We start from the raw sequence: 125,987 nt of genomic DNA on the forward strand, positions 1-125,987 counted from the left end.
AGACTTTATAGTTTCCCTGTGACAGGAAAAAATGATCCAAGAGGGAGTGGGAATGGAGAAGCAGGCAGTGAAACTTCCTAGGGGGGAGAGAGATGATTATGGTAAATGATAGACAGCTGCAGGGGTTGGATGAGCCGAAATGATAAACGATACATAATCCGAGGCACATGAAAATCATGGGGTCAATTGATTGACAGATAGGCCAATTGGTGGCGGACGAGTGGGGAAGGCAAGCTACATGTCATGACTAAGTCAGAGTCCATCATTACGGTTCCAGATTTATTTGTCAGAGATAAATCTGTGTGCTCAGTATGACAGACAGAGTGGGCTGTGTGCAGCTCTCAGAATGGATAGAGATGGAGGGACTGACTCGGAAATGTCCACACAGGAGTCTAATTCATAGGTGTAAGTGGGAATTATAGTGATAAACACTTTCCTTGGCGGCCTGTGCCTCTTTTATCAGTAAAGTGGGCCTTTAAGACACATATAATACAGCCATTTCAAATAGTGCTAAAACAAAGATTACTTGTACCAAACACGGACCTGTTTTAGAGATGAAGTGCCTTTTAAGTCGTGTAATACAATAAGTGAATGTTATTACAGCCACTGAATAAAACTAAACATATCATACTTCTAGGGATTAATGGAAGCACTTCAGGTCTGATGTTCCCGATAAAGCCTTTATTAACACAGTGACTCTAAATGTTTTTCATATTAAACTGGGCCAACAGATACAAGGTGTGCACTTCACACGCCATTCACACGTCCCAGCTTTTTAAGCTTTTATTTTGAATTCATTCACTAAAGGTTTGCACATTAAAAAAAGAAACATTCAATTTGCAATGGGATGCTGGGGAATTAATCATAAGCTACAGCAATGTCAGCTATATACTTACTCACCACTTTATTAGGTATGACTGTTCAGCTGCTTGTTAACACAAATATCTAATCAGCCAATCACATGGCAGCAAACCAATTCATTTAGGCATATAGACATGGTCAAGACGATCTGTTGAAGTTCAAACTGCGCATCAGAATGGAGAAGAAAGGCGTGGTTGTTAGCATAACAATGGCTGGTCTGAGTATTTCAGAAAACTCAAAGGTCTAACCCAGTACTAGCAAGTTGTGCCTAATAGCATTTCCAGTGAGTGTACATACACATAAACAATCCAATATTCATTGACAGTAGTATACTAGTTATTGTTCCAAGGATGCTTTCTTTGTCAGTATGCCTGATCACTTTGGGGTTGCTTTTTGATGTTCTTAATTTATGTATTTGGCAAGCTGGAAGTGCATTACATGCTGAATGCATCAGCGATATATTCATTAATTACATTTTACAAAATATCTTTTTCTGCCCTACAGTTATTATTGCAGCATTGCTACCATTTCAACATTAGGTTTAAGCTCACAGTGTTTGTCAGAGATCATGGTCTGATTTAAAAGTCCTCACACACAGCATGCTTATTCAAATTTAATCAAAACACAAATCTTTCCCTAACATTAACCTGGTGTGAAAGTTGTGTGCCATCCATTCCAATCACTGCCTGAAAACTCCAATGCACCTCATAAATGTGAAGCTGCTTTTTGTTTAAAGGAAATGTTGCCTATGAACATTACACAGCCAGAATTTACACTGCGATCGCAGCTGTGATCAAGAGAGCAGTTTAGATATGAGTATAATTGTAATCATCAATTGTAACTGAGGCAGTGGTCATTTTATTTCTATGGTTCATTTAAACACTATTTAAAATGATTTATGCTTTTTGGTTTCGTCTCTCTAATGGGGGTTGGAATTTTTTTTTTTCACATATTGGAAATGTTTAACAGTGTGTTGCTGTGAGCTGTCAATATGGACCTTATGAAATGGATTACATGTCCAATGACAAAGTGTGCTTAAAAGGTACCTGTCGTTTACCTCTGTTTTTTCCAAGAGTAGGTCCTGGCTTCAATAGTCTGCAAATAGTGGCACACTATTGATCAACAGATGGTCGAACACATTAACAAATGCAGTAAGGCACCAATGAAGACAGCCAAGACAAAGCAGACTGCTAGTCTGTGGTTTTAAAATACTAATAACGCTTTAAAAACAGCTTTGATGTTCATAGGAATGTAGAAACAGAGCACAGGTTCATATCACGGGAGAAGAAAATGAAGTCTGAAGAGGTTAAAGCTCCTGCAACACTTGGTTTTTTGCTTGACCGATTTTACAGATAACACTCTAATTCACATATGCGTGCTAATTATTGGCCTTATAATGCATCACCATCCAGTCATGCATTATAAAGCCAATAATTGTCCCTCGAAATGAGAAATGCCCAGCAGAAAATGTGTGTGATAGTATAGTGGAACGAGGATAAGGCCTATGTGGCCAAGATGAGAACAGGGAACTGTTGGAATGCTACTATACATGTAACCCCAGCGAAAGTGGTCACTTAAAGAGAATGTGGAACCTCTTTATGTGTCAAAGAACCTATGTATTCTTTGACACCCAACATCTAGACTAACAAACAAACAACTAGTTGCTCTGTGAGTCTATGGAATGGGAAAAACAACATCTGGGCAATCAACACCCAAGCCCTGCCGGTCATCAAATACCCTGCTGGGATAATAAGCTTGCCAAAGGAGGAGATAGAAGCCCCTGACTGAGGCAGAAGCACTTCAGGACAAGAAAGCTTACCATGGGTTTCACCCCAAAGCAGCAGCCTGAGACTGTATGCTATACAGAAGAAGGGAGGCCAAGGATTTGTGAGTGTTAGAACCACTGTCCAGGAAGAAACAACAAAGATCTGTGAGTACATCAGGAAGATGGCCACAACTGATCGTGTGCTTACTGAATGCCTCAGGCAGCAAAAATCCAAGAAAAACCAAGGCGCAAAAAGAGGAACTGTGCACGGCACATACCACCGGCAGATGGAAGGAGAAAAAAATCCTACCAATGGCTGGACAAAGCTGGACTGAAAAACAGCACTAATCATGGCAGCACATGAACATCAATAGACAATATCAGTAGAGACTGTGGTCTACCACACCAGGAAAGACCCAAGGTGGAGGCTGTGCAAAGATGCCTCTGAGGCAATCCAGCAGAGTGCATGATGCTAGCAAATAGGGCATACAAGGAACACCATAGTCAAGTGGCTGGCATAGTAAACAGGAACATCAGGGCTAAATATTGCAGTATGACCAAGCTAAGATTCTTTGGGACTTCTAAATATATACGGAAAAACTGTGGTTGGACAAGCAGAGGAAGAAGGCCATTGTATTACATGCAGCTATACCAAGTGATAGCAACAACAGAAGGAACATAAGAAGCTTAACAAATACCAAAGGCTGAGAGAGGATCTACAGAAGATGTGGAAGGTAAAGGGAACAGGGGTCGCTGTGATCCCAGCAGATCCCAGGAACGACATCTGAGATGTCTGTCCAGAAGAGCGAAGTCCTAGGAACAGCAAAGACTTATAGACCAGATAGAGGACCAGAACTTGAAGGATAAACTGACCGCAAGATGAGTGGGGTTTTATACTAGATGGATGGATGGATGGATGGATAGATAGATAGATAGACATACATTTTAAAAAATGCTAAGCTCAAGGATTAACACAGTGAATAAAACTGAAAATAACTATAACTTCTTTACAAGAAAATGGCACAGAGAGCCTTTAACTTGTAATTTTTAATTAACTACCTCCTGTGAATGATGAATGCGTGTCTTGCTTTTCAACCAACGGCTTACAAAAGTTTTAATGTTGAACATATTGTGAAAACTCTGTAAGAACAAAAGAAGGATTAACAAGAAAAACATTGCTATTGTTTAGTATCCTAAATATTTGTCTGCAATATAATCTTTCAATTAATCCTTATGACCTGGGATTATAAGGTGGTTATAGATCAGGCCAAAAACTGAATTAATAATTACACTCCAAACCACAAAAACAAATCAATGTGCTTGCCAACTGTGCTCCAGGAAACTAATCCAGCACTGTTAGTACTTTACTCCAGAACTTAAAATAATGAAAATACATGTTTAAAAACTTGCATATATATTAATTTTAATAAGCCTTGTTACCATATGAATTTATATTCCTGTCTGCCAACACTGGTGGTAATACAAATAAAGAGACCGATAATATCCTTATGTTGATAAAACCAACTACTGCTGCTCCTGCTATACTATCAGTGCTGTACTGTGGTACAGTAGTGGAAATTGGCCTTTCCTTGCTTTTTTAGGTGCTGAGTAAACCTTTAACCCTTCCCGTAGTGTGAAAGCAGCTGTGGTCACTGCTGTACAAACAAAACACCCAAAGTCATTAATCAAGCGAAGCATAGTGTAGCAGTGTGATGTCACTGATCATAAATGCGCTTCCTATTATGTTACTGGGTAACACCATAGTCATGCATAGTTAACATGCAAATGAATAATCCATACTTGTGATGTCAGAGCATTAATTAAGCTACTGATACTGGGAAGTGTGGAATCTCTTTGAGTAAGACATCAAACATCTACACAAAAAGAAATCCATTGTACTCCTGTGCAATAGCCTTTTTTTTTAAAGGCTATTGCCTCAGTAAGTAATAGCCTCACCTCTTCAAATTGTCCCTGCCCAAAAGGTGAGGCCCGATTCTTATCAGAGAAAAGAAGAAACTCTAAAGCCTTTCTTACGGGTGACTTGTACTGTTATTTGATTTCTGTGGAAGACTAAATGAACTGTGAAGGTGAGGTAAGAAAAGAGAAGGATTGACACCTTTCTGACCATGGAGATGTGTTTACACTAACCCCCAGCCCCCACCCGTCCAATTCCCCCTCCCCTACCTCCCCGTACATAAGTCAGCAACTGGGCAGGCCACGTAACACACACCCGAGCATGCGCACACTCCTTAGCAGATGGAGACTTCATTATTCTAGAGGAGAAGCAAGGCTTTGTTTCGAGCACAAGCACAGCAATTTCAGGCTACAGTGTAGAGCTGGCAGTCAATTTCCAACAGTAAATTAAGTCAGTGCACACCATGCGGGCTCTCTTTTGTGACATAGATGTGATCAATGGAATGCAAAATTATTATTTTATAGTGGGGTTTTTTGTTAGTTTGTTTTGTCATTTTGGAAGAAAATGAAACATTTGCATGTGATAGAAACATATCATAGCTTTCTCTGCTTGCAGTGGTATTGTTTGCTAAAAAGAAATCACAATACGGCTTGAAAAGCATGTGTTTGTGTATTTCCCAGCCTATCCACAGCTACACTATCATGTACAGCTGACAGTCCCTTGGCAGGTGGAGTAGCATGCAGCTCTGGGATTCTGTTGAGATGTTGTTAACTGGAAATCGGTGCCTACAAGCAAGAAACAGCAAAGAAATAGATTTGCTCCTCGTTCAGCACACCGGGATATACAGCGCTGGTGGCTGTGTGTGACCATATAGATCATATTTTAGTAGAGCCATACAGGTTCTGTTGCAGCGCCTCAGTGTAGCCAGACCTGAATTCAGACGTTCAGTATTCAGGAGCAGCTTAGAAATGCAGTGGCGCAGGTGTAAATTAGGTGTAATTATCAGTTCGTTCAGCACAACGCCAGGAATAAATTAACTACTATATAATATAAGCTTTTATCATGCAATGTAATGAGCATGGGTGCGATCAAACCCGTGATTAAGCATTAATGTGTTGTCTGTAATTCTCAAAATTAAGGGAAAAAAATCTTCAAAGTATAGTTTGTCATTCATTTACTTTGACGTGAACAAGGAAACCTTTGGTGAGATCTAAAAAGATCTAAGCTCAAAAAGGAGAGAACTCCTCGCATTCATCACGCGCATCAGCATTGTTTACATGTTCTCACCCTCTGCATGTCGGGATCTGCACCAGCCGCCTCCACGAGCCTACAAAGGAATGAACGTGGAGAGAATAATGCATAATAATATCCCTTTCTCAGCATATTCATAATCATTCAAATACAGCCAGTCGTGGCATGGCAAGGAGAGACAAGCATATTTATGAATTACAGGCAAATTTAAACCCAAAGTGCATTAAAATACTAAACATGAAACCAAGCGTTAAAGGGATAGAGAAACAAAAAAGAAAAACGGAGCAAATTATCAAAAGAGAAGGGTTAAGAAGACAGTGAGGAGCACAAATAGATTTTATTTTTAGTTAAGATTCAAAGCTCCGTGAAGGCATCTTTATTATTTTTCCATGAACTTGGAGTAGTAAATAAAACTCCTCTTCATCTCCTTTGGTACTAAAAATGCTTATTTCAGCTTGACGTTTCGCTGGAGGCATATAAGAATATTCATTTGTTCAATTCACTTGAGATAGAAGGCAATGGGGTTGTTGACATTGCTGTAGAGCAGTTGCAAATGCAATATAAATATACTGTATGTATAGTAAGTATCATTGAAAAGCATGTGACAGTAGTTATACATCAGAGAGGAGCCCACAGGTTTTACACTTAATTACACCATACTGACCAAAATCCACCTTAAGTGAATCATACAGGGGAATGTCAATGTCTCTGTTAAACTGACTGAGATGCATAAGGGACATTTCCACATAGCGGCTGTATGACTCTGGCTCCTGTAAGTAATATAGTGTTGGTGATAAAGGCCAGAGACACCTGCCAGTAGAAACTTCCACACAACATATTTCTATCAGAGCCAAGCGGCAGGAAACCTTCAGAGCTAAATGTTCCCCCTGAAAGTCTCACTTTAAGTCTGAAGTGAGGCGTTTTTTGCGCTGACGGTAAGTCTGATCCATTTACCCTTGGTATATTTTTAAGATTAGATTGCCAGAGTGTGGAAGCTACGCTAAAAATAATCCTCCTTTCTAGCCCAGTGATAAAATATGAAGCTGCCTTTTACCCAGTACACAAGGAATGGTCCCTACCCACAGTAACCCTAACTAGGTATAAGAGGGAACGCGGATTGATGGATGGATGAACAAACAAAGAACACACAGCTAAACAGATGGAGACCAGAAATAGTTATGTTGGAGTTGACAGACAGAAGGATAGATACAGGTGGATATATATGAGTGGCTGGCTGGCTGGATAGACAGATGAATAGAAGGACGGATTGATGGGCAAGTAATGGAGGCATGGATGAATAGACAGAGGAATGAAGGGACAGTTGTACAAATAGATGAATGGGTGGATGGAAGGTGAACTGATGAATGAGTTAGTGAATGGAAGGATGGACCAATATAAATGGACTGGCAGACAGATGATGGACAGATTCGTGAGAGGTGCCTGTACAGGTGAATGAATAAATTGATGCAGTAATCCAATCTCAAATATCACTGTGGCTTTTTGCAGCAGGGATGCAGTGTGTACTGGATGTGTTTAGCCCTCTCGAGAACCACTGTATCTTAACAAACCTCTTTTTTTCCCCCTTCAGAGGCAAACAAGTGATTATGCAGCTAACTAAGCTTACAGGCAGGATGAAGAAGAAGAGTCTCTGAGGATGTGCGTCTCAACACACAGAGCAAAGCTTTTGCAGTTTCAACACAAACGACACAAATGGAAGAGGGTTTTGTTATAATAGAACAGCGTAATAAAAGCTCGGAGAAAACGGCCACGCACATTTTTCTGATCTCATTATTTTTAACAGATATGCTGGCGCACTTTTGTATAATACTGCCCGCTGAAGCATTTTGGATTTTCTGGGCTTTTTTTCTTATTTTTTAAAATAATATTTGCAATGGCAAAAAGCAAAAAAACAACAACCGATGACTATACACCGCAGTGTTGTTATCTATTTCTTCACATTTACTAGTGCAAGATAGATGCAGTGAGCTTAATGGTTCAGTGGAAGTAGAGATTCAAAGAGGTCACCAGCAATGCCCTCTGATTGTTTTTCAACCTCCTTCGTAGCATACACATGCCAACAAGCCACGCCAGCTGCTCTCTGCCAGGACTACTCGGGGATTCTTTTGTGTGAGAGTGTGTGCGTGTGTGTATATGTATAAGTGTGTGGGCAATGTGTGTAGTTCACTACTACATTAAAAGGTAAACAACTGTATTTGATCTTAGCTTGATGTTGTAATATGCAGAATCTTTCCAGAATGGGATTGGTTTTAACAGCAAAAGCCTTAAAAGTGTGTGTGTGTGTGTGTGTGTGTGTGTGTGTGTGTGTGTGTGTGTGTGTGTGTGCATAAAGAGTCTACTGTGTGTGTTGCTGAAAAGCAACAATACATAAATCTTCTCATCCTAATTGGCTCTTTTACAAAAGGAAATTGGATAGTCTTGAAAACTGTTCGCAAAAGTAGTTGTTTGAATAAATTTACTACTCATGGAAAAAAAAAAGTCCGTCTGAATAACTGTTTTTTGTTTTGTTTTTTTTCGTTTTAATAAATTAAATGTTTCCAAGATGTGCAGCAAGAAATATGTGACATATTGTTATACTAATAACAACAGCTAATAATTCCAAATGTTGCAAGGCAGCTGGCTAGTTCTGCGGATGAATAATATAAACAGACTGTCAAAGTCAACATGCATTAGGACTGTCCTTTGATGTTGTGCCCTTCGGCTGTGATTCTGTGGTCCCCGCGGCTCAGCCACAATCATAATTCATTACATTTTTTTTTTTTTGTAAGTTGCATGTTTTTGATCATATGATATTTATAACTTGTGAGTTGAAAGCACTGAAAATAAATTTCACCTTGCCTCCTTTTGAGTTTAAAAAGCCAAGATGAAATAGAGTCCTTTTGATTTAAAAGAGAAAAACACTTTAGTAAACAAACTCTGGATATTTAATGGCAAGATCATATTCCAATAAAATCCAGATAGATTTTACTAAGTCTGAAGGTTTTAGTCCCCTGTGCAACAGAGTCCTCACACACTGTTTCACTGGGTGGTATATTCCTAAATTAAGCTGAAGATCAGTTTTCTTCCACAAACAACCTACAAACACCATAAAGAACTGGTGCTGACTGGTAAGTAAGCATCTATGAATGAAAATAGTCTTCAACAAGCTTCATCTGATTTGCTAAAAAACTACTTACATGTACACTTTTTGGTCTGTTTTTAAAACTTTGTCTTTTAAGTAAAAGAACACGTTTCTTACATCTGTGCCCACAAAGCAAACTGACTGACCTGGTTGGGTTAAAAAGAGAGTGTCCTGTTTAAATGGCAGTTTTGGTCATTGCACAGGTGTCTCATGAAACAATATTTTGTATGCAAATCTGAATTTCAAATGCACATCCAAGTCTTTTTTTGGATTTAAAAAGACTGTCTTACCACAGTAATGTATTCAGAACATTGTGTAGCCTTGACAGAGATATGCAGTGTTTCACATTCTGTGCTCATGGTCTTATTGGCTTAAAGGGGACCCATTATGCTCATTCTTGGACACTACTACAGTAGCCGTGTATGATTCACAGTTCATAAAATCATTTGTTTATCCCATCCAGGTCTTATGGAGCCACTGACTCCAATCTCCATCTGCAAGCTTTTTTGCTGGGGTCTCATAGGTCTGCCTTGCCCACCAAAAGTCCACTTTTTATTCTGATTGAATGTCTCTAATCTGGCTTCTGTAAACAGGATCTGGTGGTTGTAGGCATTAGCTGCTCTGCTTGTTCTTGATGATGTTCTAAAAGTAGATTGAAAACCTATTAAAAAAAAAACAAAACCCACTAAAACACAGCAACTCCAGTACATTTTCAACCCGAATGAAGGATCCTATAGGCAAAACTGGGGTGCTTGAATGTGAGTTAAGCAAATATAGCCTCATTAGCTTGTTACACTTAAATACATTTACACATTCAATGTCTGTTGCTAATGAAATGCATTAATACAAGACAAATTTCAGAGATATGTTACCTACAGTTGACTGGCCGTTTTTAACACCTCAGTATTGCTCTTCTTATCAATGAAATATTTATTTTAGCATTAGCCTAGTAATATTGTGATCATTGATTTATTTATTTTAGGGCATTCTGAGCCTTTTTAAACTTGTATATACTGACCTCATTATTTGAAACTTGCAAAATTATGATCGAAATTAATACAGTTTTTCTTTGAAAACACAATGACAAACTACTACTGCACAATCCCATAATGGCCTTTAGCCAGAGAGCAACTCCTTGGGGAGATTAAGAATTAAGTTGCTATCAATATCCTGGCTGTGGGGTGCACTTGAAAATCAAAACTGCTGCTCAGATTTAGAATTACTGACCCACCCCTCTCATTTTTCCCATCATCCCCTGGCACCACCATCAACCCCGTTCACTCAATACATATTATGTCCCTTAAGTCATAAACCACCAAGGCTAATTTAATGTCTCTGCATGGCGGTTTAAGATCAGGTCTATCAAGTCAAGTTGTAAAATAATGGCCTAAAGGAAAGTCCTGATGTGTATTCCCGTAAAAGATATGAATGTCCAGCTGATATATCTGTGGGATGTAAGATTATAGTACACGCATACACATGTAGGTAACCATGACCGGCACAATTACAGCAGTAATCAAGTGCAGTGGGGCGTAACACTGCCCTTCTCATACAATGGTGTAATCTGGTTTTTATGCAGGAGACACCAATGGCCAATGCTTAATTTTCTCTAATATAGCTACCAGCATGTGTGTGTCATAGTCCCAACCAGTCTGACTAAGCATGCATGCATGCACACACATGCTCACATGCAAACACATGCACAAATGCAGAACATACACTGAACAGCTGTCTTACGGTTTCACACTCCCTCCAGGCTTGTAGACTGATACATGTAAGCAGAATGTAGCCTTACTCAGAAAGCAAACACCATTATCTAGATGTGGAAAGTCTGACGTTTTCACACTCTTAACCTTAATCTTTTAATGTTTCTTTTAAGCATGATGTCAGCATCACTTTCAAGATGTATTACTAACACTGTCTAAACAATGGATATGAGGCTTGACACATTTTGTAAGAAACTGTGAGTATGTTTAGGTTAGTTTTTAGGGTTGATAAAACTAATTCTATCCTTTCATCTCACAAACCGAGTTTCACTGTGAGTTTACATTTTGGTGACAAAGAAGGATAAAATTGAAACCTTATGCTACATAAATGTTTACATGCTGCTTTGCAAAAAACAAGTGTTAAGGTTTTTTTTGGTTTTGTTTTTTTAAATTTCTGACAGCAAAGAACACAAATTAGAATTTAGCATCTTGATTTTGACTCAAACCTGTCAATCAAACTAAAGTAAATCAAATCCCACATCACCACATGATGTGTGGAATCAAATTTAATCAAGCTTTACAGCACACCGAATGGATTTTTTTTCCATAGATCCTTATTAATCTCCCATAGTTAAAAATTTTCTATCATGCATTTGGGTTTTTTACCTTTTTCTTCCATCTACTGCGTAGTCTTTTTGTGTCTGTAAGGCCAACATCCACACCAAAGGTAGGTCACTGCTGGTGAACTGTGTGAAAACTCCTTGTTTGTAGCCCATGCTTTTCTTTCCGTTTCATATCTAGGTCACTATGTAACACACTGGCATAATGCCCACGTCAAAGAACGACTGAGCAGCTGCCACAACTAAATCCAGATGCAGCCAGCTGCCTCAGAGTCGGCTTTTACTTTCCTTGCTAGAGCCTCTTTTACTAGCATTGACTCTAAAATGTCTCAGCTATGTGAAATGTTCTCTTATTAACTGGAAGAGCAACAAATAAAAATAAGTCAACTGAGGCATCTAAGGAACTGTAAAAAGTTGATATTTTCTTGACTGAGATGTGGCCACAACAACAAATCTTTATATGTTAAGTATTAGCACTACGCACAGCTACTGTAGCTAACGTTAACTAATGTTGCTTCTTGACTACTCTCTGGGCTATTATATATATATATATATATATATATATATATATATATATATATATATATATATATATATATATACATATATTAATACTGCTGAATTTCTAATAAAGGAGTTCTTATTAATTTAACTTTTTGTTACTTTTGTAAGACATCAAAACAATCTTGAAAAGTGACACAAACAGGCCAAGGCTATGGTAAACTAGATACTTTAGCCTTTTAGCTAATTTTCCACTCACTGTCCCGCATTGCCAAAACCCAGTGCACTGTTGATAGTTTTTCTAATTTTTCTAACAGCTTTTCACAAGAATATTATAGTTTTTCATTTCATTTTTACCAATTATAATAGATATAACTTCTCAGGCAGGCCCATATGGCGCTAAAATACTCCGTTTTAGCTCCTGTTTCAGAGCACAGACAGATGGTGCTTAGATGCGGGGCTGCAATGCACAATATAACATGATATAATAATATTACTAATAGCATTAGGGATCAAGCAGGAAAAATGTGGTGTTTTGAATTCTGAAACAGTATGATTTTCTTTAATTCATCTTTATAGCTGCACATATTCCTTCAGTATTCTTGCTAATGGTTTTGCTATTAATGATAACTAACAAGCCCACTGAGCTGATACTGCTGTATTCTCTATAGGATAGCTTTAAAGAGCTGATCAAGGGATCAGAGCACCGAGTACACATTAGAATGAATTGATAATTAATTACGTTTGTTTGTCATTGCCATGAATGTACTTGTTGAATTTGGTAGCTGCAGCTGTGGGGGTATCAGATTTCCCCAGAGTGTCCATGTGGTGCAGCCAGGCTGAGAAAAGAGTGAGTGTCTGGTGGCTGAGGCGCAGACAGACCCGGCCTGCTGACCTTTGAGCCAGTTGCTGATTCTGCGGGTGGCGGCATGAGGCCTGTCACCTCAGGGTACAACTGCTCAGAAGTTTTGGGGGGAGGAAGTTGTCATAAATCCACCAGGGGCCAGATTGGGTGGTCTGTAGGCTCAGCTGAACAGCATTTACATTTGTTTGCAGTAGAAGCTTAATGAACTGAAAGCAATGACAGGAAAAGTACAAAGCATTTTTGTTCATTAAACATAGCTGCTGCAATAGCAAATAGATTGGCAGACTAAAGTCCAGTGGCCTCCAGGGAACTCACTTGAACAAACTGCACACGTTCTCATTTCATTTTTTTCTGTCATTATCTGAAGTTCAATGAACCAATATATTTTATATCAACTCTGGATTTCATTATTAGGGGTTAGTGATGGAAAAACAAATCACACTCAGCTGTGCAGGTTTTTGGAGGTTTTGCCTTTTTCAAGCTCATTGTTTTGCTTTTACTGCATGGTTGGGTCACAATGTTATCATCAAATCCATTTTTCAGCAGCAACAGGCAGTTATTTTCAGTAAACAAGCTCCTATAAAGCCAAACCCAGCCAAACTACAAGGTGGACAAGTAAGGCTGGAAGCTTGGTGCAGAAGGAGACATTAATCATATGTACAGTTATACAAATCATACAGCACACTGTGTACATCTAGAACATCTGCATTCTATCAAAGTGAAGAAAGATGGTCAGTTTGAGACCACCAAGGCAGCCATTCAGTATTGCAGGTTTTGCTCTATACCCTCCATAAATACCTGTTATTCGGAAAATCAATGTAGTTCATTTGTCTCGTTCTACTCTTAGAATGGTCCCAGCACCAAAATGCTACTTAGCAACTTAAGGGATCAATAGAAAATAAAAGCCTGACAAGGATTTATGGTGGAAGCACCATTTTAAGAATAAATGAGCCACAGGAAGAAAAAAAAATTAAAATGAACCGTGTGCCTTTTGTTCACAGATGTGACCAGTGTATGGGAAATATATCAGCTGCTGGTGACAATATAATTATATTGTGGCAAGCAAATAATTTATTTTTCTCATATCAGTGGAAACTCTAAGTTGTAATTTCAGATTCTTACCACTGAGATGGCTGAAGTGGCGTTTCTAATTATATGACTTTTATATATATATATACTTTAGCTGATGTAATCTTAATAAACACTGATAAGAAAAGAATCGGTTCTCAGCATCCACAGCAGTTTGCGTAAAAGGCACATTACTGGTGTGGAGTACAGCAAGATTTAGTGCTACTTATTTAGGGTGAGTGGGCTACTACGGTTTATTGCTGATAGAACAGCTGATGACCTCACCTTTTAGGGTGCTATTATTTCTCACAATGGGGGCTAGTAGACAAATATGTGGCTAGAAGCCAAACCCATTAATGGTTTCTGGACATTTTAACTTTTATTGTGCATAAATACTAACCTACTGAGAGTTTTAGTGGTATATGGTTACAGTCCTTTAAAAAACCTGTTAAATCAAACCCCAGGTTGTATTGATGGTCTTGATTTACAAAAAAAATGTACTTCCTTGTTCTATATGGAAGGTTTTATTGAAAGTAAAAACTTATCCAAGGAAGCTTATCTAATTCAGGGTCGCAAAAGGACGGGGAACCTACCCAGCTATCATAGGGTTAGATTGAGGTATATCCAGCACAAGTCGTTATTACAGTTTAAGTTAACGCTATAATATTCTTCTTTTCCATACTGAATGTTGCTCTTGACAGTTTAACTTTACATTAAAATATTTCTGAAGCAAGATCTCTTCTTAGATACCCTTCAGTTGCCCAGCATTTCAGGACTAATGAGCGCAGATCTTGATACACCTATAACAAAGGAGGAGATATCTATAGCAATAGACCATTTGAAAACAGGTAAAGCCCCAGGCCCAGATGGGCTGCCGACAGAAATTTATAGGGCATTTAAAACTAAACTGCTGTCCCCTCTTTTTGACATGTTTTCGGATTCATTTGAAAAGGGAATCCTTCCGGTCTCATTAAGAGGAGCCCTGATAACTTTATTGCCCAAACCTGGTAAACCGTGCAATAAATGTGGTAACCTAAGACCAATAAGTCTTCTTAATGTGGATCTAAAGATACTTTGCAAAATTTTGGCTCGAAGACTGGAGAGATTTTTACCTGATCTAATTACCTGTGATCAGAATGGGTTTATTGCGGGTAGACAGGGATTTCATAATGTGAGAAGAGTGTTGGATATTCTTCATAGTCAGGAGGGAAAACCGGACACTGCTCTACTATCATTAGATGCCGAAAAGGCCTTTGATAGAGTTGAGTGGCCCTATTTATTCGAAATATTAAAAAGATTTGGCTGTGGGGATAATTTCTGTCGGTGGATTAGACTTTTATATAATGAGCCATATGCTGAAATACTGACAAATGGAATTATATCTAAACCGTTTGAAATTAAACGGGGCTGTAGGCAAGGGTGCCCTTTGTCCCCTTTATTGTTTATTTTAGCAATCGAACCGTTTGCCATTGCGGTGCGGTCCCATAAGAGCATAACTGGTCTATCAGTAAACCAACAGGAATACAGAATTGCTTTATTTGCAGATGATGTTGTTCTTTTCTTGGAAAAGCTGAAGGAGTCTATCCCAGCCTTGTTGGATCTACTACACATATTTGGACGGATATCAGGATATAAAGTGAACAAAGAAAAATCTTCATTAATGATACTTAACTCAGAAGAGAGAGAGGGTTCTGGAAATTCTTTCCAACTCAAAATGGTAGACTGTTTTACCTATCTGGGGATTAAGATAGTGCCATGTTTGAGAGACATTGTTGGAGCTAACTACACCCCTATGGTAGACTCAATCACCTCATCCCTAGATAGATGGAAGCCCTTGCCCTTGTCACTTATAGCGAGAATTAATGTTCTTAAATTAAACATAATGCCCAAACTTTTGTACCTGTTCCAGAACATCCCATTGTCACCCCCTGCTAACTTATTTTCACACCTGAAGACAATTTTTGTACGTTTTTTGTGGAATGATAGACGACCAAGGCTCCGTTTATCACTCTTGTACTTACCGTATGACAGAGGAGGCCTCAAATGTCCCAATCCACTTTGGTACTATTGGGCAGCCCAATTGAGGACTATGATGTATTATTTTACAGATAAATCCCCCCCGCCTTGGACAAATATGGAAAACAGTTCAGTACCTCTTCCCCTTCCCCAGTACCTATACTCAGCAAAAGTCAAAATGTTGAAAAAAAAGACAAAAAATCCTATAGTCAGAAATATGATTATGATCTGGTATCGGGTTAAAAAATACCTGGGTGAACCCACCTCTTTCGCACGCTTTAGCCCAATATGGGGTAATCAATTTTTCCCTCCAGGCAGAGCAGACCCTGGTTTTAGGAAGTGGGCTGACAAAGGCTTAAAGACAATAGGGGATCTCGTGGGATCAGAGGGTGAGATTTTGATGTCATTTGAGGAGTTGATTTCCAAGTATGATATCCCATGCAAACATCGATTTAAATATCTACAAGTGAGAAACTTTATTAGATCATCTCAAAATCAGTGTTTATCAATCCCTCCGTTTTCCACTTTGGAAACAGAAATGAAAAGAGATTGCTTTGGAAAGGGAATAATCTCCAAATTATATAATATGTTAGTAGAGGGTTCCCCTGAATCTTCTTTAGGAAAACTTAATGCCTGGAGGGAAGATTTACAGGAGGACTTATCCTCCGAAGACTGGGAGGAGGCATGTACTGAAGCACAAACACAAACTACCAATACTCGTCTCAAAGTATTGCAATATAATTGGCTAATGAGGACGTATGTGACTCCAGAAAAGCTTAATAAGTATAATGGTGATATCCCAGACTTGTGTTTCAGGTGCGGAGAGGAAAAAGGGACGTTTTTCCACTGTGTCTGGGAATGCAATAAAATACAACGGTTTTGGAAAGAGATTAAACAAGCTCTGGATATTATATTGGGTACACAACTAGCTCTTGACCCTAAACTTTTTATTTTAGGGTTATATCCTGATGGACATCTTATGTCTAGAAAGGTAATTACCGCCCTGGACTTATGTCTACTGCTGGCAAAAAGAGTCATAGCACTCTCATGGAGGAAGACCAGTAAACCAAAATACATTAACTGGATTAAGGAATTGTCCACAACTTTACCTATGGAAAAAATTACTTACATTATCAAGGGGAAACTACCACTTTTTCAAAACATCTGGGGTCCCTTTATGCAATATATGGGAAATATGGATCTTGGCAGTATGGTGGATGGGGCAGATGGGGTGTAAATGTTGGTGGTCCTCTGCAGTTTCCTAAATTAATCTCTTTTATACTTGATCTTTAATGCTGTGTGAATTGTACATTTGAGTTTGTAACTTTGAACCATGCACAATAGTGTAACCGAGTTGATGTTGAGCAACCCTTGGAAATAGAGAAGCTTATTATTATTATTATTATTATGTTTTTTGGGGTTTTTTTTTTGGGGGGGGGGGGGGTTTGTGTTTTCCTTTTCTTTTGTTTGACTAAGTTATTATTTACAGGTCATATAGTTTGTACTTCCACTTAAATGTTGCTCTCTAACATCTTATAAGTGTCTGATTTGCAAGGGAGGGCGATTGACTGTCATACAATGATTCAGCTGCCCTGGATGTTTCCTTTGCTGTGGAAGTACTCCAATTTCTGTATGTAATTTTGAAACGCAATAAAGATATTGTTGGAGAAAATATTTCTGAAGAAACAAATGGAGTTTTTATTATTCAGTATTCACCAGATGTTAAACCAACTTTGATTAGCAATGACAGTGGTTGTCGGTTAAAAACACGTATCTATATTTTCCTTCTAAATGTGTTCCACATCATTTGATCAACAGTGAGTCAATTAACCAACTTTCTGAGGTCAAATATTTAGGTCTAAAGTGGGGGTTTTAACTGACATTAGATATATATATAAAAAAAAAAAGATGTGTCATAATTTCAGCTAATGACATATCTGCTTTGCAAAAATGGATGACCATCAGTTAGAAAGGTTATAAAAGTATGTAATCGAACTAAAGTTTATGCAGGTTGTCCAACTGTCATGGCTGAGAAATGTGAACCTGAACTGTTTTATCTTAAAGGGCCTTTAAGGTGGAAAAACACAAAGAATTTGAATTAATGCTACGTCATTTATTTCCTTCAGAACTGCATTTGATGTGCAGTTATCAATTCATACTGCGTCTGCTCCTATCAAATAAAAATTAATTACCCTCCCACCATAAGTAATCTGCTGAGTTTGCGCTTCACAGTGCAAACGTGAAAATAAATAAATAAACATATCAAATTTATTGTGGCTCCGGAGGGAACCACCAGGCAAAATCTGAGAATGATTTAAGCGATGTCATTTGAGTCCGTTTAGCAATGAAAAACATCTGGGTGTGTGCAGTTGGGAATGAGTGAGATTACCAGTCCTTTATTAATGCATTTTATTAAATAGTCCCAGAGACACCAACTACGTGTAGCATTTAAATGTGCTGTTTTTGTATAAGGAACCCAAAGAAACATAATACCATATGGCTAAGCATCGTGCCCAGATGTCATCACAGAAGCGTTCCCCTCCATTTGACTTATGGGTCACAGCATCAGCATCTGTGAAATGAATAAATGTATAAATATGCTTTATGCGCAAAAGTGCGCATCATGTGACATGCCTTGGTGAATGAGACCCAGCTATGTCTGTAGTCTTTAGAAAAAACTGAAGACATAAATATGCCAGGGATGTTAAGAGGTTGAAGGCTGGACTGTATGTCTCTCTAGCCAGGGGCAGTTTTCAGGCTGGAACAAAATGATGATGATAATATTGTTCCAGGTCATCCCCAGAGTTGCGTAAAATATTTCTGTCATATCTAATGCATTTTTGATTCTCCGGTATCAGCCATGTCCACGGGCTCGTTAGTCACTGGTGCCCGGTTTACTTTATATTGTCAGGCTGTGATGAAATGTGATGAAATGAAAGAAGGGAATATTCACTTTAATTTCACTGACTTTGAAAAGATGGAGCAATTTTCATGATTTCTTTACTGCTTATGATAAAATAGTCATATTATTCTTTATCAATATTTTACTTCCTTCTGATGATTTTCCATGCTTTTCGCAAAGAGATTAAGATTCACATGCTGCACACATTATTTTAAGATTATTATTCCTTTAGGCTGAGCACATAGACGTTATTGCATTGTGTACTAATGGCCGTGTGGGTGAAATAAAATCCATTCATTAATTCTGACAGTTTAATACAACATATATAACTGCAATGATTCTGGACAGCACTACATTATGTGTGCACCCCATTATCCGAGTATAAAGACGACTTCTTGTCTCCCTCTTTTAGGTTCGGATCTCCTCAGTTTGTCTTCAGTCCCAGAGGAGTTGGGCGATAACTCGGACTGATCAAAGAATTTGAAAGAATCATTCTGTAGTCTGTGGGCCTTTAGCTCTGTGGAGAGTCACAGCCTGATTGGATTTTCCACTTTCAGGAGCAATCCTATGTAATGTCACTGACACCTCACTGAAGCAACACTGTCATAGTGCGTTATCTGCTTCAATATTCTCCTATTGGCATTTTCCTGTCTGTGAAGATTGCGGAGCATACCAAGAAAATGAGACAAGTGATGGAATATTCTCCTTGTTATTTCCAGCTGGTAAGAAAGGAAGGAGAAGAAGGAGGAAAAGAAAAGTGTTTTTTAACCTTGACAGAAATACGAAGTGGCCTTTCTCTGCAGGGAACCGACTGTAACGGCATTTTGATACAGGGAACATTACTGAGAGCCATATAAAACAGTTAAATCCACAAATACAACAGCACTTCATCAGTTATCCTCAGAGGCTAAGCATGTAGACTCACTGACTCATGGGAGAACTGCCTGTTCGGTTAGTTTGTGTATTTGTGCTTAAAGTAGAATATTATACAGTTGACTGCAGGTTCATGAGTATTTGGACAGTGGTGTAATGGTTGTAATCTTACTTTTGTATGTCTGTGAATTTTAACTTGTAACTGTAATTCAAGGGGTTTAACAAGCAACTGCATGAGCTGTTTAGGAATTATAGTCATATTGCTACATAGTCCCTGTTATCAGTGGATCAAATTGGACAATTGATTGACAAGCAGTTTCGTGGCAGGTGGATTGCTCCACGACAAATTAAGCAGATAAAAGCTCTTAAGTCAGTTTGAAGTGTTGAACATGCATTGGCAGCATTTCGTGGACCTCTCGATATGAGGTCCAAAGTCGAACCTATCAAAGAGATTGCAAAATCTCTAAGAACAAAACACCAAAACAATAATCGAGTACATTAAAAAAAAAATTAATTACATTTTTCAGCACAGCAACACCAAAAGGCCAAAAAGACCACAAAAGTAAACTAAAGTGGATGATCGCAGAATTATTTCTGTGTTTAAGAAAAACTGCTTCATAACATTTAAGTCAAGGAGGTGCATATCATTTTTAAATTTAACAATCAAGAGATGGCTTCATAAATAAAAATATAGAGGGTTTACAACAAGGTGCAAAGTACATGCTACACTCAAGGACAACGAGACCAGATTAGACTTTGCCAGAAAGCATATAAAAGAGTTTGTAAAATTAACTTGTGCCAGAATGATGGGAACCTCACAGTGCAAACAGGTAATGAATCAAAAGCACACTGCAAAAGCAACTGGAGAACTTCTCAAGGTGAAGAAATGGGATAATCTTCGATGGCATGCTTTACAGATATTAAATACATATTTGAATGGAGAGCGATCCACAGCCAGCAACTGAAGGTGCCCACTGTAAAGGCCTAGCAGAGCATTTCAAGAGAGAAAACTCCATGTCCAGTTAGTAAAACCAAGCCTTAACTTTCCATAATGATCATAGCATATGTATGTATATATTTCTGCCTTTGTTAATAAATAGATAGATAGATAGATAGATAGATAGATAGATAGATAGATAGATAGATAGATAGATAGATAGATATGTAATCTAACTATATATACTATATCATTACATATCTTATAGAAAACTTGGCAAACGATGTCAATAGAGAAACACTTTGGGGTGGAAAATGGACAAACTACCAGATCATCTTTTGTCTCCAAAGCAGATGGTACTGTATATAAGTTGTATTTTTCTCTTTCCTGAATTTATTCACCTGAAATGTACTGCAAGTTTAAAATACTAGATGAAAGCTTTCCTTAAGATTAGTCACAGCAGTCAGTCAATTCTGCTTTTGTTACTTTATCATTTCCCTTCTCAGATGGGATTCTCACTGATCATAATTTATGAATATCTGATCCCTAATGAAAATATTGAATTTTGCAATCTCAGAGGGCAACATCTCTTTGCTGTAACTATGAGTGCACTTTTTGTGGGCGATTTTAGAATATAGTGAACATGGCTTTTTCATTTCCCAAGGAACATCGCTGAAGCTTATCAATGGAGGACAAAAGTGAGTTTGTTTATATTTTAACCACACCAACAACAAAGTAAGTTCTTCATGTGTGATTGAATGATATTTTTACTTCATTGTAGCACTGTTCAAAAGTCTTGAGCCACACTTCATTTCTTTATATTTTGCTAAGTGGGAAATGTGCAAACGTACAGGGAAATACAGCATATCAGGCAAAAGCAGACTATGTACAACTTTAAAGAGCTTTAAACGCTATATTTGATATGACCACTATTATTCTTCAACACAGCCTGAACTCTCTTAGGAAAGCTGTCCTCGACAAGACAATGTTAAGACAATGTTAGGTGTAAACATCGAATCACTGAATGTTTCTTAGTGAAACATAACCAAGATTCTGCATAAATTTTGTATCCTTTACAGATGTGTGATGAACAATGGTTGCTAAGCAATGCCTGATAATGTCCAATGATATATAGAGAACGAGTAATTGAATAGAAGCAGGCGTTTATGCTTATATTATCAGTCATAAAATTTGCTCTATTAAACATCTATATTAAGATGCTGAAATGATGTGAAAAGCACATTTAACAGCTTTATTTTTTATAATATCTTCTCAGCTTCTTGATATTACAAAGAGCAGGCTGGACTCTGGCAATTTCACAAAATGAGCATAATTTCTTATAATGTTATTTTTTCCCCCTAAAAAAAAATAATCACTTTTTCCAATCCTAATACGATGTCACAACAGTGCTGCATTTTGCAAAAAATCTGAAAGTGGAGCAGAGTGGTACAAAGTAAGGATAACTGATGATTTCAGTAAACATTCTATACATATAGTTGAAAGAAAAAGTTTTAAAACCCTAAGGAATTTTCCCGTCTGCCTCGATTAATCATAGTATGCAGTCTGATTTCCATCTATATACGCAACAACCTCCAGATGTTTCCTGTAGCTCTTTGTGAGACTTGAATGATGATTAGGAGAAATTGTGGACAGTTTTTTCCTACAAAACTGTATTAGTTCATCAATATTGCTGGGATGTCTTGATTGAACAGCTCTTTAAGTCATGACATTAAATCTCAATTTAAGGTCAAGGTTTAAAGCTCTTCTTCCCGTTTGCTGGTAAGAAGAGCAGTGACAATTTCACACATGCTTGGTGGAGTTAATGGACATTATAATGTGACTTGGGTCACCAAGACTAATTGCATAGGTAATGTAAACAGTCTCTTCCAAACATTTTTTCACAGAATATTGTTTCAAAAATGCGATGGACCAATGTTTGTTTGTATGTTGTTCTGAGACCAATGGTTTCCATCATGGTATCTTCTCTTAGGACAATTCTCACAGTGAACACATGCACACAACACAAATGTTTTGCTAAGTAGAGAGATTTCTGCAGGTTTTGTGCATTTGACATGACTTTGGGTTTTTCTGTTTGTCTCTTCAAAGACTGGATGCTGTTCTCCTAGAGTGAACTCTGCAGGGTGCCACCTCCTAGAGAGAGTAACAATACCCCTAATGTTACTACATTTGTAAACAATTTGCCATATTATGGACAAAACCCAGGCCTTTAGAAATGATTTTGAGTTTTTCTAGCTTTCAGCTTCTCTATAATGCTTCACATCTGAGACCGAGTCATGTTTCCTATTTTCTAGCATGGTGCACTTGGACAGAGCCCCACATCCACTCGGAGGACAAAATTAGCAATGCTCAGACCCCTGCATATACAAAGACAGGAAGACATGACACCTGTGGAAGTGTCCTGTGAACAAGGCATGGTTTACACCCACCTCACAGTTTCATCTCTTTAACCCTCTCAGGCTCAAATTAAGTTTTTGTTGCTAATGCACAAAAGAATACCTGCAGTGGTACTTGTGAGTAAAAAAAAAACTCATAAAATATGTATGTGGGGTAATCAGGTTGTTAGCTTTTAACTGTTGCAAATCTGCAACGCCTGCCTTGAGAGGGTTAATTGGCACACCTGACTCCGAGTAAAGTTTGGAAAAGTTTTTACCTCAGAGGATAGTTACTTTGTCTCGTTTGCACAGACAGTAATAACTCACCGTGTTCATTGAAGTGAAAGTGCTCAGACCACATTTTATGGCACACATACATTATTTAAACAGTACAGAAAAACAGAAGTTACAAAGTTTCTCAAGCTGCGGATATATATATTTTTTTCTTTTTAATTAATTCATGAAACTATTTTGTAATAACGGTTTCTTGTACATTTTGCAGTTTAGCTTCATTTCTCCTATTCTAATGAGACTTTGTGGACTCACAGTAGGCTACAGCTCCTGGACTCAGGAGAAACAGCACAGAACAGCCTGTTCCCAGGTGCAGTCATATCAAGGCTCACACAGGACAGCAATGTTTGAACACCCTAATCCTCAGCCTTCATTCTTCCCAAACTTCAATAGCTGCCGCTGTTGCCACTTCCCCCACAACAACTGCCTCTGTAATGTTTTGCACACAAACTCAAAGAGGGCCCCGACTGGAAGAAAAATTCGTTAGACCTTCAAAGGGGAGCCAAACCTGCTTGATGATAAAACACTGTTTTGACCTATCTCTTTGAAGAGTGTTTCAGTACATGAACTGTACCAAAATCCTGCGCACACAGACTTTGTACAAACTCTACTGTCCATGCGCAGAAACACGCACACGGCTACATGGCCTTACATACAGAACGACAGAGAGAAGATGGATAGCAGGAGCGAGTATAGTCCATTTTGTGGGAACCCTTCAGATCAATCCAAAAAGGAAAGGGCAGGGTTCTCGCCCCATCAGAATAACAGAGTCCGTTGACCTTTTTAAATGACTGAAAGATACGCTAAGGTAAAGTAAACAGTGGTTTGCTTGCAGCATCATGGCAAGCCGTATTGATCCCGCTTCTCAGAAAAGGTCATGCACATGAGAGGTGATTGTTATTAGATAAGCAAAAAACAGACTGTGAACTTTTCAGTTTTGCACGCACAAAGACAGACAATCCATGTAATTTTGTTAGCTCGGTATTATTTCAGCGCTGGAAGTTTGTTCATGCACAGAGCTGTGTTATGTGTGGCACAGCACTTTAGCTTGGCTTTGGCTGGACATCTGTGCTGAATCAGCAGCAGAGCCGTGTGTGGCAGGTCATTAGCTAACGAGGGCCAGTCTAATGTCTGTTAAATAGCTAATAACTGCAGTCAGAGGGAAGGCAGCCAGAAGGCTTGCCTTGGATGTACTTTCAGCAGTCTCCATGAGAACCTTTTTTAAGTCTATAATTCTTTATAGTCCCTTTGGTGATCGGGTCAGGGTTTCATAAAATAAAATAAAATAAATAGTTGAGGGGGGTCTGAAAGTTCCTTCTCCAAAAAAAAAAACTGTCAGCATCTTTCATCTATCTATATGGCATCTATCTACCCCCCTGCCCGCTTCTCTCTTTCATCTTGTCTTTTCTTTTCGGAAGTGGAGCTCAAAAACCATAAATAATTCATGAGTGCGAAATAGGCATGTTAAGGTACCCAGAGTTACGCTGTATCTTCTATTCAGCAGACGCCCTCAGGTCTTGCTCGGTCTTTGTACTAAAATGCAATTGGTGATCCTGTCTCAGGTGTATACGTCTATGCATACTTTTCAGTCATGTGACCTGCACAGTGTCCAGGACGGCAAAAACACAGTTAAAACATACCGGTCAAACACCGGGAACTCCACAGGTTGGGATTTGTGAAAAAATTCCAAGTTTGGGGACTTTCAATACACAGCTCCCACTACAGGATTTTATTTATTAAAAACTCCAAAATTCCCGCCAGAATTTAACTATGCTTTCATGGCAGTTCTGAACAGACTAAGCGAATGGTTCACAACTGCCTGAATAAATCTAATAAAAAAAACCTAGCACGCAGCAGAAGAAAGCTTCACTTCCCAGTCTGGTTAAGTGTTCTTATAATGGGAAATCAGTGTGTACAAACTCCTTGTATACAAAGCATCAAGAACTCAGATTCAATTACCTTGGGCTTCTATTACTTATTTTAACTTTTGGCATGCTTATTATGTCCACTATTGCCCCAAAAAGAAGATAATATGATTTTCAAGTATCTCTCTCTATCACACATCGGTTTGGTACTTTCACTGCCAAAATGATGGCAACTGCATCAACTTGACTGCGAAGCATCTGTTCACAAAGATGCATTAGCTATCACAGATCCTGAGTTTTATTATGTGTTTGACATAAGACACACTGTCACACCACGTGTGAGCAGCTGTCCCCGTCAGCTGGATCTGAGCATAATCTTGATACAAGCCGTGGGAGGGCCACCGTATATCTTCATATATGATTGTGCATTTCAGCAATGTTAAGGATATTGGTTTTCATCATCATATTATGACTCAAAGAACTTCTGCATTTGAAGAGGTCGAATTTCATTATTTTCCAGGCTTTAAAATTCTATTTGTTTCAATCAAGAGCTTCAGATTAAAACTGGACTTTAAAAGCGACAAGTCATTTCTGCAACAAGTGTCAAAATGTCAGCAAGTCTTGTACGTGAAGTCATTCTTCGAAGGGCCAGAGGGTGGAAATTGATGTCTCAAAAATAACCCTGAGCACTGCAAGCAGGCACATTTCGCCCCATTATATTTAATTGAATGACAGACAGCAAAAAAAGGGCTTTCACTCACAGAGGAGCAGACAGCTGCTTCCACGGCAACAAAGACATTTATGAAAATGGATTGATTTATTCTTTGCAGGTCTTTTTATTCTTTTAAATGTTTACTACATATGGAATATTGATTTAGATGGAACGGGATGTGATAATGAGCCTCTGTGTTGGGCTTCGACTGTGCACATTTGCCTCTTCTCGATTGCTCTGTGCCGCGTGAGATCACCAAACTGCCACTAAGACAGATAGAAGCCCATCAAACATTGATGAATGCCACTCTCTGCCTCATTCTCCACAGCTTTGCATCTCTGGTCTGGCACTGATTTTAATCTCTTGGCCTTGCAGAGGGGACTTAAACACAGAAATGTATCCCAATTAGAACAAACTGAGCAGCTGATTCATATAAAGTGTTATCCTTTTAAAGCAACCCACACACACACAAACACACACACACACACATACACACACACACACACACAGAGGAACATATTGCCTTATTATAATAACAGCACAGCTAGGGCTAACTCTCCGTACATATCCTAAGGGCAGAATATTTGCCACAGAAGCACTTTACAATTTTCCTCCTGTGAGTCAGTGAGGACAGGCAGAACTGATGTCAATCTCACACTGTCAGTTTCAAGCACATAATACACCGTGAGAATACATCTTTCATGTCCCCTGAATGTTTGTAATTCTGGGGAGCAGGAGAAGCGAGCATGAAATAGCATTTTGCCTCTGTGGAAATCAAAAACCAACCACAAGTTAATGTAAAAATAAGTGAATAACTGTGATGGTTCGCTTAACCCTGCCCCACTTAGCTACTGCTGCCACACCTGTCTAATCCCCGATCTCGCATGCAGAATGATAACGGGAACAGATTTGCCCATGAAACATTTATCAAAAATGGCTGGTTGATTTCAGGCCAGCAGCGGGGAGAATTATTCTTTTTGGCGCGCAGATTCATGATGATTTGCTCTCTAACTCGTTCACTTCCTATCTGCATAAGCAGTGTTAAGCAGTAAGCTGAGTATCACCAGTAAGTCAAGTGAGGCGGCGGTCCCTCGTTTAGTGATGGCCACGAGCTGGAGGGCCCTTCTCTGAGTCTCTCCTTAACTCACTAACCGTACTTGGTCACTCACCAGGTGACTCCTTCAGCGCTGCTGTCTCATTAAAGTCTTGTTCAGCAGGCGTATATGCTCAATCCCAATTAGTTTCCAGCTAATCCACTTACAGCACGTCACCACATGTGCCACTGGCTCACTGGCCTTCGCTGGGGAGAAAAACAGCTTTTAAAGTCTGATGAGACAAAGAGACTTGAAAGACATTCAAAGCTCTTCTTTGGATGCAGGCTGCCGTTTTTGTTCTGTTCTCTGTCAAAGATGATCCCACACTGCTTCAATAATCTTGAGGTTCAAGCTCTGGGAAGGCCAATCCACAACTGATTATGTGGTTTTTTTTTCTATCCAGGTATGCTTTTACTCCATTGGCAGTGTGTTTGGAATTATTAATGAAGTTGTTGCCACACAGATACTTTCCAAATGGTTTTACATAGTGGATCAAAGTCTGACAGTACTGACAGTACTCTATATTTATGATTTGATTAATTCTGAAAAGATCCCCAACATCACACATGACAGACCCTCCACAGTGTTTTACAGATGGCTGTACAGACTCACTGTTGTACCTCTCTCTTGATTTAATCCGGACTTACTAATGACACTTTGGAACAAAAACTTTCAAATTTGGATTCATCACTCCACCGGACCTGTTGCTGCTGATTTTCAGTCCAGTTCTTGTGTAATTATGCATACCTCAGCCTTTTTCCCAGTTTCCCTTGCTTAAGAATAGTTTTTTGACAGCCAACCTTCCACTGAGACCATTTCTGATGAGGCTTGAACTGCCAGTTGATGAGGTCCAGTGTCAAGTCTGTGCTCTACAGGAGTCTTTATATTTCTTAACGACATGACTTTCAGATACTGTTTGCCACAGATAGTTTTTTTTTTTCAGGCCTGTCCCATTTCCTCAATGTTCTGTCTCTACCACTCCACCATTCCATTTCTGATGAGACTTCAGCTGAAGGGCTAGATGCCTCTCTCGGGTCCTGTGTCTGGTCTTTGTGGATTATTTTCTTGTTTCTTAAGGAAAGCTTGAAGAACTGTTGCTCAAGGCTGGTTGAATTTAATTACACTAAAGTCTGACTCTTTGGAAGGAAAATACAAATAAATGATAAGTGGATGAATACTTTTGCATTATATTATATATAGGACAAACACAGGCTACTCCATATTTTAGGTGGATGTACCATTCCTAAAATGTCTTTCCCAATTGAATAGTTTAAAAGTGTAAAAGTGACCCACAGTTTTGGGTTATATGCAACAAGGAACTGGTGATTCACAGATTTTAACAACAAAACCTGTAATTACACGCTTAATTTGTACCCGCTGCGAAAAAGGATACGGTCTGAACATGGTGGGTTGCCTGTTTGCCACAGATGTGATTACTCAAAATAGTGTCTGCAGGCATAGACCAGGCACAGATTTTTGGCTCTGACTGTGCCAAGGCATACACACATTATTCCAGCACTTAGTCACACAAATGTTCTCTGTTTGGTACACAAGATGGGAGAAACGAGAACGGGAGAAACTTTGGTCGTTATATTGTTAAATATGGTCCTTTTATTTGCTCCCGGTAGTGATTTGACTTCCCCAAAACGTGGGATTATAAAGCAGCATGAGGACCTTAGAGCATTTCCTAAGCTGTATAAATCTGAGACACGATATGGCTCTTATTAGATAAGCAAATGTGTATGTAAATACATAATACATGACTGCCGGTGTCTTGTGGTGCCTAAATGAGTGTAAGCAGTAAGCACTTAATGGTTTTGTTTTATTTGCAATTTTCTGTTTTATGAACACCAGCTTGTTCAAGAGAAAATGGGGGCTGAGTGACAGTAAAAGGCAGCATCATCCTCAGGGGTTCAAAGCACTCCCAATCCTCTGTATCACTGTCTGAAAGCCCTTAGCTACAAATGAACACATAACATTTGGTGTCTGTTGTTTTGAGTGGCTTGTTGACGTGTGAAACTGTCCTCGTGAAGCCGAATATTTCTGACTTGGGCATCTGCTTCTTGCTGATACATACAAACTCCCAACTTTTACAGCAATGAGAAATTATCTGGTCTCCCAGGGCAGGAGATGAGTAATGTGTGTTAACATAAAGCAGAGCCCCGCATCGTTTTAATGTGCAACAGCAACACGAAGACGGAGGTTTCTCTACCAACACGAGCCTCCATTACAAGGCCTTACTAATCCATCCATGCAAATCCATGTCCAAAATGCGCCTTTTGTGTATAATCCCGACACAATTTCTGTGGGATTAGGATTTAGCAAGGAAAGGGGGGCAAAAAAAAACTGACTGGTGGAATGCAGTACATCAAAAATATCAGTGAGTTGTGTTCAGTTTGTTTATCCCTCGCTGCTTTTACATGTTACACCACATCAAAGACCTGGCGCCTTGGAGGAGGACATCTGCTTCAGATGTATTTCGACCAACTTCCGTTTGTTACTGTGCGGCTTGTCTGTGTGATAAATAACGTGTGTGCCGCAGAACCCGAGTGGTGTCCTGCGTTTACAGATTATTTTACTGACTGTATCACAAGAGTTTACCCTACTTCAGCCCCCGCTCCACCAATTCACTGCCTTGTTTAGTACCCTTCAAAGATTTTATCTTCAAAGCCATCTGTACTATAGTCGGTCAAAAAGCACACCCAAACTCGGCCTCTCTGGAGGAGAGGAGGTGAGGGGTTTTCAGTAAAAAAAAAAAAAAAAGAAGATGTTTCTGTGCATCTAAATGCAGCTTTGTCTTCAATTCGTCACCAAACAATTGATTGTTTTTTGTGATAGACTTAAAGTGACCATTTGATATGGCATTTGCACTTTTTCTTAGTTTTCTGTTATGAATAGCTTTCTTTAAAATCTGCTATTACTGCAGCCAATTAGCTTAGCTTAGCTTAGCTTAGCATAAAGGTATGACTGTCTCTCAGCATCCAAATAGCACCTTTAATGAAAATTAGGTTTTTCTACTTTCCTGAGGTTTTCAAGCTGATGTTACTGATATTTACAGCTGGAGTTTGGAAGCAGACTGATAGTATGACAAAAATGTAAGAAAATATTTTTGAAAGCACTTTTATTCATTCTCTTGTGGTGAGTTGGTTAAGAATGTAAAGACTCCTAACCACCTGTAAAACCACAACAGCATTTTTGTTTTTTTATACAAAAACCTAGAGCCTATTACTTAAGAAAGGTGTAAAGATTCTTGCAAGGTAATTGATGTGTTTTCAGAAAGCCAGACTAGCTCTTAACATCTTTCTGAGGGGTATAATACAAACAGATTAATGGATTTGCTTTTTTGAGTATAAGGTTAGGATTAGCTTTTCATCCAGGCTAAATCATCATGGTGATTCATGCCGAATTTATAACCTAGGTGGGAGCAGGTTATGTTCAGAGTTTCCGTTTAAAGCTGGAATCACCACATTTTCACTAATTTCACGTATTATGCTTGTTTTACTGCATGGTACGCTAAATCCTAAAATTAATTGTTTTCTGCAGTATTGTTCGCTTGTTTTAGTCGCAAAAATGTTGCATTTTACTCTAAAAGTTTTTGGTTGTTTATGAATTTTTTTAACATTTTATTATCCTTTTCTGAAATTGTTTCCAGTTGGATTTGGTGGCACTCGTAGGGATCATTTTGTGTGGAAAATGAGTTGTGTGATGCTTTTTCTGAGTCTGCACAGAGGCTGAAACAGAAACCCCAGCAAAGCAGAAAAAATTTGATAACTACCAGCATGAAAAGTGTTACCTCTGACTTACCTCAGACAGTTTTCTCGAACCAGCTAACGCAGTGAAAGCCCAGTTGTGCTGAATTTCATTCATAGTATACTCCTCAGGTCTTTATGCTAAGCTACGCATGATGCTCATGGAAGATTTTCAATGTACATTTCTTCAATTACAACCAAAGATATATTATAACAAACTAACATTATTAAGATGTTTAGAATTGTTCTTCATTAAAATAACATATTGTTTTGATATGAAATACAGTTATTTTAAAACTCAGTCTGAATCATAGGAGTGGTTCATTGTGTTCTGTGAGGATTTATAGCAAATCAGTCACATCAGACAGAAGGCAAAACCATCCCAACCCAACCCAAACATCAGCATTGCTCTGGCTTTCAGCTATGTTCTCAGTGCAGATATGGCAGATAGCCTGTTTACAATACACCTGGAATATGATCCACCTGGTGACAACTCAAGGAATGACCATCTTCTTTGGATTATGACCCAGTGGATAACAAAAAGCTGCAAAGTGCAACACAGTCTGAAGTTTATAAGCAGGAAAAGCCAGCCTGTTGATTTCCCCAAGGACACGGTACAGCTCTTCCTGGTAGCCATGCATGAGGAAAGAGGCACACTAATCTATTTCACACTTTCCATTTTATTTTTCACTTGCATGTTCTCCTGAAGCAACGACGGCAATAAATAATGCAGTAATGTTAACTCCCCAAACAGGTTGCCCCAGAAATAGCGCAGTGTATTCTTGTGTCATTTTAGGTTATTAAGGAAGCTTCTACAACCAGTGGGCTTTGCTGAGATAATCTCCTGCTTTGCTTGAGGCAGCAGAAGACTTTATTTTCAGACCAAAGCCGTTTGTCTCTCGCTTCAGGGGAAATGTCAATTGTTTATTATTACTATTTCCCCTCATATCTCATGTAGTACTTTTTAAACTCCTTACATCACCATGTAACACAGCAAAGCTTAATAGGGGAGTTGCTGCTCTTTGTGCATTAATAATGCAGTCTCTTGTTGCACAGAGGGTCATCTTAAGTACACCGGCACCAGCTGTGGGAGGGTCAATGCCTTTACTGGAGAACACTCTGGCAGGATTGATATTGAATTATTCTAATCTGTTTTACAGTTAAGCTGCGCCTCAGGATCCAGATTCTACACCGATTGGGTGGCAAGAGAAACAGATACCTGGGTGCTCTATTGCTGCAGGCGCACTACAAATCATCTGTATCTCTTCCTGATCTCGATCCAGTTTCAAGTTGCAGGGAACCACAGCTTAGGACATTAGTCACAGGAAAAGAAGAAGTAACTCGCTCAGCAAGCTACAGTGCGCCTGCTCCTAGCTCCTCTCTGAGACACGGGGAGAATCTGCGGCAGATTAGTGTGGTTTTAAAAGGAAATGGAGCCTGCAGTGTGCTACTCTGGAGAAAATATGTGGAATTTGGTGAAATCTGTCATAGTGAGGCATTGAGACAGAAGACTGTGTCTTTCATGCCGGTAGGGCACAGGATGCAGAGGCGCGAGTCACTCATCAAGCTTTCATACTGTATGCAGAGTGGCAAAGAAAGAAAGAACAAAAGTGCAGTGTCATTCCTGAAATGCTTTGTGTACTTTAAAGCTAGTACTGTTTTTGGTGTATTTAAACAGATTAGCTTTATTAGGCCGTGTCATTTTTAAGTACTTAAAACTTGATACGTTCACTTTTTATATTTGTGTCATGTTAAAATTCCGAAAGTTGTTATAAGCCTGAATTGGAACATAAATTGGATAAAAACGAGATGGATGAATGGATGCAAACATTCTAGGACGCACTATTTATGACACAGGTTAGGATACTATACTATCTAATACAACATAAATTGGTCATAAATCATAATAATCTCCTATAGTTTGCATGAACAGGGAAATTAGCTAAAGAGGATAAAACCTTTATATATACCACACTGTAAACATGTTTGTTTCTGCATTTTATCACGAAGATTGTTGGAGATTGATTCTTTGAAACTGGTTCCTTAAGTGGTCTTGAGAGGAAGTGTGGAGTTTGGGATTTCAGCAGCCCATTCCTGCATGTGTCAAACCTATAGTTAGCTAAGAATAAACAGCATACCTCTGCTGTACAGAGCTTTCAGCTACAGAGATAACAACTTCAATCTATAATCTGCTCAGTTTTAAAAGTTAATCCCTTACATTAGCCTACTCATGTGCTTACTTGTGTGGGCTGCGCATAATTTTGTGTGGCTGTTTTTTCAAACACTCGTATGTTTACATTTGCATTTGTCTCCTTTTTTACTTCCCAAGGCTCCTAATACCTGAACAATCGGATCAACTTCCTTGAAGCACAGGTGCGCATGTCCTCTGCTGCATACTATCTGTACCGTCCAGTTACCCATAATGCCTCGCTCTGCTTATGTTTGTAAAGATGTTTGTGTGTCTGGAGAGGCACAATCCCCTCCCTACATGCCTACTGACTTCCAGTTTATCTAAAAGTCTCTATGTGTTTGTTATTTTGTTAGGGTTAAGGGTTAGAGATCTCCACCAGTGCTAACACTGCATCTATAAGGTCTATAAGGCACGGATACCTGTCCCCAAGCAAGCCGGACTGCAAACAGTTTTGTGAGATCAAAGCAGAGGAACCAGGCCTGGACATCACCTGACCTGAATTCAATTAGAGCTTTACAGGCAGATGAGAGGGGAGGCTAAAAGAGCTGGGGCTGTTTCACAACATTGTTTCAGACAAAACCGATGGAGAGAGAGGAAAGACAAGCAGAGGGAAGTCAGATGACACTTGCTCTTTGGGGAGAAATCTCAATCTTTTTTCCTCCATTGTCTCTCTTTCTCTCTGTACACTGGCAGACACACACTAGGCCCATAGGTCTCATTCGTTTACTCAGCCTGTGGGCATATGCGACTTTAATGAGCCGGTGCTGAATGGACATTAGGCAGAGATTCTCATGCTGGACCGCTCTCTGCTCGGGCATTTTTTTTTTGGCAGCCACTTCACAGCATGGTGTCGAGTTCACTTGTTAACCACATGTTCAGAGACATTTGCCTCGTTTTAAACGCGTGTTCGCGAAGGTCACGAGAACACAATTAATAAACAGGACGAGCTGAGGAGGTGGACGCTCACACTGTGGACAGAATAAACACGGCAACGCTCCGCTGTGCATGCACTGAATGGGAGAGGAGTCCATGACGTCAGAGCTGAAGGTGGCAAAGTCAGGTCCTGGGTGCCCTCGCGGAGAGCTGATGTCCTTACTGGAAAAACTCTCCAACAAATTCAGAGTGCATTTGTCGCAGAGTAAATGCTTCAAATGCTATGTTTGTTTGTTTTTTATTGTCAGGAACTGTGCTCGATCAGGAAATCTGCAGCAGACAATTTGAATTAAATCATTACGCTAAATTGGATTTATGTGCGTAACAAATAACTAGATAAGCACAGAGCCCAAAACAAACAAACTGAGAATCACACAGACATCACTTTCACCGTCAGCTGTTGTTGGTGTGTGATCCCCCCACCCCACTCTCGTCTAGCTCGTACCGCTACTTTTCCGAAGGGGAGAGCAGCAGGCAAGAAAATCGCCAGTCATTTCTCTTCTCGTGCGCTCTTCTATAAGATTGCGATTTTTCCCGATATCACCTGAAGGCATCAGCAGCATGCCGGCACCTGAACCGTTGTGGAGTGGAGCAGCGAGGCAAACCATAGCCCATAGCTTTTTTCTTTTCTTTTCTCCTGCAATAAGCCACCATGTGTGATGCCTCCGAGCATATCGGAGCTGAAGGCAATGAAACTGTGAGAATAAGCTGAAGAGAAGAAAAGTAGCGGATTGCCATCAGCAGAAGCTCCCTCCCGCCTCATCTGAGAGATCCTCGCAAACGAGATTTAGAAAGAAAAAAAAGGAAAAAAAAACTAACAGATTTATGTGAAGGGAAGTTTGGGAACGACAACCAGCGCTGGTTAAGCTGGTCTGGTGAGTAGTCTCGAATCGTATTTCAAGAGCATGGCACATGGTTTGATTTGATTTTTTTTCTTTCAAGCGACTCTTGAAACTTTGGACTGAACTCAAAGCACTTTTCTTTTAGTAAGCGCTAAAAAAGTGAGTATTTTGTCTGACTTGTGCCAAAAAAAGAACCAAACGCGCAATTACGCACGCTCACAACGCTCACAATCGCGCGCATTGGGTAGTAGTAGTAAGTAGGTTGCATGTTGACAAGTTGTCAAGCTCCATGCAGCACAGGCTTTTTTTTCCTGCAGGCGCACCAGCTGGAGCTCTGCAGTCCGGGCAAGAGCAGTGAGACAGCGCCATCAATCGCATGGCAGCCACATTCCTCTGTGCGTAAAGTGCAGCTTTGGTCTGAGAGGAGCAACGTGTGTGATGATGAGAGGGGTGGTGGTGGCGGGGGTGGGGGTGATAGGATCAGCGCCTTCGTAGCCAGTGTACCAACACTATCAGTCACCCTGCTCTAATGCCCAAACACAGACCCCGGGACGCACTGCTGGCCACTTTATTTCCAGCCGTACCCGGGATATTAAAAAAACAATAGTACTAGTGAGAGTAATGAGAAGATCATCTCAAGAACTGATGTTTAAAATGCAACAACACACGCGAGGATTATTATTATTTATATTTTTTGCATTTGCACGTTTTATTAGCTCATTTGTCATCATCTGGGAATACCTGAACTGAGATTTCATTACCAAAATAAGGTTTGTCCACATTCTTACGCTGACAGCTGGATTATGATATAAAGGCTAAGTCAAATTCTTCAGCAGAAAGCGAATATGAAATATTTGTTTGTTAATCATTAGCCAGAAGGCCATGCACAAAATAACCTGTAACCTAATAAGGCTTGGTCCTTTATAAGGATGTCTCCCACCTCAAAAAAAAAAAAAATTTAAAAAAAGGGGGGGGGCATTAATTTGTCTTGCTGTAAATAAAAGGAGACTACAGAAACGAGGGGGTGGGATCCATTAGGACTCACACCTCATGAGCCCAGTAGCCTTAATGCTTCCAAACAGCAATTTGGGATAAATTATACTGGGATTTGATTTTCTACTCGTGTAGCCACAATCAGAACACCGTGGAAAGTGAACGTTTGTGGGGTTGGAAAGTTTTGAATAATTTTAGCTGAAAGGAATAAGAATACTACAAAAAAAGGGGGGGCAGGTTACCTTGGGGCTGAAGTGGTAGCTGCTGAATGAAAATTAAAGCGATTCCGCGGAGAGGACCAGAGTTAAGCCTTTCTGGAAATATTTCATATGAGAATACAAGGCGAACCGCATTAAATCAAATCAAAAGGGTCGCGGGTTCAGAGCGGAAAAGGTCCTATCCTGCTGCCAGCCCGGTAAGTAGATCCGGACGTGCGCAGCGCGGAGAGATACCAGGCAAGTGGAGTGTGGGAGAGAAAGGAAAGGAAAGCAGTGAGGGAAAAGAGAGAGCTTGCCTGCTGGTGGCAGATGGGGTAACGGAGAGGAGAGAAGTCCACGTAATACCATGCCGAGATTTGGACTACATAAACTACATGCAAAACCCCCAAATCTCCGAATTTAATATTAAAAGAGGTACGTAAGTTGTTGTGTTTTTACTCAGTGGGCTTTTTTTTGGCGGTCAGCGATGTTTAAGCGTCTGCATCTCTGTAACGTGGGAAAAAAAAGTTAGGTCTGCTATTGTGAGGTGCGAAAGAAAAGCAACCGCTGGCTACTTTGGGTGATTCTTTGGAGAACTTTTCGATACAAAGTGAATGTCGAACATCGTTTTTGATGACGTACGCACACACTTTGTGCTGTTTTGTGTTGGGAATACGTATCTTTTTTCCTACTAACCCCCCAAGCAAATCTCTGCTAAGTGCACGTCTGCCATCGTTTCGAAGTGAATGGCTGTAGTTGGGGGATGGGGTTAGACGTGAAATAGTCTCGAGGCACCTAACTCATTTTTTTGAAACATTTGAACTTTTTTTTTTTTTTCAAAATGAAAAACGGCTCGCTGCCGAGAGCATTCAGAGAAACGGAATTTAAACAAATGGATACTCTTCTGTATCGTAAAGAAAAAGGGAAAAAAAGAGCCAGAATTTTAAGTTTTAGTTACAGTTTCTTTTTTTCTGCAGCAGTTGTCCGCAAGCAGATGGTTCTTTTGTACCTGCGGGCTATAGTTTTAGATTAAAGGTGATTGGGGCTCAAACCCTGTCATTTATTAACCCCGCATAAAACATTAATAATTAAACTAGTGGGGCTGTTTTGTCACGCCAAAAGTAAATATATATATATTTTTTGTTTTTTTACAACGTGCGCACACATAGCAGCGTCTTGCTTTTTATTTGTCTTTGTGGACTCCCACACGGAGCCGGGGACGTTGTAAAGCAGTTGTAAACGAATGAATCCGCAATTTGAAAGCACTTTCTCAGTCATCTGGCCTTCGAGTTTAATTCTGATTGTATTTCGACGAGATTATACAGAGATTATTTTATTTACCACACACCTTTGCCATCATCATCTTTTTTTGCTGCATTTCTGCACGAGTGAAAGTCCAGCATCATTTTGTAGTTACGAGATTGTTCGTAGTGCTTGTGTAGTAATATGTTAATGAGTATAATCAGATTTCTATATGTCTAATGTGCAACCAAAAAATGTAAATTATAGCACTGCAGTTTTCAAAGAAGCCCAAGCTTTTTTTTCTTTAGCTCATTATGAGGAGGTTTTGTGACATTTGCGTGTTCAGAAGGGCACCCATGGCAGGCATCTGGCATTGTCACCTGACTGACTGATCTGCTTCATCTTATTTCCACATGAAACCTGTTTAGTCTTTGTCACCCTTATCATAACTTGTCATGATATTTAAAGGAGTCTGGGGAAAAAATGTGTGCCATAAATAATGTGGTTTTCAGCATTTTAGCAGTTTTTCCAGCCTACTTAGATGAAGACTGATAGTTGAAAATAAAAATTTCCCCTTAAATGTTATTGTAGAATCCCAATGAAATGTTTCTGCAGGATTATAGCTTTAAAATCCTTTTTTTCTCTCCCTCTCAGGTGGTTCGGTGAAGATCACGGTACGATAATGGGGAAGCACTGGGTTCCACTGCTTGTGCTGCTCCAGCAGCTCCTCTGTGGCTGTGCAGGGAACCAAAGGATGGCGAGGGCCACCTCCATGCAGTTCACACATTCTCTTTACAATGCCACCATATATGAGAACTCTGCTGCTAAGACTTACTTAGAAAGTCACACCAAAATGGGAATCTTTATCACAGATCCAGAGTGGGACATACGGTACAAAATCATCTCTGGAGACAATGAGAACCTATTCAAAGCAGAGGACTATCTGCTGGGAGATTTCAGTTTTTTGCGAATAAGGACCAAAGGAGGCAGCACTGCCATTCTGAACCGGGAGGTTAAAGACCACTACGTGCTGACTATTAAAGCTTCCGAGAGAAACACTAATTTGGAGTGTCGCACTCGAGTGAAAGTACAGGTACTGGACACCAATGACCTCAGGCCTCTCTTCTCACCCACGTCCTATAGCATCGCTCTGCCAGAGAACACGGCAATCCGCACTAGCGTGGCCAAAGTCACGGCAACTGATGCAGACATCGGTACAAATGGAGAATACTACTATAGTTTCCGGGAATGGACAGACATGTTTGCAGTACATCCAACAAGCGGTGTGGTGACACTGACGGGCAAACTAGATTACTCTGAGACGAAGCTGTATGAGTTGGAGATCCTTGCCGTGGACAGAGGGATGAAGCTGTACGGGAGCAGTGGTTTCAGTAGCATGGCCAGACTTACAGTCAGGGTGGAGCAGGCCAATGAGCACGCACCTGTAATTACTGCAGTAACCTTGGCCCCCTCTGATGCAGACCATGACCCCACTTATGCCATTGTGACAGTGGAGGACAAAGATCAAGGACCAAATGGAGAAATAGCATCACTGAGCATTGTGGCTGGTGACCCTCTTCAACAGTTCAAGGCTGTAAGAACCAACCCCGGGAGCAGGGAGTATAAAATAAAAGCAGTCAAAGATGTCGACTGGGACAGCCAACCTTTTGGATACAACCTCACTTTACAGGCAAAGGACAAAGGCAGCCCCCCTCAATTTTCATCAGCTAAATTGGTACATGTCACTTCTCCACAGTTCAAAGTGGGCCCTGCTGTATTTGAAAAGGCCATTTACAGAGTCAATCTGAGTGAATTCGCCCCCCTTCACACACCTGTCACTATGGTAACAGCTGTGCCAAAGTATCCACAACTAAAATATGCTTTTAGGCACAAATCTGACAAGAACAGATTCACCATCAATCCAGATACTGGCTTAATCAGCACCGCAGGGCCAATCAATGCTGATATTTCCTCACAATTTCAGTTGGATGTGATTACAAGTGACAAAAAAGCAACAACCAAAGTGATTGTTGATGTGATTGATGTAAATAACAATGCACCTGAATTCCAGCAGACATCTTACAAGGCCAGTGTTGATGAGAATGTACCCATAGGGACTAGTGTGGTGACTGTTAAAGCCACTGATCTAGACAAAGGGGAGAATGGCTATGTGACCTACAGCATTACCAATGTGAATCCTCAGCCGTTTGTCATTGACTACTTCTCTGGTGTCATCAGTACCTCGGAGGTCCTAGATTATGAGCTCATGCCCAGGATTTACAATCTTAAAGTCAGAGCATCAGACTGGGGATCCCCATTCCGGAGAGAGGTGGAAGCATCAGTCATTATAACGTTAAACAACCTGAATGATAATAAGCCTTTGTTTGAAAATGTGGACTGTGAAGTGACTGTGCCGAGAGACCACGGCGTGGGAGAGCAGATAACAACAGCATCTGCCATTGATGCTGATGAACTGCAGCTAGTACGGTACAATATTAAAGCTGGGAATGATCTTGACCTGTTTGAGCTGAACCCAAACTCTGGCATGCTTTCACTGAAGCACTCGCTGAGCGAGGGAGAGGCAGCTAAGGTCTCGTTTCATAGTTTACAAATCATTGCATCTGATGGCGAACATGAGACTCAGCCAATGATTATGAACATAACTGTCATCACGGCGCGCAAGCCCGTCCAGTTAAAGTGCGTGGAAACCGGAGTCGCGACTATGCTGGCTGAAAAGCTGCTTCAGGGCAGCAAAATCCACACGCAGAATGAGCCGGATGACAACTTCATGGACTTTCACTCAGTCAACCGGTACACTCCTCAGTTCTCAGAGTCTTTTCCAAGTGTTATTGAAGTCAAAGAAGATCTCCCTGTCGGGGCCCGGATTGTCCATTTAAATGCCACAGACTCAGATAGTGGCTTTAATGGGAAGCTAGTGTATGTTATTTCAGGAGGAGATGCAGAAAGCCACTTCATAGTAGATATGGAAACTGGTTGGCTTTTGGTTTACTCTCCTCTTGACCGGGAAACAGCAGATCACTACACCCTCAACATTACAGTTTATGATCTCGGGATACCACAGAAATCCTCATCGCGTCTCTTGGATGTTAAAATCTTAGACACCAATGACAATAGCCCCCAGTTTTTGCAAGAATCTTATTCTGTTGAAATAACTGAGAGTACACCTGTTGGGACTGAAATCATCCAGGTGGATTCAACAGATAAGGATCGAGGTGACAATGGAATCGTCAAGTACTCAATTTTGGGAGGCACAGATCATTTTGCAATCAATGAAAATACCGGTGTGGTGACAGTGACAAAGCCACTGGATCGCGAGCTCCATCCATTTTATGTCTTGAAGATTGCGGCACGTGACCAGGCAGTAAATGAGCCTCAGCTGGTGTCCACAGTGCCCCTCAAAATCACCTTGGAAGATGTGAATGATAATCCACCCAAATTCTTCCCTCCCAATTACCGTGTAAAAGTGAGGGAGGACCTTCCAATCGGTACAGTAATCATGTGGCTGGAGGCTCATGACCCCGATATTGGGCCTTCCAGTCAGGTACGATACAGCCTTATTGATAATGGAGACGGGAATTTCGAAGTAGACAAACTCAGCGGTGCGCTGCGAATTGTTCAGAATCTAGATTATGAGACAAAACAGGTGTATAATCTTACTGCAAAAGCTAAAGACAAAGGGAAGCCCATATCTTTGTCATCAACCTGCTTTATCGAGGTGGACGTGGTGGACGTGAATGAGAATCTTTACAGGCCTATGTTCCGATCGTTTGTGGAAAAGGGATTTATAAAAGAGGATGCGGTCATTGGGACTTCATTGATGACTGTAACAGCTGAAGATGAAGACCGAGGCCGAGATGGAGAGATTCGATACTCCATCCGAGATGGGTCTGGCCTGGGGGTATTCTCCATTGATGAGGAAACTGGTGAGTCTCTTTATTCACTATATCTATGTGAAGCTTGTGTTGAAAGACCTGCATAAGGAAAGTATTATGCAGCTACAGTTTATTCAGTCATGTTGCACTGTGTGGAATAATGAGCTAAGGGAGTCTTCTAAGAGACGGGTGAAGTTCCCTTTTGCTGTCATTTTTCTTCTTTTGGAGATTTTATGGCAGGAACAGATGGACGAGCTCTCTCTTAGACCTGTGTGGACATTCACAAGTAGGTGCTGGGCTACAAGGAACACACGTGGATTCATTATAAAATGGGTTGCATTTAGAAAACGGTCAAATCTGTTTGACCCAAATCTAAAATGTTAAGCATATATATTTTCAGTATAGTACCAATGGCACGGATTTGCTTGTGGATTTCCTATCATGCTGCAGAAAATATGTTAATACACTCTCAGCTGCCCAGAATGAGTTCAACAGCTGACTCAAATTAGCACAAAATAAGCAGTCTGGGATTCTTGGAGTTCCTACCCCAAACATAGCAATCACCTGGGTTGGATGTTTGTGTCTGCATTCCTTTTAAAAGTTAGTATCAACATTTTTGACTTGCTTAATGTGACTTAAATCCCCATTTGAAATTACATTTCTCTCTGCACTTTACATATTTAATGACTAAATGAGGCAGTGAAACGTAATGCATAATGCAGCGATTTTTCTTGGCACATGTAACCTCAAAAGTTTATAGGTTTCTTAAGAAAGCTGGAAACGTGATCTATCAGTCTGCTGCTGACTTTTACTGTTGAGAAAGAGGTTTATATCTTTAGGTTAATGTTTAGTAAGAATTAGATATATGTGAAGTATTCAGTGAGCTGACAGGAAGTCTCCACAGTGAACCTGTTGGGAAATACCTTCTTCTGCCTCGTATATTTAGCATGAGAAGATGAGCCGTTATGAAGGATGCAACCTCCAGGGCAGTTTGTCAGCTGCTGTGTTTGCGATTGTTTCTGAGGTAGTGGTTGGATGTCTCATTTTAATAAGATTTTTGCTTTATGAAGACAGATGCTGGGATATTTAAAGCTTGAACTAGTGACTGTGCACTTTCATGGATGCATGAAGGAGTTTTCATTGAGTTACTTCCTGTTTTGGTACTTCTATATTAAATGAATCTGGATGCATAGCATGGATTTTAAATGGGTTAATGCCTTACCAGCGTTTCACCAGTGTACGGTCTGCAAGAATATTTAACAAATATAGCAAGAAAAGTCATACATGAGCATGCATACATTCTCTAATACCAATTACTTGGAAATTTGTTTAGTGATTTCATGCTGTAAGAAAATGCATTGCACGATGATCAGGCCATCAGTCATTAGTACATCCAAATTACTCCTCTCCCATTGTAATAATGGTCTTATAAAGGCAGTTTTGTAGGAATTTTGCAGGATCGTTTATATGATTTGAACTTTTTTTAGGTGTAAAATGTCATCACTTTATCATTATTCAGTTTGACATTTGCATTGAATTTCATCACATTTATTGTATGAATTTTCTGAATATAGACAAAAAAGTTTTTGTGAAGTTAAGGTAACATCGACTTTTAACCACCAGCTTTTAATCAGTTTAGTACATTGAATTTAAATCTAAAACTGTGCGTCCATGAGTTGAGTCATGTTCAGGAACTTCAGAGATCACAGTGACCTTGACCTTTAACTGCTGGCATCTAATCTGTTCATTGCTGAGTCCCAGGCAGTTTTTGTGCCAAATCTGAAAGAAATCCCTCCATCCATCCCACCGAAAAGGCCCTACACCTTAGTACTGTGATACTACTAATATTACTGTTGATGGCGCCGCATGCAGACCTGTGACTGGCGTCTACGTCTGCCTCAAAATCCCTTGTAGGGCACAGATTCTGGGAGCCTGGTTTGATCTTCTACTTAATCCCTGAGGCCTATATTAAGTGATTATCAGGAGGTGCAATGATAGGATTGTCCTAGGCTGGGTCCTGTTATTATGGATTACATCTGAGGTCAGCAGACAACTAAGTAGAGCCAAGGTGGTAATGCCGCTCCTATGATTTCACTAGATGAAGGGTGTGGTGTGCTAAAGCTACCATATGCGTTTAAAATATTGTGCCTCCAAAAGGAAAATATAAGCACGGGTGCGTCCCCACTATATACTCTTCTGCAGCTGCATGTTGTGAATTTTAACCAGGCTGTTTTAAAATCGTTTAAAATTAGAAAACAAGTGAAAAAGTGGTGTGGGGAAAACTGCCAGGAGCCGCACACCTCTAGTTTTGAAATTTGTTTTTCTCAGTGGGAAGTAGTGAAGGCAGAAGTGTTTTTGCGTTTTACTTGATGCTTGTGTTGCTGAACTTGGGCATGTGTTTGTTAAGAGTACATCAATCACAGTCTTGATCTGCATTGCATTGTTTTGCTCGTTCCACCACCACATGTATAAAACCCAATGATTTTCTCTTATAGTAACATCCACAGGAAGACTGTTATGTGGGTCACATAGTGTTGCTGTGTAAAGAATAGCACTCTGTAGTGGTTGAGCTAGTCGACAGTGAGTGACTCTTGAAGAGTAGGAGTATCTAACAAATCCAAACAAAGGATGTATTGAGACTTTGAGAGTGACATTCATAAACCATCCAAGGAACAAACAAATTATTTGTTTCAGGCACAGATAAAGTAAAAAAAAAAAAAAAAGCTGTCCATTGTTGCTGTTTATTGAACACCATCTTGTCCTCATTTACATCAACTCAAAGTAGGAGGAAACCTCCCATGCAAGCCACGTCGTCTTCTTCTATTATGGTTGCTTTCCGTTGGACTGCTCAGGGAGTCCATGGCAACTGTTTGTCCAGACATTCTCTGTGTTATTAAAAGCTCTGTGGTCACTGGATGAGTGCCATCTTAATTTAAACATACCCCTATGAAGGCCCAATTCCTGGGTCTTTTCCCATGCTGCACAACAAATCCATTGCTCATCAGTTTAACTGGAAACTTTGCTGATAGTGACGTGATTTTTGACTAGAAAGGACTAAGAGCAAAAGAACTCAGCTATAGGGCTGTGGGATATGACCAAAATCTCATATACATATAGACATTTATCGTCCCGACAATGGTATCACAAAAATTTTACATTTTCTGTAAATTCTGTGAATCTCGGGCAGCTCGACTTGCGTGAAGTATTTTCAGCTGTTGGAGTTTTCTTGAAAAAGGTGGCTAGCTACTGTTTTACATGTTGTGGCTCCAGAGGTCAGCTGGTATGGGTTTACAATTTTGTGGCAAATGGCTCATGCAGTGACTTAGTTTTTTATGTATTTTACAGGTTTGTCTTTAAAAAGGCTTTGCAGTTAGTACTCTAAAAAGACTGAAAGCAATTTGAAGAGAGGCTGCCACTCCTGAGCTTTAATTCCTCAGCTGATAATATGGCTGTGGAGAAATCCACTGGGGAAGTGCGTGTGTCATAGGAATTTGTTAGGATTATACCTCTTCAAATTTCACACTCATCACAAATTGATGACTTTTCAAATAAGCCTGTGCCTTTTATAGAGCCAACCTAGATGGCACTCCTGTCCTTAAGAAAGGCTAACAATCATTATAATCATCATACAAGCAGCTGTAGAAACAGTTACATACTGTTGAGGTGAAAAGACATATAAATTCATGAGGTCAATTTCCAGTGCTAGTTCAAACAGACTAGCAATAAAGCTATGCTTATCTTGATGAACCTGTGCAAGTCTCCACTCCTCCAAGCACACCTGACTCAACCTGACACACCTAGGCAAGGGTTTTTTTTTTTTATTGCCAGTGAGTAATCGTCTTCATTTTCATCTGTCTGCAACAATCGAAGAAGAAGGCAGTTTCAGAAAACACAGAGGTAAATGAGTAATGAGCAATCTTCACAGGAGTCCTTTTCCAGCACCTTTAATGAACCACTGTGTAACTGAGTCTCATACTGTGGGATTCAGTATTTATTGGTGAAAGTCTTTATGATGGTTTGAATTTAAGAGTTTGGAAGAAGTGACTAGCACAACTTTGGAATCTGCAGTCACTTCTGTGAGGGCTAAGTCGACATCTGTGACATTTGTGCTATTTTGAAAACTCAGGGTTATGGTAGGCGTTTTCACTTCTGATAACTTAGGCCCCGGAGGGTAAAGGATGTATGTTACCAAACAGGGTGAATAAAGTAGCCTGAGACAATTGAATTGACTTAGTCTAATACAGAGAAAATTGTAACCTTTCAGAATAGATCTACTGATTCTGGCATTGGGAGCGACAGGCTACCTGTGGAAAACAGGGGGTTTTAAAAACACCCCCGCATTTTCATAACTTTGGCCTTGCCCGGCTTAATGATGACTGCTAGCTTAATTAATGTTTACATTTACTGAACTCTTACTCAGAGCCGGCTCCAGACTGATTGACAGTATGCCGAAGAAGTTGTTCTTGTGCCTGCTTTTTGTTAAAACGGAGGCAATGACTTTAGTTGAGCAAAGTTTTCTGTTTTTTAATAGCTTATGCAGCAGGGAGGGATTATGTACCAGGTCAAGTCTAAATAATTGAAAAGGAACAGGCTTGCAACAGGCTAAGACAGCTATAGTTAAAGCTATAGTAAGAACCCTATATAATAATCACTATGTATTTTGGGAATATAGATGTAAGATGTAAGTGAACATTTTGATAGGGTAATATAGTTAATAATAACAAAAATTAAAATATTTTACTCCTTTCATTTAAAGTGGACTCTGTCACTGTATGCAGGCATTTACTAGTCTCAAAGTTACGTCTGACCATGCAAGTAAGAGTTAAACTTTCTTTAAACATAACGTCTTTTTTTGCGCATTGTCAACGTGTTAGTAAACCAAACCATAACCCAAAAGGAACTGTGATTGAAGAGTGTGTCTGTGGTGGCTTTGATGAAGATATAGACAGGCCTTACCTTGAAAATCTACTCCAAGGAAGATGTGTCTCTGCTTGAAGTTAAATTGTGCAATGTACAAGTTAACCGAAGCAGTGTGTTGAGTCTACATGAGGCGCAGATGCTGATTGTATAATGTATGCATTGCCCTTTCTTGTTGGATAAAATATGCATTGCCCTTTCACTTGAAGCTGTTTGCAGCCTGTACTGTGAAAGGGTTCTTTGTGAAGGCAAATGAAACAGTTTGATGCATAATGACAAAGTCCTGTTCCATTAGCACAAAAAGTTGCCAGCGCTTCACTTCTTTTTCCATCATGATAAAATAAACGGGTCCTTAACCGGAATAAAAAGATCTACTCTTGTACGTGTTTATGGTCAGGATTTTGGCTTCTAGTTTAGTTTTAAAAGTGCAAACTGTTACCCTCTCACACCTTTTTTTAAAAAAAAAAAAAGTTTTAGAGCCTATATGTTTGAGATAAAAGTTAGACTGCTAAGTGGCACATGATCCCAAATAGTCTTTGCTTGAGTGCTGTTACTCTGGAGATGGGACCAAGAATGTGCAGCGGGACAAAGTTGATTGTAGGTTACTAAATGAAAAACACACTTTCCCTCGTTAAAAGTATGTTGTTCTCTCAGTCCATTAAATCTTTTTAAAGAAACCTTGAGCTGCCTTGCGCACAGGACATGCTTCATTGTGTGTTTATTCATGTCACGCTAAGACTCATGAATTAGATCTTTACTTTAGACCTTTTGATGTATTTTAGTTTTCACATTTTGAGGCTTTGTCTTTAAATAGTGGCCCCCAGGGTATACTTGGAAGTCCAGCACAGCACCAGTATTGCATTTGTTCAATTTAATAAAAAGTAATGGATTTCCTTGTATGGGTTTAGCTACTTTAAAGTCACAGATGCTGAACACAACCACTGTTCCAAAGATCAGTGTAAAGCATAAAGGACTATGAAAAGGAGCGATGTTTTGAAGCCGTTTGCATCCTCCCTGCAGACACGTGTGAACATTTTCAGCATCAGGCTTGCTGTGCTAAATTATTCAAATGCTCTTAGACTTTTTTAAGTTTTAGTAACTGTTTTAGGCATTTATAGCCAATTTGATTCTACCTGTCAAGACCGACCATTGATATACTTGAGTTTAGGGAATTGGGGCTTACAACAGGACTTTAACGTTCTCAATAAAGTTTGTAAGGTCATTTTTTGGTCTGACAATTTATTTGACTATTAGATATAATTATAGTGCTGACTATCATTTGATTGCCAGCACAGAAATGAGAAGAAATATATAACTGTAGGAGCTGCAGGCGTGAATCATCAGTCATTCTTTGAGGTGTAGTTACCAACACACAGATGCAGCCTTGCGAAGGGCGGCTGTTAAAAGGTATATGGATAGGAGGATGTGCTCATGTTTCACTCTAACAGCTATCCAAATAGGGCAGGGAGCCTTGTAGGAAAGGAAATAAAGGCTTGGTTCATGCAGTATTAGTACATTGTCTCTCTCAGATTTCCCATTATCACTGCAGAGTTGTTCCAAGCTAAAGATCCAGACATTTAGAAGGAAATGCAAGGAGACAGTGGCATAACTTTGTTGTTGTTAAAACCATAAGAAGGCACTGATTTTTCTTTTTAGGTTAGGTTATGTAAAATGAAAATATGGTCTCTTGGGAAACTAGTTGCTGTGATAGCATATACAATGATAATCTGGGTAGAAATAGATAAATACACCTCCACAGATGTAGATGTAGAGCCTCGTGATGTATAGAAATGAATGGAGATGGTGTCATTGTTATCAGAGGAACAGGCAGATAGCTAGTAGGTATAGTAGCTGATCCTAAATAATACTGTGATATTGAATCAAGGAATATTGCTCTGAGGCCTTTTTGAAAGGCCTTTGAAATAACAATGTTCCCACTAACAATGAAAGCTTTGTATCATCTGCTACATCCCAAAAGCTATCTCAGCTGGAATTAATAGACCTTTTTTTAAATGGGAAGAGAAAAATCAATTCAGTCACATATTGCAGATATATAACAAAAGTATCAAAAGATTTTCCCCATCTTAAACATACAACTGAATGATTTTCATGTTTTCTTGATGATTTTTCTTTAGACAATGTTTTCTTTTTTTTCTATTTTTACGTCTAAAGAAGTTCTGAAGTCATACCGTCTTCTATATAAAACCATATCCGTCTAACAAACTTCTCCTTAAGCCAGCCGTGGGCAGGAATTTTTCGATTTCTACAAGTAATTGCGTCTTCAGTGATGCATGAAGTAAAATGAATCAGTGCCTCAATAGGTTGTATTAGTTTGTCTGGTATGTTGAATGAGATAAAAAACATATATTTTTTATGTGATGATGTGACACCCTGATAAGCTGTGAGACCTTTCGCAATTATGATGACTGAGAAAATCTTTGTGAGTCATGTCTGCTTATAACAATGTTATGTAAATGTATTTATGTGTGCAATTATTGGAAAGATTAGCATGTCAAAGTTTTAACCACAGTCGCTTATTTCTTATTGAATTTAACTATAAACTGCAAGAAAAGTTAGTATTATTATAGTATACACGATAAAATTGTGATAAAATAGTTTAGTAGGTAATAGGTTACATCTTACTATGCAGTAATAATAGAATAGGTAATTTTAGTAAACCACAACTATAAACTATAAGTCAAACTAAACTCTGACTTACAGAACTTTGACATTTTTCATATTTCAGGCGTTTTTTACATTAAGGCTTAGCATCCTTAAAACAGATCTTGACTACAGATGTCTGGGAACTTTGGGATGATCTGATATCAAGAGAAAGCTTAGTTTGGGACTCTTTTATTACTCTAGACCCAACAAGGAGGTAGTGGAATTTGAAGCATTTTGCCAGGACTGTGGAAAGAGAAGGGATGGTGGGGGTAGGGGGCACTGTGAAAGTTTATGTAAGCTTGGGAGCTCAAGGCCTGAGAAGGCTGAGGAATGTGGGGTAGAGGTGAGACAAATTAATGTATCTAGTTCAAAGCAAACCCCGACTTTTCAGCTGCAGAATGAACGAGGAAGTGGTTCCTGTTTGCTGTTCACAACAAACATTTCAGGTCGTTGATGGTCAAATGCAAACTACAAGAGTCAGGTCAAACATGTGCGAAGAAATCAGCACAAGAGACAAACAGTTTCCAACAGCTTTTCCAAAGCAGATTACTCCCCTCTTCATTCAGTGGCTAACTCTGTCTTTTCAGAGAATTCTTATTGAATAGATTCATCGGGTATCTGCACAGGATGTTGATTTAGCAGTGATTTCGATACACAAAATACCCGCTGGTCTCGATAGCTGAAAGTCTTTTGGCTGTCTCAACACTCGACCACACTGCCACTGTGCTCAGATAGCTTTGAAGAACAAAGCCAGAGGGAAAAGAAAAGAGCAAGGGGAAAAAAAGCGGAAAGCAAATCTGGCAGAGGCTGTTGCACAGTCTGTTTTCTTTCTTGTGGCCCAAGGGCAGGTTTTACTTCTGCCTTACTGGGTAGGCCAGGTATATGGAATGGGTGTGGCGACTAAATTCTTCAGATTCATTTTTCATGTGCTTTGTTTGAAGCTTTTCACCCAAGGCTATAGCAGATAACTTTCTTTATCTGCTGTTTCAGAAATTAAAGGTCAAGCCTAGTCAGTTTTCTTTTTAAATAAATACGAAGAAAAACTGTTTACTGTTGCAGTAACTGTAAAAGTGTGCCTCTAACCCCTGCAGGATCCTCTTCAAAGTTTGTTTAGCTTCTAAATATGATGTTAGATTGTGTTTGCGGGTAACTACAAGGTGAAGATCTGGGAGCAAAATGTATGACCCAGGTGAAAGTGGAATTGCTCTGTTACTTTTTTGTCTGCCACTGGTATAGATAGGCAATCAACCATGGGCATCTCTTTGGCTCAAGTACAAAAGATGGCTCATACTTTCCCAATTGTCTGTTCTTTTCTCTGCTGCTTTGTCTCTTGATGTTCATGTGCAAACATGACTACCTTTCCTCTGCCACACCTCCTCTCCTCACACCAACCTCTTTTTCATTCTACTCTTTAACATTTGCTTTGTAATGTTTTCCTTTCTATTACTGTCCTTAGCAGATGTCTAAAGCATGCATCCCACTATGCTTTGGTGTTTCTGCTCAGGATGCCTCACATAAGTGTTCGCATTTCTTATTTATGGCAAACATTTGCAATTTCCTGCATGTTTTCTTCAAGTAGCAGTGCATTGACATTTCTGAGCTTTAGTGCTCTTATCAATTAGTCATTCATGGTATTTTAATAAATTATGTACTAATTTATTATAATCATTTTACATCGGTTTTTAGGGTATTGTTTAATTTTTCAAAAAGTTTCCCTCCTCTGTGTTGTCAGCTTTAAGTCATTATATATGCTACAATGGGCTCATCTTCTTTGCATTCTAGATTTGCTGCCCAAAGTTGTCTTTGCCTGGAATCTCAGCTTTGGGAGCTACCTATTTTCCCTTGCCTGAATACCCCTTCTTATTACAAGCCTTAAGCTGAGAGAGCTGTAATGATGACTAATGACAAGAGAGGATCCCAGAAGGAAAAGGCAGGGAAGCTAAAGTAAAGCGGGGCATGAGAATAAATTAGCTGTACACCCCCAAACTCCCCGCCCATGGTAAATTTGAGAGTTTTTGTGACAAGTCATTTTGGGTGTTATCTCTATTTGGAGGTATCTTATATTACCCAAGGTAAGAAATATGTCTGCTCTCAGTAACACTTACTTCACCAGCACATTGTGTGTGAAGAAAGGCAACAGCAGCACAGAGAGAGCCTATTTAAACCACTTCATAGCGCTGGGTGATGTTTACTTTAAGTTATAATGTGTACATTGAAGGCTTTCAGTAGAAAGCAACATTAGTGTGGTGTTAGTGAGATGTGGGAGGGGATTGATGATCAAGGCTCTGGCCTCAACATCTTGATGGGCGACCGGCAACGACCAAACCGTTTGAAATTTGCATTTATGATTATATGGAGGCTCCTTATCGGGACCACCAGGAAGTGTAGTCCAAAATGAGTAACCAACCTGATAATGATACAGCCATGATTCACTTTTATTAGTTTCATATAACTGAATCAGAGAAGAACTATAAATTCTCATTGACGTTATCAAGGTTATTGCAAATAATACAGACACTTAAATAGCTGCTGGTATAAAGGTTTCCATTGTTCTAAAGACATTCTGGTATTCTTTTGCCCTTCAAATATGGTGCTTGTTGATAATAATGGGAGTTCACATGTGCAAGATATCCAGATAATTTACTGTTGCAACATTATTGGCAGGCAGTGATTCATTCCCTGTGCTCTTTGTTTTGGTTTTACGGTTCTTAAGAATGTTTGGTGTTGATGAAGGAACAGAAAGGTGAAAAAATATCACAATGTAGCCTCAGGATGCATTTACATTGTGTGACTAACCAAAGTGTCTGCTATTAAATGGAATTCACAATGTTTGGAGTAAAGTGATTTGTTTGATTATAAGCGAGTAATCTAAAAAGATGCATTATGCTCACAAAGAACTGCATTACAAAAAACTAATGGTGAAAACTAATGGAAAATAAATTGAAAGTAAAAGCAGTAAGAAAATGGAAAAATTTGTTACACAATACTACACAATCGTTATTTGTAAATGTGGTCATGTTGCACTCGAGAGTCCGGTCATATGTTGGTGTATTAAGTAGGTGTTGTCAAAGATGCATTTAGATCCAGTCTCTGAGGTCACTTTCGGAGATGCTATTGGCCACGCATGGCCGCATTCTTCCAGGGGCATTATGTGTCCTGGGTCACACTTAGGACCACCTACTCACCTCCCTACCCTGATGTGCCCACCGCTGGCAAAAAAAAGTTGGATACCATTCATTGTATTAATTGCACAAGTCATTTTAAAGCACTCTTAAATGACTGTAGACTACCTGTGTGTTTTATTTTGTTCAGGTCGTGAGAATTATATGAACAGATTGAGTCGGTGTAGATTTAAATTCGAGGTTATTGTGGAAAACAGGTCAGTTCTGTTAGTCTGCTCAGCTATGTGGGCCTCTGGCATATGGGGTTGGCAAACAGAAATAATGTGGGCTACGTGTTTAATTGCGTATAATCCTAGGAAGTCAGATCTCACAAGAAGTTGACATATTTACAGCGAACTACTTGAGATCGGATAACCCAGGACATATGTTAATGCCAGGTGGAAACAGGGTCCATAATCTGTATTTCTTTTCACCAGTAAACTAACACTTAGTCACAAGCACATGTCCTCTCCCCCAAACTGAAACACCTGCCCATACCGAAAGGCTCACACAATAACTTATCCTTTGTTACGGTACATACTGAGAACTTGTGAAGTCAGATGGGGATGAAAAGCTCTGAAGTATATTCACTCATTTAAATGTTGCTGCTAGCATTTTCTGCAAGAACTTTCACACTGCCACTCTGTTTCAGGCATGTTAACATATTAAAACACATGAGGATTTATTGAGTCAAGCAGTTCATTGTTCAAAACATAAGAGCTGCACTGTTTATGAAACCAGTGTCACGAAACTAGCTACATAGCATATACACTGTTAGCGTTTTCACAGTGCAGAATCTGTCGATCTGCCATTCTTCAATTAACAGTTGTAAACATGTATAACTCATACGTGTCTCAAAGCTCTTTTGTGTTTGCTCAGCTGAAGGTTACAGCCTCCACATGGCAATGAAATGTAAACAGGAGAGCGCTGACTGTTGTAAATATGCCATCCTGACATGTGTCAGGCAGAGATCACTGATAGCGCCGACAGTAATGTGAGATTCAGGGTCATGTGTTGCATATAAAAATGTTCTGCAACATAATGAAGACTTACCAGTTTATGTCTTTTTATTTTTGCAGGTATTATCCGAACGCAGGAACTGCTGGATCGTGAGACAACATCGCACTACTGGTTAACAGTCTACGCGATGGATCGCGGTGTGGTGCCCCTCTCTGCTTTTGTGGAGGTCTACATTGAGGTGCAGGATGTCAACGACAACGCACCTCAAACCTCTGAGCCTGTCTACTACCCATCTGTTATGGAGAACTCCGCTAAAGATGTGTCAATCATCCAGATCAACGCAGTCGATCCGGACGCCAAAGCCAGCGATAAACTCACCTACAAGATCACCAGCGGGAATCCCCAGGGTTTCTTTGCTATTAACACCAAGACAGGTAAGATTGCTTTTGCTGGGATAGAAATTCGAGCCACTACAGATTGCATTATTAGAGCAGGAGATCCCTGCTGTTGAGTCATGAGCTTATATTGTGTTTCAGAACAAATTATAACCCTGAATTACAGCTGCTAGCAGACTACTACAAGCGCATCAGCTCATAGGGTAAAAAATATAGACAGCACCACTGTCTTACCTGGATTAGGTGAGATGATTTTCCTGTAAACGGTGGAGACCCTGAGTGATACCTGCATACACGTGATGAACAGGAAATAGCCTAAAGCGCCACGTGCATTTTCCTCATCTAAACACGTCTGCTTTAAAGGCCAACTATAAATGTAGCAAACACAAAGCTCATACAAAGTATTAACTTATCCTTTAATTTTGAGACATACTGTGGTGTACTGCCGACAAGGTGGCGAGCTTCTGTGAGGTGTCCTGTTTCCTTTCTTGTGAAAAGGAAGAGCAGTGTGAACACACTCACCCAGAACAGGAGTGGGTTGAGCCTACTGGGGTTTTTCCACTCTAACACTCTAAAGTGTGTACTCATATGGCACTCTGGAAATGGTGTGATGATTAATATTTCATTGGGCTCTTTTAAAGTTGCCCGAGCAGGCTATGTTTAGTTGAATAGCACAAAATATACTTGTAATAGGTGCAAAGTGAAGCTCATGTACAGACAGTAAACCTGCATTTTTATTGATATTAATCAGACTCTGAATTCAAACACTCAGAAAGTGCGATCTAGGTTTGTGCTAATATGTTGATGCTGCCTTTAAAAAATGTCAAATTAATCAACTGACATCAGTGTAAAGTTTTAGTAATGAGATGGTTACTTCTGGATGTCTTGGAGAAAATGCTTTTTCTTTCTTGCTTAGTCTGCACACAAGTGTGCTATTGATCATTGCATGCTAATGATCATTAGACTGAAAGAGGAACAGATAGGGCAGCAGTTGCTCCAGTTTGTCCTCACTGACGTGTGTGGTCTTGTTTCCCAAGGTAGCCACATCAACAAACTGGAGGTATTTTTGTTGGAAGTGGCAATGTGAGTTTTCTGACCAAATAAGGATTCATCATGTAGCGTGCCTCCCAAACAAGCCTCACAGCAATATGCCGGGCACTCCCCGCTGCACAGGAAGAGAATGAAAAAATAAATGACGCAACAAAAGGATAACTTACGAACATATGGTCAGTGTTTTGTCTGCATGCATGACAGAAATCAGCTTACACCCGCTGATAAAAAGTCTGGGACGGTGAAATAGAAGTGCTGGGAGGCTGAATATTTATCTTGCAACAAAGTCTAACACTGTTTTTATAGTAGATTTTAGGCAGTAAAGAATTTTTTTTGAAATCTGTTATGCCTTTGATATATTTTAACCTTTTGTCCAGCTATGGATGAGTGACCCATAATAATATAGCTGAAAAGAAGTGTTTACACAGAAGCAGCTGATAATGTGGCATCGCTTTTTCTTGCAAGGCAGCATGTTTTATTTATTTATTTCTTCCTCACTGAAGATGACCTTTTACTTTCCCCTAAATAATTTCTTGATTCAAGCTTCGATATATTTTGGTTTCTGGATTTGTATAAATGCTCATGGTAAAACTTGCAGTGCATCACTTATTTAGCAGTTGAAAAAAGTCTTCTTAGCCCACATATCTGAACTAAATATTTCCTGCTCCGAGGATTACAGCGTGTTTATGAAGCTTATGGCCAAGTCCACTGTGGACACAACGTTTTTTACAGTATAATTTGCAGTATCACTTTGTGGTTCGTTCTTGTGACTGTCAGAAGAGCTCCTGAAGAAGAAAAATGGTTACACTGAAGCAAAAGGATGAGACCCGTTCATGCATATCAAAGCATGTTAAAACTTTTATCAGTGGGACACCAGAGCTCTGTGCGTCAGGTTCAACACAGAGTGGTTTGGACACGGAAAACTTTGAATCACTGCTCTGTGTCTCTGATTTACTTCGTCCTCTCTGTATTTGAAGATGGCAGCACTCAGTGGAAGTGGCGCGGTAGGTGGGCAGTGAGAACATGAGAAAACAGGGAGCCCAGTGTAGCTGAGTACTAGAGAAGAAAGCCGTTTTCCCACATGAATCGGATTTTTGTGACATTGTTCAGAGTTGCTTGTTCTCACATGTAGAAACAGGAGGCTGTCTGCATCAGGCGTGCTCTTGCTACTAGAAATCCTCCGTGGTTTAGGCTGAGGTGGCACCCGGTCAGAGTCTGCAAGAGGCAGGACACGTGATGCACACTCAGTTGCCATGAATTCTCCCGAGAATTACCTGCACTATTTATACATTACATTATCCAGACATTGCACTAGGGAGCTTGTGATGTGAGGTCCTTTCTTTGTCCGGTTTAACTGATTTGGACATTTGCATTCTCACTTGCAACTGCTCCAAGTAATGTCAGAAAAGCTCAGAGCTGCAGTGCATGTGTGAAAATGACTTGACTCATATAGAGTGCAATTTTAAGTGAAAGACTAGAATAACCGGGCATTCTTTGTAGAAAACCTGGAGCTGTTTTATTTATTTATGCCTGTGGTATTAAACAAAGATCCAAAATAGCCTGATATCGCGCTATATTATCAACTCAGTATGACATTCTAACCGCATATTACAGGTTTTTGAAAATGTTTAAATTTATGCATGCACGTCTCTGTAATTACATGTTCTAAACTTGCATTGGAAGCATAGGCCCTGTCTTGGCACATCTACAAAGCTCTACAAAGGGGAGGGAGAAAGGAAAAGACGTTAAGGCCTGTGTTTTTTGTGTGGGTTTCCAAACTTCATAGGCATGTGTTCCAAGCTAACTATCTAGCCTTCTATCATGGGCTAGGCCTTACACTGCTTCCAAGCAGCCCTGTCGGATTCAAGCAAATATGATGGCCTCACTTGACGCCTTGTATGGCGTTGGTTGTCCTTTTTTCACACAGACCCACACTGGCTCAGCAAAGCTCAGGATGAAAGGCTTAGGTCTACTTTATTTCTGCCAAGTAAACAAGTCCTGCTGTTTTGGACAATCCCTGACTTTAGTTTGTCATTAAAGTGCAAGGCCAGCTCTTCTCTATAGCAGACAGTATTGCATTCCCAACATCTGAAAGCTAAGAACTTAACCGCCTGACACAGGCTCACTTTTGAAAGGATTGAAAAAGAGAGAAAGGAGAAACGAGGCAGATCTGCATGGGGAGAAAATTGTGTCAGTCAGCTGGTTGTGAATTATGTCTTCTGTCTATGTCTAAATCAGTATGAGATCAGTGAATTTAAATAATGCCGTGCGGGTCTAAAATATTGAAAAGACGAACCAGCGCTCAGTTGTGTGGTGGCACAGATCTCATCCCTCCCACGGACATGACCACAGTTGTTCCAGGCTCTCCAGGCTTTATTTGGCAGCTAAGAAGAATTGAATTTCCAGGATGAAGACTGTGGGCTTGGAGTGCGCAGATCGCAGCAGAACGTGAGACACATACGTGTGCGCACACATGTTGTTTGTGTAGAATTCCACTTGGTTGTATTACACAGTCAAGCTGTTTATTACGTGGTTGTACATGTAGCATCGTGATAGTTTGTCTACGCATACTGCACTTGAGACAGCCAGCCCACTTGCTGTCTACTTTTATTTTCTCTGCTCAAAGGATTTGTCAGTACTGTGAGCTAGTTCATCAGAGGTTGTTGACACGAGTTGCCCACCGATTCTATGGGAGAGTAAGCAGCGTTCATTACCTGGTGAATCACTCTCTCTCTTCTCTGAAATGCTGCTGCTGTGCTATGACTTAGTGGACTTTGAACGAGGGTCTTATGCCAGAACATGCATTTGTTAGAAAAGGGCAGCCAAGCAGAACTTGTAGTCAGAACACACACTGCATGCTCATAAACACACACACAGGAAGATTTACATGTCTAAGCAGAGGAAAGAGTGCCGGAGTAAAGATTCCTATGATAGCCATCTTATCTTGCTGAATGCTCATTACTCCACTTCCTGTTGTACCCATGCAGCCTTTCTTTGTGTAGCCTTGGTACTTTCTAACACTTCCTTAATTGCCCTAGTGTTGTCATCGACATTTTAGAGTAGATTATTATCGGTGTGTGCTAACAGATAGAAAGGCTGCTATCTTGATATTTCTGGTTAATGTTGTAATTTCGATTAGTTAACACAAAGATTTTCTGACTGGGAGCCGAAAAATAAATGAGATTAAGAGGTGAGGGGTGTGTGGGACATAGGAGTTTTAGCCTCAAACTAAGTATGTGAGTGCAGACGGGTGGGAAGAGAGTCCCGGGGAGCAGGACTCTCACATGCCTTTGGGAGGCCTGCTTGGTAGGCACAGGGAGTGTGACAGAGAGCTGAAGCCAGCAGCCAGAGATCACGCGCTGCAAAAAGCTGACCGCATGAAAGAGCGCGCTGGAGAAAAAGGCAGCTTGCAGGCAGCCCTTAAAAATCCTTCCACGGGGTGACCGACAGAAGCTTTGTGAGTTTCACTGCTCTTGTTGACCAAAGACTGCCTTTGAGTCATCAGCTGCACTAAACAAGTTGAAACCTTTAAATGAACAAGATTTATGACACAAGAAAAACAGAGAGCTTTGTAGTGAAAATGAAGGGAAAAAGTTTTAACCTTATGATTTTGTTTTCATAATCATTTGAAGTCAAAAAATTAATATATATGAGATTTATGGTCATCACGCTTAAACTTCAATCTATGATAATGGCATCTTATGCCTTGATTATACTCCGTTGCGGACACGGACAGCTGGAGACCCGCTGGCCAAGTAGCGATTCCTGTTGTAATTCTTTGAAGTCCGCTTGAAGTCTGCTGCCTGGGGCACATGCATAGTTGGTGCATTGTAATGTAAATTCTCCATGGACAAGTCTGCACAGTCACAAAAAACAGGCAGGCACATGGATGTACACATGAACCCCTGCACTCACCGTCTGATGATGAAATTCACATCACTTGGACCCGAGTGGACTCGTGGATGCAGAAAGTAGAATTGAGGCTTAACAAAATTTGCCACCAGACGGTGGAAGCAACAGCTGACTGACAGCTAATATAATATGGCTATCTATGCATGACTGTTTTTACCCTTCATCCCAGTTGTTAAACCCCAATGAAGAACGATACGCCCAGGTGAATTCTCATTATTGAAATTGTATTGAACAGTTCCAGCCCTTTTCTTCTTCTGAAGCTAGAAGCTCATTGCTAACAACTGAAAGATATACTGTAGGTGATGCTTTGGCAAGCTTGGATGCCATGGACCCAGGGGATGAACTTAAAGGTCAGGGAAACAGTCGCTGAGATTTGCTGCTGTGTATCACTCACTTTTTGTGGCACTCATGTCAACTTTCAATAATGCCTGCTCTGTTCAGGAGAGAAAACACACATGATGTTATCTATGGTTTACCAAAGGCCCAACCACTATCAGGGGAAGTGAGATAGGAAATGGTTACTTCCAACAACTTCCTGATTATTTCCTGCGATTCGAGGTCAAACAGTTGTCACTGCTTTCAAAGGACAATATGAGAAACAAATTGTGAAAAAGGAGATTTTTCCACCTAAAGTGTTTTGGTGAGCTAAGATTTAGATATTTAACCCTTTAAGACCTACCATAGAACCAAGTCCGCCAGAGCTCATATTATATTTTTACATGCTGTGGAGCCATTTTTGGGAGCATTTCAAGTTGCTATACATCAATACAACAATTATAGCCCAGATTTTAATAATATGTATTCATTAAGTGCATAGTAATTACATAAATTGCAAAAAAGTGCAATAAACTACAAAAAAATTGAAAATCGTTTTTGCTTTTTTAACATATATTTCTAGTTAGAGAAATTTAAGAGGCTTATCCCTCAAAACTGTAAATACAAAAAAGTTGCACAAAATAGTTTCCTACCACAGGAAATTTATTTTGAGTGTCTTCATAGTTTTATTTTTGAAATATACCAATTTTTATGCACTTCAGGAAAAAATATTATACTGCAAATTTGCAAAAAAGCAGCATATGCATCAAAATAAACTATTTCCAGCAGTGCAATATGAGTCCTAAGCATCCCAGAAAAGACACAGAAAGTCATAAAGTCAAAGATAACTTTTAAAAACACCAGTATAGGCCCTGAGGTCCTGATGGTAAAAAAAAACTACATTTCCGCGAAAATGACATCACTTCCGGTTTCGGGCAGGTAATGGCGGACATGCAAAAGTTCGCGCTGACGTCTATTCCAACGTAGGAAGTGTTATGAACAGCTGATCGGATCGGCAAAGCCTGTTTCTGGAATATTATGTTTTTGTTGCTGCAAGTGCTTTTTATGCAGTTTTTGCAAAGCTATATGCGGAAGGAAACTGTGACCTAGGACAAGCTGATGGCACAAGATGTAAGTACAACTCCTCCGGTTTCATATGCAAAAAAAATTATTGCGCTAGCTCACGTGGTTGCAGAGCTACCGGGATTTAAAAATAGTTACGCAAAACAGAGCGTGCCCGCTCCGACTGGCTCTAAAGGGTTAAAATAAATCCAATCTGGAACCTTTGTGGTGTATCTCTGTTCTCACTGTGAAAGTCATTGTCTTTTTTTTTGCAAATAGTATCAAATGCCATAACCTTGGATTTTCAGAGAAAACAGATTTGAAAATGAAATTGGAAGAAAATTGACTTTGTATGGAAATTTTTGTGAAAGTAGAGCAGAAATGGATGGATGAAAACACTCGAAGAGAACTGCGATTGACTCGGTGCAAAGTGAATAAACAAACTAATGAATGCCAGATGAGCAACCCCATGACCTAAATGCAAGAAAAAAAAACATGTCGGTGTAAAATGAAGCACACTAACTATGACAACCACCCGTGTCATTAACACAGATCAGGTGACAGCTTTGATTTAATCTTTGAGCGATTTGGGTTTGCAGAAGGCAGCTGAGTAGATAAAATGCTATTCCTGACATTACAGTATCATCGCACAGTCAGCCTAATGTGCATTGTTTTGGTTTGTTTGCTTCATTTATATCACATATTTCTTAAGTTAGCTGTATAGATGTGGAAGTAAACTTGTAAAAAGCTTAGACATGTGTTACTTCGGGAAGCTCCTGTCCTGTCATATGACTCAGATTACTCAGCATTGTAATTATGCCAAATATTTCCTGTCAGCCTGCAGCCACATTTACAAGAAATTCTATAAAATTTACAGATTAAGGTGATGTGATATAGGACTGCTTTACTTTCTCCCTACATGCATTCACTATCTCAGCTGTGATGTTAAACTGTAACAGCATCATCTTCACTGTTGGTGTGTTATCAGTGTTTTTGTTCAGAAAAACTGAACCTGGTCAGGCTGAATCTGGCTATACTTTATATTCGAACATGTTCTGCTGAATGCAGTGTGCGTGTGTCTGTTGTTTGGTCGTAAATGTGAATAAAATGGTCGAGCTGTTAAGTCCTGTACTGCTAGCATCACCTTTATCCTGCTGCCGTCCTCTTTCCTCCTGTGACCTGTGTTTTCTATGCCGAAAACAGTCTTAGGAATGTTTTCATGACAGCAACCTCAGATGCTTCCTTTACTTTAAAAGCATTCCTCCAAAGGCAGGGAAAAAATATTTGTCGGTGAGGTTTACCTCAGCCAGTTTGCTTTACAGGTTAAGTCATTGTGATTGGTGGCTACCGGCCCGAGCGGTTACCTGTATGTGTTCTGCCTTGCAGATCTAATTCTTATTAGCCTGACCATTGATTATGTCTATACATTTCACAATTGACCTGTCTTAGCTTCTCTGTTGCATCCACATCCTTGACAAGAATTTGGAAACCTTAACCGCCAAATTTTACACAATGTGTTTTCAGATTAGAACTACGCCCTGCTGCTAATAGGTGCTGAGAAATCTCAATCCACACCCTCTTAATCAATTTGACTAAATTAAACAAAGCTCTTATGTTTGTGTCAGTGTGCTTTCATTAGCTTACGTGGCTTCTCTTGGTTGCATTTGTTAAATTCTGTGTCTGGTGAGGAGATTTGTTGAACTATAGCTGCTTTTAAGGAGCATGCCTCGAGAAGAGAATTTTCAGGATATCTTATTCGGCAGCATTTTCCAGACTTTTCTATTAAAAGTGAACAAGGAGTTCCTGTTTTGATGTAACCTTCCTTTATAAACTCACAGTCTGGTTTTGGTTTTTAGTATCGGTGTACCAGAGTTTTCTGTCACGGGCTGCATGGCAGACCGTGGGGATGAGGAAAATAGGACCCAAAATGCAGGACTCTCCACTGCAAACGGTGTGTTTATTTACAGTGCGAAAACAGACAATAAATCCCCGTGCTCTCCCTTCACTCCCGTGTCGTGTCTTCTCTGAAAAGTCCGTGTCTTTGTGCTCTCCGCTCCCGTGTCTCAGCACTCCCCGTGCTGGGTGCTGTCTGGCGCTCCACACTTCTCCTGGGGAAACAACAGAAGCAGCCGTCAGGACACTTTACAACTGCAGGCATACACACACTAACTTAACCGAGCTGAAGACTAACGTGGAGTCTCACGCAATGATCCCGCGTCGGTGGAGGCTTCACCACACCATTAAGTAGCTCCCTCCGCCGACGCTGATCCGCTGCAGGTGTGTGGCATCCTCCTCGGGCGTGGCCCGTCATCCACAGGCCTGACGGTGCCTGTCACCCAGCCTCCTGGCTACAGCCACAACCACACACACACACACACACACACACACACCTCCCTATACATAGACACGTGGAACAAAACCCCAGACAGCGAAACAGTGCACACCCATACACCAAATAATAATAATAGTAGTAATAATAATAACAACAACAACAGTCCACACTGCTCACGGACCCCGAGTCTGACCCCGAGATTTTTTTAAAAGTACTGATTGCCACATGAGTAGTGGAAACAGATGTGAAGTTTTAGGCTTAAATGACACACACTTAAATCTTAATGAAGTTGAGAATATTGATACGCTTGTCTGGGTTCTTACATAGAGTTTATAGATAACAAATAATGCAGTCTCTGTTTGTTATTTTCTTCACAAGAGAAAAATTGTAAGCATTTAATTGAGGAAGCAGGCAGCTCGCAAGTTGGTTTTTTTTCCATCTCTTCATATCCAGATATGAAAATATTTTTTTGGGGGGTGTGGGTGGTAGGGGTAACAGATCAATCTTCTTAACAACTTCTTAACAACAACTTCTGGAGTGTATTTCTGTCACGCAAGAGAAACTAGTGCAACCCTAAATGAAAGAAAAACACGGTACACACACCAACAGTGAGCTAAAATGAAATAAGTGAGCATAAATTAGGCAAACAGCACACAATGTTTTGTTTTTAAAATTACATTTTTCCCCCTTTGCTTTGTTGGAAAGATGAGGGTCTCGTTAGGGAGGCAGCCACTGTGATGGTAAGGGAAACGCTAATGTGCTAGATGCCTTATGTGCACAAACGAAATTAGTAATGGCAGCAGGGGCGTGCATGCCTCATTGGCACACTGTCAGTCAGACATCGACAAACAAAAGGAGACCAAAATCATAACAACAAAAAGTTTATTAATAGAACTTCCAGGCGTTTGTGACATGGCGGTGTCATATTACGCTCTTACCCTTTTTTATCCTTGGCTAGCTCTTTTTTTTCTCTTCTTTCGGCCAGAGCTCAGCGTCAGTTCATCAGCGATACTAAATGTCTCCAGCCACTGCAGACACCCAGCACATTCCTGATTGTCTGGAGTCACGGCTAAATGGATGTCACATAAATATGTGTGTCACTCTCAAGACTGCTAATCTCAACAGCAATTAACCACCCTAACAATGCCCTGGACTCCTTTACTCCCTTCAGGCCACCATTTTGGAGCAGTGGTTGTAGAGCTCAAGGCCATGGTTGAGAGTGCCACTGCTGCCTTTCTGTTGTTTTTCTACCCCTCTCAAAACAGCATGGCTATAATTACTGTCGGCCCAGCTCAGCCCACGCCTGAGGATGGCTTTTCTGTGTGTAAGTGTGTATGAGAGTGTGTGTGTGTTGTGAAAAAGGCTGCGGGTTGAACGTGCAGACGTCGTTGGTCAGCTCTGGCTTACTAACTAATCATTTTACAGTTCTTTAACATTTAAGTAGTGACAGAGTGGAGGTTTGTGGAGGTAAGTCCTGCATACAGGGACCACTCCTGGCATGTGTGTACCCCGGTAGGAGGATTTACTGAACATTCAAAGTTTTTAGGGGGAAAAAGTTAGAATTATTTTCTGCAAGTGATATCAGCAGCAGAGTATTAGAGTGGGCGGCAAGTCCCTCGGTCAGAGATCTGCCAGCACGCTGGCAGCATGTCAGACATAAATGGAACAGAAGCAAACAAAAGCATTTTAAACCACAACACAACTTGCATCAAACAGCTTTTCTCGTCCGCACCAGATGCTACATATTTTTCACATTTAATGTTTGATTCCACTCTCAGACCTCAGAAAGAGCGCTGGTTTCACGCGCCATCAAAATTCTAAAATACTTAGACCTTAAACATTTGAGAAAGACCTGAAGTTTTTGGCTTAACCCAAAGCTTCGAGTCTGTCCACTTCATTGATTTACCAGATTTGTCTGGTATTGTGACACGGGAAAGTGGTTTCTAAACTGGTCCAGTGAACCGTGGAAGGATGAACAATTAGCCATTTAGCTTCCCGGGCGGGGCTAGCATTGTTGTTGAGCTGTTTTCAAGCTGTGTGCTAGAACTAAGGAGGAGTAATAACAATAGAAGAAGACAAAGTAAAAGAAACAATGCTGACTGTATGCACCAACGGCACTGTAGTTTGGTTTTTGTGCTTTTCTTTGCTTTGCTCTTAAACCCTGCTTCGCCAGCTTCTCTGCATGGCTACACATTATCGACTTAAAGTTAGATATAGCTAGTCCACTGTGATCGATCAGGAAAACCAAACACCCTCACACACAGAAATCTGTTACATTTAAGAGCATGTACTGACAGCTCAGGAAACGCGAGATGAGCTTGTAGTTTAAACACTTTCATTAAGATGCATTGCCCTGAAACCGCCTTTGTATTGGAGAGCTGAATTCACTGATTACTCCATTAGCATTAAAAGTAAAGCATCTGCTTTGAGAGCAAATCGTTTCTTTAAAGTCATTTTACTGAAGAAAAAAAATGTTAAAGCATCTTTTCAATGTGACAGTTTTCTGATTTGCCTTTTGTTGACACTAAATTGAATGACTTTGAATTTGTGGCTCACACTGAGGTCTGAAAAACACGAGCATTTAATCAATTAACTGAAAAAAAGATTGAATGTTAATAAAAATAATCATTAGTTAAAATCCTACGCATCAGAAAATCTTTGAAAAAGGGCACGAGTTCATACTAAATGATTAAGGGGATTTGTTTACTGTGTGAAAAGGCTTTTTCAATGCAACCTGCTACTGAATGTGTCAGCCTGCAGTTTCAGCTTAGTTCAGAAAAGATTGACATTACAGATCATATAAGTTCTTTGTTTTATGTTGAGGTCGACAGAGTCTTTACCACATGAACCATTTTAGCTCATTTTTTAAACAAAACTTCCATCCCCTCTTATTTTTTCAAAGCAGATTTGGCAGTGCTGCCGGAAAAAAAGGAAGGGATTATAATAGAACAAAAATATGCACCATTTTTGAAAATGCGCTCGTACAAAAAAGGAAACCAGCAACGGTGCTAAATTTGTGTCATTAAGTTATCATCTCGTGTGCCCGCTGCTGCTGAGTCAATGTTTGTGAGACGGTAGCTCTGGACGGTCTCTACAAAGCAGGACTGAAACTCGGAGCAGGATTGGGATGAAGGCCAGGTCCTTGTTCTTTTCATTGTATTTGGTTTTGCTTTGTTTGTTGCGGCACCGACACATACGTTTACATCACAGGCTGGATTTTTTTGATACCTTGCTCTGGTTTGATCAGGCAGCTGATTTGCAGAGAAATTATAACTTATACATCCAGACGTAATGTGGCTAATGATGCCATCTGTATTCAGCGGTACAATACATACTTAGAGATAATAGTTACCTAACTCAAGCACGCAGGGGAGCTTAAAAACATTACCATCCATCATCTCCGGCCTCTCCGAAGCACATGAATAATTAGTCAGCGTGGCCTGCTTTGATGATAATAATCTTACAGCATGCAAACCCATCTAACCCATGCTGATTCTGTGCTCTTTTGCAGAAGTCATGCAAGAGTAATCCCAGCAGCTCATATAAATTTACCAAACTTAATTTGTTTTGTCAGTGCTAGTGATGTCATATCTTACACTGGTGAGCAGAGGGGGGGTTTAAGAGAGGTGTTAATTTAGAGCCCTCATTCATATGTGCATGTTCAAGATTTTGCTTTAAAGTAAAATCTAAATGCCCATGAATATGTATCCACGTGAGGTAAGCAGAGCAAAAATATGGGTTGCAGCTTGAGGAAAGGTGTTATTGCACTTACTGTTTTTTCCCTGACCAGATATCAGTAGACGTATATCTCTACAGCTCACTGTGAAGATTAAATAAAGCCTAAGAAGAAGAGGATAAAAAGAGGGAGCAGGAGCAGCACTCACTTATATCCACGAATCGCAGAGCTAGGGAGGGCTATTTCAGGAGCTGTAAGTTGTGGCCTGCTATTCTTGTTGCAGGCATATGTGCCATTGATGGGTTTGGGTTTCGGAAATCCTTTGCTTTATGCTAATCAGGCGCAGTGTGGCAAGCAGGCAGCTATGGTGCGGTCGAAGTTGGCATGTCTACTCTATACTCAGTGTCCTTACAAAGTTGCAATTACATTGGGAGTGAGAACAGAATGCTGCCTATAATGTAGCAATACCTTTCCCCCCTTCTTCCTCTTCTCTTTGCTTCTCTTGTTTGTGAATTTGATTGAAATTTGGATTAGTCAGGAACTCAAGATTCCAGCTTGTTTTATTTTTACTTTTGTCAAAGCTCGGCGTAACTAGGTTTCCCTCGTGTGATTGATGTCACACATCATCAATCGTCCTACTTAAACTGAGTGATAGTGCTCGACAAAACTGTTGAAAGGCTTTAAATAGCAGTAGGATCTCACTTTTGCCTCTTGCATAAAAGTGCTCAGACCTGCGGGTGATGTCTTACTGGCTGTCTATTATTCAGCTTGTGGAAAAACTAAAAGTAGGGTGTCAAGCCTGTGCTGCTGTTGGGGTACTATTTTCAGGTCAGTGTGATATTTCCCATACATAAGACTGTATACTGGGCTGTCTGGCAACAGGATAGGCCAGGAACAAGGAAGACCACAGGGAAAGCACGTATCCAGACGCAGTCTTTACTCACGGGTGACTGATGACATATCACCAGGGTTCAGAGTATGTCACCCAACAATGAGTGGCAGGATTGTTTTTTTCTTCGGTCAGTCAAACGTTTGCTTTGCTGAGAACTTTGGCGTGTTTATAATTTAAAAAGGAGACGTTGAGACCAATCTGGCTGATTAGCATGCGGCACATTTTGGACACGGCTCTCTTCATGGTTATTGGTTAAGAATTGATATATATATATATATATATATATATATATATATATATATATATATATATAAATAACTAAACACTTGCAATAACAGTAGTGATAATGATATTATCCTGACAGAATTTGAAGGTTTTTTTTTTGTCTTTTTCTGACAAATGAATTAAACTCAATATGTTATCATAACTCCAAACAATATGAAGTTACACTCAGATCACAATGAAAAGTCCGCCAGATCAACTGGTTTACTTTACTTACTTTACTTCTGCTGTCGTCATTAAGTTCCAGTGTTGAGCGCCAACCAAATAATTGCAGGTGTTCGATTATTTATGTGCACACTGCCATGCTGCTTTTTAAATGTCACAGTTGTGGTCTTATCTTATCTGTGGCATAATCTTTAATTTTGTATTTAAAAAAAGTGGCAAAATCTGAGCAATGCTTGTTTTCCCTTAATTTTATCTTTATGTCGTTTATGTATTTTTATGTATAATTAATGCTGTTTTTGCCGATTGTCTTTTCCAGGTTTGGTTACAACAACTTCCAGGAAACTCGACAGAGAGCAGCAGGACGAGCACATCCTCGAGGTGAGCACTGCATTTCAGCTCATTTTCAATTCTAAAGAAACCGTCTTTAATTCATGTGAAAATGAATGAGCAGCATGATAATTAGAAACCTTTAAGGTCAACGTGCTCCAGTTTAAAAAAAAAAAAAATCACACTAGAGAGCTGGGCATTTTCCCTTCTCTGTGGTTTGGCATTTGCAGTCAACTTTGGCTGCCTGCCACATGTTGCCAACAAAAACGATCTTCTTGGATATGCAAGAGAGCTCTTTCAGAATAATTTCTCCTTGTAGTGATTTCCGGACGGGGTAGGAGGGAGAGGTAGGAGGCGTGTGGGAGATCCTGGTGACTGTTGCTTTGTTCCTTCCCACTGTACCATCTCGTGGATGGAGCGAGCTGGAACAGGAAGCTGCTGTCAGACCAACAAGCCGACGTCTAAACTTGCGGGTTTTAATTGAGCGCGGCTCCATGCACTCCCTCCCTCGCGCTCTCTCACCACAGAGCCGAGGCTGATAATAGCTCTTTTAATTGTGTTTCCGGTGGTGGCGGGGAGCAGATCTGATGCCTTTTAATTATTGTTAGAAGTTACACAATTCAGTGAGCTCTGGGTGACATTTAATGTGCTGGTGTATCTGGTGCCTAAGCAGTGTCGTATTTCATACTCCGATTGTACACTACACTGCACTAATTGCATTACATGACTGAGAGTAAATGATAGGGATAAAAGTGGGGGAATAAGAGAGGACTGTATTCCTTTAGGGAGCTGGCGAGTGAACTGAATGTAAGAGAAAAAAATGCTTTGTACTATATTTGTTGAATGTGTGTGGACTATATGTTATCAAGGTCGAAAACACACAACTCCTGCAGCCATTGTTTTCCGGTAAAAGCTAAATTGCTGCTTCCAACATTTGGGTTTTGGAATTAGGAAGTTGGAGAACCTGTCTGGTGCAAAAAACAAACAAACCCAGAGCCGTGTAACTATAGCAACTTAAGAAGTTTGTGCATGTTGGTTGCAGGTTATTATGAATTCAGCAGGAAGCTCTTTATTGGTGCAGCAGCACAAACCCTTAAACCCTACCATTTGGCATCTGGGCGCAAGCAGAGCAAATCAAATTGAAGTCCTAACTAGTGCTGAAGTTTTTTTGTGCTAGCCTGTTGTAGGAGAAGAAACCAAACATGTGGGACCATGTGGAACATGTGGAGCAATTAGGGTGGGGGCTGTGTCAGCATTGTTTGCTCCAAATGCCAAGAAGAGTTGGAGGGAGCACAGGGGGCCTTCAGCTTTTATGATGAGATGGATGGGGGTTGGTTGTTGTCGTGTGCCTGTGTGTGAAAGAGAGACAGAGAGAGAGAGAGAGAGAACTAAAAGCAGAAAGGCAGTGGGGGAATTTGAGAAAAGGCAAAGCTGCTCTTGATAGATCTGAGTGTGGGCTCTAGCGGCAGGATCAGAGGCCTTCATCCTAGGAAGGAGGGGGTGGGTAAATAGCAAAAGTGGGACATGCCAGGACATGCCGAGGATTTAGGCCTGTGACTGTAGAGAACACATTATAATGTAAAAGCAGAGGTGAAGGGACTGCTTGCATCAGTTGTTTGTGGTATGTTTGACAAAGTTGTCAAACATGCCACAAACAACTGATGCAAAAAAACTTGTCCTGATTAATCTGTAAATGTATTAAATTTCAATGAAACAACGAAAACAAAATTCACATCATATATTTTCAAAATACATTATTTATAAATAACCAGCTATTGTGGTGTTAAAATAGGTAATTGAAAGCTTAAATCCATTTTAAAGCAACAATGTGTAACATTAGTTGAGCAGTGGCAGTCAATGGGGTTCCATCTTCAAGGTGGCAAACTTACTAATACAGGACACGTCAGTGGCTCATCTCCATACAAAACATTAATCGTGGTACGTGTGGGTCAGCCAATTAGAACCTTAATCGTTTACACATGCTCGCTTCACTTTTTGCCGTTTACTCTCTTCAGGAAATTGAATCCAGGCCACAAACTGTCAAAATGGACTGACTTGGTCTATGATAAAAGACACTAAGTTGTTTTCACATATGAGCTCCAGAAACCGTCGGGAGAATCAGCTCCAGACATTTTCTTAAGTTATGTTTTCTCAGATGTAGCACACAGCAGGAGATGGTTTTGTTCATTCACATTCTCACTAATGGAACCATTTGGTTTTGGTGATGGTGGTGCGTGAGCAAAGAGTGCACGAAGCAGGTCAGATGACAGCCACTCACCAGCTGTGGATAGCTGGTACCTGCTTTATTCTCAAATCAGAGATCACACAAAATCAGACAACACACAGCCTTGGGGGAAGAATAGGCAGATATGTAAAAAACTGTTTAATGTCAGATGTCTCCTCTCCTATATTGGCTCCATCTAAGCTAGAGCAGAGTTCTTTTCTATCCACCAACACAACTTGAAAAAGGAATAGCTGACCCGGTTGTAATAACCTTTAACTTAGCAGCCCGGCTCGCTTGCCCCTCGTGTGCTTTCTTGCACAGTGCTTACTCATGACTTTCTGCAAGATGGAGCTTGTTACACCAGATTCGTGCTGCAGCAGCTTGTGCCCCCTATAGCTGTAATCTGCTGAAGTCTGCTCTGAGTGTCTTTGGCAATTAGGTTTTCTCAGAAGATTGTATCACCCAAGTTACAAACTGTCAGAAGAGGCGTTAATGGGGTCGGGAGTGAGAATTTAAGGAAATGCTGATCTTTCTGCGATTTAAAGGATTTATTTAAATACTTCTAAGATGAAGACAATATACATCTTATTTTCTACTTACTTTATTTTTATTTATGTAGCGCCAAAATGCAGTGACCCTACTACAATACATAAAGAACCCCAAGAATCAAACAACACTTTATGAGCGAGCATTTGGCAACAGTGGGGAGGAAGAACTTGCTTTTAACAGGAATAAAGCTCCAGTAGCACCAGTCTCAGGGAGGGCAGATATCTGCTGCGATCGGTTGGGGGTGACGGGAGGAAGACAGGACAAAAGACACAGTAAAAGAGTGAGATTTAGAGAGAAGAAAGAACTTTAACTTATTGTGCACATTGTCTTCTATGAATGCTTCAGTTTTTCAAGTTGCAGCTTCACAGCAGTGCTGGATTTGTGCTGTGAACAGACTGCCCCCAGTCTAACGTCTCAGTCTTTTGTCTGCTCGCCTAATTATCAGACAAAGGCTTTTCATGTAAATTTCCCAAAGAGATGCACATTGTGATGGATAGCTGGGTAGCTATAGCTATAGGGTAGCATTCATTTGACTATTTGAAATGGCACTTAACATAAACAAAGCGCCTTGTTTATGTTTATCCATCACACTCTGGTATTCACGCTCTGGTTTCTTGTCATCCACTTTCATAAATTCTGCTCATTTCAGTAGCACGGACAGCTGCAGACAGTGAGGGGAAAACAAAAACACATTTCTTTAGTAATTGAGTCTATGGTACCAAATGGTATGTCTCTGACCCTGGACTCCTGACTGCTCTTAGTAAAGTACTTAGCAGATGGTTTTAAATGACTGTGACATTTGTTCTGCCCTTCTACAGCGTTTTGCAGCTTGAAGACAGAAATGGTCACTTCTCCTCCAGTGCTCAGATGCAAAGCTCTCAAGCCCATTTTCTGGGACTTTCTAAAAATTGTGCTTGTTTAGGTCAGCCTGTTGCTGTTTGTTTTCGATTAAGCTCCTCAGACTGTGCGCGCTAACGTCCAAAGTCATACTGATGTGTTAAGTCACGGCAGAAGTGACAAAGCCTTAGTGTGCCACCAGTAACACTTGATGCAGGGACTTAAATTAGAGCCATGTTAATGATGTAGTTGTTCAACACTGACTTTTATACTGAATGCTTCTGGGGTTTAATAAAACCTCCTGCCTTTAGTTGAGAGCATTTAGACTTAATGTTTATTAGCAGTTCAGAATCTTTGTGTGCATACTTGACACACAGCAGCAGAGTCGGTGCGGCGGGTGCTACCAGACTGAATAGGTGCAGCTAATTAAAAATAATTTTTTATCTCACTCATACAAGCCAATCTTACCATGATTACAAGGACACATATGAATTTTTTATTTTATTTTTTTTTAAGAAATCATGTTTATCCAAATCTAGTAACTCCACACAATAATTTCATTGCATCAAAAATGTTTCTCTGGAGTAATTTACGACCGGAGTGTTGGACTAACCCATCTCCAGCAATAGAAGAATGCCAAACAACTTGTTCCTGCTGGATAATTGGTTTCCTTTTTAGAATAGACTTTCTGACAGCAAATCACAGGGGGAATTGGTTTTAAAGGAATAGTTTGGTTTCTTTAAAATGTGGTTGTATGGGGGTATGTATTGGTAGTCAGCAGATGGTTGTCACTACACCCACCCTAGTTTGGAGAAACAGACAGAAGTCCATGCACTCAGGCTGTACTGCTGTAGGCGAGGTTAGCAGAAACATATTTTAGCCACTTAGCCACAAATCAGTATGCATTTATCTTGTTTTTCACATTACTACTTTGCTGTCAACTGTCCTTTCCAGCTGGAAACTAAAGCGGCTGTAATCAGAGCCACCAGACTCAGCAGAACATGCGTATTTGTGATGCGCTGTGGTATGACTGATGTATTTCAATACGCCACTTTGGGTCTAAAATAACCTTTTAAAGCACCGAAATCACAGAAAAACTCACACATAACGGCTCAAGACAGGAGCAGACCAGCAACTGATTGTTTTGATTGTATTTGATCATAATAATATTTATTTTCTAGTGGTGAAAATTTGAAAACTATTTTTTAGGTCACTGCTGTTTGCTTCTCTAAACTGCAGGCTACTTTAGACGATTCACTGACTATAAGTACCTCATAAAAGTCCACCTCAAAGAAACCAAAGTATCCCTTTAGTTCTGCTTGCCAGTTCACTCACTAAAAAGGAAGTGGAAGAAAAGGATAATAAAGTGAAAAAGCATGCCTCTTTCTTTTTTCTTTGTTAATTATTTGGGGCTGCAGTATGATTGTTTTGTAACAGAGTGTCTTAATCTTTACAAATTCCCAGGATACTTACTGTTCTGTTATTGATGCTGATATAATTCACTGCCTTCAGTTTGGGCTGTTGTGACTTGAAGAGATAAGCTCTGTTGAGGGTGATTTAAAGTTCACCTCATCAAATGAGACTTTTTTCTTTCCTTTCAGGTAACCATCACCGACCACGGCGTTCCTCCAAAATCCACCACTGTTCGCATCATCGTGCAGGTCCTTGACGAGAATGACAACAGGCCGTTGTTCCTGGAGAAAATCTACAAGATCCAACTCCCTGAGCGGGAGAGGCCTGAGAATGAGAGAGCCATGAAGAGGTACCCGGTGTATCGGGTGATTGCGTCAGACCGTGATGACGGACCTAATGCTGAGATCTCATACAGCATCGAGGATGGAGATGAACATGGAAAATTCTTCATTGAGCCCAAGACGGGCCTGGTGTCGTCCAAGAAGTTCTCCTCTGCAGGAGAATACGACATACTTACAGTGAGTATCTATAATCGCAGGCTACCTCTCTGTCCTCAGCTTCAGAGTCTCTCAGTGAGCACTGCGCTTTTACAACAGATGCTTGTTTGTTGCTTTATTGTTGTGCTCTCCTCATCCCCTCAAGTTTTATAACTGCTTTCCAGTCTCCACGGTTCTTTAGTTGTTGTTTTGCGTCTTTGTGTTTAAAGCTGCAGTGTAGTATCTGTAAGAGACACTGAATGCTAATTGGTGCACACACTGCTGGATTTAACTCTTCTTAAAGAAAAAATAATTTATATATGCAATTTTTGGGAGCTTGTTCCATACACTAGCAATAACAGTGAGAAGATATTCTTAGGATTTATGTTTTCTTCTCTTTTTTTTTGCTGTGATTCAACAGCTGTGTTTGTAAAGATCCAAATTTTTCAGCCACTGATGTGACATCGCACTTTGGCTGTTGACAGTTTTATCAGTGTCAGAGCATTATGACAGTTGTTTTGTTGAAGAGTATCTTAAGATTTGGTTGAAAAAAAGTGTTATGTGTGTGAAAATGAACGCTGCCTGTCAATCTTCCACCTGCAAGGTAAACAAAAAAACCCAAAACAGGATCTTCATGAACACTGTTAGCTGTAAACATTTCATTTGGTAGTGATACTAATTTTCTAATATGCAGACTCAAGTCAAAAGTTGCTCACTGTAGCTTTATAGTACAAAACACAGAGTCTTCACTAAAGCTTGAATCACCAAAGAAGTCCAGACACAAGGCGTTGCTTATCCTGATGCAGACATCTCAGTGAACTTTGAAGGGTTTCAGGGAGATGAACTCCTCTGGAGCTACACAGAAAGTAATTTGGAGGAAAACCATCACATAACAGTTTGTAACACAGACTTCGATTGTCTGCCTCTCTTAGATTAAAGCTGTCGACAATGGACGACCTCAGAAATCCTCCACTTGTCGTCTGCACATTGAGTGGATTCCCAAACCACAACTGCCAGCCGACGCAACTCTCCTGGCTTTTGAGGAGTCCCCCTTCACCTTTTCTGTCATGGAAAGCGATCCTGTGGCACACATGGTGGGCGTCGTGGCCACTGAATCCTCCGATGTTCCCGTGTGGTTTGAAATCACAGGTAGGGTCTCCTTTACATTCATATTTCATGTTGAATGCATGCATGCTGTATAAATGCTCAATTACTGCTTTATAGATAGAGAAACACTTTAGTACTAACACAGTGTATGTGTGTAGTGTGGCTGAGCGGATGATTAGAAACAATAACTTTAAATAGAGATCTTTTATAGTGCATTAAGGCTTTAAGTTGTTTCTTATATAAGATTGCATTTGATAACTCATTTGAGCAGCCGGCATTAATCCTTTCATAGCGATGTTAGCTGTCTTACACACCCAAAATGCAAATAAATAAACTTTTTAAAAATCTTTCTCCATATTAAACACACTTTTCCATTAAATGTGCACCATATAAAGATGCAAACATCAGGTACATTATGACAGAGAATTCTGGTGTAAATGGTCAGTCATAATAGAGAATAATGCCCGATGTCCTCTTTGATTGCTACTTTGTCTTAGCAGCGTAGCAGTGACTGACATTTTGGCTTTCAGCACACGTTCTGTCTGCCCACTTTTTAACATATGGAAAATGATGTTAGTAGGCATGCAGAAATGAGCAAAACAAGCACATAAATCCCCCCATTTGGACTGTAAATAATCTCAAACAAACAAGCAAAAAGAAAGGTGAATACAAATGTTTCAGCTGAAGATTAGAGATCTTATGTAAGCTCCGTGGCAGCTGTGGTTTCGTAATCAGCCTAAATATGCCTAAAAGGTGTTAGAGCCTGTATTTCTTTAAAGCAGTTTACTCGCCAGTGTGAAAACTTGAGGCCATTTTTCTCAGTTTTATTGCTTGTGCAGTTACAGCTCCCCGTCTTTGTAAAGCTGTTGGTTGAAATAACCGAATTGCATCATGAATCAGTCGGCCATAATCGATAAATATTGATACTCTTCCTAGCTTTTTTTGCGTGAGGCGGCTGACATGTAGTATATTTCCTTACAGTTTTAATTAGCAGCTGTGTTTTGAAGTGTTAAAACATGATTCATCTTTGTTTGCTTTTGTTTTTTGTATTGTAGACACTGTGTGCATGAGAAGATTTAAAAAGGCTGTGTTTGGAAATGCCTGCCTCTTCTCCCTTCCTCCCAGCCTGTCTTTCCTCTAATCAATGTCTGACTGACACATCTCTTTTTCTTCTCTTCTTTCTCCGTGCTCTTTCACTGCTTTCCCTTTTTTCTCTGGAATGTTCTGTTTGGTTGGATATTTGCAAGACGGCATAGAGGATACTGAGATGTTTTACATCCTTCAGATGGCTTGTGACCACAACTGTACAGCAGAAGGTATCTGCTGAGATCTCCTAATAGGCTGTGCTATATTAAGAGATCATCCTGCATTGTCTGTTGGTGCTGCCCGTTGGCTGTGGTTGACTTGTGTTGTGTTATGGGATTGATGTTGTGCCACATTTTTCCACTAAAACCTGTGACCTGATTAAAAGTCTCACAGGGGTTAGGAAACCCTCCTCCTCATTCTGTGTGTGAATTAGAGCTTCAATTTGTAGCAAGGTTCACCATTACAGTTCAGAAGTCTTTTTATAAATGTCTGTCGTGTTGTTATCCAATCATCACTTTGCCTTTTTGTACCCATACTTTCGGTGTTTTGGTTAATTGCATGAAATGGCTATTATGTGGGGAATGTTTAGATAGAACAGGAAATCTACATCGATAGCTAATGACATCAGCGTAAGCGTATCTGTTCATTATCTTCGACTCCAGCAGAGCAGAAAATTGATGTTTATGTGTCCATCTCTGTGCCCCCATCTAGTGTTTGTATAACCTTGCTACATGCACAGAACTAAGCAGTGATATGTCTCTAATCTTCAGTCTTTCCATGTTTGTGCAAAAAAAATGTTCTTCCACAGGTGGTAATTATGACAGCCGCTTTGACGTGGGCAAGGCCAGCGGAACCTTGATTGTAGCGCGGCCCCTGGACGCAGAGCAGAAATCAAATTACAACCTGACAGTGGAAGCCACGGATGGGACACGAACTGTCAGCACCCAGGTAATTGAAACACTAATGAAGCGGTTGGAGGCTGATGAGGCAGTTGTCATGGTTCTGTTTTCCTCATGAGAAATTGCACGAGTAAAGAGGAGGGTAATGAGTGAAGCGGGCGCTAAACTGTCTTGTTTGTTGGGATATGTTGATGTTCTGATGTCCTCTCATTGCATTCAGCTGAGCAGGAAAAATGGTGTTTTGTATGTGTGAACCTCATTATATACCTAATTGACTTGAGACACAAAACCAATGAGACGATATGGGATGTGTTGTGGCGAAGCTGTGATGTTTTTCCGTTATATGGCGCTGCCTGTGTTTATGCATGAGGATTTTTTTACTTTTTTGTTTATCAGATATGAATACAGATGTTTCAACAACAGCAAGAACAAACATTTTAGTAAAGTGGGCTTTAGCCACTTAGCAAGAGTTGAATAAAGGGGATCGATACCCTTCTGGTCACTGCTTACTTATGTGGGAATATTATATTTGCTCAGTGAATTTTTAATTTTCTTTTGTTGGCAACTAGTAACTCTGTGACTCCCTTTAATACAGAGGTGAGTGTAGGTGAACTTTTAACCTTTTGACCGAGCAGCCAGATGTTTTTGTTGCTTCTTTGCTGCTGAAAAGCTTCTGCTAACCATATCCTGGTTGTAAATTTGTATTTCCTGGGGGTTATCTTTTTGGGTTATATATATGTATATCCCAAAAAGACAAAAAAAAACTTGAGAAAGAAAGTTTTTGCAATCCACTTTAAAGTCATCATAGGGGTAGGCGGCATTCCTCTTCTTCCTCTGTTCTCCCCCTTCACAGTTGCGCACTGAGCACCAGGAATCTTCCATTGTCTCATTCCTGATGCGGAGCTGCTGTGATGATGGTGCTGTCTAGCCAAAGTCTTTTTTTTTGTCTTTATTTTTTTTCAAGTGTGCATTCTTGAGCCCGCTCAACTCCTCCCCTCTGCTGTGTCTCTCCCTGAACCTGTGGACCTTCTCTTTCTTTTTTCCGAGAGGAACAAATTGCCTCGGCCTTTTCTGAATGGAATGAATAACTAAATATGCAACAGATACAGTATGCTGCTCCCTGGCTGATACCAAAGCTGAGCTGCCATGATAAAAGCTTTTGAGCATGCAAGCTGTCTTTGTTCAGACGGTCATGCCTTGTCCATGAGATTTTGAACATTTTTACATGGTAGTTTGGGTCATGTGTGATGGCAGCATTCACGATGTTTTGTCCTTTGTCCTCAAAGGGGAGCTTCAGAGGACTGTAGCTGGAAAAGAATCTATTTGTTGTCACTCTGTATGAATAAAGCCTTTCATCATCTGGCTACTGTGCTCCACTGAGCCTTGGATGAAGCGCTTCTTTCACTGGCATTTTGCAGCTCATCCACGGAAGCAGCACGTCCTTTAGTTTAGTGCAAAACCTTAAAAAACACTCACAAAGTTGCTGTTTTCTGCATCCGCCTGCAAAGCACTTTCTTAAAAGCCCTGGCAACAGACACTTATTTAAAAGCCTCTCAGTGATATTGTATGCAGTGACATTTTAAGTCAATTAATCACATTCAAAGGTTAACCTATTCAAAAGGTCTAATTCTCAGTGTAGCCTGATTTTCAGCAGGACCTTCTGTACTTGCAGCCCTTTTACAAGTGTAGGGGATGAATTCATTTATGCTTTATATAGAAAACCCCACAAAATCTCAGTTTTTGTATATAATTGTACGAATTCCAAGCATCTAGACTTTTGCTAATGCCATGACATTTTTTAAAAGCACATTGCATAAAAGTATATCAGAAAAATATTGTATTCATCAGCTTTTAGTGTTTTTAAGTCCTGCAGTAAAAACTGAACTCTTGGAACGGAAGTCCAGCATATAGTCTCATTTTAATGTGCCGTCCTTCACAAAATCTGAAAAATTTCATGTGCAGCTCACAGAATATTGAGTGATGATGACTTTGAAGGATGCTCAGCTGTATTATTTATTTCATATTAGCCATCAGTTTCTTTATTTGAAACAGGTTAAAGGAGCATCACTTGTATATCAGAACACACATTTTCTCATTGGCTGCAGGTTTTAAATGTGTTTATTTATATAAATGCTATTGAAGTTGTGACTTATTTGCTCTCTTGCAGATGAGTGTTGTGTATGATATTGTATACCCAGCTGGCCACTGTAGGTCAGCTGTTTTCTGTTGAGGGAAAGGATTTACAGAATTTGTGCGCTCCATAAACCACATTTGTAGGTGGGTCAGCTGCTTTAGATATGTTGACAGGCAAACGGTGACTGAAAGAGGTATACAGACTGTCTGTAAAGAATATTGTTACCAGAGTTTGGCTATATACTAAAAATAGTTGGATCCATATATGTTTCCAGACTGATGCTTTTTTTAAAAATGTGTATAGAAACATATTAAGATATTATGAATATGAGAGTAAAGTGGAGACTCTTTTTTAATTTGAGAGATTGAACAAAAGTACTGCATTAACTGCCATTTTTTGCACAGTTTATCAGGGATTTGTGTTTTTAGAAATGTAATTTCAAAGATGTGGGCTACTAGATTATGTAGGGTCAGAATTTGACCCTATGAATTTGGAAGCTGTTGCAGTAAAACATCAACATGTGGTTAAAGGAGCACTGCTTGAGCTGCAGAATCCAAGCAAATTTATCTTAGAGAGAGCAGAAACATTACAAATTGCTAAATCATCAGAATACGGTGGTAGAGTGGAGTTGGCTAAATCAAAAGATCCTGGACATTCATAAAGACAACAGTGGTGGATGATCGTAGGATACTTTTCCATGATAAAGCAAAATTCATTCACACTTCTACCAACAGTAGAACACTCTCCATATGGTAGCTATGTTTTTATTTGAGTCCACGATAACGAGGTAGTGTAAGCTTAACCTGTAGCAGAATAGGCAGCAGCTGTACTTTCTGCCCATTCATTTATTTTTTCAAATGCAGCAAAGTGGTTTAATGGCATTTCACAGTTCAGATGGACAGTCAGACAAACTTACTGTGAAAGTAACTCAGACGCTTTTGAAAGCAATGAACCAGAATAATTTTCAGTGGCCAAGTCAGTTACCTGATCTCAATCTCATCAAACCAGATTTACTTGCTGAAAACTGAACTAAAGGCAGGAATAGCAAAGAACAAACAATTCATTTGATATCTTAAAAAGCAGGGAAAATATCGAAAATTGAACCAACAGTCCAAAAATATAGATCACAGTGAAAACAAGCAATTATTTTTACTGAATGTTTCTCACACAAAAAGAAGAACAAAAAACCCCCAAATCATTATAAACAAGACAGTGTTTGCCTCCGTGTTTTTCTTTTTGTTTTGTTTTTTAATATTATTGCTATTAAAAAGAACCACAGGTCTTTGGGATAGGATCAAGTTTTGACATGAGTTAATGAATGAATGCCGGTTGACTGTCCCGTATTATTGGGAATGTTGTAAAGGCCCTGAAGATTTGGAACACTGTGTGATCTGAGTGTTTTGGCTACCACCTTGGCTGCCACAAATGGCGTGAATGCCACAAATGGCATCCCCTGAAGATTTCTGGAAAAAAAATCTATCCCCTGACGCCTGATAGTTCTCTTTCACTGTCAGCTCTACTCTTACTGGGAAGTGAATGGTTTTTGTAGCTGTTTTATATAATCGTGTTCGATTTTTAAAATAATGTGTCAGACTACAGTGAAATGTATTAATTTATGCCTGAAGGCAGGTTTGCTTGCTTTTTATGGCGGCCTAGTAATGTAAATCCCCCGGCTAATCATCGCGATTGTACAATGTTGGGATTAAACATCAAACACCAGATTATGCTGAGTAATGAATTTGCTCACCTCTGTGCTCGCAACAGTAAAATCAGTCCAAGAAGACAGGATTTCAGCAGGAAAACGTGCAAATGAGTTGTTAATTGTTGAGTATGACTTTGTTTTCTTTGGGGATAATATGTTGCTTATTTCCAAAACAACTCCCACAGAATTTCACTGCAAATTAGATCTGCTCACACACACACACACACACACACACACACACACACACACACACACACTGCACCTTATGAAACCTCAACAGTCGGACTTACCGGTATATATTCCTCAAATCAAAGTCATGTGGAAGCTGTGCTGCCAGACGTGCTGGCCTATTTTCTTTCTCGTTTTTTTCCTTTTCTTTTTGTTCTCCATCTTTTTCTAGCCCCCTTTTGGCTTTCTTTCTGTTTTTCTCAGGTTTTTTTTTCCAGAAATCTTTATCTTTCTTGGCTATGCCTTCAGAGATGATGATAATTCTGTTTGGGTAGAATAAAGTGCAAACAGGAGTGCTGGACCTGTGTGGATAGTGGCCTCTGTTAATCCTGTTTTGGGAACATGTTTGAGTACTCGGTGCCAGCGGCCCCCCTTTGCCCAGAACCTGCCACCTGGCAGGGGGGCTTCCTCTCCTACGCATGGCACATGAGGACAATGAGCACAATGAAAAGCTCCCCCGTGTCCTGTTCTGAATACCTCACAAAAAAGGTGTTTTGTAATTCAGGAGGCACTGTTTTAAATACGCTTTTGTTCTTGTACATCTTTTTTTTTTTTCAAATTAAAATGACATGCTGAAAATTGAAAATGATTTTTAATCCAGCCCACTGGGGGCTCCAGTGGTAATATCAGTGTGAGGGCCTCTGGTTTGTGGGAGGTCTTTGGAAAACAGTGGGCCAGTCTGTCGTTCTTTCCGTATGACCGTTGTAGATCTATGAAGGCGTCGCTGAAGTATCAGCTGATGTAGACGAGGGGTGCCTCATTCCAGCTCGGGCACCTCATAGCCAGGAGCTGCGCCAACAAGGCAGGCTCGGCATGCAGCCCAGTCCCCCCCACCCCCCCCACCCCGTCTCCAGCTATATGGCATCCTCCTTTGGCCGTGCAGAAGTACCTCAAGCTGTTCTGCTCACAATCTGTTCCTGGTCTCCCGTTTCTTCTGTTATCTCAGTTCACATTACAAAGACTCTCTTTATGTCTTACTCAACTGTTGAGTTTATTTACTCATACTTTTTTTTCTCATAGATTTTTTTTTTACCTTAAGTATCAAAGCTCATTATTGTATCACAAACTTTTTTCACTCATTTTTTTTCAGTCACATCTTTTATTTGTATTTTTCCCCCCTTCCGCAACCTGGTTTCTAAATTTGACCATTTCCCTTAGCCGCCTTTAGATTTTCACTGTCACTTATCTTCTTTACCATCATCTTACTGTCACAGCACTTTTTCCTCTTTAGTATCTCCATCTATCACGCCTGTGTCTCAGTCCCAATCTTGTTCCTTCTCAGCTTTCCCAGGGGAAGCCATATACAAAGACTGCAGAGTTCCCTGCGGTCAGGCTGTATCGTGCTACTTTTGTGATGTTTGGGGGCAAAGTCCCTTTGAAGTGCTGTGGAGCTTTCTTGCAAAGGGAGAAGGAGAGGGAAGTTTGTGCGCATACAGGGGTGTGAGGTGGGTGTGAATAGCTTTTTGTGGGCATTTTAAATGGTATAGATTTGTACACTGTGGATAGATGCAGATACCACTGACCAGATTCCATCCTTTCTCCTTCTCGACGGCGCTATCAGTTCTCGCCACCTTACTCACTCTTCACAAGGCGTGTTATCTGACGCTGGCCAGATTGAGACACATTGGGCAGCCTCTTTGTGTGCATGTACGTGTGGAAGTGTGCAACTTAGGAGCCTCTCCTGGTGTGTGTGCGTGAGTACGTGCAAGCGTTTGCGTCAGAGTATGTAAAAGGTGGATTAGAAGGCATCGGCAATCTTATTCTATATGATGTCTGCGTTTACATGAGAACACATGTTTATAGTGAGATAGTTTGTCATGTTGCTGAGCGTGCAACATGCACCACAGGCCTGGATTGATACGTTTTTTTGAGATTTGATGTCGCATTAAAAAGGATTTTTATTTATTTTTTACCTTCGTTCTTATTAACAGTGTGATATGGGTTGCCTATGACACATGACTTGTGGCAAGATTACTGCACTAACAAACAGCAAGCAGCCCAATGCTCCCCCTGCAAGATGACATCTGTGAGCCTCAGCAGCATTGCCAGCATCACAGCACAGAGCAGATTGTAAATGTTATCAGTCCTGTCAGGTTGAGTCTATATTTGTCTCTGATATAGGCTCACAGTGCTTAGCAAACAGTATTATGACAACAGACAACAGTGGGCAGTTGTTTTGACCAGAGATCTGACAATCCCCAGTCAGTTGTGAGCCGTTACCTGGTCAGAGCTTTTGTGATTTAAGCCCCCTTCAGTCTTCCTGCACCAAACAGGTCAGCATCGACTGCTTTCCTTACGGGACATCACCCCCTGGTGTCTGGTATGCAGGTGTCTAATCTGGGCTGATCCCTTTGTTCACCATGTTTGGCAACGGTAGAAGTCCCTCGCTGGTCTGGGAAACAGAGATCGCATTCCAGCAGCTCTCCATAATCCTCTGTCGGAAGTCCAGTAGACGAGTGGCTGGTGTTGATAAAACATGCTCCCAGTGGAATTTTACAGTTTGGGGATGTTAGATTCTTTGTTGTTTGTGCGTGTGTTGGGGGAAAAGCACAGTAAACTACACTTTGCACATTATCCAAAGAAAGAAGCGTGCATGTGAAAAAATTAGTTTCATAAAGCGTAGCCTTTGAGGATATGCTGAGTGTTACTTTTGTGCTAATATTGCTACCCTTCTAATATTTTCAAAGTTATATTTGTTTCAGACTTTCTAATACAGAAGCATAGTGGGATCACTGGACTTACTTCAGCACTCCCCGATCATTTGATTTCTCACACATGCACTCTCTCGTTCATGAACTGCTCATGTGTGTAGCTCAGAATTCATTTAGATTCATTGCGGTTATTCAGCATTGATTGACTGTTAGCAGTATCAAGTGGCCATTCAGTTAAATTATTGCTTTTGCCATCGCTTGGATCGATCGAATCTGTGTCAACACACTACTGCTTATTTTTGCAGAGATCGGGAAAGCAATTTGAAAATAATATAGTGTATATGTGTGAATGTGTGCAGACCAAAGTGAGAGAAATGGTTAAAATAAAGATAAAAGTGTTACTTGCATATCTTTGGACCATAGTGCTGAGCAGTGTTGAAGCATGCACCAGAGCTGTGATATCTAATCATTTACCAGAAGCTTTATTGTTTGGAAATCATTATTTGGTTCAAGACAATCAAATACATTTACAAGCACACAATTGTTTCACCACTGATCAGTTGGTTATTGAAAAATAATTTTGAATATGTAAACTTAACCCTGACCCTTGTCATTTGGTTGCTTTAGAAATATCCTCTTGATGCTCTTTATTGAGTAATGGCTCACAGCACTTTTTGACAAAACCTAAAAAGCCTTACATAACAGCCACTAAAATATTTTTGCACGTATCCTTTGTGATATGAATTAAGTCAAGTGTAAAAATGTAACTTTTGCATGCAATTTATTTTTCTCCTGTAGGTGCTTATCCGTGTCATTGACACCAACAACCACCGGCCGGAGTTTTCTGAGAATGTTTATGTCGTGAATGTCCCTGAAGACAAACCAGCGGGGAGTGAGGTCCTGCAGATCAGTGCTGTGGACAGGGACGAGAAGAACAAACTGACCTTTACACTCCTGAGCAGCACTGATCCGTTCAGCCTGAGGAAGTTCCGACTAGACCCAGGAACCGGCACTCTGTATACCACTGAGCGACTGGATCATGAGACCATGCATCGTCACATCCTGACTGTCATGGTATGAATTGGTAGAAACAGACTGAACTTTGTTGAATTCCGAGAAGTTCTAGCATATTGTTTAACAGAGTTCATGTTCAAATTGATTTCACTGTTTTAAAGTTAAACATTCAAGAAATTAGTATAAGGTACTGACACTAATGGCTGCTCTTTCTCCTCCCCTGTGTGTCCTTCTCTCTCATAAAAAATGAACTTTATAGGTTCGAGATCAGGACATTCCTGTTAAGAGGAACCTTGTGCGCGTTATTGTCAATGTGGACGACACCAATGACAATGCACCCTGGTTCATAGGCACACCATACTCCGGTCGAGTGTTTGAATCTGCTGCCGCAGGCACGGCGGTGCTCCAGGTTACAGCTCTTGACAAAGACAAGGGCTCTAATGCAGAGGTTGTCTACCACATTGAATCAGGTGAATGCACGCTAAGTTACAATGCTACTCTTTTTAACCCCCATTTTTTCCCCTCATAGCAAAAATCTTTCATTGCAAAACATTGCAAATGAAATCATCTCATAAAAATGTATGAGTCATCAGTACAGCTGCCCTCTGGATATGAATGAAATACTCTGAGAATATTGAATATTTTGTTTAGGGGATCTTCAAATATGTGGGAGATGGGCACATCCCACTGAGAATCTCTCCTACAATAATCTGTTATGTGAAAACAAGAGACATGCTTCAGTTAGACTTTGCGTTGGTATATGTGCATTTTTGAAGTAGCTGAGATGGGAATATGATGCATTGTTGCTCCTTCTGTTTTCAACCAGTCTTATGACTTAGATTGATAAACTGCCTGTACAATCCAGTGCTCATTAAACACATCTTTCCAGTACAACATACAGAAAAATCTATTCTTCTTTTGTCTTTTCTCTCACAGGAAATGTTGCCAACTCATTTGCTATTGACCCTGTCCTCGGGACAATTACAGTAGCCAAAGAGCTTGATCGCAACAGCAAGACAACATTTGAACTCACTGTTAAGGCATCAGATAACGGAGTACCTCCACTGTCAAATACAACCACCGTACACATTCTGGTAACGGTTTCTGACAATGCAGTCCCCAGATTTACCGGAGAGGCTTTTTCTGCAGAAGTGAGCGAATCAGCCCTTCCTGGAAGTTTCGTGACCTCGGTCACAGCCGTCAGCCAGTCGTCTGTTTTCTATCAAATAAAAGGGGGCAACATCAACAATGCATTTGATATAAATCCAAACTCGGGAGTGGTTGTAACACAAAAAGCTTTAGATTATGAAACCATCGCTGAATACAAGCTTATCATACAGGGCACCAACATGGCTGGACTTGCCAGCAACACAACACTTACGATTCATCTAAAGGATGAAAACGACAACGCTCCAGTCTTTGACCAGAGGGAATTTCAGGGTGTAATCAGCGAGTCGGCCCTCATCAATAGTGTTGTACTGACCCGTGAAAACACACCTTTTGTCATTCACGCCACTGATGCCGATTGTGACCAGAATGCCATGCTCATCTATCAAATTGTTGAACCATTTGCACATAACTATTTCGCCATTGACTCGAGCACTGGAGCCATCCGAATTACATCACCTTTGGATTACGAACAGAGGAGTGTTTTCCGCTTCACAGTCCAGGTCCATGATCTAGGAATGCCACGGCTGTTTGCAGAGACCACAGCCAATGTGACCATTGAAGTAATTGATGTTAATGATTGCGCACCAGTTTTAAGCCAAGAGCAGTATGAGGCAACTGTTGTAGTGCCAACATACAAAGGGGTAGAAGTCATTCAAGTCAGTGCTACAGATGCAGACTCTGGGCCTAACTCCAAACTTCTCTTCTCCATCTCTGAGGGAAATATTGGTGATAAATTTAAAATGGATCCCATCACTGGAATAATCTCCATTCAGAATGTCACACAGCTTCGGAGCAGATATGAGTTAAAGGTCAGGGTTTCTGACGGTAGATTTGCCAGTGTTGCTGTAGTGAAGATCAGTGTACAGGAAAACAAGGAGAGCAAGCTGAAGTTCACCCGGGAATCTTACAAAGCCTACATCCGAGAAAATTCCTCTGAGAAGAAGACTCTAGCGGTCATTGCTGCTGTTGGGAATCAGGTGAATGAGCCCTTGTTCTATAAAATATTAAACCCTGACAGCAGATTTGAAATCAGCCGCACATCTGGAGTCGTTTCAACCACTGGAATCCCATTTGATCGTGAAGCACAGGACACATTTGATGTAGTTGTTGAGGTCACAAGAGAAGACAAATCTGAAGATAAGGCTCATGTTTTAGTAACTGTGACTGTGGAGGACGAAAATGACAACGCACCTATGTTCGTGAACCTTCCCTATCATGCCCTGGTTCAGGTGGATGCTGAGGAAGGCCAGGTCATTCGGCAGGTGACGGCAGTGGATAAAGACTTCGGCCCGAATGCAAACATCCAGTATCAGCTGAAGGAGCAGCATGATCACTTTCAAATGAGCCCATCTGGTGAAATCTCACTTAAAAAGAAATTTGAGAAAGAAGCCCTTAACACAAACTTTGTTATTGTTGTTATGGCAAAGGACAGTGGACAACCAGCTCTGTCAGCAGAAATAGAAGTGCCAGTAAGAGTTGTGAACAAAGCAATGCCTGTGTTTGAGAAACCGTTTTACAGCATTGAAATCCCTGAGAACATTCAGTTGCGCTCCCCTGTGCTTCACGTACAGGCCAACGATTCTGAAGGCCCTCGTATTGTGTACACCATCTCCGAGGGAGATCCTTTCAAACAGTTCTCAATTGATTTCAACACAGGCGTCATTCATGTGATTCAGCCTTTGGACTTTGAGATGCATCCTGCCTATAAATTAAATGTAAGAGCCACAGACTCTCTAACTGGAGCACACTCCGAAGTCTTTGTTGATATCATTCTGGAAGATGTCAATGACAACGCTCCTGTGTTCCTGTCAAAGACCTACTATGCCAATATTTCGGAGGCCTCTGTTATCGGCACATCTGTTTTGCAAGTTGATGCCAAAGATTCCGATACTGGTAATAACCAAGAAGTATTTTTTCAGTTGGTTGAGGAACGGGGGAAGAGTTCTGATTATTTTACCATTGACCGCAACACAGGAATCATTTCTACAGCTCAAGTTCTCGATCATGAAGAGATCCAGCAACACAAGCTGAGAGTGCGTGTGGTTGATGGAGGAGTTCCAGCACTTTCTAGTGACATCATCGTGACAATAGATGTTACTGATCTGAACGACAACGCTCCAGTTTTTACCGAGCATACTTACAGAACTACCATCAGCGAACTGGCGCCACGTGGGCACTTTGTCAGTCAAGTCCAAGCATCTGATCCGGACAGCTCAGACACAAATAAGTTGGAGTTTTCGATAATATCTGGAAATGAAGATCAGAACTTTGCCATTAACAAACACACCGGTGACATCACCATTTCCAACCACCGCAGGCCACATATGCAACCTCTTTACAATCTTAACGTATCGGTGTCGGATGGTGTATTCAGAAGCTCAGCCCTAGTCGCCGTAAAAGTTATTGGTGCCAACTTCCACAGCCCCACCTTTTCTCAGGTGGACTATTTGGCAGAGCTTGTTGAGAATTCCCCTGTTGGTACCTTGGTAGCAGAGGCAAAGGCGACCGATGACGATGAAGGCATTTATGGGCAAATAACATATCAGATTATCAATGACTTTGCAAAGGACAAGTTTTCCATTAATGAAAATGGAGAGATTTTCACTTTGGAGAGCCTCGATCGTGAAAATACAGAAGAGAAGGTTATTCCTATTTCTCTCATGGCTAAAGATGGTGGTGCAAAAGTAGGCTTCAGTGTTGTCAATGTAATTCTTACTGATGCCAATGATAATGCCCCACAATTCAGGGCAGGTGAGTACAAAGCCACCATTGCATCAGACGTCCCGAGAGGAACCTCTGTGGTTAAAGTTGCTGCTTCTGACATGGATGAAGGAAGCAATGCTGACATCGAATATTCAATTGAGGCAGATGCTGAAAATGTCGAGGAAAACTTTGAAATCCACCCAACCTCTGGGATCATTGTAACCAAAGAAAGCCTCATTGGCCTTGAAAATGATATGTATGCGTTTTTTGTGAGGGCAAAGGATACCGGAAACCCACCTAAATATTCTGTTGTACAGGTTTACATCAGGATTGTTGCACCAGAGACGCCAATTCCCAAATTTGCCGAACCACATTATCGTTACACGATATCTGAAGACCTTCCTATTGGCACAGAGATAGATGTGATTCAGGCTGTGAGTGAGCAACCAGTTCTTTACAGCCTAGTAAAGGGCAACAATCCTGAGAGCAATGAAGGTGAAATGTTTGTTGTAGATCGAGATAGTGGAGCGCTGAAGCTTCAGAAGAACCTCGATCATGAGACAACCAAATGGTACCAGCTCACTCTGCTTGCCCAAACCAACTATGAAAATTATGAGATAGCTGCATCTGTAAATGTAAACATCCAAGTGAAGGATGTGAATGATAACACACCAGTCTTTGAGGCAAACCCTTATGAGGCTGTCGTTGTGGAAAACCTTCCAAGTGGGACTCAGGTTATCCAGGTCAAAGCCATCGACCAAGACTCTGGAACCAACGGCCGGATCATTTACAGCCTTGACCCCAAACAGAACTCGCCTGAGATCCCTGAGCTGTTTGCAGTCAATAGTGAGACTGGATGGGTGACCACCTTAAAAGAGCTTGACCGTGAAAAGACTGACAAATACAAAATTTCCATCTTAGCAACGGACCAAGGGGAGAAAGTCCAACTAATTACTGGAACCACAGTGGAGGTAACAGTTGGTGATGTGAATGACAACGCACCCCGCTTCACTGCGGAGATCTACAAAGGCACAGTCAGCGAAGACGACCCTCCTCCGAGTGGAGTGATCGCTATCCTCAGCACCACAGATGATGATTCTGAAGACATTAATAAACAAGTCGACTTCTTCATCACAGGTGGGCATTTATTATTTTGTGAAACTGATAATTAGTAAGCCAGGAGTTTACTCTCTACTCTTTTGTGTAGCTGTTTTTCATAAACAGAGCTTAGAGGGGGATTATGGATTCACGCCACTTAATATCATGAGAATATCTCATCTTTGAGACATTACACAGTCCCGTTATCTGTTAGGAGTTATTGCTAATCTGCTCAAGCTCTAAACAAATATTTAGGTCATTATACTACAGAAATGTATAATTATCTGAATAGTGCTTTGAAATAGACTGGGCAAAAGTACTTCCTGTGGTGCTAATTAGAAACTGTGAATATGTATGTGAAGTCAAGAGGAATCAGAAACCAGCATGATCATTAGCCGATGTACATTTTCCTCTCCTTAGTTTGCAGATTGCTTTCCTACCAATAATAATATTTGGTGTAAAAATTGGAAATTATTCTGTGAAGTAGCAGAGAATATACAGATTATGATTGCAGGAATAATTAACTGAGGACAAATTCCGTAGCCTTGTTTCTTTTTAACAAGTTAGGTTGCTTTCTGCTTCTTGGTTGCTGTTCATGCTAAAGTGGAATATTTGTCTTTAACCCCAAACAGGAGGAGACCCACTAGGCCAATTTGCCATTGAACATATTCAGAATGAATGGAAGGTGTCTGTCAGGAAGTCCCTGGACCGTGAAGAAAAGGACAATTACCTCCTTAACATTACTGCCAGTGATGGCATCTTCACTGCCAAAGCTGTTGTAGAGGTCAAGGTGCTGGATGCCAATGACAACAGCCCAGTATGCGAAAAGGTAAAGTCCTCTTTGCTCTGGTTCTGCTCTTAATTTCAGTTTGCTGTCTTGTGAGTTTTCTTGGTTTTCACTTTGATTTCTTCCCCTCTTCCGTTTTCCTCCTCCTGTACCTGCCTTCTAGTCTGTATACAGCGAAAGTGTCCCAGAGGACTCCCCTGCAGGCAGGCTTATTTTGCAGGTTTCTGCCACAGACGCTGACATCCGCTCAAACGCCCAAATCTCTTATGAGCTCCAGGGAGTTGGATCGGAATTGTTCATCATTGACTTTGTCACAGGTGTGTATCTGTGGGGTAAAATACATTTGCTTAAATACTGCTCTGTGAAAAAAAAGAGAGCGTTGATCGTGCGGTGTTCTAAACTCAGTGGAAAAGCATGTGCTCTGTTTATATTTTATGTGAGTAATTTGTCTCTTCTTTCTTTATGAGTCCATCTGTGTCCGCAGTCATTGAGTTAGATTGCTTTCCAGCTGTGTTGAATGCATTTATGATTATTATGGGAACAGTATGAAGGACACTCATGCTAAAGCCACTCATGAAACACGCTTAGCCCTCTGCTTGGAACAACACAATCTGAAAGACAGCTCAGCGTGACAGCAGTTTTATGTTTTACATGAGAGTTGTCGGGGAAAAAAGTTATTGTTTGTGTGTCTGCGTGTGTGAGTTTCAGTGGATGCAAATTACTGTATTGTCAGCATTGGAAGAAGCAAGATGGTTTTCTTGTGCCCTGTTGTTATTTACTTATTCAAGAGCCAAGAACATTTCCCTGCAGGGCAACTGATAGACCCACAGTGGCACTAAAGTACACAGTTGCAATACTTAAGATTGAATTTATGGCCACTATACTTCTTTCCTGCAAATAATTTCTTCTGGGAGACCCTCTAAATCAGAGATTCACTCTGACTGCTGTGTTGAAAAAAGAAACCACAAAAGAGGAAAAAAGAAAAACCACAGTGCAAGTTAACCAAAGAAGTATGCAAACAAAACCAGTTGGTTTGAACAGCTATACAGCACATCTGCTGTTTCACAGAATCCTTGAGTATTCTGCCTTAATATGCGGAGGCTGACACCAGAGCAGACAATAAGGCAACGATGTCATCCCGCTGTCTTTTGGCAGCCCTCAATTTCGAGTTTTCCAGCTGCAGGGCTACTGTTATGCAGCAGGAGTGTGATTTATTTATTTTTTTTCAGTGCAGACAAGTAGGATTATTGCTGATGAGACCCGCCAAGAAGCTCTGGAGTTTTCCAGAGCAGTTGTGGTAATGTTGGCTGCTTGGTATCCCAAGACACTTCCAGGCTGCTTTTAGCTGCCAACTCTGATGTTTTCCTTCATCACCCCGCTCCCTTCGCTATCCTCTCCGTCCTCTCTTGCTTCAATTACTTATTTATTCTCCTCTCTACGCGCTTGAAAGCCTTCAGTTGTTCGGATGGTTTTCACTTGGTTAGTAAACAGTAGACAAGAGGGTTACATTTCTTTAAAATGCCTCAGGTTTGTCCACTGATACATAAACTTAGCATTTTGATTGATTTTTTTTCTCTTTTTTTCTTGTACACATTTGACTTTTATGTTGTTCTGACACCGACTCTTCCCCAAGAGCCTGTGTCTGCATTTTTGCATTTCGTCTCAAAACCTTCCTGTCTTACCTTCAGGGGAGCTGAAGACCTCGCAGCCCCTGGACCGAGAAGAGAAAGACGAGTACAGGTTTAAAGTGCGTGCGGTGGACGGAGGAGGGCGATACTGTGAATCTGACATCCATATTATTGTGGAAGACGTCAATGACAACCCACCGCAGTTCTCATCTGACCCCTACACCATCACCGTCTTTGAAAACACAGAGACGGGAACTTTTGTGGCAAAGCTGTCAGCGAACGATTTGGATACTGGTGAGTTTTATTCTCTGGCACATTCTAGGTAGAGGGTAGCTGTTATTTACAGTGAGGTGGAAAATCATGAGAACGATCTTGCGCAACTGTAAAATTGTCTAAAAAGTCTTTATTGATACAGATGTACAGCAATAAAGCGCTAATTACCCATAGACAAATTTCATTTGAACACAGCAACTATCAGACACTGCTGCTGTAAGTGCCGAACTTTATTGCACATATGAAAGCCATAATTTGACAGATTTAACACTGAAACAGCAGGTCCTTAATTTTAGACCGTGATTAGTTTGTCATTACACCACTTTGCTGAACCAAAGGATGACGTATAAAAACCCAGCAACTCATGAAGCTAATTTTAGCATCCTGTATTGGTTGATATTTTAAAACTAAAACCCCTGAAAAGGCTGTTTGATATGAAAAAAAGTCCCAAGCCAAAAAAATTCACCATTTTCATTTCCACTGATCTATGAAGAAGACGCGGGTCATCACTTCCTGTCGCTTCACACTTAGAGAGATTAAAAAAAAGAATAAAAAAAAAGAAAAGAGAAGCAGCCTTTAAACTCCGAGTTGCTGAGTATCAGTCTTTTCACACTCCTTGCCTCACACACATTCATGCAAGACTTCAGATCCTTCTATTCTTTCTCATACAGAATTAAGCGGAAGAAGACATTATATTGAGAATGCTTTAAAAAAAAAGCTTCATAACAAATCTCTCTGATTAAACCAGCCTATTGGACCAGAACTCAGTAATAAAATGTGTTTTAGGCAAACATTTAAGCTTCCAAAAATGCAATAATCTCAGGAAGCTGGTAAAATGTGCTTAAAATGCAATTAATGGCAACATATTGCATTGCTCACGATCACAATAAAAAAAGCATATGCACATGTGATACAGGACTGTGCTTCTGAAATACCCTTTAATGGGTTGGAATAAGCAGTGCTGACTCGCTATGAACAGGTTATTATCTCACCATTGTGGAACAGCATCGCACTAAATGGCAAGAGGGAGGGATAACAAATGTGAATTTTCATGAATGATCAACCCCTCAAATTAAAAGCTCTATTACACTCTAATGAAATTCTTCTCTCTTCAAGTCGAATTCTCAAAAGAGATGATTGCAATTTTCCATTCGCCTGGTGCAAAGCCACGGGGCCACATATTTATCTCAGGCGTCTCCTCCTTTCAGCAAACATTGCCAATCACTAAGAGGCTCACACTCGGGTAGGCCGGAGAGCTTGAAGCGTGCAGTTTAACAGTCTTTTTTTCTTTCTCAGGAAACTAGCGGACCTGCCGTTCCAGATTGCACCTTGGGTTTAATGAAGCAGAACACTCTAGCTTGAAAAACCATTTCAGCCTGTTAGCTGACAATCGACACGGTCTCTTTTTGTTTCCCTCCCCTTTTTTTGGTGGGGGGCCGGAGTGACAGCTTGACAGAATGAAAAGGATGCTAAAACTGACTCCCTCAAGGAGAAATGTTAAATGAAAGAAAAGAGAGGGGAAAAAAGCTGCCATTAAGACATTTTTCCCTGGAGGCTTTGCTGGCAAAAAATTTACTTTGCATTTGGTACATCTGGGCTAAGGGTACTTGAAGGAAGGGTGGAGGAAAGAACAGTGCTCCCTGCAGTTTAGCCGGGAGCAATAATTATTTAGACGTACACTGTATGAGCACAGAGATTTGATCAGTATTTCTGCCTAATGTAACCCTCTTCCCACGAGGAAAGAGTTGCTTTATCTTTTTATATTTTTCACTGAGTGGACTCATTCTTGGCATTTGCTGCTATGTGCCATGGCCTTCGTGATCGCTGTGCGATGTTTGATATTTACCCACATTGCCGAGCCACTATTCGACCCACTGTTACAATCTCTGAGAGGCCGCACTTATCAGTGTGGGATGATTATGAAGCAGACAAAGATTAAGACCCAGACTGATGCCCTTGATCTGTGATAAACTTTGGAATTTCTTCTCTGATTTTGCTTTGTCCTTTTATCACTCTACCTTGGTCAGAGTGTGTCTCTCTCTTTGCTCTCTGCATTGCCCCGTCTTCTTCATTTCTCTTCGTAAGTTGTTTCAGTGTGGGGGCATTTAATTATATTCTGCTTTGCCCACCTTGTTGCTGTGTAAGATTCATACACGTTCTTCAAGTTTGTTACTAAAATCATTTAGAAAAATAAGAAAATTCCAGGGCAAAGCTAAGGAAACATACAAACACACACAAAACAGCTCAAGTTGAGTCAGATGATTTGTATTTATTAAGCACATTTAAAAACAAGAGTTGACCCAAAGTGCTTTCTAGTCAAGACAGATGAATTTAACAGTCCCGTTGTATGTGAATACAAATAGATGAATACAAGATTTTAAAAAAGATAAATAAAACATGGCACATAAATGAATAAAAGCACATTAAAATGAAGCAAATAGACAAAATTAAGTGCAAATCACACTAAATGGTTGTCTTTCTGACTATATTAGTTCTGAATGTCTGGACCTGTTCAGCATGTGACAGCTGTGACGCTGCAAAATGGCAGGATTGCTCAGCAACCTTGATTTTATATAGGAACATAGCCAGAACACAGCTAGATGAGAACCAGAACTGAAATCCTTGTTGCAAAAGAAAATGTCATAAACAAGTCGTGCTCATCAGCACAGAGTCACTCAGACTGATTGTAACATGTTGGCAACATGTTTGCGTTTCTAAATTAGACACAAATTATTTGCAAACCTTCACTAGCTTATCTGAGAGTGACTGCATTTGTTTGGAGACAGGTTGCTTACCTGTAAGATCAAATGTGGTCACTGGAGCTGACCTCCTTCCAACTGGCTGCTGAACATGAAAAAAATCAGTGTAATCACCAGGCAACCACTGATTTCTTTCCGAGTTGCACAGAAGCTGCCGTTCTATTTCGCTCTGACACGACTGAGCTGTAAAACAGATTTATGTGGGTAAAAGTCAGCATAAATGATAACACAAGAAGCAAAATAAAGTCTAAAATAGAAAGGTAGTGTATGTAATATAAAAAGTTTACCCGTGATTTAATATACAAATTATATATTTGGTTTGGTTTGGCTTTGGTCAGTGAGCTATATCCAAGCTGCTGTGCAACACATAAACATGCACATCTGTTTAACTGGCCTCAGTAAACAAAACACAGAAAGCACAAACTTCTTGGTCTCTCTGTAAAACAGAGCGGTCATAATACTTGTTAGATATTTACTTTCAAATGCTTGAAAAGGCACCAACAGCTCAAACCCCAATCGAGAGCTCCAGCTTTCTGACTCGAGTTAGCAACAATGAGGCCTGTTGCACAGCAGTCAGCCACAGCTGCCTGTTAGCACACCTGTGAACCTGCATGTACTAACCATTTGAAAACAGGTTAGCAGTATAAAGAGCAAACTCCAACCGTACAGTTATTATGAAGGCTTAGTGACCACACCAGCTTTTTGCTCTGGGCTATAAACATGTTTGTTGCCTCACTTTTGGAGCCAGACTCATGAGACCATTCAAGGAACGTTTCAGTTTTTACCATTGAAGTGTTGCTTCTTTTTTCACCCTGCTTGTTGCTACTTGTTCACGAGGCCACTAATTAATAAGTTCCACTTCTGGTTTCATATGAAACATTTCTGCTGTGTGACCCACATAAACCCACGATCATAAACATTGGCGGATACAACAAGATAGCCAATAATAATTTAACACAGTTCACTTAACCACTGTAAAGCAATTGTCCTAAAGATGATCAGAGCAGATGAAGGTGATGAGAAATTATATAAGCAGGGTTCCCCTTGGCACTCGCTCCAGCATGGTAATGAGATCTACAGAGGATGGGGGCACTTACCTGATAAATGGGAATATAATAGCATATTCAAAATGGGGGCCACCTGCAGTAAAGCATTACGATTATTATTGTGATCCGTCTCTGTCTTGTTTCTGGGACCGTCTTGCTTGTGGGAGGACATGAGTTATGACTACTGCATGGATTAGAGATTCAGAGCTCCTGTTTATCAGAGGCTGTGTGAAAGATGGATGTTTTAGAAGGGCATAAGAACGTGACATTTAACTATTCAACAATCAATACATCTATGTAGAAATCAATATGCTTGTTTATGTCCTCCATTTAAGAGTGTTTCTCTTTATGTGACCATCAGTTTTATGGTGCGTAGCATTTGGCTCATCAGCTCAGATGTGTGGAAGTGAAAGCAGCATGAGCTCAAAGGAGTTGTAACTGAGAAGTGTTGTATGATGACTAATAGGAGTGATTGCCATTGTAATGCAATTTTTAAAAAAAGCATCATCTTTTTTGTCACCCCAGGTCTGAATAGCGACATCCTCTACTCACTGGTTGAGTCCGCTGATGGATTTTTCTCAGTTGACGAGTCCACTGGTGTAATAACCCTGGAGCGTCCCTTGGACCGCGAAGTGCAGTCAGTATATGAGCTGAAGGCCCGTGCCAGTGACCAGGGCTCGCCGCGTCTGTCCTCGCTCTGCCAGGTGGTGATCTCCGTCCTGGACATCAACGACAATCCGCCGGTGTTTGAGCACCGTGAATACACAGCCACCATGTCTGAGGATGTAGCCGTGGGTACTCAAGTGCTCAGGGTGCACGCAGCCAGCCGAGACGCCGACGCCAACGGCGAGATCACTTACAGCATCATCAGCGGGAACGAGCATGGCATGTTCAGCGTGGACCCAAAGACTGGTATGTGGTAGTTTTTTTTTTATATTTGTTTTTTGAATTCCTGCACCAACGTTGTAGGCTTGAAAATGAAATCATCTTTGTTGCGACATGACAGATGTTGTTGCATTTAACCCTTTAATTCAGTCCCAAACCCCTGGGCTGGTCCATGAGTCGTTTGGTATCGGGCTGCGAAAGTTGAGGCTCGGGTGTGAAATTTACGGTTTTTGGGTTTTGTATTGTTTTTAGCGTTAACTTGGTTTCCCTGGGTCTTTCCTGTGTGTTGTGAATAAATCTTCTGTTTACTGGTTTTATTTTGTTGTATTTATCCGCGACACCTTAAAGGCCGGTCCGTGAAAATATTGTTGGACATAAACCGGTCTGTGGTGCAAAAAAGGTTGGGGACCGCTGCTTTAATTGTCCTGGGATTACAATGGCCCATTTGCCAAATTGGTCATTTTGACCATAGGACAGAAGAGTTAAACAGATTTTGCATTTTGGTCCTAACCTTTGTAAATAATTTTGCTGTGGATTTAATATACAAAAAAACCCTTGGTTTGTTTCAAAATGGGCTGTGATTGGCTAGTTTCATTATTACAGTGCAACACCAAAGTAAGAAAATCCCTGGTTATGTTTTTAACTCAGTGCCATGATGGATGATGTTTTGACTTAAGGTGTATTTAAGCTGAAAATGTTTGCATGTGAAAGTATAAACCCACTTTAAAAAATGACAACATGCAACAAAAAAAAAGAACTTACCTGCTAGATCCTCTCTGCATGTGCAATATTAAACATTAAAACACTGTGGTTGTTGTGACACAAATATGTGTTTTGTAATATTTAGATGATAAACAAAAATACATTTCGGAGTCTTTTTAACAGCTAGATACATTTCTGGTTTTGTGCCTCAGGTGACGTCTTTGTGATTGAGCCGCTGGACTATGAGGCCTCTCATGAATACTACATTACAATAGAGGCTACAGATGGCGGTTCGCCACCGCTCAGCGACATGGCTACTGTGAACATCAACCTGACAGATGTCAACGACAACAGACCCGTCTTTAGCCAGGACGTCTATACGGCCGTCATCAGCGAGGACGCCGAGCTGGGAAAGACTGTGATGGCGGTAAGAGCGCACACACTGTCTTTGGTATACAGCAGGTGCTCGTTGTGGGGAAACAACTGTAAAGGTACACACAGGGTGAGAGACATTTTTCATCTCTCGCTCTGGACTTTCCTCCAGCAAAATCTGTCATCTTGTTCACCTTCTCACTCTGTTGCTCATTTTCTCCCTCGCAGCCTTTCTCTTCTCTGCCCATTACTCACTGAATACTATCATATATCTGCACCTGTGGCAAATCACCATCTGGTGGAACGGCTAAATTAGGACCAATGCTCTTCATGCTCACTGCATCCCTGTTCTCGTGCACTATCTGACACACATGCTCGGCGAGTTTAATTAAAAGCATTTGACTCATTAAACCCCTATCCTAGATAAGCCATTTTCTGCCTTTTGCAAGTTAAATTCTCACTCCCATCGATTTCTGTCTACCTCTGCTGCCCACCCATTCTTTCTCCCTTCATAAAAGATCTCTGCTTGTGGCCATTTATCTGTGTGTAATGTACCTGAATATAAATTATCCATCAGAGAATTTTAATGCCTGCCATTGTCTCATTCTTGTAAATCTTCACTGTCTGCTGATTTCCCCGGAGATGTGACGCTTGGTCGGTTTTAAGACTTAAGCATGTGTTGATCTTTTTGTGTGTGCGAGTGTAGCAGTGGTGTGAATGGAAGAAATGTAAGTTTGTATGCCCTAGTGTTACATCAGTGGAGACTACAGCTAGCTATCTGTTTTTTAGATTACACAGCACTCTCCCATTAAATATGCTAAAACATGAATGAAAATCACAGCAACTAATCGAATCATTTCAGTGATTTGCTTTAAAGCCCCTTATTTTAAATGTAAACAATGTAAACTCTTTAACAATAAATAAACTAATATAAAGTTTACCAAACAGGTTAGCACATTGGCTAATTATTCATTAGGAGTATCTAATCTTTAGATTTTATTCAAATATTGATAAAACCTGATCATTGGACACCTTTTTTCTACATGTAGACTTGGCCTGTCTGAACTCCCAGGCCAGCGATTGAAACAACTGCGAATGAGTGCACAGGACACAGCTGATTGACATTTGACCCTGTAGTACATACATTAGAGGTTTATCTGATTATTCTCATCTGATTATTGCTGATCATTCTTTGAAAATGTGTTTTATTTCACCTCTTTCTGCATGCACACACATACGTGGGCACGATCCCAACCACTTCAAGACACTGTAGTGTTTGAGCACAGAAAGAAATGCAAATATAATTATCATGTTTTATTAATGCAGCGGGTAATTGTTTAAAGCTGAATGAGAAACAAGGTTTTCAGAGGTCATGTTAGAATAACATGTACAAGCAGCCTCTTTTCAAGGGCTGTTGATTGATCGATTGTGGTGTTCATGTTTGATTGATTCAAAGGTGATGGCTGAGGATTTTGACGGGCCTTCATACAACCACGTGCGGTACTCCATTGTAGCCGGTAACCAAGGCAGCCCATTCACCATTGATCCGGTCAGAGGGGAGCTTAAAGTTGCTCGCCAGCTGGACAGAGAGAGAGTAAGAGAAACCGCAGATACAATGCTGACTGTTCATACACAGTTTAATCCACCTAGGAACTAATTGCAGTCTATGCAGAATCCAATCAAAAGTCATGTCAGGTCTAATAGGGAAGCTTGTTTACCGATTTCTGCTTTATTGCATGCAAAAGCAGCTTCGTCCGTCTATGGTAATTCTCCCTCTCTTTCTTTCTCTCAGACATCGGGGTATACTCTAACAGTGGTAGCCTCAGACAACGGGGCACCCCCTCTTTCCAGCAGCGCCATGATCAACATTGACATCTCCGACATCAACGATAACCCTCCCCTTTTCTCCCAGGCCAACTACAGCCTCATCATCCAGGTGAGAGGGGGAAAGGGGTCAATGCGGATAACTGATTAGAGTTGGAAAGGAAGAAAAAGAGGAGGAGGCGTGGTGGGAGGGGAAGAGGGGTGCAGTGGACACAGAGAGAGGGATTAACAGGGAGTAATAATAGAAGACTGCACGACTAGAATGTCAAGAAGCAAGTTGGAGGATGGAGCAAGAACAGAGGTGAGGAGGGGGATAAAGAGGAGGGTGAGGGAATTGAAAGACACAGGCTGCATTTTAAGTATAAACTGGCAGATGGGGATGGAAGAAAGGGAGGAGTGATGGACAGTGGGAATATGGAAGATACTAAGCTAATAAAGCATGACTGACTGAACTGAGGGAGGTGCCTGTAATTCAGTTTTTGAGATTAAAAAGAAGAAGATTCAAAAGACGGGAAAAGAAGACTCATTTCCAGTTTTTCTCTCTATTTAGAACCCTAAATAAGATAAATTTGGGAGATATTATGAAGATTCAAAATATATATTCCAAACAGATCAAGCACTTCAGGATAGAACATTGTTTTGCCTTCTGACTGACTTTATTTTACTTACACCGGAGCCTTGATCAAAGTATGGTACAAAATCCCACAAAAACAGAACAAGAAAAAAGACATAGTGTGCAGATACTGTACGAACCACAAAAAGATCCGTAGTTTTTTGCCTCTTTTTTTTCCCTCAAGAATAAAAAGTCTAGTTTTCACTCAGGGCTTGAAAGAGTCAACAGAAAGACAGATTTGAAGCTCATTCAAGGACAGAAAACAAGAATTCTGCCTATAAAACTGTCATCTTCCTTTTTATTGTTACTCATGAGAAGCCTACCCGCAAGTTTGTGGACAGGCTCTTAGACCGGGACGATTGCCAGATAAATAAAAATAGAGCTAAGCGTCTACAGCCTCAAATCTTTAGTTAAGCCCAGCAGTACTTGGAGCTAAACGCTAGCATGTATAGTGTAATGTTTAAAATCTTTATCGCCACAGCTGCGAAAGTTTGCTGGTGGCTTTGGAGCTGAGGTTGATGGGAACTGTTTGGCTGTAAACCAAAAGCATTTTTCAGATACAAGTTTTGACTTTGTGAAGGAGGTCAGAAGGATTTATGGACACCGAGTCAGTTTCAGTGTTGCAGCACAGTTGCGTTTCCTGAGCAAATATCTAACATGTTTGAAGTTAAACATCACAGCTTCGCCATAACCACGTCTTCTCAGCGCAGTGTTAAACACACCTCTGCTGCTTCCCACAGGAGAACCGTCCAACAGGCACGAGTGTTCTTCAGCTCACTGTAACCGATCGGGACGCTTCTCACAACGGGCCACCTTTCACGTTTGCCATCGTCGCTGGGAACGACGGCGACGTTTTCCACATCAATCAGCAGGGAGCTCTAGTGGCCATGGGGGTGCTGAATAGAAAACATAAAGAAAACTACCTACTGCAAGCACAGGTGAGTCGAGGAGTCCAAGAAGAAACCGGAGTTGAGAGGTTGTATCGATTTAACCATCAAGCCACAACAATCTGATCTATCGGTCTTCTCTCTTTTTCCTCTCTGTACCTTTACTGTCACGCTCCCACATTTTGCCAACTACTCAGTGCGCCACCCTGCATCTCCTTCCTTTAAAGCTTCTAAATGTATTCTAAATTCAGCTTTTATAGGGTGGTGTAAGGTGCAGAATTGAAATGGCATAAGGCAGCAGCATCAGAGTGCATCTCACAGGAGAAGCTCGAATAAGAGATTTTTTTTGATTTAGCTCGATCACGTGTCACTTCAGAGGAAGGAACATAGAAGAAATGTGTGGGCAGAAAGGACATGAAATGTGTGATGTCTTGTTACACACAAGATGCACACTCAGATGTGAGTCATCGTTGTTTTTCTCTCACAGAGCTGATGACCATCTCTGTGAAAGTGTGAATGCTAAAATGTATGATGTTGATGGCTTTAAAATGGGTTACACCTACAGTATGGAGATGCAGTGAGATTAGGGATGTGAGCAGCACAAGAGCTTGATTGCCCTCTGCTGTTGGAATAAAGATTAAACTCGGATGCTCTCTCTGTTTCTTTCTTCCTCATACTCAGGTGTCAGACAGTGGCAAGCCACAGCTCTTGTCCACCACCTTCATCAGCGTGCGTATAATTGAAGAAAGCGTCTACCCTCCCGCCGTTCTTCCTCTCGACATTTTTGTGTCGACCGCCGGCGATGAATACCCCGGAGGAGTCCTGGGCAAGATTCACGCCACCGACCAAGACATCTACGACACTCTCACCTACAGCCTCGCTCCTTCATCCTCCTCGGATGAGAGCAGCGGCTTGTTTTCTGTGTCGCCCTCCGACGGCAAAATTATCGCCCTGGGTCCTCTCGATGTGGGGCACTACCCTCTTAACGTGACGGTGACCGACGGACGCTTCACCACGCCGGCTGACGTCACCGTGCATGTCAGACAAGCAGCTCGTCAGGCTTTGGATAACTCCATCGATGTGCGCTTTGCGAATATCGCGCCCGAGGAGTTTATTGGGGACTACTGGCGCAACTTCCAGCGAGCGTTGAGAAACATTGCCGGAGTTAGGAGGAGCGAGGTTCAGTTAGTCAGCCTGCAGCCTTCTGAGCAAGGAGATCTGGATGTTCTGTTGACTCTAGAGAGAGCTGGCAGTCCCTATCAATCTCAGGAGGTAAGACTAGGAAGTAGTCTAACATATTTGCACCGATAACAGTTAATCTGTCATATATGCCCTCGGCTCGATAGATTTCTTTTCCATTGCGGCCATGTTGACACAGAATGGGAGGTAAACACAGGTGATACCATTAATGAGGTACAAGTGACAGGTAACACCTGTGTTTACATACTGTTTCGTGTCAAAATGGTTACTCTAAAAAGGCGCTACTACTTGAAACCGAATCCAAATGATATTAAAAAAAGGGACTTCTAGATCGACACATTAGATCTTGATGAATGCAATGCTCAAGTTTAAACACTGTGTAAGTTATTGGGATCAAATGGCTGATTGAGCTTTCAAGAATGTTGTGCTACTTTTGAAAGACTGACTCAAGAATCCAGAAATTCAGTATTTCGTCAGGTCGAGTCCGTTGTACTCGAAGCTTTTGGGTTCTTCTTTTACAGTGAGAATTAATGATCAAACACGCCTTTCTTTCAAACAGCTCTTTGAGAAGTTTGAACTAACTGTGACTTGTTTTAAAAATTACTAACAAGTATCCAATTTTTTTGCTAATTAATGTTGCCAATTAGGCAGTTGATAGTCACAAGTTCAGCCCCGGCCTTTAAATGACTTCAGCCATTAATCCCATATCAGAACTGATTAATTTTCCACTGACTAGTGAATAATTAGAGCACTCATTGAGTGTTTTGTTTTTTCCAATTTTCCTCAGGTTGTCTTCCGGAAGCTGAACTCCTCTGCGGCTGTGATTGAGGAGATGACGGGCATCCGCATCGTGCGGGTGGCGCAGAAGCTGTGCGCGGGCCTGGACTGTCCATTACACTTCTGCGATGAGGTCATCTCCCTGGATAAAAACGCCATGTCCACTTACAGCACGGCCCGCCTCAGCTTCGTCACCCCACGATACCAGAGAATCGCGACCTGCCAGTGCGAAGGTTCCTGATTACACCTCATGCACCTACGTATTTGCTCATATATGGTTTGGTAGATTTCCTAATCTCACCTGTGCTGTTTTGGCATTTAGGTGGCAGATGCCCCGTGTTGAACAACCTGTGTGAGAACAACCCCTGTCCTGAGGGTATGGAGTGTGTGGCAGATCCCAGAGACACTGAGTACAGTTGTGTGTGTCCTGAAGGCAAAAAAGGCAAATGCTCCGGTAAGACTATCTGTGATTTGGATATTCTGTCTAACATTTTCTGAATTTGCACTGCTGTTATGTCTTACTTGTACATTTGTTCATCCTGTGCCAGATGGCCACTCGCTCACATTCAGTGGAAATGGTTATGTGAAATACCATCTGATGGAGAATGAGAACAAGGAGCTGATGAAGCTATCCTTACGACTCCGAACTTTCTCCAGCCACGCTACCGTCATGTATGCTAAAGGCACAGACTACAGCATCCTTGAGGTGTGTGCAAACCTATTTTCCAGCCCCATATTTCACTCACAGGTGTTTTTTCCCCCTTCTCTCATTTTTAAAACTGAATGGAAAACCTTGCTTATCTTGAATAAGCCTTTGCATTTCTTAGCCCATCTCTGTATTACTGCTCAGCATTTCCATATCAGAAGGGTCTAAAAAACCCATGACTGACCCGACTTCTCTCGAGACCAGCCAGGCATGTGTACCAACCAAGTATGCTGAAGGGTTCAAGAAAGCCATTTTAAACCTTCTTTCACATGAGGGACTATGGGAATGTGGTGGTGGGTTGAAAAACACACACACAAGAGCTATTTTAGTAGTGGGAGGGAAACAGAAAGCAGTTTTCCACACATTCCTTTTTCGAGTCTGTCTGGTATAGCCGCCAACATGCCAGACTTCAGAGGAAGAACTGGGCTGGCTTAGACACAGATTTAGTTTAACAGGCTGCGAGCTGTTTTTTTTTTTGTTTTTTTTCAGAGGCTTGAGCAGAAGTTTAATTGTTTTATAAAGCTGTTGTTTTTCTGTAAAGCTCTTCGAAAGCCAGTAAAGTGGAAGTGTCCTGTGTGAAAAACTGATTTAAAACAGTGACTCAGTGGCTTTTGAGTCTCAGTGTTGAGATGAATGACCTGGTGTGATATGTGCAGGATGTGTAGCATATTCTAAAGCTGTATTTTCTGTCCCTGAAACAGATCGTGAACGGCCGTCTGCAATACAAGTTTGACTGTGGCAGCGGCCCCGGGCTGGTGTCGGTCCACAGCGCTCAGGTTAGCGATGGCGAGTGGCACTCCGTTTCCCTGGAGGTGGACGGTAATTATGCTAAACTCGTGCTGGACCGGGTGCACGCTGCCTCGGGCACAGCCCCGGGCACTCTGCGGACCCTCAATCTTGACAACAGCATTTACTTTGGGGGTCATGTACGCCAGCACGCCTCCCCTCGCCACGGACGCAGCCTGCCTGTCACCAACGGGCTGCGTGGCTGCATGGAGGCCATCACCCTGAATGGCCAGGAGCTGCCTCTGAACACAAGGGCTCGCTGGGCCCACGCTGTGCTGGAGGACATCGTGGACGTGGCTCCAGGCTGCGCACTCGCACCTGCCGAGAGCTGTTCTAGCAACCCCTGCACTAACGGAGGGAGCTGCACCTCGCTGCCTAATGGAGGTAGGTGGAGTCCTGCTTGGCTCATTGCACTCACTTATTTTCCAGTCCTTGTGCATTTCCTTGAGTCTGGTTTTCATTGAGAAGTTTATCTGATTATGTATCGCTGCCTTTCAGACATATTAATTCCATTTACTGGCATCCAAGGAATAGCACAGGTTTTCAAATTAAGAGGCGAACCGTGATTTTAATCTGGAGCAGCTGTTAGGTCTGTTACCTGTCCTAATTCAGATTTTCTCTGCTTAATAAGGAAAAATCTACTAAATACTAAAATCATGTTTTAGTGTAAACGCTTCATTCTGATGCACGCCTGTTGATGTGGATTCAACACTTCTGCATCTGTTTCACATTAAAAACCTGCCAGTGGTTCAGGGGCATAATTACAGTCTTGCCATTACCAGAAGGCTTTTGGTAAAACATCTGCAGGATGTTTTAAAATCACACCAGCCTATTTTAGAAAAAAGAAATAGATTTATGATGACAAAAAATGTCCGTTTGTTCACGCCGCTTGTTATTTTGCTCATTGGCCTGTTTTTCTAAACTCTTCAGGCTACTTCTGCAAATGTCCCGCTTCGTTCATGGGCACACACTGTGAGATCCCCATAAGTCCTTGTGCCTCCAACCCCTGCCTGTATGGTGGCACCTGTGTGACCCGAGGAGGTGAATTCTACTGCCAGTGCAGAGGGCAGTACTCAGGACCGAGGTACTGCACTGTTTTATGTTTAATCTTGATAATAGGAACATTGTGCGCAACATACGGGATGATGTTACTGGCTTGCTTCACATCAGCTAATGCAATTTTAATATTAGTTGTTACTGTAGGATTTGTGCACATCTAATTTGGAATTTGAGGCTTCATGCTGGAGTAATCTTGTTGTGAATGCAGGTGCCAGTTGGGGCCGTACTGCAGAGACAACCCTTGTAAAAACAGCGGAAAGTGTATCGACAGCTTGGACGGTCCAGTATGTGAGTGTGAAGCAGGCTTCCAGGGAGACAGGTATGTCAGTGTGGAGCTCAAATTAAGCAGTAACACCAGTTATTTGAATTCTCCTAGTAGGTAGATCTTATGTTTTGCAACAACAGTTAGAAAAAGCGTCTTTTTTGCCCACAAACAAACCTCAATTGAAATTCATACATGTTGTCCAGGTGCCTGAGTGATGTTGATGAGTGCACCAAGAACCCGTGTGCCAACGGAGGACAGTGCCAGAATACGTACGGCTCCTATAAGTGCAACTGCTCGCAGGGTTTCAGTGGAGCAGTGTGTGAACTCCAGGACGTTCACAGCAATAATTTGGTCTCCAACTCCTGGAACATCGGTTTGGAGGAGGTGATAGGCATTGTTGTCTTTGTGTCTAGTATCTTCATACTGGTCCTCCTCTTTATTATCATCCGCAAGAAGGCCTGCCGCAGAAGGTCGAAGAGCGAAGATGACGACAAACATCCTGGAGGTTCGAACGTGCCTCACTCCTTCCTCCAGAGACCTTACTTTGATGCCAAATTCAACAAAAACATCTACTCAGACATCCCTCCTCAGGTGCCCGTGCGGCCTATCTCCTACACTCCCAGTATTCCAAGCGACTCAAGAAATAACTTGGATAGGAATTCATTCGAGGGCTCCACCATACCAGAGCATCCCGAATTCAGCACCTTCAACCCAGATTCTGTGCACGGGCACCGCAAAACCGTGGCCGTGTGCAGCGTAGCGCCCAATCTCCCTCCTCCCCCTCCATCCAACTCTGTCTCAGACAGCGACTCCATCCAGAAGCCAAACTGGGATTATGATTACGATGGTAAGTTTGATTCCAGCTGTTTTTTCCCAGGAGTTGCACTGAGCTTCAAATGAGTATGATTAGTGTCTCATTATGCTTAAAACATGGGTTATTTAGCAAGTTTCTGATTCCTTAAGTCTCCAGAGTTGTTGAGTAGTAGAAGTAAACTAGACTTGGTCACTTAACGTCTAAATGGTGATATTTGACTTTGTATAAAGCTGCCGCACATGTTCCAGTCAGCACCTCGCCTAAAAAGAGAGGCTATTTTCACTCATGTGAATGCATCGCTGACTGTCTGTAGATGCATGTGAAACTGGACGTCTGTGGAAAAAAACCCGATATCTGGATTCTCATGAATTCATCAGCTTGTGTTAAAAACACTAGCAGAGCATTCGGCACTGGTGCACTGCCAAGTAAACAATTTTTTATCAAATATCTGTAAAACTATAAAAATCCTTCTGGCAAAAAGCATAAAGGCCAGTGTATATGAGCACAAAGTTATTTTTGGAAATCCAAAACTACTTTAAAACTTAACCCAACCAGCTAGACTACTTAAAGTGCCAAAAACTACATTCTGTACTCACACCAGATTTTGTTGTTCTTTAAAACTAATATCCACTTGTTGGGATATTATAAAGTCATTAGTTTGATTCTTTTAAAACTGCACTTACTATATTCAGTGTAAAACTTGAGCAAGAAGGAAAAACTCTCTTTTCACAGTAAGAAACCTCCAGCAGGTCCAGACTCAACAAGAACAACAAACAACAACAAAAATGTGCCAGGGGCATGTTCTATATTTAAAATGTGTGACTAAGATCATACTGCGCCTTCTGTTCCAGCTAAAGTTGTGGATTTGGATCCGTGCCTGACCAAGAAGCCTGTGGAGGACAGTGCCTGTCATCCCTACAACACCAGAGGCAGCATGTCTGAGGTCCAGTCCCTCAGCTCCTTCCAGTCTGAGTCTTGCGATGATAACGGTATGCTGCCATGTTTAATTTGCTCCTCTGTAGCATTTAGGAAAAAAAAGAAAAACTAACAAGACAGCACAGTTTGAACGTTTCTGGCACATAAATCTATGAGATGCATTGTTTTGGTTTTCTGTTTGTTGCTTTTTGTTCCTTTTCTCTGATCGGCCTGCAGGGTTTTGCAACATTTGCCTTTGTCTTGTTGATTTGAGCGCTAACACTTTTCTCTCTGCATGTACAGAATGGATGGCCCAGTAGTGGCTCTAAGGGTCATTTGTCCTGTTTCTTTTGTTTTTGTTTTTTCTCTTTCTTTTTTGCTGCGGGGCTTCAGCTCCCATATGGATCAAATCAGTCCACAGATCCAGAACAAGGTTTTAAATAGGGGTTCCGGCCTGTAAGTCCTCGATCACTACCGGTACAGACAGAAGCAATCACTGCAACTCGTGTTGTGCTATTCTCTGGGGATTATTTACACACACAAAAATAAATACAAATTTGACCTTGTTTCCTGTTCTTCTGGCCCCGAGTTCACCTGTGTTTAGCTTCAAAAGGAGTTTGATGACTTACTTAAACGGCAGTTATATTCTGTTTGTTCACACATCTGCGCTTTGTTTTATTTTATTTTTTATTTACAAGCATGCCTTTTTCTTCCTTTTGTCCCTCCTTTTTTGTTTCCTCATATTTTCCAAAAATAGCTCCAAACGGATGTTTCAAGCAAACATCAAGGAACATATCAAAAGGGTATACAAGCACATTTTATGTTCTCCCATTTCTTTCCCATGTCATACTTAATTACTTTTCATCATCGCTTAGATATCACGGCGGGCACTGTGCTGCTCATAAGTCATCAAACCCTTCATCCGCGCCTTCGAAAGTGACAGCAAATCCAAATTTGAATTAGAAACGGAGCGTGTTCAAAATAGGTAATTTCTGCTTTCCTGCTGAATGTGTGTGAGTGTTTTCCACACACACACACATTCGGCTTTTTCTCTTAGCTGGAAATGGGTTTCGATCTCTGGGGAATTTCACTGATTCTTCCATCTGTACTGTCAGTGGCACCCAGTAGCATCTCAGTTTGTTGTTGTTGTTGTTGTTGTGTGTTATCCTGCACAAACAAAACTAGACCCTCCTATCCTCTCCCCCACTACACACAAACACCACCACTACCATCGCTCTATTCCCACCATTGTGCTGTGCCGAACCATTAACACCGCCCTCATTCCCCCAAACATTCAGCATCAGTGCATAAAAAAGCAAACGAGGACGACGTTTGTGGGACGTGTTGCTTGTGTTGGCCTCTCTCCCACCACTGTGCATTCCATATGTGTTTTTATTTGTCTTTGATAAATGATAAAGAGCGTTTGTACTAATGCTAAGATCTCTTCCACCCACTCTCCCCCCTCTCCCCTGCCTCTCACAAGCCTCCATTGTGACAGTTATCCACCTTGTCAACTCTGCTGTTGACACGGTGGAAGGAGAAGGTACTCTTCCAGCTTCCATCTGCCGCTGGTTTTTGTGCTCTGTGTTGGGATGTGAAGTGTAGGCTCTTAGAGCTGCCATTATCTTCCACTGACAAAACCTCACCGACTAGAACGTCTCCTTTTTTTTGTGATTCAGAAGCTAATTAAAAAGATATGCACAAATCAAATTAAACAAGCAGCTCAAGTGTTGCGTCCTCGATTCAGCGCTGAGCTCTTGTGCACCTCGAGAAGTCGGTCTAAGAAAATGGCAGAGCTGTTGTGCACTCACTGACCTGTCGCTGCCTCAGTCATTATTTGCCCTTCAGTGTTCGTTGTCCTCATTTCATTCATGTTCCAAGGCCGATGTTCTTTCCACGTAGATTTTAATGCGACTTGTTCTTTCTCTTTTTCTCCCCCTTCTCGCCTCATGTAAAGAGTCTTTTTTGGCTCATGATCTCAAGAACCCAAGAGGTGACTTGTGTTTTTTTTCTTCTTTGCTTGCCTGGTGTTGCCCTGATCCCATCCTCTGCAGTTTAACCACTAACCCTGAACCCTAATCAGGAGAGTTTAACCTCCTCTCTAACGTGGCTCTGGAGCTTTGTGGCCTGATAAGGTGTTATTGTCTGCATTGTAAGGTTATATATATGTTTCTACTCCTTCAACCCCCCTGAAAAAATTCCTTTGCATGACATACATGAGTATATGTTATATGATCAAAAGTGTTGCTCAGTAACTAACTGGAATTATTCTCAGTTTTTTATGTTTGTCTGTCTGTGTTACTGTTGTGTGAGCTTTCTGAAAGCCATGGCATCTGTTTTAAAACAGGTTTATTTTTAGCTTTGAAATAAGAGGAAAATCACACAGTCGGACTTGAGACTTGGCGCTGTAATGTATACGTGGGCGAGTCGTTATAATTAGGATTATTTAAATCATATCTTTTAATTTAATTACAAGATTTAATAGAAATGCTCAGAAGCAGGGCTGACTCTTTGGGAATCGCTCCCATAGACAGGCGAAAAGATGGCTGTACCCTCGGTGATGTCATCCAGATTCAACTGAAAACAAATAATGGAGTCAGAACACCATCCTCCCGTACACTTTAGACGGCCTTCAGAGGGGATGCAGGTTTTTAGGCACTTCCACATTGGCTTCATTTTTATGTTCAGCTCTGTATTTTGCTGCTTTGTCAGTTATACACCCATGACACAGTGATAATGCCCTCCTGGCCACTTGGAGCTAGTTCATTGCCCTCAGAGATCTTTGATTAGATAAATGTATGCACGCATCCCTGAGATCAGGAGGACTCACCAGCAGCAGTTTAAAGTTGTAAAGGAAGAAAAAGAAATCACATTATAATCTTATAACAAAAGATAACTAAACAAAAACACAGGGAGACAGACTATTTTTGTTGTGTATTTTATTGTGTCTGTTAACTTGTGAATCATGTCTGCTGTGTGTGTCTGATCACAGAGCGTTGTGCAGTTTGTTTAAGCTCACTGTGGTGCGTGACTTTGACCTGTGTTCCTCCTGCATGGTGTGGGTTTTTAACATTAACCTGAGAGCATCTGTGCAGCTTTTGCGAGAGAGCAGTGATATAATGTGTGTGCTGTGGTCTCTCCTCCTCAAACAGGATATCACTGGGACACATCTGATTGGATGCCAAGTGTTCAACTTCCTGGAATCCAGGAGTTTCCACAGTATGAGGTTGTGGAGTCACCCGCCCCTCTGTACAGTGACCCGAGTGCCATCGACACCGACTATTATCCCGGCGGCTTTGACATTGAGAGCGATTTCCCTCCGCCGCCAGAGGACTTCCCTGTAAACGACGACCTCCCGCCGCCACCATTGCCAGAGTACAGCGACCGCTGCGACACCCTGCGGCCCCTCGGCAGAGACTTGGACCCGCCTATGACCGGTCCGGGCAGCTCAGGCGCCATCCGCCAGCGCCCGGCCCTGCCCGAGCTTTACAGCCTTAACCAGTACCTGCCGCAGCACTCCTTCCCAAGCGACGGCGGCGATACCGAGGGCCTGGGCACCACTTCAGCCTCCGCCACCCCAGCCTCCACCTTGGGTAACAGCGGTTACAGAGGAGGCTACCCTTTAGGTTGCAGTCGGGACTTTGACTCCTCTGCTCTGGACAACATGTCCATGTCTCTGTACACGTCCACAGCCTCTTGCTCGGACATGTCGGCGTGCTGCGAGGAGTCCGAGGTGATGATAAGCGACTACGAGAGCGGTGACGAGGGTCACTTTGAGCGGCTGTCCATCCCGGCGCTGGACTCCCAGCAGCACACTGAAGTCTGACACTGGATCCAAACAAAAGTGCCTAAACCCACAGCTACACCTTATGTTCGCCCCTGACCACCACAGACACTAAACACGCACAGAATCTGGACCCACACACACACACACACACTGACACATAAACACAGGGGTTTGTTGAGACCGGCTGAGAAGGCCGTTCAGCTGAGAAGATCTGAAGAAGTTATAGGAAACTCTCTGTAGCCGCTTTACATCTGCTCAGCCCAGCCCCCCCCTCCCCCTCTCGCTTTAAGTAGCTGTCATCATACACAGGAAGTGGATTGTGCAAAGGATCGACATCTCAACGTGCAACAGGAAAAACATCACGACAAAAAAAAAAGAAAGTAAATGTCTTTGTTTCTATAAACAAAACCAAGCAAGATGTTTTTATACAAGTCTTCATTTTCAGTGTAAATTTAAATGTACAGTTTTGATTTCAAAGTTTACTAGGTTTTGTAGATATTCTATGCTTTTATTTTCAACAAAAAAAGTTAAATGGTGTGACATTATCAGCCTTACTGTGCGTACATTCATTAAGAAAAAAAAGAAGTGTTTAAAAAAGAGAGATAAAGAGAAGAGCGTGACTTTTCTGAACACAGTGTACTCGTAAAGTTTGTTGTCTCTTGCTCATTTCAAAAAGGGTCTTCAATGAACGACTGCATATTCTTGTGTTGTTTATTTTTTATTTGTTTGTTTGTACATTTTGACTTTGGAACCTCTTTATTTTTCCACCAAGAAAATGGGACCCAATATATTTATAGTGCAGAGTTATCCATGGACACGTGACTTTTTCAGGTGTCTGTGTGTGTCTGAGCAATGCTATGGTCTTGTTAAGGTTTTTATTGAATACTGCCACAAGCTCACGCTTTCCTACTGGCAATAAATTATTCCTAAAAAATACTCTGATGTCTGCGTCTGCCTTATTTTCTCAGCGTGTTTACAAGATAACTGTACGATGCATCGCTCTGTTACAGTACTGGGGATATAAATGTATTTGGAAAGGGGAAATCTTACAAACCGCTCTACACTTTATATCTTAGTTGTTTGGATGGATGATTTCAAACAAAACTTAAACGATCACTCAGCAGAAAAATTAATCTGAAACAGTTCTGGTCATCAATCATTCAAATCAATTTTTTTGCAACTTTTTTAGGCAAACATGATTACATTTGTGTGCCGTGCACACTTGATGATTTTCTTGGTCTCGTGAGAGCTAGTACAGCTAGCAGAGTGTTTACCCCAGTGATGCTGGGTTGGATTAGTGATGGATGGAAATTTTAAATGGGTAATATATAAATATATATATGTATATACAGACACAAGGAGAAGATAAGAAGTAAAAAAATACAAGTTACAGATGTCTTAAGAAACTATACAAATTATAGCTACAAATGGGCCTGAATGATAGATATAAATAGGCTGAACATAGTACAAACTGGATGAACCTTAGATATTAGGATGGATTGTTCCTCCTTCATTCAATAAATATCTCCTTGAGTATTTGTTAAACTCTTCACAGACTAATGATGAATTAAACTGATCTTATAATCACAGGCAGTCCAACACTAAAACCTAAAAGCTGGCTTTAGGCCTTCTTAAACTCTTGACTGCGTTGCGTCACCTCCCTCCTCCTGTCTCCCAGCAGCTGTTTGTATCAATAAACCCCGGCTGCCTCGCATGAGGCTGATAAAATAACATGACCCTGATACCTCCAGTGCTGGCCGGTCACTGCAGGCAGCCTGTGCTTTGTGGGGGCTTTTTTCCCCACTGTTTGGCTTTCTCTGCAAAGTGCTGACCTGGTCACAACTTCACACAGGATTGACTGTGCTCCCTCCTGGGCCCTGTGGTGGAAGAATGACCTTTTAACCTTCGGTGAGGACAGCAGAGCGACGCCACATCGGCTGTAATGGGCTGACTCCTGTCAAGACACATCCTCTTCTCTGCCATCGCTTTATGAATCACATCGTGCCACCAGAATCTGTTTGTATGAGAGCAATGTGACACTGCGCAGCCCCTGCCTGATTGTAGAAAAACTTCACTTTTTGCTTTATTCTCAGGACCACAGCAAACACCACACTTATACTGAGATTCATTATACAGTCTAAAAACAAAACTAATCAAAGTGCACCCTCTATCAGCTGTAAGGCTTTACAAGACGTAAGAAAAGATAATGGAGGACAATAGAAATCAGTATAACACAGAAATATTTAAAGTATATTAAAACTGTGCTTCAAAAGAGTACCTGAGCAAATGTGCTAATTTACACACCACCAGTTGAGCTACACATGCCCTCATCCAAAGGCATGAAGGTCAAATTAATACACAACTCTGGATTTAAAGTGTAAATGGGTTCTTATTGTAATTTTGTGAGGTCAATTTAAAACATCACTAGTTATTTTAATGTCTTGTGTGATATTTAAATGAATATAAATATAAATGTATTTATATATGAAGTGATTATTAAATGAAACCCCCTTTATAGCAATTTCACTTACAACAATGACTGAAACATTTTTTGTAATGGATATATTAAAAATGCAGTTGGAATTATTTACAAATAATTGCATTCTGTTTTTGCACAGCATCCTAACTTTTAAAGAGGTGTGCATCCCAAATCCTAGCAGTCGCTCATGTGCTCCTTAATCTCATGCTCCACAAATTCAATTAACTGTGGAAAAAGCACCAGGTGTTTTTCTTGTGTTGAATAAATTAACACCTTACTTATTGATGCATTATTCATTAGTGAAGAATCGGGCGAGCAGTTCTTTGAGAAAGGTGGTTTTGCAACTTTGAGCATGTAGTATCAGCTGACAACCACAAGATGGCAGCATATGGTAATTGATGAAAGCTACAGGAAGCAAAGAAGATGGTTTGTACGCCAAAAAGCAGTGAAGCGGTCCACAGGCAGAGCTCAGTAGTTCCTTCTTGCTGGATGAAGGAACACAAACCAGCCAAACTGGCATCAGCTGGTATGAAAACATTCACCCTGCGTGATTTTCCCCTCACAGCTCAGTCTGCCATTGATAACTCCACCATCCTTGAGGGACAGATTTAGACAAGTCTGATGAGCCCACTTGTGCATGAGAGTACTGTACGTATTCATTGTGCAGAATTAGACTAAAAATGCTCTTCAAACCTCAGTCGAGGCCTCTTGAGACATAAAGATGTTGGAATACAGTTACATTAAGTTGTGATTTTATCCAAAATGAAGAAAAAACATCATATAGTTATAAATAAAGTGACAAAAGCAGTTAATTTACAGCAGTGACATTTTCACTTGGTCCACAGAAGTATTTAACCTTGTGCTGTGTTCTTGATTAGCTTTGTAATAAGCTGGACCTGGCATTTTTAGGATTATACATCATTATAATCCTGTTCCATATGTCATGACATTCATAATGTAGGAGGAATTAAACAGTTTAAAATAGTGTAATCAAAGTTTGTGAAAGCAAGAGCAGATTTCCATCAATCACAACTCAAATTACAGTTCAGTGTTTGTACAGGAAGTGATTGTGGAAGAAAGGGATTGACATTTACTCGTGTGGTGTGTAAACATGTCGCACAGTCCTGAAACTCTGGGGGGGAAAAAACAGCCCCCAAGTGGGCCTGAAAATCTGCCCAGTCATTCGTGAGAAATGAAATCAAAGTCTGAGACCGTGTCCTCTTCTCAGACACAAAATTGCTTGATCTACTCAGAGACTCGGTCCCTATCATTCTAATCGCCAATATTTCTTATTGAACCATTCATCGGCTAGACAGAAACGTGAATGAGCTGTAAATGTGTCTGACAGTGTTCCTACGACACGAATCCTTGCTGTTAGTTTAGGAGGTGCACTCAGCTTTGCTTTCATTAAAAAGATTTGTATGAATTACTGCTGTTTTATCCCCCACCCCACTGTACTAAAAACAACACCCTACATGAGAGTGAGATGCATTCTAGTGAAAACCATTGTGCAGTCACTGGAGAGCAACCAGGAAACTGGTTTTAGAGCTTTGTTATGGTGCTGAGAAAATACCACTACCACTCAGCTATGTAAACGCTTTAGAAGCATGTTATGCTTATCACAACCAGTTCACAAGTAAACAAGTCTTGACTCACTTCTGTTTTTTGCCAGGAAAATAAGAAGTAGATGCAGGAAATACAGTATATGAGGCAAAAACAGAGTTTGCGCAACTATGACAAACCACTCTTATTCTTCAACACAGCCTGAACTCTCCTAGTCAAGCTTTCTTCTCATTTCTTTAAGTATGCTTAAGTAGGCTTTCTCCAGGAAGAACTTTCAAAGCTCTTCTTTCGATGTTGGCTGCCTTTTCCTTTATTCTCTGCCAAGATGATGATTGTTAATCAGACACTTTCCGAATGGTAATGCATGACGGATCGAATGCATCGATGCCATTTGTTGGATTACGGAAAATGTAGGATTTAGCTGTGATAAAACCTGACCCATACATTAAAGTAACAAACATAATGATGATGGGAGTCTCTCTCATCAGCTTCCATTCTGTTCCTTATTTTTTTCTTTACTTTATAGAAGTGCAACACTTAATCACCCTGACCTTGAGTTTATTACAGAACATTAAAAAGTTCCACAAAAACAGCCCCCATAAATTTTCCAATAACAATGCTAATCACAAAAACAACATAATGACTAACCCATAAAACTTCGCTCCAGGGACTGATTAATTAAATAAACAACAGACAACAAAAACGCTAATTGTCTGGCTTCATTCCTGTTAAATACTCAGTCACTGTATTGTTATGTGTGAGTGCACAATCATACTCTGTGAGAAAGCTTGCGTATGAATGTCCGTGAGAGAGAGAGACAAACACACACACACACTCGCAGAGACCACTGACCCCAATAATCCTCTTTCTCCCAGCATACACATCTCTTTCCTGGGTGGAGCTCCGCAGTTGTCATGGCAACCGGCTGAGAGGAGAAGGAGGAGGAGGAGGAGGGGGGAACGAGAGCAGATAAAAGCAAACACTCTTGTTTCTCTGTGGGATGTAGTGATGACCAGTGAAGCGGCAGAGACATGCCGGGCCTGTGTCGAGACCGCACTCATTACATTACTTATGTCTCCTCTCCTTCATTTTGCTGACAGCTCTCTCAAATGAGTGACTCGGGCAGCAGTGTGTGTGTGTGTGTGTGTGTGTGTGTGTGTGTGTGTGTGTGTGTGTGTGTGTCTGTGCACGCCTGTCTGTACAGAGGGGGGGTCCTCTTGGCACCCTCCTGTCCTCATCACGGGTGCATCTGCCCTATCCCTCCCCCACACGTGGTACTTCTCTCCCACTCTCATCTTTCTCCTTTCACCCTTCCCCATCTCTCCCAACCAACTCACGACAGCTCTCTCAAACCCGTTGCTCTGTTTTGGGACGATGAGACCACGCCACCGATCACCTTCCCGTTCCCTCACTGTTTTTTTCTCCTTTTTAAAAACTTCTTTAATTGTGCTGTTAAAGTTAAAAAGCTCCCTAGACATTGCATTTTAAGAACATAGCAATAATTCCTTTTTTTTCTTGCTTCAGTTCATTTGATCATTTAAAACTCAAAGGTGCTCCTTTGGCACCGAATACAACCAGTGCCTCTGAGTCATCTTCATACCCCTGATGATCTCTGAAGACTAATCAAATGTTCAAACAGTAGGTACACACGAAAGAATGAGCCCACTGACTCATCTTAAAGGCCATTTTAATAAAAGTAAATGTGTTTCCTAAAAAAAATCCCTGTCAAAACAAAACACAGTTCCCCTGCAGATATGTCCTCCTCTCTTCTAAATGCCTGCTCATTATTTGCCTTGGGTGGGCTTGCTCCTCAGCCACCAATAATACTTATTTGTACACCACTTCAATTATACATTAGATAAAAGTCTCCTTGCTCTGGATAATTACTGGTTCGCAGCAGGAGACAGTGATTCAGGGGCTCGAACAAAATAGAAGGAGATAAACACAAAAGCGCTTAGCAGCTGATTTGTAGGAAGAAACTGATTTATAGGCATGAATTATTTCTTTAGAATCTGTATATAAGTAGAAATTATTATGTTTGGCATCACCTTTTGTGATCCCTACATTTGTTTTCTTCTGAAAATGATATATCTTTATTTTTTACTACTAACTCATTCCTGTTAATACTAATTTGAGTACCTGTAGTATGATTGACAGTATATGTCGCTTCACTCCAGTAGAAAGGCAGAACTAGGCTGTTTGTATAGTAATGCTAGGGGTTGAATCTTTGGACCTATTTTATACAGAAGCTACATAAATACCTTTATCCTACCAAAACTCTAGATCAGTGTGCACATACTCCACTATGTCACCCCACACACAACATGCTGTGATGCTGTCTCATTATACCAACTCTGCACCCTGGACAGGCAAACCTGTCACACAATAAAGAAAGACTCACACAGGTGCCAGTTGCTCTGAACTTCAGTGTGTAAATTCTATTCATCACTATAGCCACACCAGAGACTGATAAAAAGCTAATAAATATATTAAAGGGCCATGTTCAGTTTGAAATCCGTATTTTTATGCGTGGCCTCTGCTTGAAGCAAGCAGAGGATTTGGAAAGTATTTAAGTAAAAGTGAATTGAAATGAACTGAATCACTAGATTATAAATTGCCTATTGTTGTGAGTTTGAACATAAATAGTTTGCCCATCTCTCTGCGTTGGCCCTGTGACAGACTGGCAACATGTCCTGGGTGTATCCTGTTTCTCTGTTCATTGTTCTTCTGATTGGCTGTTGCTCCTGAAAAGAAAGTTTGAAAAGCAGATGTGCGGGGATTCTGTGCCAGATGTGTCTGCCTGAAATAACCACATGGTTTCATTCTTTTAAACTTTGGGTGTACTCTATGTGATACCCCTGAGTTTAGATCAGAGGACTGAAGCTGCATGTGGGATCAATGTAAAATTTTGTTTTTATTGTAAGTTACTTTGATTTTAACTTACAGTTTGGTTAGGACTACAGCAAGTTGACACAAACACTCCTGGGATGGGAAAAGACCCTGGTTAGTACTATCCATCACATGTCACAAAGCTCCAGTCTCTAAATGTGCAGGTTGCTGAGTTCCACCCTATACCCAGGTTATGACACCAATGCACATTATAAAGGTTTTTAGATCTTTACAGAGATGGTTATTTGGGTTCAAGTCTTGACTTGCATACACAGAGTGGACCTGAAGCCACTCCTTTGTTGTCTCAGCTCTGTGCTTAGGATTGTTATCCTGTTGGAAGATGACCCTTCGCTGCAGTCCGATGTCCACAGTGCTCTGGAGCAGGTTATCATCAAGGACTGTAGATTAATTTTTCCTTTGACCTTGACTAGTTTCCTAGATCCTGCTGCTGAAAAACACCCTCACAGCATGATGCTGCCACCACCACGCTTCACTGTAGGGATGGTATTAGCATTCAAGCCAAAGAGTTCAATCTTTTTTTGTTTCCCATGGTCTGAAACTCTTTCAGGTGCCTTTTGGCAAAGTCCATTTGGGCTGTCATGCACCTTTTACTGAGGAATGGCTTGAGTTTGGCCACTCTACCATACAGGCCTGATTGGTGGAGTGCTTCAAAAATGGTTGTCCTTCTAGAAGTGAAGTGAAGCTCAGTCAGAGTGACCATCAGGTTCTTGGACACATCATTGACTATGGCCCTTCTACTCCGACTGCTCAGATTGGCTGGGTGGCTCCAAACTTGGATGATGGAGGCCATTATGTTCACTCAAACCTTCAATGTAAGGTTTGAGTGAACATATCCACCTGTGCTTTGGAGTCCACCTGTGGGCTCCGGTAATCACAGGATGTACCGGAGCCCAGTCTCAAGTGTCTCAGTAAAGGCTGTGAAATCATGTTATATTTTTGTTTTTTATGTCTAATAAATTTGCAAGAGTTTCAAGCACATATTTTCAAATTGTTTTTATGGGCCACTGTGTGTAGAATTTTGAGATAAAAAAAATGAATTGAATCCATTTGATTAAATGCTGTAACATGATAAACGGGGAACAAGTTAAACAGTGAGAATACTTTGTGGATGCACTGTATTTTTAGCTGCTCCCTTATTTCCCAAGGTAAATAAATCGCTGCAGTGGATGGCTCAGCATGGTTGCCATAGATATGCCAGCTGCCATTCCTGAAGCAAACCTCCCATTTTCACTGGCCTTGGTGAGTGGCTTTGCCAGCCTGTTCAGAGAGGTCATTCTGTTATGTTAGTAGAAAAACAAATACTTTGTGAGATTATAATTAAAAAATCTAGAAATTTAACAAGTCAAAGTGTGAAATTACTTTTAGTGTGCTAAGCTAGGTTAATAATAATAATAATAATAATAATGGATTGGATTTATATAGCACTTTTCAAGGCACCCAAAGCGCTTTACAATGCCACTATTCATTCACTCTCGCATTCACACACTGGTGGATTAGGTTAGCCAGTTTATTTATTTAAATTCTAAATTGAAAGAGCAATTGGTTCCTGCTAAGGGTGGGTTATAGCAGACTTAGGTTGTGTGATGTCCTACATAACCAAAAATATGCCTCCTATTTCTTCTTCTTCTTCTTCTTAGAAAAAAAAAGGGAAAAAAAAGCGTATTAGTATCATATTCTGCAGTCAGTGCATGAGGTAGGTGGCAGTGTGCCTGAAAGACCCACCCAAAACCCAGAAACTTGTGCTGTTTCAACAAAAAAGTCCAAAAAACGAGGCTTTATCTTCTTTTGAAAAGGGATTAATGTATGCACAATCACAGCAGTGTCCTTGTGGATTTGTCCTTATAGAAAAAAGTTTGGAGAAGATAAAAAAATAATTGTGTAAAGCCGAGATTGCTGTAAGCCTGCTCAATAAGATCATCACATAAAATAAGAGGGTGGCTAAGGACTCCCAAAACTCCTGACTTGCATTGAGTGGAAATGAGTGTAACTTTAGAGACTAACAGATCAGACTTAACCCTCTGGGTTTGTTCAAAATCACTACCCTTTCAGCTTGTTCGTGGCCAAAAGTGGCCACCGAAAGATTAGGTCTGTAATTTTTTATTATTTTTTATGGGGTTTTTTTGCCATTTTTTCTGCATAAAGCTTTTAACTAACTTCAGTTATTTTCATAAATATAAAATAATTATTACTTTTTACATTTTTAACCCTTTAAACACCAGTTTGTTTGTCCACTGCACTAGCTGGAAGACAACCTCAAATCTCGCAATTTTATATAATTGCATTGCTACTGAAATTTCTTGTATTATTAATAGTAGAGTCTGGGGCATGTAATTGATTCACATCAACATTGATTATAATGCATTGTTATTTTTTTGCAGGGAGAGCCAAAACATAAAAACTCCCTCTCAGCTTGTTCGTGGCCAAAAATGGCCACCTCTTGTTTATGTTTACAAAATGCTATAAAATTCATATATATTAAGAAAAAATTCCACTTTTTTGGACTTGATTTTTTAGATTAGCATCAGTGCTGTTCATGAAAATCAAAATTTTATTCAAATTCAGAATTTTAACCCTTTAAATACCAGTTAGATCACATAAGCCTAGGAACTCATAAATGGAAAAAATCATAAAACCCCGATTTTTTTCCAAATAAAATATGCCATCTGATTTATTTTCTAACCATGGTGGAGGTTAGATGTATAGCAATAATTAACAGTATCAATAAGTTTTATGCATCTTTGTTCTTTTGTGCAGTGACAGAAAAACATAAAAACTCCCTCTCAGCTTGTTCGTGGCCAAAAATGGCCACCCCCTGTTTACGTTTACAAAATACTATGAAATTAATATATATTAAAAAAATTTCTACTTTCATTGACTTGATTTTTTAAATTAGCACCAGTCCTAGTCATGAAAACCAAAATATAATTCAAATTCAGATATTATATCCTTTGAATACCAGACAGATTATGTATTATTATAGTAAAAATAGTAATAAAGTATAGTAATAGTAGTAAAGTTCACATTTTTTAGCATATGAATGATGAAACCTAATATTTCTTTTTATCATCATTGCAGGTCAGTAACAGTAACAGTAACAATGATTTAATTGTACTTTTTTTAGGGGGGTGGGGGGGGGGGGTTGAATGGCCAAAAAGAAAATCACACATGGTGTGTTGGTGGCCAGAAAGGGAATTTAATGACCAAATAACCACTGAAATGACCAATAAAATGATTGAAATTTATATTCCAGTGTGTGCTTCTGTGTGCATCCTCATTAGCAGCAAGATGTACTAACCACATTAGAGTGTTTTTTGTAGGCACACTTTCTACACCTGGTGCTAGGGGCTGCTGTTCCAATCCTGGAGGTGCACCTTTTGCACCTTCTTCTCATTTCGTTGGTGGGGTGTGGGTCACACTCTGGTTCATACTACTGTATCTTGAGATCAATGGCAGAAGTGGCTGAGAATTAAGGAGAAGGGTGTCTTGCAGTTGTTGAGGTCACCAGCATGTGTCCCAGCTCTCCCAGGATCACTCTTCATTTGTAGGTTGTAGAGGACTCCCCCACTTCAGTGAAGTTGTTTCCGGCAGGACAAAGGCATCGTATCCCAAGACATCCAGGAGATTGGAGAAAAGAGCCAGCAGCCAGCAGTTAGTTTTCCTTCTACAACTCGAGGTGCCAACATCCTCTAAGTTATCCAAGCAATATTTGTGCCTATTGTAGTCCAGGATTGCTTCTTGCTTTCACGCATCCTTTATTCCCCATCACTGACTGCTGGTTCCTTGTGTGTTGCTGTCAAAAGAAGCACATTCCTCTGTTGCTTTGGCATGTGGGATATCGCCGTGGTAGTTTTGGTGAAGCCACAGACAGACAACAAAATCTTCCTCTGTTGCAACTGGAGGAGCTGGGGAGGAAGCTCCGGGTTGTTTCCCCTGTGCCAGTTTTCATCTGAGGAGTTCCTCTGCCAATGTGCTCAAAGGAAAGACGTTGTCCTCGGAGCTCCTCCGTCAGTTGGAGTCTGAACCCCATGCCTTTTTTTACTTCCTGAGAACTTCCAGTGTTGTCATCCAACATACTATGTATTGCTTTATTCTGGTTTAGGCTTTATCTCCACTTCATCTATAATCCTCCAATCCTCACACCTTCGCCTCCCGTGCAGGTTTGTAAGGGTGCACAGCAGCTAAAAGATCTCCGTTGTTATAAAAAAGTCAAAAGTAGATCTCAGGCTGCTAATGCAGGGAACTGCATACAGGGTGACCCCTGGTTTAATACCAGTGGGTACTGGATTGTAGAGAGTCTCTCTTCAGTGGTGGGACCCAAAAGGTTTTCCTTTCATGAGGGATCCACTCAGTCACCGGCTCCTTGGTCTCAGAAAATGCTCCTATGTTCTTTTCCATCAGCTGCTCGGCCTCCACCTCCATGCCCCCCAACCCCAATCCTCCCCCAATGAAGAGGACTCAGGCACTGACTAGTACTCAACATCAGTGGTGATGCAGTCAGCCTCTTTGGAGATTGTCCCCTCATCTTCTGGAGAGGAAGTTTCTTCATCTTGGGCAGATGTCTTTTCTTCAAGGGCAGAGGACTGCTTGGTGTCCTTGCTCTCTGACCAGATCATATAGGCAGTGCTTGAAGCAGTGATGACCTTCTTGCCATATAGCCAGAATAAATGATCTGGAAGCTGTTAGGCTTACTTGCAGCAGTAGTAACGTCTGCACCTGCATAAACTCCAGGACACGTTTACAAACAGTGTTTGTTGTTGTTTGTGCTGCAGCTGCAGGTTTGAACTCTGCAAAATGTCCTGTGATTGGGTTTTTTTGTTTTTGTTTTTGTTTCTAGAGTTAATATTTTGAGTATGGTCTTTTTTTATGAAAAATACAAGAGTAAAAGTGCTTTTAACATGTGCTTCAAAGCTACGTTTGACTGGGAACCTCAAAGCTCAATAGCCTGCATCCACAGAAATTCACTGCAGCCTATGTAATGTTTGATGCGTCATTATTTATTCCAGTCTATCTTGCAAATACATGTTTGTGCTGCAATGTCATGCACAAACACAAACTATTAGATCCTTAAGATCAAACCTGTGTCAAAATTGTTTCATTATTCTGGTCCATTGGAGTGTGGTAAGCCATCAAAGGCCGCTACTAGAAACTCGGAATATTACATGAAATCGCTTGCTTGGCCAAAAATGGGTAAATGATGTAATTTGGTAAAAAACATTAAAAACTACAATTTTCATGTGTTGAGTTTAGAATGAAAGCAATTTTACCTAAATCGCATGATATAGTACTGCCAATAACAAGGAATCAAAAAAGGTGGTTATAATGGGTTTCAATTGGCCAAAAATGGCAACGATAGAGCCAAGAGGAACAATTTGGTGTATAGTGAATATTATTGATATTATTAAGGAGCTGATGTTGAAAATTAAAAAATCTGAAAAAAATACACACCTTAGGGAAGTTTCATTCCATTTGCATTAACAGAACAAAAATGGTTGAAAAAAGAAAAGTGAAGTGGCCACAAATGGCCAGGATAGAGCCCAGAGCAAATCAAAAAAAATAAATAAATCTTTGGTAACTTTCAGCAAAACAGAGCAATACTTTCTCCAGCTATGAAGCAGTCAGTTCAAAGTAAGAGCTTTCATGCTGTTTTCACTTGTTCTACTGATGCATTTGAAGCTTCTTTTATCATCAGCAAAGTGACACACAAAGAGCCCGTCCTTCATCCCCCCCACCTCCCCGTTCCCCTTTTCCTCTTTACTGTTTCTTACTGTATGCTTCTTTATCTCACTAACTGCTCTAATTATTCAAAATCACTCTTTGCCGCTTCTTTTCTTCCTCCCTTCGCTCCGTTCTGATGTACAACAGGGATTTCTGTAATGTTGCTCGGCATGAAGAATAAGCTGACCTAAAATGTAATATTGAGACAAATGGGGAGAGATAATGAATGGGTTCTGAATGAACACCAATCACAAATAATTGATAATAATGAGTTGTTTGTATTTTAGAATGATAAATGAGGATGGAGGATAAAGGAAGAGTGCAAAAGCCAGTGCAGTATTATGATGGGGCATAATTTTGTCAAGTCGTAGTATAGTTATGATGGGTGGATAGTGAAGAATAACTTTGGCCTTGTCAACATAAAAGCAAACCTGAGGCCACAATGAACCGACTGACTTAAAATGATGTAAAGATGGGGATTAAAAAAAAACATGCATTGAGCTGACTGTTTTGTGATGACAGCAGGATGCACACATGGTTTTGTGAAGCCAAATAGGTCAGAGCTTTGTAGAATCTCAACAGGCCCACTTTGCAAATACTTTAGAGTGGGATTTTTTTTCCTTTTGAAAATCCAAAAACTATAATCCCTCAACTATAAAAGCTATGGTCAAGTTTTCTTTGTGTCTCCTGTGCTTCTCCGTGTCACCCTGTTTGCCCTTGTGTGAGTTTCTCTATGGTAGCTTCCTGTTTTATTTTGGTAATAACGTCATCTATGCTTCTGTTTTTGCTTTGTGTCCTTTTACCTCCATGATCAACTGCCCCACCTTGTTTTCAGTTACTTTTCTGTGTATTTCCAGTCCTCCCTTTTCCCATCATGTTTGTCAGCCTGTCCCTCAACATCACTGTGGTGGAAGCACACAGCTGCTGTGTGTCTTTATTATTGCTTTGTTGGGATTCCTGTTTTAAAAAAAAATTATTGTTTTTGTTAATAAAGTTACCTTTTGTTGATCGCTATGACCGTACCAGACGACAGATGAATTCAGACACTTTGCTGTGGTAGTCCGGATTGAGTACAAGTTCAGGCTGTTTGCTTCATTTATCCTGCAGACGTCTAAAACTGATCGAAATCTACCCGTGACAAACTCAAGGGAGAGAGATACAGTCTAGACAAAAGTAGGGGAAAAAACAGTTGTTCAGCAGCACAGTGAATCAATTTATTGTGAAATGGAAGCGGCTTAAGTGAAAACTTTTATTTTGTTAACTCTGACAAGAGAGGGAACTCAGAAAGAGAGTTAACTTAAAGTCTGAGACAGTTACCCGGGTAACCTAACCTATTTCATTGTCAGGTTTTCTTCACCAAACCCTGAGTTTCCCTCTGATTCCATCAGTCAGCTGCTCATTCACAGTTGATATCAAAGCACAAGCAGGACCACTAATTCGCACAAATAGGTCTTTAAAAAACAGGAAATCCTGGTTATTAGCATGTTCTCAGTTGCCGATATAAGGATGGAGACAGTGAGAAGTGTGCATTATGGGCTTTTTATCAGTTTAGATAAAAGCCTAAATGCTACATTGTTCTAAATCTGTGACTCTGTGGGCATTAGGGTAGCTGTCAGGTTGTCAGACAGTGCCTCTCCACTCAAACATTCATTATGCATTACTGAACTACTGTATGACAACATCTCCATGCTGTAATCAGTCACGGTTGGTAAAGCCATATTAAATGCAGTTTGATGTAAAGTTTGGAATCCAGGCTGCAGATGTCACGGATGCATCTGGACCGCATTTTTGTGCTAAAATATGTTCACGTGTTAATATTAGTTAATATTCAAAGGCAAAATCTGGAAGGATTCCAGCATCTGTTAAAGAAACTTCAGGGTGGGTAAATGATGACTGACTCGTCCAAACTGACATGCTTTCATATTAATCGGTCCCCATGGATTAAAATGGAGGCTGTGCTCTTCATTTATCAGCTGCCACAGTGAATCAGGGTATGGCATCACGAGTTGGTTTCTCTACTCATGCACTTAACTCAGGATGAGCATGCTCAGAGTTGACTGAACCTACTGTGATCAGATTTTCTGGGACTAAAAACTTAATGTTTTCCACCCCAGATTTAACTCAAACTCAGAGTTTAGTATTAAACTGTGAGTTTGCTTGACTTTCTTTCTGGAACACGGCCCAGGACTCTTTATAGAGTTGGCCATCTGGTTAAACCAGGCGACCATCTCGGCAGAGTTCCATTAATCAGGCCTTTGAAAGACACACGACAGCCTGCATTTAAAGTGTCCAGGCGAAATATGAGAGCAGGAGAAAAAAAACTGTGAGGATGAAGAGTATGAAGAGTAAAATTTAGCAGGGGGGGTCTTGTGGTGCTATTGATTAGTTTGCTGTTATTTTCTTAATTAGGCAGTCAAATCAATAGAGAAAATGTCAGAAACAAAATCTCAGATGTCTTACTTTGCATGACTTTGACTCTAAAACAGGGGTGGGCAACTCCAGGCCTCGAGGGCCGGTGTCCCTGCAGGTTTTAGATCTCACCTTGGGTCAACACACCTGAATCACATGATTAGTTTGTTATTACCAGGCCTCTGGAGAACTTCAGGACATGTTGAGGAGCTAATTTAGCCATTTAAATCAGCTGTGTTGGTTCAAGGACACATCTAAAACCTGCAGGGACACCGGCCCCCGAGGCCTGGAGTTGCCCACCCCTGCTCTAAAACCTGAAATTTAACTTAAATTACAATTTTATATTTTAATAAGTTTTATAAAGCTGTGTCTTTCTACTTGAAACATCCCCCAAAACATTAATAGATTATCCGAAAAGTTGCAGATTTGTTCTGTGGTTCCTGATTAACCCTTTCTCTCTGCTGTACATCATACTGAAAAATCATCAGTGAGGAACGACACTATGAATGTGCGTGTTTTTTTTTAACACAGCCCTTAAATATCCTCAAAATCAAAAACAAATATTTTTATTTATGTTTACTATTGTTATTACTACTCTGACAACCCCTTTT

The 125,987-nt window shown here is 40.7% G+C and overlaps 1 protein-coding gene across 11 annotated transcripts; it reads left to right on the plus strand.

Annotated features, from left to right (window-relative positions):
- Nucleotides 1-34,123: 34,123 nt before the first annotated feature.
- fat1a (FAT atypical cadherin 1a) lies at nt 34,124-111,236 on the plus strand. 11 transcript variants are annotated; one of them, XR_014800531.1, is made up of 31 exons: nt 35,946-36,114; nt 37,576-40,865; nt 52,636-52,950; nt 66,914-66,975; nt 72,136-72,465; nt 73,356-73,572; nt 74,778-74,846; nt 75,425-75,564; nt 83,029-83,304; nt 83,504-83,714; nt 84,181-88,254; nt 88,848-89,044; nt 89,166-89,319; nt 90,691-90,924; nt 95,234-95,620; nt 96,508-96,722; nt 98,124-98,261; nt 98,460-98,603; nt 99,845-100,042; nt 100,673-101,263; nt 101,979-102,201; nt 102,291-102,422; nt 102,517-102,674; nt 103,376-103,844; nt 104,391-104,544; nt 104,728-104,838; nt 104,988-105,631; nt 106,450-106,587; nt 106,907-106,969; nt 108,471-108,506; nt 109,666-109,722. XR_014800531.1 is itself a non-coding variant. In XM_084931738.1 (30 exons), exons 2-30 carry the CDS (start codon nt 37,604-37,606, stop codon nt 110,337-110,339), a joined length of 13,953 nt encoding a protein of 4,650 aa, XP_084787864.1. In that variant the 5' UTR covers nt 34,124-34,522; nt 37,576-37,603; the 3' UTR covers nt 110,340-111,236. The 11 variants fall into 11 exon arrangements, 7 of the variants coding, with proteins under 7 accessions (XP_084787864.1, XP_084787869.1, XP_084787868.1 ...); XR_014800530.1 differs by lacking the exon at nt 109,666-109,722 and adding an exon at nt 107,997-108,056 and having other exon boundaries at nt 108,471-108,504; XM_084931738.1 differs by lacking the exons at nt 35,946-36,114; nt 106,907-106,969 and adding an exon at nt 34,124-34,522 and having other exon boundaries at nt 109,666-111,236.
- Nucleotides 111,237-125,987: the final 14,751 nt, after the last annotated feature.

This window comes from Perissodus microlepis, chromosome 6 (assembly GCF_051167445.1).
Source record: "Perissodus microlepis isolate ML-2025 ecotype Zambia chromosome 6, ASM5116744v1, whole genome shotgun sequence".
NCBI classification, from domain to species: domain Eukaryota; kingdom Metazoa; phylum Chordata; class Actinopteri; order Cichliformes; family Cichlidae; genus Perissodus; species Perissodus microlepis.

What these genes read in the sequence shown, in the direction of transcription:
- fat1a (XM_084931738.1), top strand. Translation starts at nt 37,604, where the DNA reads ATGGGGAAGCACTGGGTTCCACTGCTTGTGCTGCTCCAGCAGCTCCTC. An exon ending in GTCACATCCTGACTGTCATG is followed by an intron (nt 83,305 to 83,503) that starts GTATGAATTGGT and finishes TGAACTTTATAG; the next exon opens with GTTCGAGATCAGGACATTCC. An exon ending in GGGCAGTACTCAGGACCGAG is followed by an intron (nt 104,545 to 104,727) that starts GTACTGCACTGT and finishes TTGTGAATGCAG; the next exon opens with GTGCCAGTTGGGGCCGTACT.